General features: G+C 38.8%; 4 protein-coding genes and 1 pseudogene across 6 annotated transcripts; 3 read left to right on the top strand and 2 right to left on the bottom strand.

Moving 5' to 3' along the window:
- Window positions 1-6,959: 6,959 nt before the first annotated feature.
- LOC136885102 (peptidyl-prolyl cis-trans isomerase FKBP2) lies at window positions 6,960-14,613 on the bottom strand. Its single transcript, XM_067157556.1, has 3 exons — window positions 14,323-14,613; window positions 14,126-14,238; window positions 6,960-7,300 (listed from the first exon to the last, which is right to left on the bottom strand). The coding sequence occupies exons 1-3, from the start codon at window positions 14,506-14,508 to the stop codon at window positions 7,156-7,158; spliced, it is 444 nt and encodes a 147-aa protein (XP_067013657.1). The 5' UTR covers window positions 14,509-14,613; the 3' UTR covers window positions 6,960-7,155.
- A 55-nt stretch (window positions 14,614-14,668) lies between these two features.
- Adck1 (aarF domain containing kinase 1) lies at window positions 14,669-46,384 on the top strand. Of its 2 annotated transcripts, XM_067156947.2 has the most exons (8): window positions 14,674-15,302; window positions 17,269-17,358; window positions 19,670-19,873; window positions 24,515-24,832; window positions 27,603-27,866; window positions 31,368-31,565; window positions 35,989-36,131; window positions 41,635-46,384. In XM_067156947.2, exons 1-8 carry the CDS (start codon window positions 15,168-15,170, stop codon window positions 41,843-41,845), a joined length of 1,563 nt encoding a protein of 520 aa, XP_067013048.1. In that variant the 5' UTR covers window positions 14,674-15,167; the 3' UTR covers window positions 41,846-46,384. The 2 variants fall into 2 exon arrangements, with proteins under 2 accessions (XP_067013050.1, XP_067013048.1); XM_067156949.2 differs by lacking the exon at window positions 31,368-31,565 and having other exon boundaries at window positions 14,669-15,302.
- An 8,840-nt stretch (window positions 46,385-55,224) lies between these two features.
- On the top strand, window positions 55,225-100,898 carry LOC136884989 (epoxide hydrolase 4). 2 transcript variants are annotated; one of them, XR_010861447.2, is made up of 7 exons: window positions 55,225-55,553; window positions 55,800-55,924; window positions 58,541-58,816; window positions 62,129-62,280; window positions 69,887-70,138; window positions 72,925-73,157; window positions 100,146-100,898. XR_010861447.2 is itself a non-coding variant. In XM_067157358.2 (6 exons), the coding sequence occupies exons 1-6, from the start codon at window positions 55,335-55,337 to the stop codon at window positions 73,098-73,100; spliced, it is 1,200 nt and encodes a 399-aa protein (XP_067013459.1). In that variant the 5' UTR covers window positions 55,225-55,334; the 3' UTR covers window positions 73,101-74,695. The 2 variants fall into 2 exon arrangements, 1 of the variants encoding a protein (XP_067013459.1); XM_067157358.2 differs by lacking the exon at window positions 100,146-100,898 and having other exon boundaries at window positions 72,925-74,695.
- Window positions 94,800-104,908, bottom strand: LOC136884990 (U6 snRNA-associated Sm-like protein LSm5). Its single transcript, XM_067157359.2, has 3 exons — window positions 104,773-104,908; window positions 100,985-101,181; window positions 94,800-95,664 (listed from the first exon to the last, which is right to left on the bottom strand). Exons 1-3 carry the CDS (start codon window positions 104,813-104,815, stop codon window positions 95,632-95,634), a joined length of 273 nt encoding a protein of 90 aa, XP_067013460.1. The 5' UTR covers window positions 104,816-104,908; the 3' UTR covers window positions 94,800-95,631.
- Window positions 104,909-116,975: 12,067 nt separating this feature from the next.
- Window positions 116,976-117,862, top strand: LOC136885026 (splicing factor 3A subunit 2 pseudogene; annotated as a pseudogene).
- Window positions 117,863-119,921: the final 2,059 nt, after the last annotated feature.

Raw genomic sequence — 119,921 nt, 5'->3', positions numbered from 1 at the left:
AGCTGTTGGTGGAGTTGTAGAGGATCAAACCAGCCTTCGGGCTGAATACCCAACATACAACAACATTATAGTCCCCAACTTATTAATAATAATAATGTCATTGACTTTACGTCCCACTAACTACTTTTACCGTTTTCGGAGATGCCAGAATTTAGACCCGCAGGAGTTCTTTTACGTGCCAGTAAATCTACCGACATGAGGCTGGCATATTTGAGCCCCTTCAAATACCATCGGACTAAGTCAGGATCGAACCTGCCAAGTTGGGGTCGGAAGACCAGCGCCTCAAATGTCTGAGCCACTCGGCCCAGCCCCTAACTTATTGGGATCCAACTCATTAGACTGTCATTTTATCTGACCAAGTGTTAAGTATTAAATACAGAATGTAATAAACATTTTGAATGTGCATGTGTTGTGTGTTTTTGCAATCCTCTATGGTCTTAGCTTCTTGAGATTTAACCCCATTTGACTTGTTTTTGTTAAGATATTTGGAATGTTACTACACTCAACTCTCGATTAACTGGGATAATGTAGGGTTAGCACCCAAAGATCTGTGCGTCGCTTTTAGCAGGGGACGCCCTAACCTCTTCTGAGGCACCATATCTGCTTTATCCATATAGGCTATTGTTACCATGGGCTTGCCACACCCAAAGGCACTTTATACCTACTGCCAGGTTCAAAATTAGGCCACCCCAAACATGGAGACAGACGCCTTTCGTAGCCGCTCCTCTGGAGTACGGACACTAAGGGTTTGCCCCCTTCCGCCATCTCCACCGTACCAAAATTCATCTTCTCCACAGTAGATGCCGTTGAGGACTTCACCCATAACCTCCGGAGAGAGGGTGTCCCAATATTTTAAAGCCCCAGGAATTGGGCTACCTGGTGGTCTGCAGGATGCATTGGGTATTTCAACCAGCCCTACATACTGTAGGGGCCCCCTATTCGCCACCTGGGGATGTGTTCTGTAGGGGTCAGGTTCCCCTGGTTACTTTCGGAAGTTAATCTTGCCCACAAAGGCTGAGGTTATTTGCAGAACAGACATTTCTAATGACGTGGAATTTCAGCCAGAAAGGGAAAATTCATTCATGTTTTAGAAAGTTTAAAAACCCATCCTGCACAAAAAAGAAATCACTTTGAATCAACCCGAATGAAAGAAGCACAGACGAGAACCTGTTGTACAAACCAGTGTTTAATCATTTAAGGAAGGAAAATAAAAAGGTAAAACTTGAAGATATTAAATTTAACTAGGTACCCTCCTACAACGTCGTCTAAATTTTAAAACCTTATTTAACCTCCTCAGTCCGTATGTAGCATATATGCTACACGTCATAAAACAACTTCGTGAAGCATATTAATTTTCTTTGGTGATTTTTTAAAGTTATTTGAGCAAAATAAAACCCACTGAATGCAAAAACAGGTTCGGGACTGAAGAGGATAAATGACAATTTTCATAATACTTCAGTACAGTTCACCCACTCATCGATATGGTGAATCATGACACAATACATCCCAAAATCCCAGGCTAAAGAAAAGAAAGTGTTATATCGCTTCTATTCCTCGACTAGCTGATGTACCCGTGCTTCGCTGCAGAATTCTCAGAAAGACTAACTTTGTAGTTTTCCTAACTGAAGTCAACACAGGTCAGTAGGAATGTACCGATTAAAAGCAATGTTATCATATAAAATACTAGTTCAAATTAAAAACCGCACATTGTCTCACTTTTAACGAACAGTACTACTGTTGATATAGATGTTGATTCCCATAGGGAATATGAAACATTTGTTCCAAATGAGTACATTTATAATACCAATATAAATGGTCCGTTATTGGACATTATAAATTTTCCAGCTAACTCGTTCCTGGTTGCCAGCATTTCGCCCCCGTGTACTAGGCTGGGCTCATCAGTTGGTACCTAGCACACCTACCAAGACGCTAGCCAGTGCATACCGTCGAGGCCACTGTGTAGGCTAATTGTAGCCACCGGCAGTGCCAATGCACTATTAGAGACCCTATCCCACTACCAAAAATATATGCCTGCCTGGCCATCTGATGATATAGATGTTGATTCCCATAGGGAATAGTTCCAGAGCTGGGATGACCAGGCCGCAGACTGCTGTGAACACTCGTCTGGCATTATTCCGTTAAATATGCACACTGCTCATTCCAATCAGTGCCTCAGACTAGGGATTCAACAGCTCGAATGCTGTGATGAACCAGTGTGTTATGTACCAGTAGTATCAGAAAATGTATGAACCAGAGCAATGGCATGCTAAAGAAGAATGTTATTTAACTCCCAGCTAGTTCCTGTCAATATTCACGCAGGCAGTTACACTTGGTACGACCAGGCGAGTCAGCCACGTGGCCAGGGGCGCACAGCCGTGAGCCCGCACCCGGGAGACAGCGGACCCGAACCCTAACGTCGGCAGCCCCGAAGATGGCTTTCTGTGGCCTGAGTGATTTTGTCATTTTCTCAGTATTGTGGCAAAGAAATATGACATGACGTTTAAAAGTGCGAGGAAAGTTAACTTTCTGTATATAACTGAGTCAAGGAGAGGGTCAACATTTCCATTTTGTAGTAGGTTTTGTAACTGCACATGGCAGGCAAAGAAAACTTTTCAAGACATAATCACAAAGAAACTAAGGCAATGCCCAATGTGTTGAAAAAACAAGGAACTTTATTTCAGGTGTAAGGAGGAAGACTGACAGTATATCACACATACAGAAGTATTGTTCATGTAGTTTATTATTGAACATAACCAGCCTGTTAATTGTTCCGATCACGCCAGTCCTTTATTTAGGAACAAGTTCCCAGGCTCAAAAATTGCTGGGAAATTTGGCTCTGCCAGAACTAAAACCTTGCCCGTCCTTGCAGAGACGTGCAATGATGAACAAGTTAAGATTATTGCTTGCCCGAAAGTGTGTATTTTCAATTGCAATGGACGTTGGTAACTAAAGTGACTCAAAGTCGCTCTAGATTGTCATTGCTTTTTTGGAACTACATTAAATTCAGAGTTGTGGTTTAGGAGTTCCTGTTTTAGAAGGAAGTGCCAATCTGTTACTCACTTACAGTACTTGAAAGAATACAACATTGCTCTTGGTACAGACAACGCCCCAGTGATGGTAGAGTACAGATGGATGTGGCCGGGCTGTTGGGTAGGGAAATGGGAATTGTTAAAATTATAGGATGCCCTTGTCATTTAATAAATTTAGTTGTTGAAAGCAGATTGACATATCTGCCTGTCAAACTAGATGAACCTGTAATAGATATTTTCTGTTATTTGGAAAAAAGTTCAAAAGAAAAGTTCGAACAGTTTCAGAAATTGCACAATATAGAGATCAGAAAATTTCTCTGCAAGTTGCCTATCAATGGGAAAATATTCATCTTTAGGAGTTCATGATCTTAAAAGGTTATAAATGTTAAAAATTCTTTGTTTGCACTATTTATCCTCTTGAGTAATATTTCTTGATGTTTTGAATAATTTAATGTTGGCTAACGCGAAAAGACAACTCTAATGTCTCGTATGAAAGTTAGCTGCCAATAGGGAACTTCGGATGGCAACAAATATTACAATGTAAACAAAAAGGAGCCAAATTAATTTAACGGAAAAGAGAAGAAATCATAGAAGTGTTGACCAAGTGTTGTTAAATAATGAATGACAAATTGACCTTCCATTGCCCAGTTGAATTGGCCTGCTCTTGTGTGTGTGGTCTAGTGCGAACTGAGATGCTTATTTGGTGCAGAGAATTGGAGCTCTTGAGGAAAGGAGAGAGGCAAGAGTGGAGGAGTTGGGAGTGTATGTGAAGGGACTGGAGGTGGGGAAGGAGGAGTCTTCATTCATTGGGGGTGGGACAATATGTTGTTCAGATGTGCGTTTACATAGAAATGGAATAAAAACTTGTACAGCAAATTTAACTTTTCAATAATTTCATTTAGATTATGTTGTAGATTAATAAATTGATCTATATGAATAATTAACTATAGGGGAATTACTCTGATATCCCATGTTGCTAAGATAATAGAGAGGATACTGGAAAGTAGGATAAGGTTTTCTCTTGTGTACTGGGCCTACTATTGCTACTCTCCAATCATTTGGTGTCACTCCTTCATGCAAACTGTGATCAAGGCACAGGCTATTTGGAGCCACAGGCAGTGCCAATGTACTATGAGAGACTAGGTCTCTTTTACAAAAACTGATGCCTTCTAGCCATCAGATGATAAAGATATTGATTCCCATAGGGACTCAGAACCTAAGCAGTGGCCTCCACTATATACGCTAGCCATGCGCCTTGGTAGGTGTGCTAGTAACTAGCACTTCCAAAATAGAACAAGTGCAACATTTCTGTTACTTAGGAAGCAGTATCACTGAAGACAATAGATACACCAAAGGAATCAATAGCTCTTGCTAAACAGGCCTTTCAAAATAAAAGAAGTATTTTAACAAATATCCATGTAAGTTTAAAAACAAGAAATGCTTTTGTAAAATCCTTTGTCTGGAGTGTACTTCATTAAGGTTGTCAGAGCTAGACTATTGGAAAAAAGGAAATATATTCATTGGAAGCAACTGAAATGTAGATTTGGTGGAAAATGACTAGGACATGCTGGACTGAAAAAAAAGACGAATCGAGATGTTCTAAAGGAAATCGATGAACAATGGAGACTGATAAAGGATATGGAAAAAAGGAAGATAAAAATTGTGGGTCCTATCCTGAGACATAACGACTTCCTAGTAAACGTCTTTGAAGGAAAAGTACTAGGAAAGAAAGGAAGAGAAAGACATACTTCGAGGATGTAAAAACTACAAGGAAGTGAAAAGAACAGCAAGAGAATGGTTGCAGCAACAAGGCTTACCCTTTAGTGTATGATGATTATTTGACAGAAAGTAGTTTGGGCTTGGGAAAGGTATTTCCAGTGAAGCTCCACTTGTAGGATTCCAGCAAGATATAGCAGATATTTTAGAATCAGATCAAATGGACTGTATAGCTGTATGACCTATCCAGGGTTTTAGATAGGGTAGATCACAGGCGATTGCTGACAAAAATGAAGGCTATTGGACTAGACAAAAGAGTGGTTGAATGGGTGGCTACATTTCTGTAAAATAGAACTCGGAGAGTTAGAGCAGGTGAAGCGTGACCTGATTCTGTAATGATTAAAAGGGGGGTTCCGCAGGTCAGTGTTATTGGGCCTTTGGTTTCTCATATATATATAAATATATATATATATATATATTGTGAGATGGACAGCAGACAATGGTATGAATATAAATGTGATAAAAAGTAAAGTTAATTTCACCAAAAGGAAAATTCTTCTCAGTTTGAATTATTGTGTTGATGGGATGATAAGTGTTAATATAAGGAATGATATTAGGTAATCATATTAAAACAAAAGAAAAATCTCACCTTCAACATTCTGCTGTAACACATTTCAAAAGATTCTGTTCTCCTTCTGTACGAGCCAGTTACTGTTCATATTCATTTCTATTCACTACAACTCTCCACACAAAAGTCTTCAAAAAGCATCTTTCTAATTTGTATATCAATGTTTGAAATGAGCAAATTTTTCATAGCCTTCGATTCTTATCACTGCAGTCTGATTTTTGTACAGATTGTAGATAATTCTTCTTTTGTGGTATCTGATCCCAGATCACCTTCAGAATCTTATGTCAGTATGAACAGCAAGAGTGTTCACTTTGCCCCCTGTGGGTGGGGGATGCAGACGAAGAATACACCCGCGGTATCCCCCGCCTGTCATAAGAGGCGACCAAGGGATGATTGAATTAAAAGCCATAAGACTACTTGTAATTTGTACCATCACATAGCGAACACCATGGGTCACAATAGGTTTGTGATTAGTAGCGACGGTGTGTGCTTCCGGCTGGGTTTTACAGTACCTGTGATTAGTACCACTATATGAGCGGCACCATAGGTCTGCCTTGCCTGTGATTAGTACCCACTATTTGAGGAACACCACGGGATAGTACGAGTCCAGTTAGTACACTTATGTGAGGAACATCATAGGCTTGCATTGCCTGTAAATGGCACCATAGATCTGTGTTACATGTGCGCATTGCCTGTGAGTAGTACCATAATATGTGGAATACCACGAGTCTACGATACTTTTGATTAGTACCGCAAGATGACAAATACCATGGTTCTACTTTACTAGCGATAAGTACCATTACAAGGGGCCGATGACCTGGATTTTGGACCCCTTTAGACTACAAGCATCATCCTGCCTTTGCTGGCAGGACCTAATGTTAACAGTGCACTATGTCTTCTGGTATAGGCTAGAGCAATTTTGTTACTTTCATAGATCTGGCTCTGTCTTATCCTTGGCTTTGACAATATGAAAGTGACTGAGGTATGAGCGATGCTAGTAATGTCAGTCCTTATGCAGCCAGTCCCTGCTATGAATGGTGTGAAAATGTTGCTCATAGGGTCAGTTGGTGCATGCATTTCAGTGGGCTTGGCAGACTGATATGTAATAGCAACTCTGGCTCGGTGAGGAAAGAAACGGGAAACTACCTCACTCCTCATTTCCCTAGTACGCCTCTTCAGTGATGCCTAGGCCATCTATGACAGCTGATGGCAGAGCTATTGAGGATCCCACCAGCGGAATCGCTGACAGACTGTACATACATACATACATCATCGATTCAGTATTGTGCTTTAGAAGCAGTCCCTTGGTCAGTAATACTATTGTTTAACGCTAGTTTCTGGGAATGTGGGGCATTGGGGGTTGGATCCACTGATTGTTTAAAATTTATATCCATCCATTCATTCTTCGTCCTCACGTTTTGAATTCTGGTTAGTGGGGGATTTTGGACTTTTAAATTGTCATTATATTTCATTTCATTTCGTACCATTAGGGGCTGATGACCTAGATGTTAGGCCCCTTTAAACAACAAGCATCAGAGGTCACTTTGAAGCCACACTTAAATAATCTGGAGAAAATAATGAAATAATTGTATACATACAGTCATTTATTTTGATACAGTACAGCAGTCAAAAAGTTAAGTCATTGACATACAACAAACACAAGATATGTAAGTACCATCACAGTATAAAATGTTTCAGTAAGAGTACAGATATACAGTATATATATATTTAAAAAAAGATATAAATGCATTACTGATGAAGGAATTTTGGGCTGGCATTTATTTACAATTCATCCTTCCTCTCAATCTTGACGAGTTCCACTTCGAATATCAATGTTGCATCTCCCGGGATCTTGGGAGGCGCTCCGGACGCTCCGTAACCCAACTCGGAAGGAATGACTAGCTTACGTTTCTCGCCCTCGCACATGCTGGAACAGAAAAAATGTGTTACACTATAGTGGCTTTGTAGTAGCAACTTATTGAGAATGTTTAAACATACAGTGAGAAACCAATTTGTTATGAACAGAATATTCCCATCCCCTAGTTCCAGATCACATGAAACTGGAGAGACAGCAAGAGTAATCATTTATTATATTCCAAATAGTTCTTTTTTAATACATGCACAATTTTTCTCATTGCAGTTAGCTTGTCTGTTCTTCTCCTTGTCCGTCTCACCCTCTTTGGGGTACGCTAGATCTATCAGTGGTTAGTTAGTCGTGTTTTCCTGTCCTCCCAGTACTTTTTCATCCTTTCAGATCTTGCCTTCCTCTCTTCTTCAGAAATTCTGTATAGTCGTTTGGGCTTCACCCTGTCCTGAAACCTCTTTATTTTATCTTTGGTTATTACATTAAACATTAATTAAGCCTAATAAATGTTTACACCCATTACACAATTTTTTTTTTCCACCCTAGATGTTACAGAGTAAAGGGTAGGATACATTATTTGGTATGAACAAAATGAAAATTGGCCTCGAGAATATTTACAACAAGACTGACCCTTGTTAATGAACATCACAGAAGATGCTGGAAATGGTCTCATCTAAAGAAATGAAAAACTGAGGATCCCAAAGTCCTGACTCCACTTCACTCAGAAACCCCCAGCAGAACTCAACCCGCGAAGGTTCATCTGGATGCTTTAAAACATGCAATTTGTAAGGATACAGGTGCAGGTCCTTTTTAACAATGTTTCGGCATTGAGGTTTCATCGGACTTCGTTCCAGGTTGTACTTCACTCGAGCAATGTTTTCTGACGCTCAAACTATTTTCGAATAGTTACGGCTTTTATTCGCTCCAGAGCTCATTTCACGCCATTTTGCCACTAAGTTTTGCATTGCAGATTTCCCTGGCAGTTTCGCCAAAACACTTGTGGTGTCTTAAACCCTTGCACAAACAGTCCAGCACAGGTTTTTCATGAATCGCATAACACTTGACACCGAACACGCACTGTTTTATCGTTGGCACTATTTTGTGTTACATTCAGCTTGTCACTACACACGTCTGCTCCTCTCACTCGCACGTAATGATACAGCGACGTACTCGGGAGGTGCGCAAACGCAGACATGAGACAGCAACCGATTGATGGATCATAATCAAGGTTTCCAGCGTTTCCTGTGTGGAGAGTTCTCCTGTTCATTAACAAGGATCAATTCCACGTTATATTTTCATGGGGCAATTTTATTTTGCTCACCCTGTATAATGTATCCTACCCTTCATTAGTTGAATTAATGCTTACTTTATTATTTCTTATTTGTGAGAAAACTGCAATACTAACAACTATACATCAAAAGAAAGGTCTTCATCACAGGATTACTAGGAAAATATTTATTTATTAAGTCCTTTAATAGTGTAAAATAGTAATTTATTCCAATAATACAGTGCTTAGGTCATTGCAGTTAACTGTATCTGCCAGTAGATGGCTATATGAAAGTTGACTATGCAAATCTTTCTATGTTAGTGCAACAGATGATTATATATCAAAAAATCATTTATTATGAAACTTACATTGAATTATTCTATGTAGGGTTAATGAAATCTGTATGCACTCCCAAGCACAGCATTTTGCTGCAGAAATGGTAAGTGGACATTTTAAGTTGTGTTACCACAATGATTTGGTTTATTTTCTTCAAGCTCAAGTAAACAACGTACTTAAAGTTATGATGACACATGATGATTTCAGTAACCATGTAAGGCAGTTTAATAGTACAATGTCCTCTGCATCCTTCTCTGCTAACCATAGCCACATTAGGTCCTTACTGTTTTAAGATTCAGGGGATGGTTCATAAGTACATTTCAGATTTACTGCCTGCAGAAAATTGCCGAGCATTATACGGCCAGCTTTATGTGATAGATTCAAATCTTGCAAACAGAATTCATTATGAAAGTTACATAAATTGCCAAGGTTCAAAAACTATGTATGTACAGCCACAAAGGAAGGGTAAGTTTAAAGGCAAATAAATGGTCTTCCGGAGTTCAGTATATTTTCATTTATTTTACTTATGCTTCCTGTATCATTTAAAAAAAAAGCCAAACCCTATGGCGCAACAGCCCCGAAGAGCTATAGCCTGCCAAGCGACCGCTGCTCAGCCCAGAGGCCTGCAGATTATGAGGTGTCACGTAGTCAGCATGACAAATCCTCTCGCCCATTGTTCTTGGCTTTCTAGACCGGACCTGTATCATCAGTTTCTTTGTTCACAGCTATTGCTGTGACAGGCCACTAGTATAAACAGTATGTATTTTTTAATATATACAAAATGTTGCTGTCCTACCTGGTGCAATCCACTATTTGCTTAATAATTTTCCAATAGTATAAAATTATTTATCTCCACTCTTATCTCTTTCTATCCCATCGTCGCCACAAGACCTATCTGTGTCAGTGTGACGTAGGGTAAATTGTTAAAAAAAATCTTCTCCCTCTATTTTTGCTATGGAATCACTACCCAGGTTGGTAAGCGAGTCTATCCCTCAATAGACATGCCTTTTCCGTTATTTCTCCACTTAAACAATAATTCTCTGGGCCCTCAGCTGAGTCCTGGCATTTCTTCCACTTACTTGTGCCAGGCTCCTCACATTCATCTATCCTATCCGACCTCCCTTGGTTAACTCTTGTTCTTTTCCAACCCGACACTATTAGGTTTCCAAGAGCTAGGGAGTCTTTCATTTTCATGCCCTTCGTGGCCTTTGTCTTTCTTTGGCCGATATCTTCATTTTTTGAAGTGTCGGATCCCTTCCATTTTTCCCTCTGATTAGTGTTATATAGAGGATGGTTGCCTAGTTGTACTTCCTCTTAAAGCAATAATCACCACCACCACCACTACAATAATTCTCTACATACTAACATTGATGCTTTGGCGACCCTTACCTGTAGACATGATATGGACTTTTGAGCTTATGCTGTGTCAAGAAAACGAGGTGAAACTCTTTAAGTTTCGCAGAGAACTCTGCTCCGCGTCTTCAGAAGAAAATCTCTTAACAGTTCACGGTGAAGTCTTCTACAATAATGAGCGTTTGAATTTAAGAATGCCTTGATGTCGAGAATGCAGAGATTTTCTTCTGAAGATGCAAAGCACTCTGTGAAACGTAGAGTATCACTTTTTTTTCTGAACACGGCATAAGCCCATTCATGTCTACAATTCTCTTCATGTTTCTCTCTTTGACCCGTATTCTTATTGATACTCAATAACACCACCACACCAAACCTCTTAATTCTCTATTTGTAAGCCTTTTTTTCTTGACAACTGTTTTGCTAATTACACAGAATTAATTTATTAAGACTTATTCACAATAAGTCAAAAGGCAGTCTAGCAGCCTTTGTGGTTATGCTGGAAGCTCCAAGGGATCTGAGTGCCCAGCAGCCAAACTGATTTCAGCCTGGCAAACATCAGCCCTCCCCCTGAAGGTGGGGGAGCAGTAGAATACCTCCACAGTATCACCTGCCTGTTGTAAGAGGCGACTAAAAAGGGACACCAGGTGCTCTCTCATGTCGGTAGCGTGGGTTGGCGACTACGAAATCTCTGAGTGTGGCAGCGATACTTGCACTTAAAACTTTCCTCTCTGACCTCTCTCAGCCAACGCATGTTCTCTTGCAACCCTGGCGGTATTAGATTTGCAAGACCTAGCGAGTGTTTTGTTCTTACGCCCCTCATTGCCCTTCCCCTTTTTTTCCTAATGCCTTCATTCCTTGAAATATTAAGAAAATAAATGCTGTACAAATTGACGAACTCACCGTATTTGGTATGCCAGAGAAGAGAAGGGGAAGTGGGGTGTATGATGGAGATAGATGATGTTGATTTCCATAGGGAACCTGAAATATTTGTCCTGAATGAGTAAATTTATAATACCAATGTAGTTGGTCCGCTATTGGACATTATAAATTTTCTAGCTAACTCATTCTTGGTTGCTAGCGTTTTGCCCCAGTGTGCTAAATTGGGCTCATCAGTTGGTAAATAACTCACCTACCAAGATGCATGGCTAGTGGATACCGTGGAGGCCATTGTGTAGGCTACTTGGAGCCACCGGCAGTGCCAATGCACTATGAGAGACTTTGTCTCATTTTCAAAAACTGATGCCTGCTTGGCCATCAGATGATATAGATGCCGATTCTCATAGGGAACCTGAAATATTTGTCCCGAATGAGTAAATTTATAATACCAATGTAGTTGGTCCGCTATTGAGCCCAATTTAGCAATTAGTTCTGAATACTGGTTAAGGATTCCAGACTGAAATAGTTGTAAGTTGACCGTTTAGCCAACCTGATCTCATTAAGGACTCTGCGAACCAAGGGTAAAGGTAGGCTACTAATCAAAACAAGTGAATTGCTAGAACCAGATAAGGGTGGTTAGCGGATGATTTTATATTGTATACAGTAGAAAATGAGTTCCAGGACTGTAAGCGACTGCAGGGGATTTAAACAATGTTGTGAGATGGGCAGCAGACAATGCTATGAATGTAAATTGGATAAAAAGTCAAGTTGTAAGTTTCACATCAGGCCTCCCCCTGAGGGTGGGGAGCGGTAGAATACCTCCACAGTATCACCTGCCTGATGTTGATGTAAGAGGTGACTAAAAAGGGACACCAGGTGCTCTCTCATGTCAGTAGCGCGGGTCGGCGACTATGAAATTTCCAAGTGTAGCGTCTATACTTGCACTTAAAACTTTCCTATCTGACCTCTCCCAGCCAAGTACCTACATGTTAATATAAGGAATGATTTTCAATGGGGTAATCATACTAACAAGGTTGTTACAAAAGGTTACAGATCTCTTAACGTGATTATGAGAGTATTTAGGGGTTGTAGTAAGGATGTACTGGAGAGGGTGTATAAGTCTCTGATAAGACTGCAGTTAGAATATGACTCAAGTGTATGGGAGGTACCCTCACCAGGACTACTTGATACGAGAAATGGAGAAAATTCAAAGGAAGGCAGCACAATTTGTTCTGAGTGATTTCCAACAAAGGAGTAGTATTACAAAAATGTTACAAACTTTGGGCTGGGAAGACTTGGGAGTAAGGAGACGAGATGCACGACTATGTGAAATGTTTTGAGCTGCCCGTGGAGAGTTGGCGTGAAATGACATAACTAGAATAATAAGCTTGAGTGAAGCTTTTAGAGGTTAGGAATCCAACATGGCGTGGCTCACAAGGCTGCCATCTTAGGAACTTACGTCCAGCTAGTGACAAGACTACTGAGATGGGGTCAAGCAAAGGGGTGCCTGGGGGCTTTAGCCACAGGGTTACAGCTGCGAAGTGGCCCACAGGCTTCTAGTATAGTCTATGACAAGAACATGAGAAAATATGTCTTTGGCACTTATTATATTAACATCACAGATAATACAATTATGTATGTATGTTCAATCTTCAGCCCTAAGGCTGGTTGGATCCTCAACAGCTCTGCCATCAGCTGTCATAGATGGCCTAGGCATCACTGAAGAGGCGCACTAGGGAAATGAGGAGTGAGGTAGTTTCCCGTTGCTTTCCTCACCGAGCCAGAAGTTGCTATTACATATCAGTCTGCCAAGCCCACTGAAATGCATGCACCAACCGACCCTATGAGCAACGTTTTCACAGCATTCATAGCAGGGAATGGCTGCACAAGGAATGGCATTACTAGCATCGCTCGTACCTCAGTCACTTTCATATTGTCAAAGCCAAGAATAAGACAGAGACAGATCAATGAAAGTAACAAAATTGCTCTAGGCCATACCGGAAGGCATAGTGCACTGTAAACACTAGGTCCTGCCAGCAAAGGCCTATATAATTATGCCATGAAATGTCATTTTCACTCTGCTGTTTCATTAATTTGATGGAATATAGCAGCAGTGGGTCACATTACATGAGCTCTATCGTAGACAATGGAAACTGCCCTTTACCAATAGGAACACTGAAAATGGTCGCATTCCAGAAAATAACGTATATATTTCAATTTTTATATAGGCCAACTAAGAATACTAATGGGGGTGAATTGGTGAGTACCTCGCAAGCATAAAGGAAGGACCTCAGCTACTTTAGGTATTGTTTCATTTATTTAATTTTTTTATTTTTTTTGCTAGTGGTTGTTTGTCACACCGACAAAGATAGGTCTCATGGCGACGAGGGAATAGGAAAGGCCTAGGAGTTGGAAGGAAGCGACCGTGGCCTTAATTAAGGTACAGCCCCAGCATTTGCCTGGTGTGAAAATGGAGAACCACGGAAAACCATCTTCAGGACTGCCGCCAGTGGGATTCGAACCCACTATCTCCCGGATGCAAGCTCACAACCGCGCGCAGGTATCGTTTCACATCATTTTTACATATTTCTCGCCTTCCTAAAAAATCCGTACCTGCTAGTTTAGTTTGACCACCCTCTTAGACCGTGAATGTATTTTACCACTCCAACCCATAGGGGCGGGGAGGTTAGCTGGATAAGGGGCAGGGCAGAAGCGTAACATTTCATTACCAAGAAACTACTGCTCCTATATCAGGAAGATTCAATGCATTCGACTGTACAACTACTTTTATTCCCATCATTATATTCCTGGAGTTACAATGACTTACAGAAAATAACTTCTATAATGACTGAAAGAAAGATTCAGGGCCACAAGTCCATACCACATTGCTCTCGCTCGAAAGGTTATGTATGAATCGTACGAAAGGGAAAGATTCGGAACAAACTCCTTGTAAATAGGCAACTTATAGGTTATGTTTAGGGATTTCAAAGTAAAACTGTAATTAACTTGGTAATACTGTTTGTTCACGAATCACAGTCTTTAAGATATCGCCTTACCCCATTAATCCTTGATCCCAACCTTTAATAACTTGGCCTGAACCCAAGGTGAAGGTTAAAGGTTGTCCTCGACCATAACTGCTGTCAAATTCTGTTCCATCTTCCAAAGTACCCTGCAATAAATTAAAAAAAAAGGTAAGTATTCCTTCCTAACAATAACATAGATTGGAAGGAGATCCTTACAACTATTCACTCACTTTATAATGCATATGGAGGAAATCGCCTTTTTTTGATTTTATTGTACAATTTTCGACTCTCTTCTTTACGCCAATTTGAAGCTTCTTCTTCATGTTTGCACTCTTCTCATCATCGCAGGATGCGAGGTGAATATTTGCTATACAAACTACTGCTACTAAAACTACACAGCTCCGAAGGGAATACATTGTTCCGTAAATAACAGCAATCTCACGTTTCTGGTTATGTTATCAATATCAAAAAATCAACAACAGAGCCATGCCGGTTGGAACATGTGATTGGTGACAAGGAGCACGTGAGTGGCCATCCTACGACACATGCGACGATGCGACATATCTTTCCTGCGCCGTGCTTGAACCTTGAACTTGTGTTGGATCTCTTTCCCTCAAACACTATCGTCGAAAATTATCATGACGAAGATATAAACAAAATGTTTAATTAGCGTGCTGTGCTTATGATTGTGGCATTTTGGAGGTGGCTGGTAGTCCTAAAGATTCAAGGTTTCAAGATGATTTCGGATCGCACCCATGTCTTATTATGCAATCTAATCACGAAAGTGTATGTGACATAACCTACATTCCTTCGATGAGTATAGTGTCGTAGTACCGTACTCTTTAAGTGGGACGAATTTGTAGATTAGAAAGTTTTGGTGTTGGCGCCTTCAAAACGAATTCAACGAAGTAAACAGTTGCTACGTTATTGAATATATTCACACGCCGTAAGACAGTTAACTGCGGAGGTTACGAGTGACATGAAATTATCTGACAAGTTTAATCTATCAACATTTTTATTACTTCATTGGAAATGAAGTGCAGTCCTTAACCTTCACCCTGACATCTCAGACATAATGTGGCCTGCCCGTAGACTGTTGAAATACAGTCTGTTTGCAGGTGCATCAGCAGGAACACTTGCATCTCTTAATGCCAATCAGTATGATGTTGATGCCATTGGAATCGTGAGACTTGGAAGAGCTGCAGCAACTGTGAGTTAACATGCTGTAAAATTACTGGTTCTGAGGATAACGTACCCTTTTATTAACTTCGTATAGAACAATGTTTTGTGTATGTTTACAGTTTAGAACTTACCTTCGTCTCGAATCGGCTATGTATAGGCATTAGTTTCAAACATCTCAGATATTTTTGGATTTTACTTAAATATCTAGAGGTAGCTGGAGTGAGTGCTATGGTTTTTTATTGCTTTCTGGTAATTGATTTGTCAGCTGTTGTTGTTGGGGTAATCAGTCCATAGACTGTTCTGATCCAGCCCTCCATGTCACCATCCTATGCTACCCCTTTTCATAAGCATATACTACTACCTATATCTACTGTTACACCAATCTGTTTGTCACATTTCTTTTTCTCTATTCTTACTGTTTACACTTTCCTCAAAAACTAACCAAACAAGTTCTGGGTGTCCCAAAATGTGTTCTGTCAAATATCACCAAATTCTCCTCGTGCCACTTCAATTCAGTATCTCTTAATTTGTGATCCGATCTACCAGTTTCATCTGTGGGTTCCTATTTTCACACCAGACAAATGCTAGAGCTGTAATATAATTAAGGCTACAGTTGCCCTTTTCCACCTCACCATCACTGAAAATCTTCAGTGTATTAGTGTGATTTTAAAAATGTAACAAAAAAAAAAAATCACCTTCAGCATTCTTCTGTAACACATTTCAAAAGCTCTTGTTATCCCTCTGTAAGTGCTAGCCATTGTTCATATCCCACCTCTTTTAAGACATTCCCTAATGTAGGCCTAATATTTCTTGCATCACTTGACCATTCGACTGCACTCCATTACTTTTGTTTTGGATTTATTTATTTTCATTGTATACTCCTTCTCCAAGACTCCATACATTCTAAAGTAGATAAAATAGTATCCTTGGCAAATCACAGAGTCTTAATGATAGAAGTTATTTCATGACAGAGCAGTTTTTCTCATCTGGTGAAAAAATTATGTTTTTGTTGCTTAAGATAATCTGGCTTTCTAGTGATATATTTTTTGTATTCATAAATGAATGGTCCCTTCATGAGATCAGCCTACACCAGCCATGTTTGTTTATAATGTAGCTTCACCTACTCCTTGACCCTTGTTTACAGATTTAAGGAGAATGCAGGATAATCATCCCCTTAGGCCATTCAAAAAATATTAGAAAAGGACAGTGCAATGAAAGACAATAGAATGTCCAATATTATTGAATTGCCCATCAACTACATTGAGCTATTCTTGGACCACACTCAAACTTATATTATTAATTTATTAAGGAACACAATTTGTGCAAAATAAAATTAGCCTACAAGTGCACATCTCTATTAAATTAATAATGTGCAAAAGATAAGATGCACTTCATTCACTTAAGAACGTGGTAACGTTCACAGATTCTGTCACACAGCTCACAGACACAAGTCGAGTTTGGATCGTGGTATAAGTTTTCTAGCACATTTTATGATGGAAGCTGTGCACAGCCAAGGAGGTCACAAAGTCCCGATTCACGTCCATCCATGCTTTGTTCATTTTGGCCTCGGTTGAGTAGAAATCGATCCAAATTTCTCTTCTTTTCAATGTCGTTTCTTCCAGGACCCTATGCCAGTTGGTCGTAGAAGTTAGAACAAACCGGAATCTTAAGTCCTCCGTTAAGAAAGGCTCCCAAGCAAGCCTGTACACTAAAGTTGAGCGGCTGAATTAAGATACACCGGGTACAGCCTTTCCCCTTTAAGTATCTAGCTTTTACCTGCTCCATTGTTAGAAGATCTCCAACGTTTTACTTATCCTATATCAAGTTGCTTATATGCCATACGTAAGTATTGGAACGATTGGAACACCCATTAACAGTCTCTAAGTAATTAATCACAGTGAATTTGGATATGCCTTCATGGAGTGCATTTTGGCCTGGCTGATGGCCTGTTGGTACAATTACAATGTAAAATATGGAAAATGTGTGTGTTTCAGGTGTTCAACATAGCTTTCATCTACAAAACGACCCTGTATGCCAAAGACGTTGATTATTCATCTGAGGAGTATGCGGAGCTGAAGTCCAAAGTAAGTAGTAACATGATATCATGATGTTAACATTGATGCTTGTAGACATGATATGACCGAGCTTGATAGCTGCAGTCGCTTAATTGCGGCCAGTATCCAGTATTTGGAAGATAGTGGGTTCGAGCCCCACTTTCAGCAGCCCTGAAGATCGTTTTCGTGGTTTCTCATTTTCACAACAGGCAAATGCTGGGGCTGTATCTTAAATAAGGCCATCGCCGCTTCCTTCCCACTTCTAGCCCTTTCTTCTTCCATTGTTGTGTCGGTGCGACATAAAGCAACTTGCAAAAAAAAAAAAAAAACATGATATAGGCTTTTGGGCTTACACCGTATCAAGAAAACAAGGTAAAACTATTTGCATTTCACAGAGAACTTTGCTCCATGTCTTCAGAAGAAAATCTCGACTATCCACGAGGAAGTCTTCATTATTCACAATCGTCTTTTTGAATTCTTGTCAGTGGATTGATTTTGGTATTATTTTTAACTTTCAGTATCGTGGTTTGGGTCTGCTGATTATTTTAAATTCATATTCATCCATTCAGAGCCTCCGTGGCTCAGACGGCAGCGCGTCGGCCTCTTACTGCTGGGTACCGTGGTTCAAATCCCGGTCACTCCATGCGAGATTTGTGCTGGACAAAGCGGAGGCAGGGCAGGTTTTTCTCCAGGTACTCTGGTTTTCCCTGTCATCTTTCATTCCAACAACACTCTCCATTCTCACTTCATAGCATTTATCGGTCGTTAATAAATCACTTTGTGAGTGGCGACCCTATCGTACTAATAGCCTATATATGATTCATTCATTACATCCGTGACCCGGTCAATGACTGGAAAACAGGTTGTAGGTTTTCATTCATCCATTCAATCTTCTTCATCACATTTTGAATTCTGGTCAGTGGATGAATTTTGGACTTTTAAACTGTCATTAAATTTCATCTAATTTCGTACCATTACGGGCCAGTGACCTAGATGTTAGGCCCCTTTAAACAACAGGCATCATCATCATCTGTTCTCTAACTTTCATTATGATGTCCTCAATCTCTTCCTTACTTTCAGCAACCAAAGTGGTGTCATCTGCATACCTCAAGTTGTTTATTTTTAATCCACCAATCTTAAAACCATGAGGTGACTCATCCCAGTCCAGATTTTCTCATAATGTACTCAGATTAAACAAGTAGGGCAAAAGTATAAAGTTGAATTACCCCTCAGAAATTACAAAATTGAGCCATTTCTGATCTGTAGCGAAGCACGGGTACTACAGCTATATTTCGCACGGCTTTACTTCGAAATTGACGTTTTTGCAAAACAAATTAGCATCGCCTTACCTCTGTTACCAGTGTACTACTGCTGCGAGAACAGCTGACAATGCAATATGACCACAGTAAACAGCCCTCGTAAAATGTAATACCGTACTTAGAAAAGCCAAATTGGGATTGAAAACAAATTCACAAAAACTACGCTTACTATCAGCATCCAACACTAAAAAGTGAATACATTACTAAGAACAAAAGAGAATGAGGAAATAACACATCACTTACTGCTAATGGCTGGCACAGGAAGGAACACTCCACTGATATCAGAGTCACTTTCTTGCCACTTGTCTTTCCTGAACTACACTGAGACATGCTAAACACTAACCAATACACGGACGTAAATATAAACAGCTCTATTTTTATACACTGAACTATTAACCTGTATTATACTAACTTATGCTATGCTAAACTGTAAACTACGCTATACTGTACTATACTAGACAGATAAAGACTTTTTTTTTTTTTTTTTTTGCTAGTTGCTTTACGTCGCACCGACACAGATAGGTCTTATGGCGACGATGGGACAGGGAAGGGCTAGGAGTGGGAAGGAAGCGGCCGTGGCCTTAATTAAGGTACAGCCCCAGCATTTCCCTGGTGTGAAAATGGGAAACCACGGAAATCCATCTTCAGGGCTGCCGACAGTGGGGTTCGAACCCACTATCTCCCGAGTACTGGATACTGGTCGCACTTAAGCGACTGTAGCTATCGAGCTCAGTGAGATAAAGACTAATATGAAAAACACGAATTACTAAAGGAAAATGCAAAAGATCGCGAACGGTACCGAATACTATATATGCTGAGCGAGATAGGTTAACCACGTGGTGAATATTATAAATACTACAGTTGGCAACTAGGTTTCGAGATAGCACTCTGCCGATATATGGCAGCTGGGGATTGGTTGGATGTCAATGTTTCAGCGCATAACCACCAGACAGAGCCAAAATCGGCCAAAACGTCGCTTTAGAATAAAAGCAGTATAGTAGGCCATACTACTTCTTTTTCAGGTCCACAAAGAGGCAGCAGAAAAGTTACTGGACTTATGTTGTACCAACAAAGGAGTATACATCAAAGTTGGTCAACACATTGGTGCTCTTGACTACTTGGTTCCCAAGGAGTATGTGGAGACTATGAAAATACTACACAGCCATGCTCCTTGTTCAAAACTGGAAGAAGTCTACCAGGTGCTCAAAGAAGATCTTAAGCAGGATGTAAGTATGAAGAGTAATATCTTGACCCTCCTCCCCTTCTTAATCCTTCTGAGCGGGAGCATTTAAAAACCTAGTCTTCACTGGATACGGGAAGGGATTTCACTGGGCTAGCATACCTGTGCACAAAACTGTTTTATGATACCATATCTGTTAATTTCCAACAAATTTTTATTATATTGGAAATAGCTTTTCGGTCCACCATATAAAGTGTATTTAGTCATGTTGTCGTTCAAGTGAGGTAATTTGCATATGGATTCAAATTTGTCTAAAGATATGAATCAAATAAGGGGTGTGACAGTGGTACAATTTTTCAAGAGCAAGACCTAAAATTTAGTTTCTGTACTATTCCCATCAACATGAAGAGGGCTAAGGTAATATACATCTCATTTTCATTGACTGGAATCAATTCCCTTACCCTAGATCTAAATGCAAATAATATTCCTCGGGACTTTATGTACCGCTAAGTGTAGTGATTTGTTTCCGTTACACTCAGCTAGATGAGTTCAAATAAAAAAAATAGCCTTTTGAAAGACTTTACTGGTTACACGGCATTTAGAACTAAACCTTGGGGTGAAAAGCCCTTACAAAATGTTTATTTCTTACGTAATTATCCGTGTCATCCCAGTAAAAATTACACGCAGCTCTACCACATCTAGCACGAATAGTGTCAGAAACAACAGTCTCTTCTGTATCTTTTCAGCCTCATCACGGACTGATTTGGCTACATCAACATCACTGTCATCGGAATCATCACTTAAAATTATTGCTACTATTCTCGTAATCACTAAAACGCCCATTTAACATGCCTTGTATAGCATCGCTAGAAAAATTATCCTTGTTTACCAACGCCATTGCGAGAAAAATACACGAGCAAATAGTCTATGAATTTTACACATCGATAACGAGATGAAAAATCATTAAAATGAATCAATAGATAAATGAAACGAGAAAAGAAAGCTTTATCTAGATTGCTGTGAAGAGACCTCAGACATAGTTCGAAGGAAACTCGCACAAATACTTATAAAGTTTTTAGAGGTTCCACCTATTCAGTACAAAACAATGTTGCCTGAATGTATTACAACATATTAACTTCGTTTAGCAGTACTAGTTTCGGCGTTTCTTTAGCACCATCATCAGCTGCGAGAAAGTCATGAAAATTTGGCAATTAATATAAAATATAAATCAACATTTTGTACAACTAACTCCTATAGACCTTATATTAAAATATACATTTAGATAAAATACTAAGTTATTATTTCATATTTCTACAAGTTCACAAACTTGTGGGTAAAATGTCACAATTATATTTTAATATAAGGTCTATAGTAGTTGTACAAATATGTTGATGCATATTTTATAATAAATGCCAGTTTTTCATGACTTTCTCGCAGCTGATGATGGCGCTAAAGAAATGCCGAAACTGGTACTGCTAAATAAAGTTAATACCGCATTTCACGGTATAATCGTCGCCACCGCGTAATCGTCGCATCCTTTATTTTCAATACAAAAATCGGACTTTAAACCTTTAATTACATAATCGTCGCACGTCCAAATTTTGTTCACTAATCTGGTTAAAAGGTAAATGGAACTGCAACGTAAGTTGCACATGAATGCGCAATTTAAATACGTGTATGGTTTATGGGCAATTTGGCAACACAGTCACGTTTGTGACATGTTGCACAACGTATAAATAAATAATACCGGTATATGTACGACTCATGGCTTACCGGTAGACTATCGGCAGTTTGACAACGGGGTCGCGAGACAGTGTACTATTTATTCACCACCTACATATTATGAGTTCCCATTTGAAATACGTAAGGCTGTAAGTTATCGCTTATCGGCAACGTCGCCAGGAAATACCGGCTAGGTAGGTTGAATGGACCTCGAACCAGCCCTCAGATACAGGTAAAATTCCCTGACCCGGCCGTGAATTGAACCCGAGGCCTCCGTGTAAGAGGCAAGCACGCTACCCCTACACCATGGGGCCAGCTCCTGTGTTATTGCACGCGAAGTGAAATCCAAGACGATAACGCAGATTTCCACGGAATTATTCAGCCGAATTATTTACGATGTCTCAGTTGTCATCGCTAGACTCTTATCTTACTACTACGTCATAAGTGTCCGGGCATGGGATGAAAACTTTTATCCAAGCAGTCAAGATAATTATTATCCAATGCTATTAAAGTTTTATTTTATAAACTCGTCAGTAATGTAATGTAAAATCATCAATAACTGGGAAGAAATATTAACCTAATTACCGTATGTTTAAAAGAAATTGAAAAAAATGAATGTTTGTTACTGACGTCTCGGAATACAGTCAACTATACAGTAGATCTACACCGCGCTAGCTAGAGCTCCGGTTTGCGAGCTTTGCGCAAGCGCAGTAGTGTGTCGCAACCAACGAGTTAAACTGATAAATTGTTGCATGCTTCCTTGCTGCCTAACAGTATTGGCTGCTCTGGAATGGACAGATCACAGATGCATTTATTTGTTTCAGATTTACGTGATTACTGTAGACATGTGTGCGTGAGAATTTAAGTTTTTAATTTGTGTTTTGGGTGTTTGCAGAAATAATTTGTTTTAATAGTGAACAATTACGGAAAGTCATTTATATCGCAAAACATTAACGTGTGAAACATTTATAAGCGATTATGGGTAAATATAGAAACTATTCTGCGGGCTTCAAGCTAAGCGTAATTGCCTTCGTGAACAGCACGGGAACAGAGCTGCAGAAAGAAAATTTTCTGTGAGTGAAAAGTTGGTGCGTGACTGGCGGAAAGTAAAAAAACAAGCTAAAAAGCACAAACCCTTCTAGACGCGCGTTTAGGTCCTAAAACAGGGAAGTTTCCTATAATTGACGAAGAAGTGTTTAGGTACGTCAGTGAAATACGTAACAATGGCTGCAGTGTATCATATGAAATGTTACAAATTAAGGGACAGGAGGTAGCGCGCAAACACAACATACCGGTAACTCAGTTTAAGGCGACTTGTGGGTGGATTAAGGGGTTCATGCGACGTCACAATCTGTCAATGCGAAGGAGAACAACACTAAGCCAAAAGTTGCCTGCTGATTACATGGACAAGATTGTAAATTTTCACCGATTTGTCATACGTTTGCGCAAGGAAACTTCGTACTTGCTTTCTCAAATCGGTAATGCCGATCAGACTCCAATCTTTTTTTATATGCCTCGCAACAGCACTATTGCGCTAAAAGGATCACGGAGTGTATTAATGAAAACCAGCGGTAGTGAGAAGTTGCGATGCACGGCAATGCTAGCCATTACAGTTGACAGGAGAAAGTTGCCGCCTTACATCATTTTCAAGAGGAAAACGATGCCTAAGAATATACAGTTTCCCCGTGGAATTCATGTACGAGTGCAACCAAAGGGTTGGATGGACGTAGAACTCATGCTGGACTGGGTTAAAACTGTGTGGAATAGAAGACCTGGTGCACTACTAAAACAACCAGCTCTGCTTGTTTTAGATAGTTTCCGAGGTCACCTCGTGAACGAAGTGAAGCAAATTCTCACTACAAATAAGACACGACAGATAGTCATTCCTGGTGGCCTAACATCTGCTTTGCAGCCACTAGACGTATGTGTTAATAAACCCTTTAAAGACCACTTACGTCGATTTTACAACGAGTGGATGATGAGCGGCGATCAGCAATTGACGCCCGCCGGAAATATCAGGCGTCCACCCTTGGACTTGTTATGTTCGTGGGTGAAGAAGAGTTGGGATCTTATACCACCTGAACTAGTCTCCAAGAGCTTCAAAAGGACTGGGATTTCGAAGGCACTAGACGGTTCCGAAGATGACGCAGTGTGGCAGGGAGACGAAGAATCTGATACTGGTATTAACAGAGGCGAGGACGGCACATCAGATAGCGAAACCTGCGATAGCGACACCGAAGATTTGGAATAAATTGCGTACCGGTAAGTCCGCATTTCACAACAAAGCGATAATTTTTTGCAAGTGTAATATTTTAACTTTAATACTCAAATTAATGACAAATTAACTTAATACGTTCATTTTTATTTTCAGGTTGGAAAAACGTTCGCCGAATTGTTGCGAAAAATTATGAATTTTGTTTTAGACTATTTTAATTATTTTGATGTATAAACGCGAGTATTACGTGCATCTTAAATTTGTATCAAATACAGTTTAGTTATAAATACATTTTTTGAGTAATACAAATACTGGTATTAAATATTCATCGTATAATAGTTGCACCCTACAATTTTTTCGAAAATTTTGTAATAAAAAGTGCGACGATTATGCCGTGAAATGCGGTATTGTACATATTGGGTTAGATTTGTATATATGCGTCATTTTTTCAAGACATCCTCAAGCTTATTCAGATTATGGATTTAATGTACATTCAGCAAAAGAAGCAAGTTAAAGAAACTTTTATTCTCTACAGAATAAAAAAGGCTTTAAAAATAAACATTTTTTAAATATATATAACAGCTATCAACTTAAAAATAAAGAATATATTGATTTTCTTGCTTTATCCATTGTTGCAATCCATACATTCAGGAAGCTGATGGTTATTGTTTGTAGTAATAAAAATCTCTATCTCTGACTATGTACACCCTCCGTGTTGATGTTGCATAAAATTCTTCTGTCTTGTTACAGCCACATACAGTCTTTACCTCCTTCGAGCCCGAACCCCTCGGAGCTGCCTCTTTAGCTCAGGTGCACAAAGCTAAACTTCAGGATGGAACCACCGTAGCTGTCAAAGTGCAACACCCGTACGTGAAAGGGAATTCCCTCGTGGACATGAAAACTATGGAGGTGTTAGTGAAACTAGTGTCGTGGGCATTTCCGGACTTCAAATTTGACTGGCTTGTCGAAGAAACCAAACGTAATATTCCCAAAGAGCTAGACTTCACTCAGGAGGGAGAAAATGCCGAGAAGATCAGTCAGATATTTCAGGACTGCAAGTGGCTGAAGGTATAGTAACAATTTCTTTAAAAGTTTAGGATACCTACAGATACTCAAAAAAGTATTCGTACACGCCACATTATGCGAGAATGGGATGTACATGTGCATAGATTTATTGACAAATATCAAAAGGTAATATAAATAAAACACGGATTGCATAGTTTGGAATGTTAGTTGTTTATTACCATCAATAATTGCTTACAATATGAAGGTACGTCTGAAACAGAAAAGACAACCGCATTCTCGTCTAAAGAATTACACACTACATCCTGTCTGAAACATTTGTTCACTTTTCAATACTTCGTCGGGTTCCCCTTTGCCTTTATTATTGCCTGTAGTCGAGGAATGGAAGCAACTAAGTTCTCGGTAACCGGTGGCTCAATGATGTTCCATTCCTGTCGGAGGTTACCCTGGATCATAATTTTCTGCCCAATATCTCCCATACTTGTTCTATCGGATTGATATCGGGGTACTGAGTGGGTGTAGGCAGATGATTTGGCACATTGTAAAGTATCCACATCTTTGTATTATGGGCAGTGTGTCCTGTAAGAACATGAAATTATGTTCCAAACCAAGTTTCCTACCACTGGGTATAAGATGTGTTTTGAGAATATTTATGTAGCATTTGTGATCCATGGTTCCAACTGTAAAACACAAATTTCCAACTCCGGCAGTACTCGTGGCCCCGCAGTCAAGAACGGAGCCTCCTCCATGTTTGACTGTAGGAGTGAGATTTCTTGGGTCCAGTTCTGTGTTCGATTTTCGCCACTCTAATCTTCTCCCAATGGAACCAAATACGTTGTATTTATTGTCATCGGTGAAAATCACACGTTTCCTAAATTGTTTCATCTTATCCACATCTTTTAAAGCGAATTCTAGGCATTTCTTGGGGTTCCTTGCACTAACAAAAAAAATTCTCCTAGACACTCAACCATTATACCCTGCTGTTTTCAAGGTATTTCACCCCCTGTGGTTGGGGGATGCAGACGAAGAATACGCCCACGGTATCCCTTGCCTGTCGTAAGAGGCGACTAAAAGGGGCGACCCAGGGATATTAGAATCATGAAACTCCTTGTGATTAGTAACACCATCGGGAAACACCATGGGTCGCTTTTCCCTGCGCATAGTACCACTATGTTTGCAGTACCTGTGATTAGTAGCACTATCTGAGCGGCACCATGGGATGATGGAACTCATGGTTCTGGCTTGCCTATGATTAGTGTACCCACTATGTGAGGAACACCATGGGACAGTGCGAGTCCCTGTGGTTAGTACACTTAGGTGATGAACACCATAGGTTTGCATTGCCTGTCAGTGGCGCTGCAATGTGTGAAACGCGGTAGGTCTGTAATACATGTGCAAATTTCATTACCTGTGAGTATTACCATAATGTGTGGAATACCGAGTCTACGCTACTCTTGATTAGTACCGCAACATGACAGATAGTATGTTCTTGCGATAAGTACCATTATGAGGGGCCGATGACTTGGATTTTGGACTCCTTTCGACTACAAGCATCATCAATTCAGTATCGTGCTATAGAAACAGTCCCTTGGTCAGTAATACTATTGTTTTACACCAGCTTCTGTGCATGTGAGGCACTGTGGGCCAGTTCTACTGATCGTTTTTAAATTCATATCCATCCATTCATTCTTCGTCCTCACGTTTTGAATTGTGGTCAGTGGAGGACTTTGGGTTTTTAATTTGTCATTTCATTTCGTCTCGTTTCGTACCATTAGGGGCCGATGACTTAGATGTTAGGCCCCTTTAAACAACAAGCATCTATCAGTCAATCAATCAGTAAAGGTATTTTGCACAGTATCCATACATACCTTAACACCCCGCTTCTCCAGCTCTGCAGCAATATGAGGGGCACTAGTTTTCCGATCCTTTTTCACAGTTTGTGAACAATAAACGCCCCATCCCTCAGACAGTACTTGGTGCCGACTGCTTCTAGGCCTGTTCCGTACAGTTTTAGTCCCACAGTACCTGTCAACAATGGATTGAACTGTCGACCATCAATTGATTATTCGTGAAATCTCAGACAGGGACTTTGTTTCATGCGAAGATTGATAATTATTTTCTGTTCCTCTTGAGTTGTTTTGTGCTCTTTTTGCCCCATTGCGCTTGTTAGGACCTTGCGTTAATTGCAGATGTACACAGCGATTGTACATGGACTGCAGTACTCGCGTGCCACTGCATGTGCACAGGCCTATGAAGGGCCCTGCATATGACTACTAGGAACTGTTTCTGTTTTATGAGGTGCGTAATGTCAGACTCAACCTGTACAGTCAACGATCTAGACCTCTTGATGCGATGAAATGGGGCAAAGGACGTTCAGGCATTACGTCTCGTTCTATATTAATCCATACAGTCCCCATGCATATCACTATTTATCCAGAGACACCATGAATCTATAAATAGTCGGCATTTTCACGTATACGAATACTTTTTCGAGTATCTGTACCTTTTCTTTTGACATTCAAATTTGAGCACTATCTCACATGTATGCATTTTGGGTATTCAGCCCAAAGGCTGGTTTGGTCGTCAACAGCACCACCATCAGCTGTGGCTGAGAAGAGATGGATGTAGAAAACCTAGAATTGATGAGGAGAGAGCCCATCTATTTCAAGACGGCAGTGTATGAAGATGTGGAGATTATCCTTGGCCTTTTGTGTTTCCTTTCTATTTCTCCTTCTTCCCACTCTGAACTGTCATGTGTTTCTGTCATTGTTCCTGTCTTTCTATAAGACATGATATTCTCTTCTTATTGTTGCAGATCCCAAGTATCCATTGGAACCTCACCACTAATCGAGTTCTGACCATGGAGTTCTTGGAAGGAGGACAAATCAACGATCTAGAGTATATCCGTTCCCACCGTATCAATCCGTACGATGTGTCGCAGAAACTTGGCTGTCTATATTCGCAGATGATCTTCATTCATGGTTTCGTACACAGTGACCCTCATCCCGGCAACATTCTAGTCCGCAAATCTCCGTCGGGCGAAGTGGAGATCGTCCTTCTGGATCATGGCCTGTATGCTGTATGTTTATCTGATAGGCATGTACTATAATGCTTTGTGAAGTTGTTCCTATAGTACTTCTATTCTGATTATTATCAGTGCCTGTTACTTTGGTACGGGACTGGGTTTTTAAATTACTGTAAGGATCTAACTTTTTTTAAATATTTCATCATCCTCCTCCTTTTCCCTTAGCCAGCTCCTACCAGGTTGGGACATTTATGGCACCTCTCCACATTCCTTTCTGCATCCACCATTCCTCTTCCATCATTTGTCCCAGTCCAAGTTTCTTCTTCTTCCACTCCTCTTTACTGAATCAATCCACCTTGTTCGAGGTCTCACTCTCTTTCCCTCGAACTTCATCTCCATAATCTGTTTTGGCATTGTTTCGTGTTGTGTATTAAGAGAGTTATTTCACACACACACACGAAACAAAATTTTATTAAAGGAGAATGGCATTGATACAGTATTGCAAAATATGTGCCACTTGCACATTAAACTCGAAGTTCAGCTTCTGCTGAAGGAAAAATCTTTTCACAGAACAGACAGTTTTGTCACATAAACATTACTGCAACACTTGAGATATATACAATATTTACACGTTGCCAGTACACAAACTAAATGAAGACTCGCTGAGGGAGAAATACTGCATAGCAACTGACTTGCAAAGTGGAAGTGCTCATCCAAGAACTGGGGACTTGAGGATGTAAAGTTTGGAGAGATGTCGGCGAGTCTAGAGGTAGAAACCTTACGAGCTAGCTTCAGTCCACCTGTTCAGTAAACTGCTTATACAGAGCATCCTCTGCGCTGCTGAAGTAAGGTGTAGCTAGCCGTTGGACGACTGATTCTTTCTCTCCTGGCCCACTCGCTTATATAGAGTCTCGAGCGGTGATGTGGAGTGTGAGCTGCTCACGAGGCCAGCTTTGCTGGTGAGAACTGGATACCAGCTGCGTGCAGGATTCGAATACCAGCACCACAACACTTTCCTCCTTCATTCTCTTTACATGTCCAAACCATCTTAGTTTACTCCTCTTAATTCTTTCATTTACGTTTTCCATTCTGACCTTCTTTCTCACATCTTCTTTTCTCAACCTGTCTTTCCTATCATAATTCTGATATCTTGAATTCTACTCTCCTCCCTACTTGTCGCTGTCCAGATCTCAATATGGGTGCATAATACATTTTGTACATTATTTCTTTGCACTTCCTTATTCCAGACCAGGTTTCTTACACTCCGGTAGAATGCATTGCCCTGTTGCACCCTCTTGCTATGTCCATGTCCAGCCTGGTATTCTACATTAATTCACTCACTAGGTATTTGAAATTGTCATCAGTTTCAGGACTTTGGCCAAATGCAAAAAGCACGGTGACCTGAGATGGGACGTCTGTTCATTTATTCACATTTGTACTGTTCACTGTGTTTTGTGTTTAGAACAAGGATTCCCAATACAGCCAAGTACATGGAGTTGGTCAGTTTCATAACAGAAAAGAAAAACTCTTGCATACATAGTTGGAACCAAACATTGAAAGAACTTTAGTAGCTTGGCTGTGAAGCCGAGGATATTCATACCGAGAAAGTGTTAAATCGTGCACATTTTGGGATTGCAGAAGCCGGGTGTGGCACTGCAGACCTATCAGGTCCAGCTGGAAGTAATGGGGAATGTTCTCAGCCAAAAACAAGAACCAAACCAAACCAAACCCCATGCACAACAGCCCCGAAGGGCCAGCCTACAAAGCGACCACTGCTCAGCCCGAAAACCTGCAGATTATGAGGTGTCATGTGGTCACCACTACAAATCCTTTTGGCTGTTATTCTTGACTTTCTAGACTGGGGACGCCATCTCACCGTCAGATAGCTCCTCAGTCGTAATCACGTAGGTTGAGTGGACCTCGAACCAGCCCTCAGATGCAGGTAAAATGCCCTAACCTGGCCAGGAATCGAACCCGGGTCCTCCGGCTAAGAGGCAGGCATGCTATCCCTACACTACAGGGTCGGCAGAAACAAGAAAGGTCCCTTAAATAGAAGTCAGTCTTGTGGCCTGCGAAGTCTTGAAACATCTTCAAAACCAGACAGGCTGGCAAGGTGATTGTGCTGCTGTCATGCAACCAGACTGCTAACCTTTTGGCACAAGGCAGGAACAAGGCCAAAACACTGTTTGGCCAGATCTGCTTTAGACAGTGATAGTGGATTTATTGCTAAAGGTGACTCCAGTTATGTGGAAAGTGACAACTGTGCTCTTGAAGATACCTCTACAGTCACAGCTGCTCACAGTGAAGAAGAAAGTGGATGGAAATGGCTTGCAGTGAATGTGTGTCATACTTCATGAGTGAACTGCAATATACAAATCACTATGATATCAAATTATTCATAATTAAGTGTTCTCTCCTTCAGAATTAACAGTCAAGAAGTCAGACAATATACTGTAACTGGTAATGTCATTGGAAACAAATTTTTATTTTTCAAAATTTAGTGATTGTTTTCCTTGTTATTTTTAATAATATATTCAAGGTATGTTTATTTTCTGAAATGCTCATAGATTTGTGTTTAAATGAGACCTTTTTCCTTTAAATTTATGTTTAAAAACTTGCATTTTTTAAATTGCAGAATTACATGAATGGTGTAAGCTCCTTTGAGCAGATCTCTATGGATAGGCTGGGTGCAAGAGAGTTACATAAAATACCACCAGTCTGTATATTGTATTTGGAGCTATTCTCTGTTCTCTTCCTCCTCATTCCATACCCCCTGTCAGTAGTGTGGTGGCTGTCTGTAACACAGTTGTCCTCCAGTTCTTGGAATCTTTTAGCTAACTGCCTGGACTGCAGTGAGAAAACTTGAAATTTGTACTGTGTTGACCGGCATCTAGGAATTCAGCCTCTGGATCTCTTACCATAACATAACATCTTCTCTTTAATGGTGTTGCACATTCGCTTCTGAATTCCCAGTTCCTTGATGATGGATGCATTTGTACATTTTTTGGTCCATTGGATGCGTAACAGTCTGCAATAACATCATATTTCAAAGGTATCAAGTTTCTTGCGGTTGATTTCTTTTACTGTCCATGTTTCTGATGCGTACAGTAATACTGAAAAGACAAGAGCATTGAGCAGCTGGATTTTCTCCACTTGGTGATGCCATAATCTCTCCTGATGTTTCTTAATCTTACTTTCTCTTAAAACAGTTACGAAAACCACCAAACTTTTCTTTAACTTTAAAACCACTGACTGTCCACATTTCTGGTAGATTGCCATTACCTCAGACTACTGTCATCACTTTTGTCTTTGTTTCATTTACGTGTAGGCTCAGAAGCTTGACGACATGTTCAAGTTCCTCTATTCCTTCTGCAATCGTGACAGCGTCGACAGATTATCTAAAATTGGTTATTTATCTTGCCAAAAATCACAATTCCACCTTCATATTTTTCAAGGACTCTTCTCATAATAAAATTGTTATCCATAGATATTAAATAGTCCTTCTTATAGATGTATACATAAATAAATAAACAAATAGTTTCTTCTTGTTTTCAGACCCTGAGCAATGAAATACGCTGGGAGTATTCCAAGTTATGGCTCAGCATCCTTAATTTCGACAGGGCAGGGATGCGTGCTCACTGTGAGAAGTTAGGTGTGGGAGATCTCTACGGTCTGTTTTCCTGTATGGTGACAGGACGCACCTGGGATGCCATCGAGTCCGGCATCGATAAAGTCAGATACAGCTCACGGGAGGTATGTTGTAAACTTATTGGGCCGATTGCAGAAACGGTGCTTAGACGATGTCTATGGTTAAACAATGCCTAAATATGGCTGCCGCATTGCAGAGACGTTATTTATCACTTAGACACTGTCTAAAACCGATGTTTAATAAACACTGCTGAGAGCACTGTTTAACCTCAAATGAGAGGAGTGAATCTCAATCAGAGGTTATGTATCATGAAACATGTAATTTGTATTATCATGTTGAGACGATTCCAGGAAGAAAGGTTAGTCCGACGGCTTCTCTGTGGGTTGCACGGTGCTAAATCACAGCAATTCATTTGACATTAACGGGGAGATAGTAAAATAAGGTTTTGCTTTTCAAGAGACTTGTTTCTCGAGACTGACTAAGGGATAGTCCTGTAACTGTCAAGTTAATACAATTCTTGGCAACCAATATCTTGTATCATAAACATGGGTTAATTTCCATGGAATTATATGTCACTTCGACTAGATACATATCAGAATTACGTGTCCCGATCGTCAGAGGGCTGTCACATACATCATCCGGGAGGGATTCACTTATATTTACTACCAAGTAAACACACATAATAGTGAAAACTAAAAAGGTTGTTGTATGTGATTTTTATAGATATAATCGTGTAAGTTTACGGCAACTATAAGATAGGAAAAAAACAACTGGTGGGGATGGTGGTGATTATTGCTTAAAGGGAGGACTGGGGAAGAAGAGCCATGGCCATAATAACAGCCCTAGTATTTGCCTGGTGTAAAAATAGGAAAACTTCTGAAAACAATCTTCAGGGCTGCCGATGATGCGTTTCGAAGCTAGGATTTCTGGAATGCTACATCTATATATCCTATACAACACACTCGCTTATGCATTACTATTGCTTTATCTTCCCTTCGTCGAAGCTACCATATTTACAAGTAGATTACACTCCCTGTAACAACGCTATAAAGAAAGCTACACTTCCCCGTACGGTGGCGTGTCGATAATATAATGAGATTTAATTTTCACCAAAAGCGATACTCTTATCTGTGGGCAAGTCATGCTCGTGCTTAGCCATATTTGAGTAATATGTAGGAAGACAAACAGCTGACGGGGGTTTGGCGTGCGTACCGACGAATTTCATTGGTTGCAACAAGCAAAGAGTTGCGTGAAAGATACTTCTATCTCCATTTTTAAACCAATATTGAAACCTTAAACGATGTCTAGTTAAACATTGGCTGAATATTGTTTATGCAATGGAAGATCGTGCTCGATTTAGACGTTGTCTAAGGCTTAAAACTATTCATTGTTTCTGCAATCGGCACATTGTCTTTGACTTCTTCTCAAACAGGTACACATATTAACACATTCACTACTGCCTCAATTAAACCTAAGAGCTAATAAATTCTTCTTCACCCTTGTTTCGAGGAAAGTAGTAGAATATAGTTTTATTAGCAAGTTAAGTTTTGCACATAAACATGAAAAACATCAATGACGCACATGTGCTTCAGTTGCACTGAGGAGCAATATACCAGGTGCCTCCTGTAACAGTCGTCGTTTGCCTTTTCTCTGGTATTTCGGAGGATATTTTCAATTTTTAGTTTGATGCTTTCATGGCCCTTAATTATAGACGTGATAATAAGCTTTTGGGCTTTTGCCATATCACAAAACAAGGTGAAGTTCTTTACGTTTCACAGAGAACTTTGCTCCAAGAAGAAAATCTTGTCTGTTCACGAGCAAGACTTCTCTAATGAAGTTTTAAATTCAGGAATGCTGTACCGTTGGCTTATAGCAAGTAGTACTTTTATTCATCACTACATAGCTCACTGTGTGCTAGGCCTCTGAGCTCCTATTAACATGTTTCTTGTTCCATCATATGCGCGTGCAAAGTAAACAGCAAGGTCATCAGACGAATTTGGGGCTAATGTGGTTGAAGAAATTCAGGTTTTTGTTGCGTAGCATCGGAACCAGGCGACACACAAGCGTTAGGCAGCATTCGGTGTGTTAATATTGGAAAATTCATATTTGGTGGTTTTTTTTTTTTTTTTTCCTTCCAAAAATCAGTACATCCATATAAATAAAACGTACATTTAGTCTGTACAGGCAGCAGTCGGTGTGTTAATATTGGAAAATTCATATTTGGTGTGGGGGTTTTTTTCCTTCCAGAAATCAGTACATCCATATAAATAAAACGTACATTTAGTCTGTACAGGCAGCAGTCGGTGTGTTAATATTGGAAAATTCATATTTGGTGTGGGGTTTTTTTTCCTTCCAGAAATCAGTACATCCATATAAATAAAACGTACATTTAGTCTGTACAGTATGAAAATGATAATTTTGATTGACTACTTTTCCATGTCGTATAAAGATCATAGAGACCACCAGTTCAGTTGCTGTCTGTATGTGTGTTTGAATATCACGTTAAACTGACAGGATATGCTTTTAAGAAACTTGGTGTTTTAATATACAATTCTGTAAAGAGCACAAAATTGCAGGGGTTCAGTACGTCATACAACCTTGAGAGATGGCTCATTCTTCAGTTCATTATTCCAAAACTTTGGTGAATATGAAATTGTTCCTTTGACATATCTGCCAATTCTCCTGACTTTTTACTTTGCTTTACGACCTCCCAATCAGTTAATTGTTTCTCGTGATCTTAAGCTAATGTTTGCAGAATTTATAATATATTTTGAATCTCTTGCCATTTCAAAATGTTACTTTAGTCACTGAAGGCTTCTCTTATTGGTTGCTTTGAATCCCAAAGTTTTTTTTTTTTTTCATGTAATATAGCCAGAGGCAGTTTTCCTTTGAGAGTTAGATTTACTGTATTGGTGTTCATTCAAGGTTTTACCGGGCAAGTTGGCCGTGCGATAAGGGACGCGCAGCTGTGAGCTTGCATCCCAGATGAAACTATCTTTGCACAGATCTATTTTCAGACCAACTTTGCTGTATGGGAGTGAAAACTGGGTAGATTCAGGGTATATCATTCATAAGTTAGAAGTAACAGGCATGAAATTAGCGAGGATGATCGCTGGTACAAACAGGTTGGAACAATGGCAGGAGGGTACTCAGAAGGAGGAGGTAAAGGCTAAGTTAGAAATGAACTTGTCTGATAAGCAGTATGCATAAACTGGCTTTGGTGGTGGGATCATATTAGGAGGAGGATAGGTTACGCAGGAGAATAATGGACTTGGTAACGGACAGTAAGAGGAGTAGAGGGAGACAAAGACAAGGATGGTTAGACTCGGTTTCTAATGTTTAAAATACAGGGTCTTTCTTACAAACCCAGACCGAGCGCACGGTGTTTGTACTCTGCGCTACAGCAGCTGCCTCAGCCCAACTTACATCGCGAGCGGCTGCCCTGCTTTCAGCATGTATACAATCTTATATGCAATCTTATCATATAAAAGATGCTAAAAGTGTCATCCTTCATAATGAGGGACTTCATAAGTACCATTAGGATTTTCTGCACACCAATAGCACGACAGTTAAGATGAAACCAGCCCTCATCCAAAAATAACACAAGCTGTGGGTCGAATAAACGATCATTCAATGATGCAAGATACCACTCACAGTATTTCGCTCCTGTGGCTGGATCAGCAGGTTTTAAACAATGGGCCCATGCAAACCTGTACAGCATTGTAGCTCTTTGTGCAGAAGAAACCGAAACCCCTACTTCTAATAATTTTGTAAGTGATTTATTCAGTGACCGTTCAAGATGCGCACCAATGTCATCTAGGTTTTCCTCCGATAAAACTGTTTGTATGCAATGATAACTGTCCCACCATGTTAACAGCTGAGATGCAGACTGGCTACTGATGCTAGGTTGAACACGTGCACACTCTTGGCATGGTAAAAAACTATGCGTGCACCTCCCGTACGGATGCTTAGGTCTGGGAGAGTAAAAACACTGCTGGATGGTCTGGGTTTATAAGAGAAACTCTGTATAAGGGGTATGGAACTAAATGAGGCCACAAAACTTGCTACAGAAAGAGGTTTGTGGAGACGTTTAGTAAGTTCGCAGAGACTTGTAGACTGAACGCTGAAAGGCATAACAGTCTCTAATGGACTATACATAAGTCTATTCCGGTTTCACTAAGAGATAGTGCCAGCGAACAGTACGCAGCGTATGAATTTGACACATTTCTTCAGTTTGTCTGACATTAGCCTACCAACACACACAAGTTGAGTCTGCCAAACACTAGCGTTTGTCGAGCAATTTTTCTGGCATGGTATTCATAATTTACTTAAAAGATGGGTGAAGTGTGTAGAAGCCAGTGGCCAATATTTTGAATAAACATGTGCATACATCTGGTATGTAAATTTGTGTTGTTGTTGTTGTTTTGTTGTTGTTGTTGTTGTTGTTGTCGTCTTTAATTTCCCCTCCCCTACTCTCTTTCAGTAATAATTTATACTCTCAATTGTTGATGTATAATTTCTTTGCAGAAAGAGATGTTCCAAAAGGAAATTCCTGGATTACTACCTCAGATATCAGACGTGCTTGCGAGAGTGAATCGGCAGATCCTGTTGATTTTGAAAACAAACGATTTGATGCGAGGCATCGAGCACACTCTGAAGACTGAATCACGGTAAGCCACCACCACGAGTTGCAAGCACTCCACACTAGAACACATATTTTTGTACAGTAACTGTCCAAGGAATCTATCGCCGATGATGCTTCTACATCTTGTTTTATTTGCATCAGCCATTTCCTCCTGGGTCGTCCTACGGATCTTCTGTTGATTTCTGTATTCAGCCACCACTTTACCACTTTCTTTCCTTACAGAAATATTGTTTATTTGTTTTGATTGTCCAACCCTTGTCCCGTTTCTCTACGGGGTCGGATAGGAAGCGAGAGGAATCTGTCGTGGCGGGTTTTTATGACCGGATACCCTTACTGGCGTCATCCTCATCAGAGGAGTTAATGAGATGAAATGAATGACACCAGGTGAGTTGGCCGTGCAGTTAGGGGTGTGCAGCTGTGAACTTGCATCCGGGAAATAGTGGTTTCGAACCCGACTGTTGGCAGCCCTGAAGATTGTTCTCTGTGGTTTTCCATTTTCACAGCAAGCAAATGCTTCCCACTCCTATCCCTTTCCTACCCCTTCGTTGCCATAAGACCTGTCTGTGTCGGTGCGACGTAAAGCAAATTACAAGAAATGAATGATGTGATATGTGATAGCAGGAAGGGAGAGGGTGAAACTTGGTGCTGGCACATAGCCTACTCCTGTCGAATAGCACCAAGGGGTTGCTCAAGGCTTTAATGTCCCTATCCAATGGATGAATCGCCATCAACAGCGTAATGTGCCCTCACTCCATATAAGCACTGCGGAGAGGTTTGGAATTTAATCCAGGCTTTTGGTACGCAATCTAGTGATTAGAAATTGTATGTCACCACCTCTCCTACCCTGCCGGCCAGCATTCTGATGTGAAATTTTTTCGACCAGTGGGACTCGAACCGGCTAACCACAGTGTCAGACCATTTAGACTTCAACGTCTTAATGATCATAGCCACCAGGTGGGCTTCCTTCTAGAAATATGACATAACCAAATCACTGTAATTGGAAACTTGTCACCGTTCATTTTCCTGTTTAAGTCATAAATAGAGTAAAGAACATGAAAATGAATGTGTAATAGGATAAACACCAGGACAGATGAGTGTGGGTAGAGGAGGCAAGACAACAAACATTAAAACACAAAGGAACAAGGAGAGTTTCCAGATCTTCACAGAGAAATGGGCTCTTTTGATATCAAACCCAGTTCTTCTACATTTACATCATCTCAGCACTCAGCAAGCTCGTTTTTGCTTACCAGGGCGGGCATTGAGGGGCCATCTTGAGTCTTAATGTCGGAAGCGTAGGATAAGAAGAAAGCTGGATAAACACAGGAGAAGTGAAGAGCCACAAAAATGGAGCTGCATACAATAAAAATTTAGGAACATAAGTCAAACAAAAATGGAGAAAAGGAACCCAAAAGGTCAACATTATTGAAAGCAACACACAAAATACAAGTTGTTCTTTACAAGTTAGTAATTATAAATTTGCCATTTACAAGCTGATTCCTGTTTCATAAATAAAGAACCGCAAGTAAATTTTCACAAGTTACAAGTGCATTCTACAAAGGAATTGGTGGTTTTAATTCATAGAATTAAATTTACAAAGAGACTATATGAGTATTATGGTACATTAAGTAGAATCTTTTACTACTTATATTTAGGCGTACTAATAATAAGCATATTTTGATGTTTTAAGTTACTGGCAATAGATGTAACTGTACACTACTCATCGGATTAAGAGGTTAATGGCAGAAGACAAAGGATGTTCAAAGATAGGATAGGAAAGGCCTTAGGAGTTGGAAGGAAGTGGCTGTGCCCTTACTGTCGTGTTTCTACCTACCTATATACACTATGACTTACATTTTCCGTTGTTTGTTTCTTTCCCTTTTAAGATCACAGGTGCTTACGCTGGGCACTCCATCCCATGGGCGCCCAGCACTGTAAGTGGGCGCGCTGGCAGCGATGAGCGCAACATGTTATTTCAACCACAGTGACGTTTGGTTACGTCACAGGCCGTGAGTGGTGGTGGTGATTTTTTTTTTCTTTCTTTACGTCGCACCGACACAGATAGGTCTTATGGCGACGATGGGACAGGAAAGGCCTAGGAATAGGAAGGAGGTGGCCGTGGCCTTCATTAAGGTACAGCCCCAGCCTTTGCCTGGTATGAAAATGGAAAATCATCTTCAGGGCTGCCGACAGTGGGATTCGAACCCACTGTCTCCTGGATGCAAGCTCACAGCAGTGCGCTCCTAACCGCACGGCCAACTCTCCTAGTGATTATTGTTTTAAGAGGAAGTACAACTAGGCACCCATCCTCTATATAACACTAATCAGAGAGAAAACATGGAAGGGATGTGACACTTCAAAAAATGAAGGTATCGGCCAAAGAAAGACAAGGGCCACGAAGGGCATGAAAATGAAAGACTCCCTAGGCCTCCATACGTAATACCGTCGGGGTCTGAAAAGAACAAGAGTTGACCAAGGGAGGTTAGATAGGACAGATGAAAGTGAGGAGCCTGGCACAGGTAAGTGGAAGCAATGCCAGGACTCAGCTAAGGGCTCCGTGGTTGCCAATCCACGCTCTAAAGTTCAGAGCCCCTGGGGCCCCTTTTAATCGCCTCTTACGACAGGCAGTGGATACCGTGAGTGTTATTCTACCACCCCCACCCACAGGGGGACACAGGCCGTGAAAGGTTAGGCGAAGTCCTCCCACACACTCTCGATCACTGCTGCGATACCTGCGTTCGAAATGGAGGCAGAAATCCAAGTCATTTTCAATTTATGTTGTAAGAAATAAGTTATTTATGTTCATTGCAGTTTATGTATTTTGACTGGATACAATAAAGATTTAGGCCTACAACCTCAAATATTTTTGTACTGTACATAATGAATTACAATTTTCACTATTAAATTTCAAGAGGTGCTTTAGAAGCAGTTCGTATATAATACGGAGTTAAGGTGGATAAGCTGTGGCTTGTGGTTGTTTGGATTTAAATTATCTGATAAACTCACCAACAATCCAATCATGCTTACTGGGAATAAAATCGATGAGGTTATCTATTTGACGGTATAACGTACATCTATCTGGTAGATACTTTTAAGTTGCTGTTGTACTTCAATCTTGGATAGTAAATATCTGTGTCCTCACTCGTGATGAAACTCCCTCCCGCCATTTAGAGGCTAGCTGTTATCATCGGACACCTCTTAAATTTTAAATACTATTTTCAGAAATTCAGTGAACAGGGAAAGTCACACAATGCTACAACACTGCAAAATCATTATTGCATTATGTAATAATATTACATTTTGCTTAATGAATAACAGGAATTTTACTTTTTTTTTTTTTTAATGAAAATTCTGTCATTCCTATCCAAGTGTTCGTTTTCTCGCTTCACTGTGACGTATGCTTACTACGTAAGCTGCCCGCATTGACGTCAGACCAACCCAGCTGCACTGGGTTAGCTTCAACTGATGCCCAGCTGAGCATCTCTGATGCAGATTCTTAACTTCCTTTCCTCACTTTGCCCTTCGTTTCCTGGTCCATCGTTATATTATTATTTGCATAGTATTGTTCTTATTTCCACCTTTTTATAGTCTTATTCTTGAATGCAAAAGCATGACTTGCTTGATGGGAGTGAATAATATGACTGTTCTCTTCTGGCATAGAATACTTTTAGGGCCGGTTGTATGAACCGTTTGATCTTAGATCAGAGATGAAATTGATCTCAGTTCATGCTAAATTCGGATGTTTTGTTGTATAAACGTTAATCTGAGATCAATTCACACTGAACTAGGATTAACTTTGACTGGAGAAATTTATCCAATCACAGTGTTTGATCTCAGTTCAAGGAGTTGTTTTCTATTTGAGATAGAAGAACAGCTGATTGTGAACATAATATTACCTGTGTTGTTACGATAAGAAAATAAGAAAATGCACAAAAGACTAACCTAATACATTGTTAGCTATAGTTTTTATCCATATATAAGCTGTATTATGCTTCTTATAATGCAGTGAAACATAATTCTACAACATAACCTCTATGAATTGCTTACGATATTACATTATCTTGTTCATGTTTCAAGATGTCTCATTACTGGGATATATAGAGGGTAATTCAGCATATTCTATGGACTGTTCAAGATAGAATGCGTCAATATCCTCTGAGATAATGTTATTAACTTTGTTTTTAAAATGGAACAACACTGTTTTCTACACCTAGCCTTAAATCTATGAACATTACTAGTTCAGTACTGTGATTATTCCGAAAATTGATCCAAGTACTTCTCGAGAAAATGTAAATATATTCAAACCTGCTTTATTTGCCAGCTGGGGACTGCCCTGTGCAATTCGTGCTACGTTTGAAACATGAGGTAGCTATTGACATGTACAGTTGCTTCACCTTTTCCTGACAGCTACGTATTCGCTCTGCTGTCCTCATAAAAGCATTATGATCAAATGTTTGATGTAACACCTTTAATGGCTACAAAAGCCGTGAAAATGAAAGACTTGCTAGGCTTCGCAAATCTAATAACGTCGGGATCAGGAAAAAAAAAACACGGGTTGACTGAGCAAAGACGGAGATCCGTTTTTCCTTCGCCTGTGTTCACTGCAAGGAAAGCATATAGAGAAATTCCAGTACATGCTGCAAACGATGTTCATTTGCCGACAGTCACGGCCAACTCAGTTCATCGTGTAAGTATTATCCAAGGAGCAAAGCAATTTCGTATTTCATTGGTTGACAGTCACGGCCAGGTCAATCCCACCATGTAAGTTTTATCCAACAATCTATTTCGTATTTCATTTGTTTTGCGGTGTTGCAACGTCCACTTTTATGAACTCCGATTAAATTTGAACTATACATGTGTAAACTGTGTTCAGTTTTATACAAGGCGACAAAGTCGTAATCTGAGTTCATTTTCAGAACTACGTTCTAAATTGATCTCCAGACGAATGTATTTTCTGAGAAAGCTTGCAACAACGGTGTCCGTTCTCGTTAAGCCCTCAAGATAAAGATGCAATTGCATCACCCGTTTACTGTGTTCTGTGGCTATGCCTTAATTAAGGCCATGGCCGCTTCCTTCCCATTCCTAGCCCTTTGCTATCCCATTGCATGTTATAATTCTCATTCCGTATTGATGGTTATCACTTTACAAATTAAAAGTCTTATATTGACTGAAAAGGAGGACAATATAAGACTTTTTATTTGTAAAGTAAACTTTGTTATCCCATCATCGCCATAAGACCCATGTCTATCGGTATGACGTAAAGCAAACTATAAACAAAATTTATAAAAAAGCGTTGCCCATTGACATCGCACCAAGCTCAGACTTTAATACTAGATACAATGAGATGTTTAACACTGTTCGTTGCACACCTTGTCTAGAAATTATTTAGAGCTCTGCGTCAAGAAGACAATTGAAATATTTTACTTGCTTTTGTTTTGGGATAAATATTTTTTTGCCTTATAGGTGAAACCACTTGCTTAGAGGTACTTGAGGAAGAATGTGTCTTAGTACATTTAATTTCTGTTTCTCAGGATGGCTTCTTTCCTCGTCATGTCCAAGTGCTGCATTCAGAGCGTGTACGGTGAGCGGCAGAAGCAGTGCACTACCCGTTTTTCTCGTTGGCAGACTTCTCTGTCAGAAAAGTGGGCCCTCTTCAAACTACAAGTCTATTACACCTACTTAACTGTTCGCTCATTCCCTTTCTTCAATAGGATAAAGAGTTTAATGATGTACAGGATATGATAGTTCTTTATATGTATTTATATTTTCCATTGTACATTGAGAAAGAGGATATTTTATTACGAGACTTGTACAGAAATACTGTATTTAATTTTCTGTTGTATCTTGGAATGTGTTGAGTCAGACTCTAATGTTCGTAAAAACGATTTGTTCTGTTTATAAATGTTTAATTTTTAAAACAAATGCCTGTTCTTAATATTGTCCTGGGTTCGTCTCTCAGGCGTGCTCTCTGTAGTGTGCAGTGAGCTTGTATTATCTTTTGTACAAGTGATTTAGTAGTCTCAGGTATAGAAAAGAACATTCTAGTGTTATGCCAAGCACCCTAGTCGTTTGCACCATTGTGGCCACAACGAAGCTTTAATGTTAGCCCAAACATGTTGTCCCAGTTGAGCTTCAGCAACCAGGACGTACACTTCATCATCGACTGACAAAGATTTTATATTACGGAATTCCAGTTTAACCCTATTTGCAGGGGATTGCTCAGAGAAGATCAGATTAAATGAAATGTTGTGGTTTTGCAACCAAAATATTTAAAACATCAACACATAAATCATGTAACACATATTCAAATTTTAAAACCTCATAAATACATAAAACTACAAGCAATAACCAAAAGATATACCTTTAATTACTAGAATTAACACGGGGGGTGGGGATTAAATTTTAAAAAATAAAAATAAGTTTTCAGTGACAGAAATACAGTCAACTGTGGGTATAATAAATTTCTATGGACTCATATATTTGATTCATTATAGCCGAAGTTAACTATAAGTGAAATTCTTCTTCCAAGCAGAATTAAATTAGCAAGTGACACAAAAATTGATTATCTTAAAAATACTATAGAAAGAAGTAGCATATTACTATAAAACAGTTCTGTTAGTGACATACTGAACATTGTTCAATAAGAAAAAAAATTCATCCGGGTGTCTACAAGGCATGAAAGTCTTGAATTTTGTTTTCAGGTCATGAAAATAGCAAATGGAGAACTTAATATACTTGAAGTTTAGTAGTCTCTACAGTGAATAAATCATCAGTGCCATGCTTCATTTCATAAACGCATTTATTCTTATCATCATCATTTCTCCTTATCCAGCTGGGTTGGGGCATTTATGTAGTTCTCCAACTTCCTCTCTCTTCCACTATTCTTTTTCTTTAATTTTGTTCGATTAAACTTGGACCCTTCCATTGCTGGAATTTGTTGTTTCAATATCTCCTGTACATTTTTATCTTCTAATATTCATATTTTTATTTTCTTCTCTCTTATTTCCTTTATTCTTTCAATTTTTCTCACTATTATTATTGCTACCACTCCTGGATGGTCCCCACCAAATGCTTCTCCTGGTAGAGACATCCATCAACTCAGCTTGCACTTTCTGCTACGAAGTAATCAATTACTGTCTTCATCCTTCTGTTATCCCAACTATATTGTGTACTGGATTTGCTGTTCTTATTTCTAAACCACATATTTTGTCATATGGTTGAAAGTGTAAGACTTCTGGATACTGTAATTAACATAGTGGCACCCCTAATTTAAAATAAATTGTTAAATGAATATAGGTAGGTAATTTTTTATTGTGATCGTTGTAAGTGCAATATTTTTGTGAAATTACCTGCTAAATGTATGGGGGCAAGTTAATTAGTATCTGCAATCAATTTTTATTATTTATTACAAAAAGAGTACACACTTTTTATTTATATCCACTGTTTCACAAGCTTTCTGATACCCTTTGCAAAAAAAAAAAAAGGTTTTTGGTTGTGCAGTAAGCCACGTATGCACCGCTTCCTCCACCTGTTGATCGGAGCTAATGTGCGTATGGTTTGCCATGTCATCAACGGTCAGTCGTCTGTTATTCAGGATCATATCACTCACTTGTTCAATATTAGCATCAGTTACGGTTGCAGATGGATGCCCGGATCTTTCTTCATCCTTCACGCTCATGCGGCCTCTTTTGAACTGTTCAGTCCATTGGTAAACACTTCGCTGTGGCAAAACATTGTCCCCATATTGTACTGAATGTCTTCTATGCTCCTGGTACATCGCAGGACCACAGAAAACTGATTACGGAATGCTGTTCTTCCTTGGTACAAACAGAGAGTGGCTCGGCCTTCTTTATGTCGCAACACCGCAAGTTGTACTGATCTGATAATGCTGAAACCTACCACAGACGTAGACAACGGTGCCATCTAGCGGTTGATGAGCACACAGCACCATAGAACCAACCTAAAGACAATTTGAGCAAAATTGCTGATACATATTGACTTGCCTACTTATTACATAATGAATGTAAATAAAAACTAACTAGAAAGAATGAGGGTGGGATATTTGGTGAAAGTGCCAAAAGTTTGAGTTGTGGGGAATTCTTTCTAAATCATTATTGCCTGTTTCTATTGAATCATGAATTATTTTAGTAAATGGTCATGAAAGTCACGAAAAATGGTTTGCTCAAATCTGTAGACACCCTTTTCATGCACTGTTCTTACGACTAAAATGGTGTATGGCTTTTAGTGCCGGGGGTGCCCGAGAAAATGTTCGGCTCGCCAGGTGCTGGTCGTTTGATTTGACACCCATAGGCGTCCTGTGCATCTTGACGAGGATGAAATGATGATGAAGACGACACATACACCCAGCCCCCGTGTCAGTGAAATTATTGATGGTTAAAATTCCCAACCCTGCCAGGAATCGGACCCGGGACCCCTCTGACCAAAGGTCAGCACGCTAACCATTTAGCCATGGAGCTAGACAGCTTACGATTATTGAGCCCTGAAGAAGTCTGTTATTTGCAGGTGCTTACTGTACACTGTTTTAATTAAGATCTGCTTAGAAGACAAGGAAGTGTTCATTAAACAGCTCTCCTCATTCCCTGCACGGTGACCCAGATGTGTTCACAAGAAAGTAGAAACAATGCTAGACTCAGCTAGAGGGACTGTGGTCACCAACCCACACTCCCATGTTCGGAGCCCCGGGTCCCCCTTATAGTCAGCTCTCATGACAGGCAGGGGACACCATGGATGTATTCTATTGCTCCTACCCATAGGAGGTTAGTAGTCCCACCAATGACTGTAACAGGTAACTATGACAGAGCCAAAATATTGGCGTCATGAGTTTGAACCCATGGGATTCATTCATTCATTAATTCATTTATGAATAAATACTGTAGATGACTTTGCTACAGAAGGCAACTAAGCGATGGCTGTTCCTACAATTGTGCTTCCTCCCTACGATTATATTTATGAAAAATAAAATGTTATGTAATTATTTTAATAGCTCACGACAAAAATGCCTCATCCTTTTTATCTTTCATAATACATTACAAAGTACAGTATAATATCCCTTAATCATGAGGAGTTATGGGTGTCTCAGAGGGGGTGTGTTCACTCCTTGTAGGTCCATAAGAGCAATACTGTTTTCTTAACATGGAATGAGCTATACCACAAGCATCATTGTTGCAGAAGCTATAAGGAATAACTTGCTTTCGTGCATAACGTCCCTTGTTATAATGATTAACCATTATTTTCACTACAATAATCTTACTCTGTTGCCTTTATTGACCCACAATCAATGCAGGAATGAAATTGTCTCTTAATGCCGCTACATCATTTTCGCGACGTGCTACGCAATTAGTAACGAAATAGAAAGGGCCAGTGGCACGGTCCCTCAACGAGTGAACCCAGCACACGCCACAGTCCTGCATAGCCAATTCAAACACGCAAAATTTATCGCTTTCTGTAGGTTGCATACATTAATTTACGAAAGAAACGTTTTGGCCATTGTGTTATTCTTGTCTCATTTAACATGCATGCAGAATTTACACAAGATCCGTGATTCCCCCGGTATGCACCCTTCCCTTGTTAGTGCTCCTTGTGAGGGGTACTGTAATGTCTTCTGATCAAAGACTTCCTTATGCTCTTAATCATGCCTCTACAAATGAAACATATTGTGCTCATGGTAGGCATTACAAAAATAAATGTCAGTCCCCATTCACTTTTAAAATTGCCACCAGTCCTTTTTCTTTTTTAGCTGAATGTTCTATTATGCACCTATTCATTCAACATTCTTCCTAGCTTTGGTTGTGCTGTGCATTGCGCCATTGTATGGTGGTGTGCACGTGCAATTTTGAGTACTTCTCTGTTATGAAACCATCAGTTGAGCAGCTCCCACACTAAAGAATTTGAAGTTGTCTCAATGGTGTTAGTGAAGCCGAGTAGTGGTTGAATACACTTGACTCCAACTTACCTCCGGTCCAGAACATAAGCTAGTTGTACATGGGAACAAGAATATGAAATACCTGGATTGTTATCAGTGGCATTTTCAGGCAAAGGATCTTTTTGTGAAGAAAGAAACAGGGTTTTAAATATTTTTTAAATATTCAAACGTAGACTTAAATGCTGTATATGCCGAGATACATGAAACTTGCCATTGTTGTCCATATCATCAGCTTGCCTTGTTAGAAACCTGCATTTTTTTTCTGTACAAGAATTTTGAAAAGAACTGCAAATTTTTACCAAATGTTTGATGTATTTTTCTTTCCATAAAAAATTGTAAGAAAAACTATGGTGGTATTTGTTTTCTTTTTTTTTTTTTTAATATCCTTTCTCCACCTGCACTCCTTCTCCTGTCTGGAAATGAAATGTTGCTGGCCAGAATGTCTCATGTACAATGACGACACTGTGAACAAGAAATTGGTCTTCAGTGCAACAGTTTCAAGATTAATCAGAAAACTTAGCCCAAAAAATCGCTGCTCAACTGCCTACCAATTTTGACTTCATGCAACACATTTTTTGTTGTGCCCAAATCTTCGAAGGCTACTTATTGTTATTATTATTAGGAAAAATAAAAATTTTAGGTTACAAACAAAATTTTTAAACTGTTTAGTGCTCTATTGCCCAACAAAATTCAGGAAACTCGACACCAAATTAAATCTCTACAAGAAATAGCACAAAAAATAGATTTTAGAATATCCTTTGAAAAACTGAGATCATGTTTACAGATACACCACTGGTAAATAAAATAATTCACAAGAAATCAAAACTGTTGATAAATTTAAATATTTAGAAGAAATTATAACTTATCTTAATGAGTGGCACTAAACAAAGCAAATTACATTACCAAGACTACATACAATAAAAATGCTTATCGATAGCAAAATTAAGACATAAAACAGTCACAGCCACAAATAATTTATATGTGATTGTGAATCCATTTTTAAAACTACTAATACAGATGAAATAGACAAAATACTTAAGACAGAAAGAAGAAGAATTATTAGAACATGAATAAATTAATAGTATCAAGTTAAGTAAATATGTATATCATTCTTTGGGCACCTTATCAGAATACCTAAGTCCAGAATTAGCAGAAGAATTGAAAAATTATGGAATAGCAAGACCAAGATTAAATGGATTATGGAAATTAAGGAGGATATTAAAGAACTACAAGTGTAGCCTCTGTGTTTCAGGTGGCAGCGCACCGATCTCTCACCGCTGGGTTCCGTGGTTCAAATCCCGGTCACTCCATGTGAGATTTGTGCTGGACAAAGCGGAGGTGGAACAGGTTACTCCAGTTTTCCCTGTCATCTTTCATTCCAGCAACACACTCCAAATTTCATTTCATCTGTCATTCATTAATCATTGTCACGGAGGAGTGTAACAGGCTTCGGCAGCTGGCACAATTCCTACCCTCGCCGCAAGATGGGAGCTTCATTCATTCCATTCCTCGTTAGGTCGAATGACTGGAAACAAGCTGAGGATTTTCATTTCATTAAAGAACTACAAGTAAAATCAAAACAGACAAAATTAAGATTCTTCAAGGCACACACCAGGCTACAGATCAAGATCAGTTAAGTTCTAATGGGAGAGCGTTTTCAATTGAAGAAAGGAAGGCAGCATCTCTTAGAATGAAGAAATATTGGGCTGATAGGAAATTAAAAAAGCCTTTGTATAATTGACTATAATGGTCCAATGTAGGCCATAAAATGTAAAAATAAAATAAAAATTATTAGGGATGAACTCGGCGGATGAAGCTATAGCCTAAACTGGCTTTAGTGGTGGGGTTGAATGAAACAAATGGAGAAGGATAGGTTACCCAAGAGAATAATAGTCTCGGTTTTGGTGGCTAAGAAAAGTAGACGGAAACCTAGATGATGGTACTTAGGTTCAGTTTTTACTAATTTAAAGTTAAGAGTTGTGAAACTAAACAAGATCATGGAGTTAGTTACAAGTAGAGAATTGTGCAGGTGTTAGTTAATTCACAGTGGTTTTCAGACTGAATGCTAAAAGGCATAACAGTCTATAATGACGATGTATTATTATCATCTGTTAGATCAGTTCAAAGCCTGTTTGGATCCTCGAATAGCACGACCAAAGTTTATGTGGTTTTATGGAAACCACAATAACTGGTGGCAGCGCCAAAATGAGATATATTAGACAGGATAAAGAGTGAGGTAGCATATTGAAAATGAAAACCTACAACCTGTTTTTCAGGCAGGAATGGAAGGAATGAAGCCCCCATCTTGTGGCGAGGGTAGGAATTGTGCCGGCTGTCGAATCCTGTCGCACTCCTCTGTGGCAATGATTAATGACTGACAAAGGAAATGATATTGGAGAGTGTTGCTGGAATGAAAGATGACAGGGAAAACCAAAGTACCTGGAGAAAAACCTGTCCTGCCTCTGCTTTGTCCAGCACAAATCTCACATGGAGTGACCGGGATTTGAACCACAGAACCCAGCAGTGAGATGCCGACATGGTGCTGTCTGAGCCACAGAGGCTTACAGTGAGGTTGCGTATTATTCCAAGAAAAAAAATGTTTTTTGGTCTGTATTGAAGCTAACATTTATATTTGTTAAGGGAGAAATGACAATTTTTGTATTTTACTTAATTTATAACTTACTTGTTAGTATATTATTAATATGATTTTGTATCAACTCCACAGATTATTTGGTGGATTTCTTGGTTGCTGATGAAGAGAATGGATGTGGTTCTAAAACATCTATGACATTTTAATAAATATGAATTAAATAGCTTTTGATTAGTATTGACAAGGTGGACATGCAACAGTACCAATGGCTTTTCAGTGTTAATTACAGGTAGGTCTTAAGGGAACAATGGGATAGGAAAGAGTCAGGAGTGGGAAAGAAGCGGCCATGGCCTTAATTAAGATAAGATACTTACCTGGTGTGAAAATTGAAAACCATCTTCAGGGCTGTCAACAGTGGGGTTTGAACCCACTATCTCCCGAATGCCAACCTGCTCGGTACCAAACATGTATTAGCCAATGCAATTGAGAATTTTGAATTTAAACGTCGTAAGCCTTGGTTTGTAATCCACATAGTTTGCTTCCTCTACATTGAACACAGTGCCCGAGATCCCTTATTTACCTGAGCAGTGTTCAGGCTTTCCTGCTCGTTCCTGCAATGGTGTACAGTGTCTTGATTCTCTCTCTGTTGAATAAATTATTTTATTTTAATTTTTTTCTCCCAGAATGGTAGTAGTAAGTGAGATTGAATCAAGGAGCAGCAAAGCTAATGTGGTGAGCTTGCAGTTATGATCAATAGTCTATATATGTAAAAAATGAATGTTTGTTTGTTTGTATGTATGTCTCGAATGGACTCAAAGACTACTGGAGCGATCTGGCTGAAAATTTTACAATTTGTTCTTATTACTCCTGGGAGGGTTTAGGAAGTGGTTTGAACGAAATCCGATGGGTAGTTCGGTACAGGGGATGAGAAGGGTGAAGAAAAAAAGAAAATAGGGGAAGGTAAGTAAACTGCATGACAGGTCTGATCAGCGGGTTGCCTAACCAACAGTATCTGAAGATTATGATGTTCTTAAAACTTTTCTTCTTCTTCTTTTCTCCCCATTGCATAGGGAGTGAGAAGGAGTGAAGAAAGGAAATGCTGAAAATGACAGAGATTACGGGTGAATGCGTGTGTATGTTTCAGCCTAGCTCTCAACCAGACTAGATACACATATAATTTACTATCAGGAAAATTTACTGTAGGGGCAAGAAACCCCTAGCACCCCTAAAGAAAGAGGCGAAATGTAAAAATCCAAAAAAATGACATATTAGTGGTATGTTCATAGTCTTTGGGCTAGCTGAGATGAATCATGATACTCTGGATCCCAATTGGGATGAAGGTTAGAAGGAGTGAAAGGAATGTCCAAAATGACCGAGATCATGGATGTACGTGTGCATGTTCCAGCATAGCTCTCAACAAACCATGATGTTCATATGACTTACAGTTTGGGAAAGAAAACTGTAGGATAAGACATCCCTACGGGCAGGGGTGGAAGGGGAGTGAAATATTAAAATAATAGAAAATGACCAATATTAAATGTGAAAACTATGTATGTTAACATATATAGTTTTCCTTTTGCATTTAATTAAAAGGTTTAGAAACATCTAACGCAGTTGAATTAATAAACGCGCATGAAGCTGCAGACGCATGCTAGTATTCTATGAAAAGGAAGTCAACCCTCAGACGAAATTAGCTTTACACTCATCAGTTTTCAGACCAGTTTTCCTGTACGGGAGTGATAGCTGGGTGGACTCAGGATATCTTATTCATAAGTTAGAAGTAACAGACATGAAAGTAGCGAGAATGATTGCTGGTACAAACAGGTGGTGGTGGTAATTGTTGTTTTAAGAGGAAGTACAACTAGGCAACCATCCTCTATATAACACTAATCAGAGGGAAGAAATGGAAGGGGTCCGACAGTTTGAAAAATCGGCCAAAGGAAGACAAGGGCCACAAAGGGCGTGAAAATGAAAGACTCCCTAGCCCTTGCAAACCTAATAGTGTCGGGGTCTGAAAAGAACAAGAGTTGACCAAGAGAGATTGGATAGGAAAGATGAAAGTAAGGAGCCTGGCACAAGTGAGTGGAAGCAATACCAGGACTCGGCTAAGAGCTCCGTGGTCGCCAACCCACGCTCCAGAGTTCAGAGCCCCTGGGGCCTCTTTTAGTCACCTCTTACGACAGGCAGAGGATATCGTGGGTGTTATTATACCGCCCCCACCCACAGGGGACGAACAGGTGATAACAATGGCAGGAGGGTACTTGGAATGAGGAGATAGAGGATGAGTTAGGAATGAACTTGATGGCTGAAGTTGTACGCCTAAACCGGGTTCGCTGGTGGAGTCATGTCAGGTGAATGAAGGAGGGTAGGTTACCTAGGAGAATAATTGTTATAGAGGGTAAGAGAAGTAGAGGGAGACCAAGATGATAGTAGTAAGTAAAGTAAACTCGTGTCCTCATCCTGAGGTGGTGCAGCTCTTTTCAGGCACATCCCCAATGGAGGTGAGCTGCATGTACCATTTGGACCACAGACCAGCCTCCTGCCATTCTCAAATTTCTGACAGTACCGGAAATCGAACCCGAGCCGCCGAGGACAGCAGCTAATAACACTAACTGTTACGCTACGGAGGCGGACACGACGGTGTCCCCAATTTCTAATGATTTAAAGGTAATTGTTATAGAACTAAACGAAGCCACAGAACTAGTAACAAATAGAGGGTTGTGGCAGCAGTAAGTAAATTCACAGAGGCTTGGAGACTGAACGCTGAAAGGCATAATGAAGATGTACAGTATGTATTTATGTTAATTTTGTCTTCACTCCATTTGTTCAGAGAAGACAGTTACTTAGTTGTACTTCCTCTTAGAACAAAAATCACTGCCATGACCACTCTCCAAGTAGTAGAACAATAGAAACCCCAATAAACTGCAAGTCAGAAACTGGGAAACTATCGATTAAGGCAACATGATGGTAGTGATACCTTCATTTCTCGATGTGTTGGACCCCTTCCACATTCTTCCCTCTGATTAGTGTTAATAGAGGATGGTTGCCAAGTTATGCTTCTTCTTAAAACAAATAATAATAATAATAATAATAATAATAATAATAATAATAATAATAATAATAATAATGTTATTTTGCTTTACGTCCCACTAACTACTCTTTTACGGTTTTCGGAGATGCCGAGGTGCCGGAATTTAGTCTCGCAGGAGTTCTTTCGTGTGCCAGTAAATCTACCAACACGAGGCTGACGTATTTGAGCTCCTTCAAATACCACCGGACTGAGCCAGGATCGAACCTGCCAAGTTTAGGTCAGAAGGCCAGCACCTCAACCGTCTGAGCCTCTCAACCCGGCCTTCTTAAAACACTCATAGAACTTTATCATATTAAAATAGCTGCCTTTCATCACTGTAACTTTTGATCAGCTCAGTTGAAATGTTGAAAACTGCAAATTTGCAAAATATCTCAATATGTTTGGTCTAAACAGATCAAAAACTATCATAAAAACAATCTGAGGAATCAAGTAAGCCCAAGGGTGGTGGTGGTGGTGGTGGTAGTGGTGGAGTTGATTACTGTTTTAAAAGGAAGTACAATGGACAACCATCCTCTTCCAACATTAATCAGAAGGAGAAAAGGGAAAGGGTCTGACACTTCAAAAGGTGAGGGTATCAGCAAAGGGCCACAATGTGCATAAAAATTAAATACTCCCCAGGCTTCGCAAACCTAATACCATCAAGGTCGGAAAAGAACAAGATTTGACTACGCGAGGTCGGATAGTATAGATGAAAGTGAGAAGCCTGGTACAAGTAAGTGGAATCATTACCAGAACTCGACTAAGGGCCCCATTGTTGCCAACCCACTCCTAAGTTGAGAGCCCCTGAGGTCCCTTTTAGTCACCTCTTACGACAGGTGGGGGATACCGTGGGTGTTATTCTACTATCCCCACCCACAGGAGGAAAAATGCTGAGAAGAAAGGGGAATAAGAGATATGAATATTAAAACAAAAAATGATTTCAAGTAAATATTTTTTTGCCCATGGGGACAATTAGCATGTTCTTAACTCCAGTAACTAATATGATTTTCATCGGCTTGCAGGAGCAGCGATGTGGACTTTGTCACCATTGTGTAAGACTGCAATATTAAATAAAATGTCTTTGGTACTGACCACATTTTAATGACTGATAATGAATTTATGATAGAGACTAGTGGAATTAAGTTAAAAGAACTAGCAAGGAAATTCATTGAGGTAGTGTAATAAGACTGTATAATGAATTGTATCTTTAATGCAAAAGAATTAATGGCAAAAATCATTCATTGGAAGTATAAATATTTTGTTATATTTTCCATTTATTGGATCATATTTAGCTATTTTTAAGAGTATCGCAAAAGTCTATCTTGTAAACGTCCTCTTTTTCTTTCTTCTAGTATGGATGTGAGACATGGGCTATTAAAGTAAATGACAAAATGCATATCGACGTCTTTGAAATATGGTGTCGGCGGAGGATTCTACACATCCTTTGGATGGAAAAATGCAGCAATATTTCAGTCTTAGAAAAAATTTTAAAATTTCCAAATGATTATCAACTCAGGGTTTTTCTGAGCGAATACTACAATTCTTTGGTCATGTCATGAGACAAAATGGGCAGAACATTGAAAAGATGAGGCTACTATGCAGGGCAAAGTTGACACCACCAGACCCATTTGAGGACGGCTCAATGCTGGATAGACCAAGTGAAGATGATCACAGGAGAATCCTTTCGCCATTGATGAGTTGTGAAGGTGATTATTGTGTTTAAGAGAGTGTACAACTGGGCAACCCTTCTCTGTCAACACTAATCAGAAGGAAAATGGAAGAGTGGTGGTGGTGGTGGTGGTGGTGGTGGTGGTGATTATATTTTTAAGAGGAGGTGCAACTAGGCAACCATCCTCTATATAACACTAATCAGAGAGAAAAAATGGAAGGGATCTGACACTTTGAAAAATGAAGGTATCGGCCAAAGAAAGACAAGGGCCATGAAGGGCATGAAAATGAAAGACTTCCTAGGCCTCCATATGTAATACTGTCTGGGTTGGAAAAGAACAAGAGTTGTCCAAGGGAGGTCGGATAGGATAGATGAAAGCGAGGAACCTGTCACAAATAAGTGGAAGCATGCCAGGACTCAGCTAAGGGCCCTGTGGTCGCCAACTCACACTCGCAAGTTGAGAGCCCCTGGTGCCAAGTGTGGTGGTGGTGTGGTGATTATTGCTTTAAGAGAAAGAACAACTAAGCAATCATCCTCTATATAACACTAATCAGAGAGAAAAAATGGAAGGGATCTGACACTTTGAAAAATGACAGTATCGGCCAAAGAAAGACAAGGGCCATGCAGGGCATGAAAATGAAAGACTTCCTTGGCCTCTATACGTAATACTGTCGGGGTTGGAAAAGAACAAGAGTTGACCAAGGGAGGTCGGATAAGATAGATGAAAGAGAGGAGCATGGCATAAGTACCTAAGTGAAACAATGCCGGACTCAGCTAAGTGAACTGTTGTCGCCAAGCCACGCACCCAAGTTCAGATCCTTGCTCCCCTTTCAGTCACATCTTACAACAGGCAGGGTATACTGTCTCCACTCATAGTGGGGATGTTCACTGGTGAGGGCGATAGATCAAAATGCATGGCGCAGTTACCGGTGCTGTACGTCAAGAGGGGCTGGTTGGGGTCACGACATTCAGGAATGCGTCAGAGACGGCGATGATGCGCAGCATAATGGATACCGGTAATTGATATTGTCCAGTGACCACAGCTTTCTGTCAATGCCACCTACAGCGTTTCTATATAGCCTATTTCAGAATAATTTTCTCCCTTAAAATCGACTGGAGTACCTACCCCGGGGTTACCAGTAGGCCTACTGCCGAACTCTTCCAGGCGTACGGTAGGCCTACGTGTTTTTAAATTATGAGGCGGTAGTATTTTACCGCACCTCTCTATGCATTTTCTCATTGTAATATAGAACGGGAAGTAATCATAGCACAGTGACATATCAAGAAACAAACCAGAAAAAAAAAAGGAATTGAAAAAAAAAGGAATTGAAGTCCTATTTATTGGAAGAAGGTATTAGGAGTACCGTACGTTAAAATAAGTGAATTGCACAAAAACGGCAAAATATATCTTAAAGTAAACGCAGACAGCGGATATCCTTCTCAGCGAGAGTAATTCTCTGCGTCAGAACGGTGATTTCCTACACGTATTTCTGAAGTGTCATTTTCCGCGAAATTGATTTCTCGCACGCAATGTTTACTTTTCGTCAGCAGTTTTACATTTTAAGATTAATCGGTACATAGTGTAAAACCGACGTAATATGGAATTCTCCCGTGAATAAAAATAACAATAGTTCTAGACATCACTTTCATTTGACATATTTCCATCAACGAACATTCAATAACCTCAATTTTCAACGCGGAACCAGGACGATATCCAATAGGAAATGACACTCCTCTTTCCCACCAATCATTGCGTCACGTTCATCTTCCGACTTTGCCCTTGAAATCGAAGCGCCCCCTGATATGAATGATCAGGGATCAGTCACCAGTCAGTCGAATGATCAAGTGACTCTCGCCCGTTCGGTTGGACAGTATTGGGGCATTAGGAAGTGTTGAACGATTCGTGTTCTTGTCTCTACATATTACAGTTCAATTTATAAGAAGTACTTCTGTCAGAGAATGGGGAGCGATTGCTATGAAGAATGCATTGTATCTATTTCGTTTTGGGATTCATTTAAAATCCATTTTTTCTCGTTCCTGGTGGGAAGTTGGGTCATTCTGAAAAGATGTTTGCGTATGTTATGGAATTCGAAAGACTTTTCCGTAGAAAGCCGCGATACACCACCGGCGTGCTTGATTGATTCCTCATTTGGTCAGCATTCATACATGAAGTTAAAGGTATATTGAAGCTTTTCTCATCAATGTCACACAGATAAGAACATTTTTAAATATAGTTCATTATTTGTTGCTATGATAGTGTAAATGAGCTGTTTTATTTAATGTTAAAATACTTATTCTCTAGGCTAAGCTTTTCCATTTTTGCAAGGGAGACATATCAGTATAAAAGATCCACTCAGCTGATACTACCCAACCATGATTTATGTAATGTTTGTATAAGCAGCTGATTGGACTGTTTACTTTCAGGGTGTGAAACTTCATTATGTTGAATCGGGCAGTAGACATCAACCACTTCTACTGCTCCTTCATGGATTTCCCGATTGTTGGCTTGGCTGGAGACATCAAATTCAAGCTTTTTCAAAGCATTTTAGGTATGTCAGTAGTTTGTAGTTAGGAAGAAAAATAACTTATTATTTGTGTGCCAGTATTCCTTGAAAGGTTTTTTTTTAAAAGTAGACATATCTGGCCTCTTATGGTAATTTAATGCTTTTTGTATAATTTCAATTTTATAAACTTCTGCTCCTTTGCTTTTGTCATATGTACCTAAATTCTGCTTAGATGTCAGTGGGAGATAAGAGGATTTTATCCCTTCTCACCCACCATTTTTCCTTTTCTTGACTGTGAGAAAATATTACTAAATATTGTAATGTATATTATAAGAGGGTTTAGTGTATGACCTACCAGGTCATTGCTGGCGTGATACAGCAGTCGTCACAGTTATCTTGTGCTTACTTTGTCAGTTCAGATCTGATTACTGGGCGAGTTGGACATGCGGTTAGAGGTGAGCAGCTGTGAGCTTGCATCCGGGAGATAGTGGGTTCGAATCCCACTGTTAGCAGCCCTGAAGATGGTTTTCCGTGGTTTCCCATTTTCACACCAGGCAAATGCTGGGACTGTACCTTAATTAAAGCCTTGGCTGCTTCCTTCCCATTCCTAGGCCTTTCCTATCCCATCGTCGCCATGAGACCTATCTGTGTCGGTGTGATGTAAAGCATAAAGCAATAGAATATAATAATCAGATCTGATTGTCAATTGTGATGACCTTCCTTTACCATCTTTAATGTGCACATTTTCCTAAAAAATTTAGGTGAGTTTAATCTAGCTATCTTGTTGCATCAGTTTCATCAGACTCCCTAAAGCTACGTATTCCTTTTCTATACATTTTATCACCTTTTAGTGCTTGTCTGGCATACAGTGCCATGCTTCACACAGATATAATTTTGGAGTAATCCAGTAGGGATGCCACAAAATTTCTTGCAAAGTAACATGAATACAGTGGCATAGTGAATCTCTGTTGGGCCCTCCCTGCAGAATTAATTACCCCCTCCCCCCACCTGTTACAGAATCTTAGGAAGCAATGGTTTGTGACTTGCTGATATTAACACTTCCCAGAAAATAGTAAACTTAAAAACAGTAAAACATGAATTTTTTTGGTTACGGTACACATTCACGCTATCTCCAGTTCTCTTGTAGGCGCCGTGGTATGCTATTAGATATGTTCATTAGGGTACAAGGAAGTAGAGGTGCGAAAATACTAGGTTTTTGTGTATTTTTGACATGATCTGTCCATCCTTCGGTAGAACCACATCTCAAAGGCCTGTCATTTTTTATTGAGCAACTTTATCACAGTCCATGTTTGAACACTAATGGAGAACAGAAAATGCATAGCAGCAAAGAAGACTCATTTTTGTAGCTAATGATGACTTGAGACTCTTAAACATTTTCAATTTTGTTAAACACAGTCCTGGCTTGTCCAGTGCATCCTTCCCTTCATACGAATTATTCTGTTAATTGTTAACGATGGTATAAAGAGATCTGTATTTCCGAACTTGTTCAACACGTTTGTCAATTTTAAGGTGACTTGTAAGGATGAAGTTTCTGCATATGACCATAACTTTAGTTTTCTTTACATTAATGTTATGGTTTTGTTTGTGGTTTACCCATAATATTAAATGAAGTGTTTTGACAGATAGGGCTGAAGGGAGGAGCATTGCATGGTGTTGCCACATTCCTGCACTCCTTTCTCCTTCCCTTGTTTGTTCCTTGAGATTGCTGTGTTCTGTTGTAGGTATGTAATTCAGAAGCAAGAGTTCTGGCAACTCCAAACAACACAAGCCAAGCAGCAGACTTGATCTCCATGGCAACCGCAGTGGGTCTGCCCAAATTTCCATGGCAGCCATGCTCCCTACGTCCTTCTCCCCATGCAGGCAGACAGTAAATGGACCTCCATCCAAGAACTCTTGGAACGCATCTCTTAATATTATGACTAAAGTATTGCTACTATCTGTGGGGTGCTGTAATCTTTCTGCAAAAAAATTTGTCATCCGTACATCGGAAGTTATTTATCCACTGGCCATTTAAAAGCATTCCTATTTCCACATCATCCAGTGCTTGTCTGAAGATATTATTCTGAATATATGTTAAATAGCAATGGAGACACAATACAACCCTGCCTTACTTTTTTTTTCAGTCACTACTGATCTGCATTTAGGGCAGTCGCCCAGGTGGTAGATTTCCTATTTGTTGTTTTCTTAGCCTTTTCTTAAATGATTTCAAAGAAATTGGAAATTTATTGAACATCTCCCTTGGTAAGTTATTCCAATCCCTAACTCCCCTTCCTATAAACAAATATTTGCCCCAATTTGTCCTTCAATTCCAACTTTGTGATCTTTCCTACTTGGTTAGGTACATCTTCTCTCTTCTCACAAAGCAGTCTGATTCTAGTATAAGTTAGCAATAATTCTCTAGTCTTTGCCATCTAGGCCAATACTCCAGTCATCTTGTGACGTTACACTTTATCAAATGCCTTCTGATAGTCCATTACAGTGAGGTATTACACCTTGTTTGAAAATATTACAAAGTAAACAATTCAGCATATACACTTTTCTCTTACTCCCCTATTTTTCCTTCAGAATTTACTGAACAACTCGTGGGTGTCCGATGTGCTATGAAGTGAGAACTCATTGTAATCACAATAATTGTTCCAGGATTGTTGCTCTTGATCTGAAAGGCTTTGGGGACTCGGACAAGCCAGCATGGAGAACCAGTTACAGGACGGATGTTATTCTAAGTGAACTTCATAGCTTCATTGAAGCTCTGGGAGTTACCAGATGTACACTGATAGGACATGATCTTGGAGCACTGCTGGGTTGGTACCTGATACATCGCTATCCTGAGCTAGTGGAGAAGTTTGTGTCCATATCCTGCCCCCATCCCAATATATACTGGACTGAGCTTCCTCGAGCAAGTACCTTCAATTCAAGGTAAGACATAACTTAACCGTTAGTGAAATATTTTACAGATCCAATCTGTTATAAAGAAAATAAGTTTGCATTTGTGGTACCACTTTACTAACTGGGATGCATGTTTAATAAGGAGAAAGTCATGTAAAAATGACTTGAAATGATGGCCTGAAGTAGCTGAGAAGAGATCCTTTCTTTATGCTTGCCGGGTACTCAAACCCATCCCTAGAAGTATTCTTACTTACATAGGAAAATTAAAAACCGAAACTATGGAAATCGGCAAAATGCAGTCCTGTTTGCTGGCAAGTGATGAAAAGCAGTTTGCTGTTGTCTCTGATAAGAGGTCTTATCGTGTCTGTATGTGCTGACACATTTTAAAAAAAACTTCATCTTTGTCTGGAAACTTAGGCTGAGAAGTTTGTGCATCCCTTGTTTGGCCTGATAATGCTGTTGGTTGTTACCTCAGATACGAGAAGTTTGTCCTGTGATGTATTTAGAGTCCTACCAGCAGTTTAGATGCTGAAATAAATTTCTGTAATTACAACTTAATTATAAGTCATAGAACACAAATTACAAAACAAAATGTTCAGGCATGTTCTGATTTCCTTCAGCATTGCCACTGGTTCATGAACTTAACTGAAGTTAATTTGGTATATTTTTCATTTCATTATTCTGATTTTGCACCAACATAATCTTTTCTCCTGCCATACTTCAGCTTGAATCATTTTTTAATAAATGTATAATTTTATTATAATTGATGTATTTTTATTTTACAGTTAGCTCTATGTAAATGAGATTTTAATTTGACATTAATATTATCAAAATACATTACTTTTTGTCAGAATCTACTCAAATTCTATGTACCTTATCAAATCACTTTAAAATCCTAAATTAACAAGGTAGCTTCAAAAAAATAAAAAATAAAATATCAATCAAGTTGGCCGTGCATTAAAGCAACAGGATATATTTTTTATCGAAACATCCTTGCTTTGACATATGTAATATATTTTAGCAGGTCTGAATGGCTCAGATGATGGTATTCGAATGTCTCCGAAAAGTGTCAAATGTAGTGGGACATAACAAATAAAAAAAAAACATTATCATTGACATGACATAGGCTTTTGGGCTTATGCCGTGTCAAGAAACTAGTGTGCTCAGCTATTGCCGATTTGTCTGGCTGGTTGAAACAAATATTTTGTTCATGTTCCTTGATAAGAGTACCAATGGACTGGCATGTTTGGCCAATATATACCTTACTGCAAGTACAGGGAATTTTGTATACCCCAGGATGTAAAAGTGGGGACAATTTGTCCTTGGTTTTACCCAGACTGTGAGCAGTTTTAGTGATGGTGCCAAACACGGTTTATATATTGTTTGGCAGTTTGATCTGGGGTGTTGTGAATGTAAGGCAGGTAGGCAATTCCCTTCACTTCTGCCTTCTGTGAGCTTTGCTAGGTCATTTCTTTAGGATGTGGCCTCTATGAATCTGCAAATCGCTGTGACCATTACCCTTGAACATGACTTTGAGTGTGTCAATCTCCAACTGAATATTTGATGGCTCACAAATTCATCTTGCCATCTTCGTGAGTAATACCAATATAAATGCTCCATTATTGGTCATTATAAATTTTCCAATTAACTCATTTCCGGTTGCCAATGTTTCGCCTCATTGTTCTAAGTTGGGTTCATCAGTTGGTAAATAGCACACCCAGGAAGATGCATGGCTAGTGCATACTGTGGAGGCCGCTGCGTAGGCTACTTGGAGCCACCGGCAGTGCCAGTGCACTATGAGAGACTTGGTGAGCCCAACTTAGTACAATGGGGCAAAATGCTGGCAACCAGTTAGCTGGAAAATTTATAATGTCCAATAACGAACCATTTATTTTAGTATTATAAATTTACTCATTCGGGACACACATTTCAGGTTTCCCGTGGGAACCATCTGTATCATCTCTTGGTGAGTGTTGTGAGAATGCCTTGTTTTTGTGCTGGATGGTGGTGAGACTCTGAAGATAGCGATTTTGTGTGGGTAGGTTTAGGATATACGGAATGTCCTAAGGAGCCATCCGGTTTCTTTCTTACTAGAACATCCAAGAAAGGAAGGCATCCGTCAGACTCTATCTCCATAGTGAATTTATTATTATTATTATTATTAATGTGTTTTCAGCAGAAGCCTAACTCTCAACCTTGAGTAATTAGCTTTTCTTTTTTCAGGTATAATAGTGTTACTGTATGTTTTCTTTTGCAGGTAGTTTAAATTTACTACTCAAAATTAGTTTCAGCAGCATAGCCAGAATCACAATCAGCCAATCGGGGAGGGGGGCAGTCAAGGACCCCCCCCCCCATTTTGTGAAGAAAACGTTACTTTTTTTTTCCAGTTTTAACTGCCTGAAACTAGGATTATTAAAAATATATAATATAATAATTTCCTTTAATTTCCGTAATTATTAAGGAACACACTTGGCAGAAATACGCACAAAATGTCATTCGTTGCGGCTAACAGATTCGTACAGCATCACAGCAAGTGGTGGAAGCTTTGCTTGTAGTGTGAGGAAGGTTGGCAGGAGTAGGTCGTGGACACTGGGGTATGATTCACCTGCTTTTCGTGTCCATTAGTCAATCTGGCAGTCTAAATAAATGTCTACAATCCTACCTAGTGTGTGTTTTGTTAGTGTTGTCAAATACTAAATGATTTTAATAGTATAATCACGCCAAACTTCTATTTAATTGTAATACATATTTAATTATTGTCCCTTTGGTGAAAGTTTTATTGTATAGTACTATTATTACCACACTAAAGTTGATAGACTAACCTTTATATTTCTATCGAAATTTGCTCAAAGAGCATAAAAAAATCATAGCCTTTTTTAAAAATTTGAATGTTCCCCCTCTCCCTCCCGCCCCTCAGACCTGGGTACTTTTTGTCTATAATTTTTTCTGCCCCCCCATTTCTACTTCCCAATCACTGACAAGAGTGTAATTATAAGGACACTGATACAAGTGAATTATGTTGATGTTCATATTGTACTACACTACAAAATCTTACATGAAAATACAGAACAAGAACATAATAAAGGTCAACAGTTTTACAGAGAATGATATGTTCAGATTACAGTATAAAATAGATTCAAGAGATCTGTTTGTTTTTCAAATGTCTCTGTGAATGTTTTAAAGAGCCAATCCATTGAGTTTACTTTAATTTCTACATTCCTAGTAACACCGCCTGTAACAGTTATACAATACTCATGAACTTAAACATTTTCAGTCATTAACTTTGTATGTTAAGAAGTGTACTTGAGATTTGATTTTCTCATTTGGTTTGTTCCCTTGCAGCTGGGTGAATTTCATCCAACTACCTTATCTGCCTGAAACTGAAGCTCTCCAGGGAGACTTGAGTATTATTAACCAGTGCTTCCAACATCTCCAGAAGAAGAAAGAAGATGCTCCTTATGTTGATGCTTACAAGTACTCATTCTCTAGAAAAGGTAAGTTGAGAAACAGTTCTTTTCATGTCTGTGGGGGTTTGGGACTCTCACAGTTATCACATTTGGTGTTATAAATTTATTCCTCATTTGGTCTTTGCTGGTGATTTCTGAAGGACATTGATTTTTGTGACTACATTGACCATATATATCTGAAACAGTCTACTTGCAACTTTTATTGCACATCATATACCACAAACTGACATTATCAACAACCTAGGATCAATGCCGATTGGTACATCATAACCTATTTGTCCTACAAATCACAACATAACAATGTGCCATTTATGATCTTGTAAGAATCACTTCAAATATTTTAAAATCTAACTTTGCTTCATACGAATTCATTTTATGCTAGTGTGTAAAGTCCGATTTTCAGATATGTTAACGAGACCCGTAAAATATTGTGCTATCTTTAAAACATTTGGCCATTACAAAGCGTTTTAGAACGTACATATTGTTACTTGTCTTTTCAATTCAGTGGTCGAACTCAATTTAATGGCTGGTGTTTCACCAGTTTGATTCTCAGATATGTTTTGGATAAGCTATCATGATTAGTTAGCCACTAGAAATGTTCTTAGAATGTACATATCATATTATATGTATTTCCAATTGAATTTAAGGTTATGTTAAATGGCTGATGACCCAACCAACTGTCGGGTCGAAATTAGTCCCATGTGTAAAAATATATATTTCAATAGTTTGTAAAATAAATTGGTATTAGGTGGAACCAAAACCTTTGCTATGGTAAGCTTTTATTCATTCAAGGTGAAATTTATTGGACTTTATTGCTTGCGGCAGTACCGCTGTTTTGGAGAGACTTCCTTTGAGATTGAATTCTTTCCAGCTTTGCTGTACATCTGCTTCTGTGTTACCCGCATTACTAAATTATACACATTTGCAAATACTGTATTCGAAAAATATTATTAAATGTGGGCAACTGTTCTTATCCAACATTATTAATAATAATAATAATAATAATAATAATAATAATAATAATAATAATGATAATAATTGCACTTGTATAGCAAACTTCATGACCCTAAAGAGTTTAACAGATAATGTACTTAAGTTAGGTATATTTCCAAAGATGTTCAAAATATCAAAAACTATTCCCCTGTTTAAAAATAAGGATAAAGATTACCCATCTGAATATAGACCAGTTACTCATTTCTATTTTGGGTGAAGTAATTGAGGCAGTTCTGAAAAACCAATGTAGCCTATTTGTACTTGGATAAAAATAATTTTTTCAGTTCCTCACAATTTGGTTTTATGTCAGGCAGATCTACTATTTAAGCAGTAAAGAACCTAGTAATTGAAATATTAGTTGCTTTTGAAAAAAAAAACTATGTACTGCCCTAATAGACCTAAATAAAGCATTTGATTAGTATAAACTGAAATTATATGGTCTGGATTGTGCAGAACTTTCTTTCTTTGAATCATATCTGAAGAATAGAATGCAAATGGTAGTTGTCGGTAACGGAAAGTCAGAACTTAAAGAAACGAAGGTTGCAATCCCTCAGGGTTTGATCTTAGGTCCACTCTTGTTTGCGATATTTATTTATGATTTACCACATTATGTGGGCATTAATACTGTTCTTTTCACAGATGATATGTTAAATAGGTCCAGTGTGTGGTTTCAGGCCAGTAGTTCAACAGTAAATGAAGAAAATTTGGGAAATATTGAATTTAGCCTTAAAAATTCTGCTGTTGAATGTAAATTTGTGAGACTTTTAGTATATTTAAACAGTAAAGGGGCTGCCTGGCCGAGGCGGTAAAGGCGTGCTCGGTTCGCCCGGAAGGACGTGGATTCGAATCCCCGTCAGGAAGTCATAAAATTTAAGAAAAGAGATTTCCACTTCCGGAGGTGCATGTGGCCCTGAGGTTCAGTCAGCCTACACCAAAAATGAGTACGAGGTTGATTCCTGGGGGCAAAGGCGGCCGGGCGTAGAGCTAACCACTCTACCGCATCAGGTGCCGAGGTTAAGGGTAGTGGAGGCCTTTACCTTCCACCACTCCAAGGGCCTTCATGCTCTGTACAGAGATGACTGCTTTACTTCACTATTTAGACAGTAAACTTTTTGGGAAGCACATGTAAATAATTTAAGTACCTATTTAGATATCTACAGTTCTTTCTCTCCTATGTAAATAAACATGTTGGTTATCATATGATTGTTACAGCATACTTAGCCTTTTTCCATTCCTACATTCAGTATGACATTAGGCTTTGGGGCAATAGTCCTGAAGCTAAAAAAATCTTTTTGTGTCAAAAGAAAGCAATTAGAATTTTCATGGGATTAGATAAGAGATAGCTGTGTAAATGCATTTCGCAAATTACATATGACTGTACCTAGCATATGTATATATATGTTATGTGTCAAAGAAAACTTATTATAAACGTTTGGAAATACATGAACGTAATACCAGAAGTCTCTTCATGTTACCTTAATTTAGATTAAGCAGATGTATAAATAGCCACTTACATTTGAAATGGAAGTTTTTTTATAAACTTCCAAATATTCTTGTGGAAGCATCAATAAGTAAATTTAAAACTACTCTTGATATATGGATAACATAAAAGGCTTTTTGATATAAATGATTTCTTTAATTCAGATTTTGGTGATCTTAAAAATAAAGTGATTATGTGAAATTTTTTTTGTACATGTGAACTTAATGACAGTCTGTAACTGTGTTACTTAATGACTAATAAAGAATCTTGAATAGGGAAGTTTGACATTTTTCTACGAGAGCAAGTTCTTCAGAATTTTAATTAGGAAGAACTTTTTGTCATTTTTTTTCCCCCCCCTAACTGAAATAAGTGTGGATAATGTATTGTTTCAGTGAAATAATTTGTAGGAAGAGGGATAGGAAAAGAAACAGATAATGGGACAATCACAGTGACAGATCAGTGTGGAAAGAGGGAACAGAAAGAGGAGAGACTGAGACATGAAAACACAAAAGGACAAGGACATTTCCCAGTTCTTCTCAGCCCCCGACGACCTTGTTTCTGCTTCCCAGCTTCATCAAGAAGGTGGGCTTCAATACTCATTGACAGATCTTCAGTACCTCCCTGTGGGTGGGGATGCAGATAAAGAATACACCCATGGTATCCCCTGCCTGTCGTAAGAAACAACTAAAAGGGGCAACTGAGGGATGATTGAATTAGAACCATGAAACTGCTTGCAATTAGTACAATCACACAGGGAACACCATGGGTCTCCTTTATTTGTGTGTAGTACCACTGTTAGGTACACAATAGGTTTGTGATTAGTAGCAGCAGAGATTAGTTTACTGTGGGTTTACAGTATCTGTGATTACCACTATATGCAGAACACCACGGGTTTGCGTTGCCTGTGAGACACACCACGGGTCTGAGTGTTGCCTGTGATTAGTCCCACTAAATGAGCAACCATAATGTGCGGAACACCATGAATCTACGTAACTTTTCATTAGCACCGCAACATGAGAAATACCATGGTTCTACTTTACTAGCGATAACTACCATTATGAGGGGCCGTTGACCTGAATTTCGGACCCCTTTAGACAAGAATCGTGGATTGTGCTTTGGAAGCAGTCCCTTCGTCAGTAATACTATTGTTTCAAGATAGTTTGAGAAGGTGGGGGATTGCGGGTCAGAACCGCTGATTGTTTTAAGTTCATAATCATTGTTCGTTGTTTATTTGAATTCTAGTTAGTGGTTTGATTTTGGAGTTATTCTTAGCTTTCAGTATTGTGTGTTGGATCTGTTGATTATTTTATTCATATCCATCCATTCATTCATTCTCATAATCACATTTTGAATTCTGGTCAGTGGATGAATTTTGGACTTTTAAATTGTCATTACATTTCGTCCCATTTTGTACCAATGACCTAGATGTTAGGCCCCTTCAAACAAGCATCAGATCTTTAGTCTTCATATGGGATATGTGTAGGGTAAGAGGAAAGGCAGATAAATACAGGAAAAGAGAAGGGAATTAGATGAATACAGGTGGTAAAAGACAAATTTTTGCTGTCGTTAAAAATGTCATATTTGTAAGTTCTAGGCTGCACATTCACATGGTTAATTAACAGAATGAAGTTAAAACTTCAACAGACGTAAGTGAATAAGTACTGTATTTGTAATTATTTGTGGGGCAGGACCTCATAGGAATTTTTCTTCTAATGTTTACACAGTACGTACAGCAATAATATGCCAACAAAATATAAGTGAGGAAAGAAGTACAAACAATGTAAATTGATCAGTAATGTCCCACACGATCTTGGTTAATAAATAGGATGTTCTCTTTGTCCTTCCAAATCATAGAAATCATTGTCCGGCTCCATGGCTAAATGGTTAGCGTGCTGGCCTTTGGTCACAGGGGTCCTGGGTTCGATTCCCAACAAGATTGGGAATTTTAACCATCATTGGTTAATTTCCCTGGCACGGGGGCTGGGTGTATGTGTTGTTTTAATCATCATTCATCCTCATCACAACGCTCAGGTCGCCTACGGGTGTCAAATCAAAAGACCTGCACCTGGCGAGCCGAACCAGTCCTGGGATCTCCCGGCGCTAAAAGCCATACGCCATTTAATTTTTTCATAGAAATCATTCAGTGTGATAAATCAAATTCCTTCATGATGCTGAAGTTTGTTTCTACATTTTCTAATTGCAATATTGTTTGGAATTTTTCTTCACTATTAAACATTTTCCCTTTCTTTTGTGACATTTCACAGCAGTGCTTCCCTTGATTATTTGACAGACAGATTTGAAATCTACAGTCTACTGAAAACAAGAGTTTGAAGAGTTTTTGTCAGCAATTTCCAAATACGTAACAAACAAAAATCAACATTGGACGTGATAAAAAAAAGCTGTTTCATGATGTCATAATAAGCGATGTCGCAGTAAATGGTTTCGACCGTACTTCACAGAACGACTGTCTTAAGGAAATCACTGACATTTTTTTCACACCACGCTGTAACTAGAGCCCTGCATCGATGCAGATATCCGTGAACTTAGCGCCTTGGCAGATGCAAACTGTATAGTGAAGTTTATTGATTTTCATTCAAGTATAATCTTATTTCTGCTTATGGTTAGGCAACCCTCGACATTGGTATGGGAGAATGGCTGATATACAAAGAGCATTGAATCCACAAGGCCATAAATCTGGCCCAAGCCTACCTCCCTCCTGCTTGCAATTAGTGAAGGAAGGAACAAAGCTTCCGAAAGGGTACCGTTCAATACGTTTGTAGTTGTCGCAAGAGGAAATCCCTTTTAAACCTGTAACTCGAGATGGTCTGGTGACAGATATCAGGCCTGTTTCATTATGTTAACAGATCTGTTTTGATACTGGGTGTAATATAGTTAAACAGCACAATATATGCGGATGGAGATGCGGATAATACTTTGTACATCCGTGCAGGGCTCTAGCTGCAACATTACCAAAGTTTGCAAGAAAAAATATTCATTTTGAGTGTTTTTTTTAGCATAGACATTAAGTGGCTATATCAGTAGGCGAGACTAAGCATAATAGCTTGAAACTTTCAAAATGATCTCTAATAATTTTGTCTTAGTGACTTGCGGTGTTTCAAATAATTTACAATTTACTTTCATAATAAAATAATTGGCTCTTAAAATCTCATTGCTAAGCTTCGACATGTTCGGGGGGGAATGAATCTTCGCACGTACTGAAGACTCCCTACAATAGCACTTAAGGATTCCTGTGTTTAATTTTAAGAGATATCAAAATTTTTACATGTTCAGTACTCTTAAAGATTATTTAATAAATGTTACATATAAGCATACATGTTTTGGCTCTTTGAGCCATCATCAGTACAAATTAAGACATAAAATAGTTGTCACGTATTGGATAGTCCTGCTCAATGGCTGAATGGTTGGCGTGCTGGCCTTTGGTCACAGGGGTCCCGAGTCAGATTCCTGGCATGGACGGGAATTTTAACCATTGCTGGCATGGGGGCTGGGTGTACGTGCCATCTTCATAATTTCATCCTCATGACGCACTGGTCGCCTACGGGTGTCGAATCAAAAGACCTGCACCTGGCGAGCCGAACATGTCCTCGGACACTCCCGGCACTAAAAGCCATACACCATTTCCATTTTTTTTTTAACATATTGAATAAAATACATCTTGGCAAACTTGATGTTGATATTCATAAAATACAAGACAACAGATAAAATATGATGAAACTAGCATAAAAATGTAACTTGTTTGTTCCACACACTCCAAATTCTTTAGTTTCAAGAGTAAATCTTGTTACATTGACACTGTTGTATATACTACTATCAGTAAGAGATTGAATAGTGTCTGAATAATCATCTCTGTGGTGGTCCGGGGCAGGGTCCTCAAATGTTGATACAATATGCCTAACAGTAAAAGATGTAGTTAAAATACTGTATATTGAAATGGTTGAATTGTTTCTCTGGTATGTATCGAATGGCTATTCACCTCGTGGGCCGGTGGAGTCTTGTATAAGAATGTAATCGTGTCCTGTTGCTCTGGACTGACTAAAGCTTAGGAGCGGAACACGCACGACTGCCAGCACTTGTCGGGAAGGGAGAGGAAAGGAAGCGGGTGTGTGGGTGGGAGTCCAAGGATGTGGGGGAAGGCAAAATGGGGTGGAGGATGCAGGACGATTATGATTGGTTATTTTTTGTATTTCAGTATAAATACTTTTATAATAATTTAATAACTTTACTTTTGTTGGCATAAAGTAAAATCTTCCTACCTTGTACTATTGATGAAAATAAGTGTCCATAGTTGGTCATATGTTGACTCATTGCCAAAAATCTGTATTGTACAATAATTTTAAGAACATTGTTGGGATAGGTACAGTATGATGTATTTGGAGGTACTGGAAAGGTAAGAATGAACCTCGTCCAGAACTGGTAAATCTGTTAATTGTACTGTAATAGAACCAAAAAAATAATCATAATTTATTTTTTCTCCATTTCTGCTTCCTTGCAATGTGTATGAATTACTAGAAAGTACTACTGGTATGTAATGAATGCAATTTTATTTCAAGAAGTAAATTACAAGTAAGTTACTTTTTGTAAAACGTAGAATACTACAAGTGTAATTGTTAAAAGTAATCTTGATTACTTTTATTCAGTTACTTCCCTACTCTTATCAACATCGGTGACATCATACTGGATAGTTCTCTTTGATCTGACATGGAATGGCCCTGTAATTTTACTGTAACACAACAAAAACAAGGTTTAATCCGACAAGCGAGAGAAACTTTCTAGAGTTCCTGATACATGTGCAGTAGCACAGATGCTGTTGCAGCTAATTTCAGAACAAAGACCTGAAAGATTCTGGACATGCGCATGACATTTGACCAATGAATGGAGTGGTTACTTCATATTTGAATAATGAGGTCATCAGTCATAAATTGTGTTGAAGCATAATTCATAGATGACAGTGTTTTAAGTTCAAAACTGTAATTTACATGAAACAACAATCCATTCTGGAACTGTTCTGCATTGCACATTTTCATTCAGAAAATTCTGAACTAGTTCAGAACTGGTTTGAAACCGTTTGCTGGAACAAACCTGTACTACATTCTTTGTTACTTCATAGAAGAGATCTCGCTGCACTGTCCTGTGTTACAGAGGACTGGACCGGCCCCATCAACTACTACCGGAACCTGCCATTCTACCGCGTGAGTGAAGAAAGCGGGATGGTGCAAGTTCCATGCCTGTTGGTGACTGGCAATAAAGACCATTTCATCAATCTTGAGAGCATGGTGAAGTCCACAGATTACACAGACAGGTTTACGGTCAAAATCATTGATGGAGCTGGGCACTTCCCTCATCAGGAAATGCCAGAAGCTGTTAATAAACTACTAATGAACTTCCTTGTCGGTAAGTTTATCAAATTTATTTATTATAGTCTTCTTATTCCTATGGCCTGCTATTATACTCAACCGTAATGCACTGTTTGTTAAATTCTACAACATACTAAAATTGTATAACTTACACACGGGAAAACCTTGTCATCTAGTCCATACAGTTAATATTTACATGAAGATAGTATCTTAGGATATGTACTATAGATTGTTCTTATATGTAAGTAATGTTTGCAACACTTTCTTTTGAACTGCTGAATACTAGTAATGTCTCCAATTTCAGCCAACAGGGAATTCCACAGGTGGTTCATAGTGGGGATGAATGAATGATGTGATGGGTAGGGATACTTAGCAGGGCCTTAGTTAATGACCTTGTTTGGTGATTATTACTGGATGACAGGTACTGAAGGTCAGGTCTCGAGTAACCTGGTGTTTTGCTCCGTAGAACACTATCAGTAACTGACAGAGTGCAGATTTGGCCTCTCCTCTAAATATAACCAAGATAACTGATTGAGGTAGGGTGAGATATGGCAGTGTCTTGGTTTGTTGAAGATTTATTTATTATTTGGCGTATAAGATAAAAGCGGTTGGATGCATTATATGCGTGCTGTAATTTGCTACAGAGTTTTTTAAAACTGTTGTATGTAATGTGTCTGTAGTCGAAAATGGGTAGAATTAGACTTTGTATAAGTAATTTCCTTCGTTTTAAGTGGGAGAAGATCTCGTAGCCTTCTAAATGAGTGTAGTGTGTAGAAAGTTTGCTGGCAGATTTTTTTTGCATGTTCAGACAGTTGATTTTAAATGATGATTATGCCAAGATTCTTTAGAGTTTTTAGACTGATTTCTGTTCTCTGGAACATAATTAGAGGAATGTTTTTTCCTCTCCAATTTATTGTTATTTTTGTATCCTGCTATGATGGCTTGTGTGTGTTTTTTTAACTTGAAAGGAATTAACAGTCTAGTCTCAAATTTTGTGTAGGTCTTTCATGTTACTTATGGCCAGATGAACGTTGTTTGGGTCTGAGTGTATGTATAACAGTATGTCATCTACATACAAGCGGTATTTATAGTTGTTTAGATTTTTCTGGTAAGTCCTTTAGCTACATGGAGAAGAGTGATACCAGAACTCAACGTTGCGTTATGCCTGCTTCAGTTTGTTCCCAGTTTTAGGTGTTAGTGCCCACGGATATGAATTGTTGACGTCCTGTGAGATATGACTGCAGCCATGTCCTCATGTTTTTGCTCTATTTCAGTCTAAAGAACTAAAATTAGAAACCGGAATATTTCACTTCTTCAATTTTGGGAAGTAATCATTCACTATATGTAAAAATAGCCAGTCTCTAAAGCATGCTATTTAAGTGCAAGGTTGGTAAAACAAATTCTTAATGATTGTATTCTTGAAATAATGTCTCATGATATATATTGTACTATACTGTGCATTTACAAGCTTCCCTCTGCACAAGGCAGTTGTAGATGTATGTTTGATAACCCATTCAGATCATTTGACGAGCTATGGTTACGCAGTTTTTTGACACATCAAATGAAGAGCTCAGCTCACAGTCTCATCTCGCTTATCTTCATATATTAGTTTCCCTTTGTAATATAAGCTCTCACAATACACACTGTAAGAAACTAGAGGCACATGGATTTGAGGGTGTTCAGGTGTTGTAGTAAGGATGTAAAGGAGAGGGCATACAAGTCTCTCTCTTTTTTTTTTTTTGCTAGTGGCTTTACGTCGCACCGACACAGATAGGTCTTATGGCGACGATGGGATAGGAAAGGCCTAGGAGTTGGAAGGAAGCGGCCGTGGCCTTAATTAAGGTACAGCCCCAGCATTTGCCTGGTGTGAAAATGGGAAACCACGGAAAACCATTTTCAGGGCTGCCGATAGTGGGATTCGAACCTACTATCTCCCGGATGCAAGCTCACAGCCGCGCGCCTCTACGCGCACAGCCAACTCGCCCGGTATATACAAGTCTCTGGTAAGACCGCAGATGGAGTATGGTTCCAGTGTATGGGACCCTCACCAGGATTACTTGATTGAAGAACCATTTAAAAAATCCAAAGAAAAGCAGCTTGATTTGTTCAGAGTAATTTCCAACAAAAGAGTAGCGTTACAAAACTATTCCCTAGTTTGGGCTGGGAAGACTTGGGAGAAAGAACACTTGCTTCTCGACTAAGTGGTATGTTCTGAGCTGTCGGTGGAGAGATAGCGTGGAGTGACATTAGGAGACGGATAAATTTGTTTAGTGTCTTTAAAAGTAGGAAAGATCGCAATATGAAGATAAAGTTGGAATTCAGAAGGACAAATTGGGGCAAATATCCTTTTATAGGAAGGGGAGTTAGGGATTGGAATAACTTACCAAGGCAGATCTTCAGTAAATTTTGAATTTCTTTGAAATCATTCAAGAAAAGGCTAGGACAACAGATAGCTAATCTGCCACCTGGCTGACTGCCCTAAATGCAGACGAGTAGTGATTGATAAAGAAAAAAATGTGATTTGCAGATATGTCATAGCTGCTTTAGTTTAATATTCACGTGCCTGTTCAATCTGCACTTGCTTGCACTTCAACTTGAAAACCAGATGACTGTGTGTGTGTGTGTGACAATTATCGCCATTATCAATAATATATTAAAAATGTATTTAATCGTAGTTCATGGACAGCTATTCCGTAATTAGATGTCGCCTTGATCCCATGATGTATGTTCCTTAAATAGCTGTTTGCTTGTCTGCCATGTTGGTGATCTAACCTGGTGAAAGATGTATGTATGTATTTGTGGTATAAGATGACAATATTTTAGTTCCAGAGTCCCCACCCAAGGTGATAAAACCGCAGTCGGGGAGCGGATTGATGAATCGTATGTTCGGTGCTGTGAGTTCCACAGTTAAGTACGGCAACCAAGTAGTACTTGATGTAGTCCAGAGGAAGACCAGTGATGTTGTGAATGGTTCTGCTGCTAAGCACCTACATAGCTGACTGAATCATGTTGGAAGTGAAAAGATGCAATCTCAGTATCATAGACTTGATAATAATGTGCGTTTTCCATTTAATTTTTTAAAAGATATTTGTGTTGTATACCGTTGATATTTGTCTAGTCCTTGGTTTATACTTGTGTGTGCTGATAATCATACAGTGGAATTATTGTTGTTGTTAATGAAATTGGTTATTTATAGAGGTTTTTAGTAATGTTCTAGTTTTATAATATATAGTTTATATATATTTACGCTCTATATTTTCTGGGTATTTAAATGCATTTATATACAACCATACTGTGAAAAAGACTGATAAATTAGAGTGGATTTCTTAGCCATCTCTAGTAGTAGGCTGATCTTTTTGTCTCCTACTCCCTAATGGGGAATGAGAGCGAACAATGTCGGTCACACTTTGCCTGTATTTACAAAAAACTGCAACAAAATTGTCTGCAGAGTGAGGTTACTAGATATGAAGTTACATAGGACTATTTTAGCATAAATCCTATACAGTGTCTGGGCATGTGTGCTCACTCTTGCACACACAGATGAACACAAAGCAACAGGAAAGAAAATAATTTTTTAGTTAATATTTTAAACCTACTTCATTTCTCTTGTGCAGCTTACATTGATTTTGGATGTTTATGGCACCTTTCCATCTTATATCTGACCACCGTAGTCTCTTAACTGTGTTCCAATCAAGGTTCTTCTTGTTATACTATTCTTGATCGTTTTAAGCCACCATAGTCTGGGGTCTCCCTCCTGTCTGGGTTTGTCATCTGCTTCAGCATCCTTTCCTTTTCCATCCTCTTAACATGTCCAAACCATCTGTTTATCCCTTTCCATTCTGTTGAAAAGCTTTTCCACTCTTACATCTTTATTTCTTACTGTGCCCTTTCCTGTTATTGTCCAGGTCTCTGCTGCATATGTCAGTATTGGCCAGTAGTAAATCCTAAACATCAGTCAGCTCTTTACACTTCATTGATACTTCCTTCCTCCACACCAGGTTTCTCCTACTCTGGTAGAATGTATTTTGCTGTTGAATCTTATTACTGATCTCCGTGTTCAGCCCAGCACCCTGCATCACTTTGCTTACCAAGTTCTTAAAGTTCTCCATAATTTCAAAGTTTTCTCCCTTTATTTTTCAAATTCCCTCCTGTCCATTTCTGCTCTGGTCAATGCCACTGTTTTTTTTTACCTCTTTTTTCCACACTAATTTTCATTCCATAATTTTCAACAATCTCGTTCATATCAAAGTTTATGATTTTTGTGTTCCGTATTGATGACAATTATTGTAGACAAATGAGGTAATCCACCTAATTAATACAATATAAAATAAGTACAGCCAAAATTGGTTAGGACGCTTTTGTGGGAACCAAAAAATTTTGTAAAGAGGGAACATGCCAAAAAATGAAACAATTTTGCTGTTAAATTTAAGGATAGTTTTGAACGTAAAAATAATTACGATGAATTACAATTATAATTAATGAAATAAATAAAGAAATAATACTTTTTAAGAACACCAACATAGTAAAACATCAAGGAAAAAGTTTCTAAGACGCGAACCATACACGTCTCTTATAATTATGTTTAAAGTTATCGTAGGAATGTCAAACATCTTTGCGATTTGCACACGTTCCATGTGTGGATTAGCATCTGCTTTCTCAATAAACTTTTAATTTTTTATCATATGTAAACTGTCTACCTTTCTTCTCCATAACAGAATGTCCTGCAAACCACTATGCGTGAACACACTACCCCCTTAAGACAGAAAGCCCCATCTCCGATGAACAACATTTTACAGGAGATAAGGAAAACGAATTTCTGCACCTGCATCACAGTTTTGATACTTAAAAAGGCTTTTGATGTGTAAAAGTCGTTGTTTTAATGTACCCAACTTTGTGATAATGTTAATATAATTGTTTAATATTTATTTTTAGAAGAAATGGATTTAGGGCTTTTTAAAGTTTGGTGCTGTAATACACGGTCTCTAAAAGCCTTAACTCCCTGTACGGAAGGTGGACCTATTTGTCATAATTATCATATTTACAAACCCTAAATAATAGCTTTGCATACAATTACATTTTAAAACTGTGCAATACCATGAAATACAAAGAACACATTCAGTAATTTTCAGTTTTCTAATTCAAATAAAACTAGCTTACATATATTATATGAACCTTGTTCTTGATCAGTTTGTCATTAGTCAGCTTGTAAGTCAGGCTCTTCTGATTCTTCAATGCTCAACCAAAATCCATGGCGGTTAGATGGCATAAGGGGATTTATTTTTTCTTTGCCTTATTGAATCTTTGTATTTTGTCCATTTTTGCAGGCATGGGAAAGTTTTTGATGTTTTTAGCTTGCAAGAATTTCAACACTTTTCAACAAGATTCCTCATATTTAGTAGAATACAAAAGACTTGTAGAACCTCATTTAGCAGTTAATTTAACAACATCTGTGAGATAAGGTATGTTGTCACCTCGACGCATAATTTTTTATTTTGAGGTGCAGTCTTTACATGCGAAAAGATCCCAAACACTAAGTTCTTTGATGTCTACTTTTCTTAAGTTTGCTTTTTGAGCACACTTAACAAAATCATGGAAATCATAAACCTTTCCACACTGTTTCATAGCCAGTTCAACTTAATGATGAAAGGAGTCAGCAGCCATAAACGTATGACTTGCTTCGAAGTAAAAAATGTCAAGGGTGTCTACAGAAATCTGTGGACAATAATTTAAAAGATACACCAGAATGGTAAAGAGTCCAGTTTTTGTTTTGTGCTGAGCAATTGTCCAGCCAAATAGATATGCTTTACATCTCTGAAATGATTGCAAAATGCATTTAAGATATCTTATTTTTTTCTTCCACTTACTGCCTCATGCCACAAGACTGCGAGAGGTTTAGCCTTCGGTTTGGTACCAATAGGAACAAAACTTTAATTAAATACCACCATTCTTTGGGTAAACCTAACTTCTTTGAAGGAATCCATCTGTGGCAACATAATCACCTTCTGTAAATCAGCCGAAACATATAAGTTGTAAGTAGAATGCTCCTGCTTAGCATGTTCTTTATAAATGTATTTTGCTTTTTCAGCCTTTGCAATGTGGCCCTTCCAATTAAAGTCTCACAGTCACCGGGCGAGTTGGCCGTACGCGTAGAGGCGCGCGGCTGTGAGCTTGCATCCAGGAGATAGTAGGTTCGAATCCCACTATCGGCAGCCCTGAAAATGGTTTTCCGTGGTTTCCCATTTTCACACCAGGCGAATGCTGGGGCTGTACCTTAATTAAGGCCACGGCCGCTTCCTTCCAACTCCCAGGCCTTTCCTATCCCATCGTCGCCATAAGACCTATCTGTGTCGGCGCGACATAAAGCCCCTAGCAAAAAAAAAAAAAAGTCTCACAGTCTGGTGATCATTTTTCCTGATTGCGGTCTTGTCACGTTCCTTAAACTTGAAGCACATGCCACATTCTTCATGACCAAGTTTTGTAAACAATATGTTAAACTCATTAACAACCTTCTTATACAGATCATAAGAACAGTCTCAAACGTTTTTAGCTCATATGAAATCATACATCCTCTTAAGTCACATCGTTTGGGAGGTATCGTCGATTTGGCGCATGTTCTCTTCTGTAGTGAGCAATACTTGGGTTGTAGCTCTCTGTATGATTTATAATAAGGCTCCTGTCAATTTTCTTACAATTAGGATGCTTTCCTCTTTTGTCAGTCGAACATGTCATACCATTCGTGGTACCTTTGCAAACAGATGTTAGTGTCATAAATAATGGAGTTATTTTCTTTAGAAACCCCAAGAGTAGTGAGAAAAACCATTTACACACGGACTCTTTTGCTGTCTGTCATTAAAATAAATATTGAAACAAATTGTTTCTAGTTTCCGATTCACCCTATCGTCTCTTCACCGGGAGCTTAGTGGCACACATCACAATAAAGTCCAGTCTTTCAGTGAATTTCTTTTTCCAAAATTGTGTTACATTGGTTTCTCCACTCTTCCAAAAATGTTGTGCTGCTTTTTGTAGCGACATTTGTCACAACAAGGATCATGTGGGGGACGGTTTTCTTTTAACTTTTTGATTCTGTGCTTTGCTTTTTCTTTAGGAGTTGTACTTTGTTTCTTCCTTACTCTTTTTGTGAAACCAGGATGTTCTTTTTCTTCTGGAGGTACAGTATTGTTTAAAGTTTCACCATCTTGACGGTTTTGTTTCATTTCGTACTGGATCATTTTCAACTTCAATAGGCTCTTCAGAATTGGATGGAACCATAACCTCCAGTGTTATGTAAGTCGATGTGCTTTCATCTTCTTTCGTTTTCATTGATACACAGGCTTCTGACATTGATTGTGGTTCCTAAAATTAAAGGCATGATCGTGAGAACCCATGTAAAAGATCAACTGACTAGATGAACAGTAAACATTTGAAGGTACTGTATATTAATTGTTCGTTACATATAAAAGAACCAAACAATGCAACAGCTCATACAAATGCGGGCCTAATCAGTAAACAGTCAGCTGTGTCCAAATTGTGACAACACAAGGAACTTTGTTTCTATTTTCTTAAATGAGAAAGGATTCTTAGGTGAATGTTTTTCTGTTGCAACAACATACTGTTTGTGTTACTTTCAGTCATTTACATTATTTTCTTATAGTGGCGTGTATGCCAACTGTTACTGCGGAATGCTTGGTATATATTTTTGATGACTCACCAGAGATGGGGTGTCACCAGCCATGCCAGAATGTCTGTCTCACTCCGTTCTTACTTGATCTTCAGTACTTCTTCACACACCAGCAAATGACGAGCATTTACATGTAAAAAAATACTTTAGTAGAACTTTCTTTTTTGTGTATCTCCTGTAATTACAAGTAGGACATTGTCACTTCACTCACGCTTCCTGACTGAAGTGGAAATGGGCCATGACCCATCAGAGACAGAAAGGAATTCCCCTGATAATGATGTAACGCTCCCCTAGTGCTATCTTATCAGTCTTAATGCGATAGCAGAGCCTGCTTGAAGAAAATGAAGTATTGCTTTAACAGTTACAAATGGAAGAAGTAAATAAAAGAGAACAGACTGAACTGCACACATTGTGTTAGAATAGAGAAACGGAGAAAGTAACAATGGGATTGTCAACAGACACTCCAGTTAGGCTGTTGAAAAAACGGCCCATCACATTAACAGGTCCGATGAAAGAAGGCCTTACCTCACGGACCAGGAAATCCGCAATGGTGTCTTACGAAGGAAGGCCCTAATTCCTTGATAGGATGCTTAACTTGAAGAGTATAGCACAAGTTGAAGAAAGACCCTGGAATGTGAGCGATGTAAGAGCTAGTTTCGTCAATAGGAGTGACAGAGGGAGGATGCTGGGTAGGCCTGGTTCACACTCGGTGTTGCCAAACCGTGCGCAGTGATAGACAACGCATGGAGCTAAAGCACTTCAATGCTGACTTAATGGAAACGTCTCCCTTGAGAGCTAGGAGTGCACTGAATTGCAGTCGCTAATTGGCAACATTGGGCGATGTTCACTTCTATTGGCTCATGCGGAGACACACCCTTGTACACACTATTGGTCATGCATGACTAGGGACAGAAGGTTAGGAGGGAGTTATTCCAAGTTCACATTCCTTGCGGGGTCTCAGTTGGAGTTGCCGAGCTCTAACTCTTTGTGGATTTAGGGTGTTTTTAATATGTTATGTCCTTCTTTCATCGAAACCTACCTCAAACTGGAGTTAGGGCTTTCTTATGGCATAGAAAGGTGTATTCCTGTACACCGATTTGCAAAAGCTTAATAAATGCATTTGGGAAAAAGTTGGAGTTAGGGCCATTTAACTTATCAGGGCAGTACAGTAGGCCTAATTTACATACATTTCTGCTGCAATAACTATATTATTATTATTATTATTATTATTAAAAGATGCGTAGAACAAATATGAAAACATTTGCACTGGGGCTCATAAATTATCAGCATGTTATTGCAGGTCACTCTTTATAAAATAGATGTTAGCTGAAGCCTTACTATTACAGACCAGTGGATTATTAAACATCGTTTTCTGGTCACACTCTCCGACCATGAATTATTTGAAGGTTAAACTCTGCCACGTGCAATAGAATAACTTTGCTGCCATCTTGAATGTGACAACACTTGGATAGACTAGAGTCGAGAAAGTGTCCGTAGGTAGGCTATCACAGACAGACATTCCCAACCCATCACTGTATCACTCAGCACAGAATTAATTTCTAAATTTGGAATGAAATGCAACATAAAAGCACAAACAAGCTTAATTGGGTTATTCAGCAATATGACTGAAAACCAGCAAGCAAAACTGAACTTCCTTGAGGCTAACCGCTTGCTCCCTGAAGGTGTAATTTACGCTGTAAAGTTCAGGAATTCAAGTCCTTTTCCAATTTTTTACGCAAGTTTCTCTGACCTGCCTCCTGTGACGAGAGGTGTTATCTGCGCTGGAAAGCACGCTCCGTTAACAAGGGATGAAAAGGAACATTTTCAGGGCTGGGAAAAATACGATCATACTAAGCAGTAATGGTGAGAATTTATGACCAATTGAGGGAGGCATTTTTATATAGATTTCATACGACCTGAATAGACTTCAAATTTACGTGCTAAGCAAGAAAACTTAGGAACGTACCAACAAGGTTTCACTGTAAGTAGTTTTGCCTTTCTTCAATCTTATATTAATTTGTCCTTTCTTATTTCCAGACTCATGCTGGGTAGGGTAATGTACTAAAGACCTCCACATTTTTCTTTTCCACCATTCTTCATCGATCAGTGTACTGCTGTTCTCGTCTCTACTGCAAAGTCCTCTGGTAGTCCTCTAGCACTCTTTCCAGTGAAAATTTTATCGAAGGCTCCCTTCGGAATCCTCTCGTTTTACATTTAAATGATATGCCTAAAACCACCTTGCTTTGCTCTGCCAGTTCTTGCATTGTAGTTTTCTATATATCTGTTCAGATTCTGTCTTGTCTGGTTTCATATATGCTTATTACGAACTTCATTTCTACTACTTGAATTCTATTCTTGTTTCTCTGTCAAGGTCCAGGCTGCTGAAGGATGGTAAAAAATAAGATTAATGCACGGTTTTCTTGTATATTCCTTGTTCGATTTTATGTCTCTTCATACTCCGGTAGAACCTGATGCTTGCTGTAGATGTTCAGAGTCTTAACGTTTCTCTTTAGCTTAATGTATGAGGTGGGGCTTCACAAAAATAACTGGACACAATAAAAAAAAAAACAGAATATATTTTTTCAAGTTTCAAACATGAGTCGCCTTCGAAGTACTGTCCGTCAACCCTAATATATTTGTTCAGGGGTTTTTTTTTTTTTCCACCGTGCAAAGCACCTTTCATACTCAGCCTTTTGGATGCCTTGCAGTACCGCCTTAGATTTTATTTTAACCTCTGGAATGTCTGAAACACTTTTCCCGTTCAGCTCCCTTTTTATCCAGGGAAACAAAAGAAATTTAAAGATGTGAGATCTGGTGTGTAGGGTGGTTGAGGAATAGGTGTTGTGCAGGTTTTTTTTTTTTTCCAACAAATCACTTGCAGAAATGGCTGTGTGAACTGGGGCATTGTCTTGATGGAAGAACCAGTCCCCACCCTGCCACAAATCGGGCAGTTTCAACAGAGTACTCACACAGCCACCTCCAAACACACAGGTAGACAGCTTGGTTCACTGTTTAATGTTCAGCGACATACTCAGAGAGAACAATGCTGCAAGTGTTGAGAAAACAGATTGGCATCGTCTTCACAGGCGATTTGATTTGCCGGGCCTTTTTCAGGTGATGAAAGTTGGGTGTCGTCCACTGCGACGACTGTTGCTTTGTCTCGGGGGTCATACATATAACACCACAATTCATTCATAGTGATGATTTCGTCAAAAGTTCTTGTTCATTTCCAAGTGGTCTAACAAGTTAAGGTAAGCAGCGACACGAGTCGCCTTTTGGTCAGGAGTCAACAAGCAGGGGGTGAACTTCGCTGCAATTTGTCTCATTTGCAAGTCTTTGGCTACAATGCGTTATATTGAGCTCCACAAAAGCAAGGTCATCGATAGTACGTCTTTTATCCTTTTACACAAGCGCAGAAATTTTTCCAATGTTTTCATCTGTTCTGGACGTGCAAGGGCATCCTGGGCGTTGAAGGTCTTCATTTGACGTGTATCTGCATTTGAATTGCAAATACCACTCTCATTAGTGTTCTTTTCAAGGAGTGTTCAGTATAAGCTGTAGATAATATATCAACTGCATCAAACACACTTTTCTATCAAAGGGTAGAGAAAGATTCACCCTTTGATAGTGATCAATTGTCAATATGAACCATAATGAAATTCATAAATTACGGTCAGGGGCACCTTTACCAAGCAGAAAAAATGTGAACGCTGTTCTCGTATATCAGCTATTTCACAAAAATTGAAGAGGTCGAAAAACACGTTGGCATGAAAACTATTGCAGGGGCTTGCTCGAGCCACGCCGCTTGGCATACTGACTCAGGAGGGGTTACTCAACACCCACCTAGAGAGATAAGCCCGAATTACCAGAGTTATTTTTCGGTCCCCTTTCGCACCTAGACTACCAAACACCAGTTTGTTATATTTTCCAGTTTTAAGAATTTTTAGCCGTTACGGCTCCATTCCAGATACCAACTTACAATGGTGGTAAAATACCTGATTAAGACATTTGGCAATACTTGATAATGTACCAGAGTAGTAAATGGGACCAAGAAATCCACTCTGTCATGATAATTTAGAGTTTTCTACAGTGTATACATATGAAATATAAGGTAACATATCAATAATTGTGCAGAAATTTGCAAATTGGTGCATACAGTGTTTGTGAAAGCAAAATGCTGGAGTGTTCTTTTAACTTGTTTGTTGAAGTATGAAGACTTATACCTCAACACATTCACTCCCACATCCGATCATGGTCGGATTTGAATTTGCGCGAACATGGTATGTTCAAATGTACGTTAGATGACACAGTATATCAGTCTGCCAGTAGATAGAGGGCAGATAAACATTTTACTACAACTTGGCGACATTTCCTGTATTGTGGTATGTGTGGTCTAAATAAACATGTGCCAATCTCAAGGTATCTGAAGTGCGTGGTTGGAATTTGTGGCAGAGTGATGCAACGAATAGCCATGCCGAGTAAAAAAATCTTACTAGTACATCTTAAGGTGGGCACCAATTATCAGATTTTTAGGGTTTATAGTATAGGAATGAAGTTAGATATTATCTAGGGTAAAGGTGTCTTCTAAAAATCACTGGGAGTGAACGTGTTGATAGAAAGGAATATTTCCTTGAAATAATCTTGTAAAGTCATTAGTTCTGGTCTAAGCAAGTGAAACAGCCAGGTGACTGTAAATTTTGAAAAGCTGTGAAACAGTTTTCCTAGTTTTCAAACTTCTTTGTTTCTTTCTCCTCCAGGACTTGGATAAGTTGTGTGTTTGCAAGTTGCTGCTCAGTTATAAATCTCTTGTACATCACTCTTTGTAAAACAGGTGTTAATGGAAATGACCTTAGTATTGCAGCACCTACAAAATAATTGCTCAATTATCAAATTTCCATACAGCTATAGTGTGTATTTTTGTATGGAGAAAGAATGATATATATTTCAGTAGACAGTTGTTTTCATATAAGATGTTTATGTACAGTTCACATGTACACATTATTGTGGTGTATTTTTATATAAAAATTGAAATCAAACTTGTGTAGTAGATTTATCTGAAACTTCCTTCACTAACCTTTATGGTGTCACTGACCTGTCGATCCTATGTATTGTACCCGTAACTAGGTCTGCCGATGAACAAGACACCCCAGGGGTGCCAGTTCAACAGGGTTACTGACTTAATAAGAATATTTATGTATAGAAAATCATATCACATTTTTATATTTTTATATTTTAAATAAAACTTTTGCCAGCCTGATATCTATGATGATAATGATCGCTACATTACGTTAATTTACTGCTGAATCTTGATGTGACATAAAAAAGTACTAAAAAATTGGATGGTACATGTATTTAGTTTTCCCTACAATTCTAACAGTGTTGAATATTACATATTTTCGTTTGTTAATATTAATTTAATAATTTGAAATTTATTTAATCTGGAAAAATATGATTGGTGCTTCGAGTTCCTCGAACAATCTGGAAAAAAACATTACATTTTAATGAAATGTATAAGATACAATATTCAAAATTGACAAGTTTACTTCTTTTAACAAAATACACTACAGTCCCGTTAATCCGAAAGTCCGGTTAATCCGAACTGAAATATTCATTTTCTTTAAAAGAATTATCCTTATTGAAATGAAAGAACATATTATAGAATGAGGATTTACTTGCACTTTATTAGTCATATTTTACTAGAATAACTTAATATAAACATAATTACACATCATAAACCATCAATCACTGGCCGTTTATCTTTACAAAGTCTGTTAGTTTATTTTTCCGTAGTGATTGGAACCTACTCGAGGATGCAGTGTTAAATCAGCGTCTCATGAACATCACATGAGTAGGCGTAGCAGCGGGAGTGTTGCTCGACGTAGCGTACGACAATTTCTAAGGCGGCTGCAGCATGCGAATGTGACACTAGTTGTTAATTGTGGTCTTCTTCGTCGTCACTCTGTTCCACATCAACTCCAGATTCCTTCTCTACCATAGCTACAATTTCTTGATCTGTTTATAGTTGATGACAGTCAGCTTCCATCCACTCACTAATGTCATCTTCATTGGCTCAGTCCGGTGGTATTTGAAGGTTCTCAAGTACATCAGCCTCGTTTAAGATGATTTACTGGCACGTAATAGAACTCCTGCGGGAGAAAATCCTGACACCTAAGCGTCTCCGGAAACCGTAAAAGTATTTAGAGGGACGTAAAAACAATAACATTATTATAAGAAAATATTTTCCGGTTAATCCGAAAATTTTGTAATCCGAACAGACTCCGGTCCCAATTAGTTCGGATTAACGAGACTCTACTGTATTAGTGAAATTATGTTCATCAAAATTTTATTAACATCTGAATGAAACTTTAATTTGCTTTTGTTTTCTGATAATCTCCTCGTGAGAACTAACTATACTATCGCGTGGTCATCATAAGAACTGAAATTATCATTATTACTCCTCGAATATTCATTAACTAAAAAAATAATACTTCATCAACGTGGAAATCCTGTCCACAATTATAGATAAAATACCACTAAAGTGTCGCAGATTATCACATCACAAATGCACAAGAAATGTCTTAGCTATCATTACCTCAAGGCACGAATATAAGTCCATTTATCATGAAAATATTAAAAATATTGGGAAAATATTACCTCGATAAATTCATCTGACACAGATTAACTCACTATTATGACATTCGTACAATAAGAAAGGATGGTTCTGATAACACATGGATAACTTCAACTGATCTGACATTTGAATCGCTAACTGCAGAAACCACCTAAGTGCACTTTTTCAAACTGTTGGGAAAATGAAAAAAACTGTGTGGGAGTATAAGTTGAAGTCTGATCTAATTTTTTTTAAAATTAAACTTTAATGTGCTAGAAAAGTGTAGTAAACAAGAAACAAGTTTTTAAAAAATTTAAATGCCATAAACAATGTTTTAAAAACATTGCACTTAGGTTCTTTCTGAAATAAGCAACTTTTCTTGTTAATTTTTGTAGCAGTTATTTAAAAAAACAGCTAATTGATTATTCTATGCAAGTTTTAAGATGAAAGGTTGCATAAATAACACCGTTCTATTCATACAAAATTTAATAGACATCAGTTACTGAACTACAAAATACAAATTAGAACAGTAAAACCCTTTCTGGCTTTATTCAGCCTCTGGCACATACTTAGCAAGTTCTCTCTCGGTTGTTGGCCACTGAATGATACTTTTCATAAGTCTTCATAACCAACGGTATAGTCCATTAATTTTTTTCAAGTCTTCTACTTTCTCTTTGTGACTGGAACCTAAAATCAAAAATTGTGTTTTGAAGAACCCATTAAAAGTTCATCAAGTTATAAGCTACAAAATGTTTTTACCTGCTCAATGATTTTATATCCCTTTAATAATATTATTGTAATCAACTTACCTTTCCCTCTCGGAAGGTAGCTCAGGTGGGCTGTCAGTTTTCAGTTGTGCGAATAGATGAAAATCTCCAATAAACGCCTTTGCCACAACTTGTCCTGAAGTATCTTTATAGTACAGAAACTGTAACTATAAACCTTGAATGGCTTCTTACGTTCTCTTGGTACTTCCCTGCCTGATTCATTAGAGTTTATTTTCCTGTACGATATAGGCCAACCGTAGCACTGCACTCGTTGTAGGAAGTAGTCAAGTACTGAATTCTTATTGGTTTCATTAATGAAGTTCACCTTAATTTCTGCTAACATATCATTCAAATTAAATAAAAATTCAGTTACTAATTATTACAATTCACATGTGATATCATTAACACTGTCCAGTCAAATATCATTATTGTACACCTTCATAGTTAAACATATCATGCCATCGAAGATAATATAAATATTTCCTTTGCTATAAATCCAGCGTGACTGCAGACGGACATATTCTAGCTATTTTCATCCCTCATTCACTTTTATTTTTATTATTTTTAGTATTAACAAAATTAACATTAGAAGGCTGCTAAAATAAGTACAACGGATAAACCAACAGATTGTTATACAACAAGTAGTAAGATTGCATAAAAGTAAAGTTGATAGTCTGGCGGTTATAATTAGACGATGATCTTCAAGATCATGATTAACTTCGGATCTCTGGACTAACTTTGACTTTTATTCTCTCTTCTTTACTTTGATTATATAAGATTTTTCGCCATCGTCTAATTATAACCGCCAGACTATCAACTTTACTTTTATGCAATCTTGCTACTTGTTGTATAACAATCTGTTGTTTTATCCATTGTACTTATTTTAGCAGCCTTCTAATGTTAATTTTGTTAATACTTCCACTATTATATCTAATCACATTGTATTTTCAAACCATCATTGTTATTTTTAATGTTATCTTACTTCAAATCTCTTCAAGATTTTAAAATTCATTTCATTACTACATGTTATTTAGATGCTTATTTTTAATTTAAGGTTAAGACTATGGCTGATGATGCCTTCAGGGAAGGCGAAACATGTACCAATATTAGCTAACAAATTTATGTAAATCATCCAAGACGATTTTGTATTGATTAGGTGGTCTAATAAATAACTTAATGTTATTATTTCAATCAAATATCATCAATACGGACCAAAAATGATATTTATTACATGTAATATGATCTTGTCGCAATATGATGTCTTTAAGTTGACTTAGAACCTCGGGCAAAGAAGTAAATCTCTGATGTCGAACAAGCACCGACTTGTTGAAGGAAGCAGGCGGGCCATGTAAACAAAGGAGTGGATACCAGGTGCTGGCTGTCTTACAAAGCAGCATGCAAAAAGTAGTACAATATATATGTAGTAATACTCTATAGCTCTTGGATATTTACTCAAAGCCAGTCAGAATGTTGTACGTTATGGTATCAGCTTCATATTGGGTGTGCCTTTGCTCGCAAGACCTAGCATTATGGAGCACTATGTACTCTAGTATCAGCTAGATCAAAATTGTTACTTCCACAGACCTGTCTGTTTCATCCTCGGTTTTGACCATATGAAGGTGCTGTGTCGCTAGTAATGCCATTCCTTATGCAGCCAGTCCCTGTTATGAATGGTATGATGTCACTCATACAGGGTTGGTTGGTGCATGCATTTTGTTGGGCTGGGCGAACTGATATGCAATAGCAACTTCTGGTGCGGTGAGGAATGTGGTGCACTAACTCCTCATTACCAGAGTATGTTTCTTCAATGATCTACGACAGCTGATGGTGGAGCTGCTGAGGATCAAACCAGCCTTCAGGCTGAATACTCAATATATACAGGGCGATTCAGAAGGCTGCACATAAAGGGGTCAAATTGTAACTTTCAAACGAGAATGTATAGGGTGGTTGGAAACAAAGTGAACTGAGTATATTGGCGTTACAGCGTTGGTCATACTGCTTAAGTTAGCCAATCAGATTGCTTTGTGGGCTGTACAAGCTGGTGCTGCTAGATCTGCATATGGCTTGGTCGAGCTTGAGAGCAATGCAGAGAAATGAGCATCAAACCGTAACAGACCATGGATTTCAGCCAATGCCACCGTAGCGTGCTTGCTATGGGACAAGCTTATCAACAGGGAGGTCCTTGTTCAAGTCCCTCCCCTGGACAGGTCTATTCCTTCTATTGATGCTCTCAAGCTATGGGTTTATTTATCGATTGTCATTTTTTATTTGTAGTTCAGTGTTTGCATTTGAGGTTACATATTGAAGTTTTGACATATGCAGATAGTGAGTGAAGCTGGGACGCTAGTAAATGGAGTGCCAAGTGGAGAAATCGGAACATTTCTGATCTATTCTTCTCTTTATGAGTTCAATAGAGGGGCGAAAGCAACTAGAAACATTTGCGCCGTGTGTAGTGATAATGCCATTGGAGAGAGCACAGCAAGAAAATGGTTTTCTCGTTTTAAGGAGAATCTTTTTTACATGAGTGACTCTCCACATTCAGGAAGACCTTCAGGGTTTAAAGAAAATCGTTTTAAGCGCATTAATCCAAAATGATCCACTTCAGTGTACTCTAGAACTATGATAATTCCACTATTGTGCAACATTTGCATTCAATGGGCAAGGTTAAATCGGATGTATGGGTAGCGCATGCCAAAATCACAAAAATCAGCGCGTGGCCACATGTCCATCTCTGCTTGCTCGTCATCGATTGGCTTGTGAACAACACAGACCATTCCTATCATGTATCGTTACTGGTGACGAGAAGTGATGTCTTTATGCTAACATAAGGAAAACAAAGGCTTGGTTGAGCCCAAACAAAAAAGCAACTCCCCGTACAAAGACCTGCGTGCATCCACAAAAGATAATGTTATGCATCTGGTGGAACAGCGATGGTGTACCATACTACAAATTGCTTCCCTGAGGTTCAACCATAATTGCTGACAACTGAGATGTCTTGCAGACACAATCAAAGAAAAACGAGCAGCAAGACTGGTGAAGTGATGCTGCTCTATGAAAACACCCAACCACACTCTACTAACCAGACAAAAAACACTATACAGGAGTTGGGGGTCGGGAAGTCATTCTGCACCCACCTTATTCACCTGATCTTGCGCCCGCAGATTTTCATCTTTTCTGCCTCTCTATTGAACAACCTTCAAGGAACTTCCTTTTTGGATGAAAATGGGCTCCAAACATGACTTGACGAGTTCTTCGACTCAAAACCATGTGATTTGTACAGACGCAGAAACGAAAAGTTCCCCAGCATTGGCAGACTGTTGTAAATAAGGAAAGGGAATATATTACTGAGGATTAACTTCCCTCTTACGTGCATCTGATATGTTTAATAAACATGTGGAAAAATGCTGCAAACTTATGCACCAACCCTATATATTCTTTTAAGCTTTTTCAATTGTGAAAATGCCAGCTTAAATGTTTTTAACATTTGCAATCAATAAAATTTAATTATGGTTTCCTTCCGGGAATTTATATTCTTTGTTAATAATGATTAAGTAAGTAGTTACATATACTGTAATTTCAAAAAGTGAGCAGAATAGATGAAACGCAGACTGATGATGATTGTTGTTTAAAGGGGCCTAACAGCTAGGTCATCGGCCCCTAATGGTACGAGGTGCAGTGAAATTGAACTATAATTAAAACTTCAAAATGTATCCACCGACTAAAATATAAAACAAATGACAATGAAAAAATGACCATACATCCAAAACAATCAGTGGATCGAATTCACAATGCCTTTTCTGAGATGATGCTTGTTATAAAAAGGGATCAAACATCCAGGTCACCAGCCCCTCATAATAGTAGTAATCACTGGTAAAGCAAAACCTGGGTGTTCTTCCTATAGTGGTATTAATCACAGGTAATGTAGACTCAATGTGTTATTATGGTACTGATCACAGATAATGCAGACCCATGGTAAGTGTCACATAAGGGCACCACTCGCAAACAACGCAGATCCATGGTGTTCCTCACATAGTGGAACTAATCACAGGCCACGTATACTCTTGGTGACACTCATAGGCAATCCAAATCCACGGCATACCACACATTATGGTACCACCCACATACAACACAGAATCATGGTGTTCCTCACACAGTGGTACTAAATGAAATGTCGTATGGCTTTTAGTGCCAGGATATCCCAGGAAGGGTTCGGCTCGCCAGGTGCAGGTCTTTTTATTTGACTCCCGTAGGCAACCTGCGCGTCGTGATGAGGATGAAATGATGATGAAGACAACACATACACCAAGCCCCCGTGCCCGGGAAATTAACCAATGATGGTTAAAATTCCCGACCCTGCCGGGAATCGAACCCGGAACCCCTGTGACCAAACGCCAGCACGCTAACCATTTAGCCATAGAGCCGGACACACAGTGGTACTAATCACGGGCAACAGTCGAATCTGTAGTGTTCCTCACACAGTGGTACTACTCATAGGTAATGCAGACTCATTCTGAATGCAGAGGAACAAACACATTCCAGCACAACGCGCGGCACCTATTCTCCACGCAGCCGAGTGCCCGCCTCCCTGCCTCGGTGGGATACACACGATGGTAATATCCACAGGCAATGCCCAGATTTGTGGTGTTCCTCACAAAAGGTAACATAGATTTATGGTGTTCCTCATCGCAAGTCACGTTGACCCATGGTGTTCCTCACGTAATGGTACTAATCACAAGTAGTCTCATGGTTCTAATATCATCATCCCTTGGTCACCCCTTACGACAAGCAGGGGATACAGTCGGTGTATTTTTCATCTGTGTTCCCTTCCGACAGGGGGTGCAACAAAGACTAATAATAATAATGACCAATAGGATAATTGACCCTGTATCAATGAAACTATTTTATTTAAATCAGCCCAAATTTTGCCTTAGGTCAGTCTCCAGACACAGCCTTACCGTATTTATCTTTGATGAATATAAGTCTTGAAAATCCTTGCTCACATAAGAAATATATCATTGAGAAGTGCACCAAGAACAAAAATGGCTGCACTGCCAAGGAGATGCCTTGGCAGTGACGAAAATGAACAACTTTTAGTGGATAATGACTTTCTGGACAATGACATCAGTGAGGATTTATTTTTACAAAAAACTTGCTTATACATCAGTGGGTATGACGAAGGCGAAAATAATTGATCTTCACCAGTGAAATGGAAATAAATTAGATACAACACTGCACTTTGAGCGCAGTAGGAGACCTGGTGTGAGGGGTGTCAGGCGATTTAGATGTAACCACATCACAGAGAGTTGCTTTCCATCTGACAAGAAAATTCCACTTTTCCATTCAAATCAAATATTGAGTGGTACAAAAACTTGCATAGCTGTTCACTACCGTTTTATTTATTCATTAACACACTGTGGACCGGTCCCGAGAAAACTCGTGTTTGCCTGGCCGAGCGTTGCGGACCGGTCCTGAGTTATCTCGTGTTAGCAGCAGACTGAAGTTTAGGGCTATCTTTTGAGATATACCAGAACTACTTGGAAGTCAAGGGTAACAGAACTCTGTTATGTATGGTTCCACACAATCGATAGTCGCATTTATTTTTGATTATTCTTCATATCATAGATTTTCTTTGCATTTCCTGACAACATGTTTACAAAGGGATCACATGTATTTAGACAGGGATGAAATTATTTGTGAATTATGTGCTGATACAGGCTCCGAATGTCCAAGTGATGCTGAATATTTAAAGTTCGATGATGAAATATCTTCTAACGGAAATGTTTCGAGTGATGACGATAGCCTTATCTTCAAGGTGTGGAATTTGCGTGGCGCAAAACAAGTGTGATAATTGTGTTACAGGTGTAAATATTCTAAATATTGTAAATAATGTAGTGTTTTCTGACAACTGGGTTATGGACAACAGTGAACCTAGGGTAGAAGATTTTGAAGGTGCTCCTGCCTAATGAACCTGGAAATATAGGACAAGTAACGGGACTTATGTTTAGTGATGATTTTTTGCAGTATATAGCTGAGAAGAATTCACATTCTCATGAAGTGTCCCCTAAAACACTAAGTGGACTAATGTCACTAGCAGGGAAATTTCAAAAATTGCTTTGTGTATATTGATAGGGCAGGTGAAGGAATCGTGTCTGAAAGATTACTGGTCAACCGATCTCCTAATAGAAACAGCCATATTTCCGAAAACTATGAGCCAAAATACATTTAAACAAATACTTACCTACGTGAATTTCAACAACTATTCAGGAAGGCCTCCAGAAATATACACAGTAGTCCTTCAAAGGTTAGTGAAATTCTGACGGTTTATTTGAATGCATGCACTCCAGTTTGGAGTTAGTTAAGAAAGTGGCCGGGAACAGGACTGTGCATGGGGTGAAGGGCACCCGGTCTGCAATGTGTTAAGAAATTTTAAGATCCCTTTATCTTAGGATAGTTTTTAAGTGGCATTTATGAATAACACATCTTTTACATCAAGAGGTGTCGAATAGTGACAATGAAGAGAAAACCGAAGACTCTTTAGACCCTTTTTTTAATTTATTTAGTTAAGGACAAGTTGTTTTTAATATTGCGTTTTAATTATGTAACTTGTGTTTTTGTGTATATTTTAACTGTCATTCAAGATCACGGCTTAAGATGTTTTCTATGGAAAACGAAACGCGTACTGACTAATTTTAAAATAAATTAATCCTATTTTAATCAAAGAAAAATTGTAAGATTTTAAAGTGATGGAAAGGTGGAACTTCCCAAATGTACAAGTTGGAATTTGTTATATATAATAACTCCACCATTGATCAAGATTAAATTTATTACTTGTAATAAATAAATAAGTCATCATAATTTTCTTGGATTGCTGGTCAGTTTACTCCAATACTTCCTGTTCATGTAACTGAGGTGTTGTAGACAGGATATTTCGTGATGATTCTCTGAAAATAGATTTATTTCTGTGTTTGTTCAGTTCTGCACTGGTTCTGGTTATTGTGGAGGCTCCCAATGAATATTACAAAAAGGTCTTGACAGATTACCCAATTTCTACAAATAGTAGACCTCAGAAGTGGAGTGATAATACGAACAAAAATGTATGTGTTGTTTGCACTTGCAATGTTCATGACAAGCTGAGAAAACATTACATGTATCATGTACATTACATATACATGAAGGATTGTGTTGTACCTTACTTAAAAAATACCACAGTAATGTCCATTTTTAGAATTTGAACATTATCACTGTACATTTATGGTTAATTTCAATTTATTATCTTAAAACATCAGTTAACCCATTCACTGCCAAACCCCTATATATACGTTTTGGTGCAGTGTGTACTTCACCGATCTCACAAATGAACGCGATATAGTGTCATGCTTTGAGATTCCGTGGAAATGCTCAAAGAAGTTCTGTACGGCAGATATACCACTCCATTTTGCGTGTTTTGAAAGCAATGTGGTGTTATTGCAGCTTCATTCTAGTGGAACATCTTTTCTGCTAACGTGTAGCCATCATGGCGTCTTGAAGTATACACCCATCTCTTGTTGACGAAGAAATTGAATGTTTACTCATAAATAGTGAATCTGGAGAGCTATATTTCAATAATGAAGATGGAGAATATCTATGTGGCGATACTGAACTACAAGAAAGTGCAAGACAAAGTAGTAACGATGAATCTCATGCGGAATTTTGACCCCTTCCTCAGATGAATTATTTTTTCCCCAAATGTAAATGATTTTGATAATACCAGTTCTTGGATCAACAATTTTATATTATATTTCAGTAATATTATCACCGAGCGGAGTAGCCGCGCGTATTAACATGATACCGTACGGCTATGGAGACAAGCTCTGCACTCGGCAGGCGAGTGGGTTCGAACCTCACCGCCAGCTGTCCGGAGGATGTCTTTTTCTCCTGGTGTTGTCACTTCTTGCACTCCCAAGCAAATGTCGGGACAGTTCCTATTCATAAACCACAGCCAATTCCTTCCACTTCCTTACCCAGTTTCATTCATTCATTATCTTCTCAACTGAGGTTTGCATCAGGAAGGGCATCCGGCCATAAAAATATAATCTCACTTCATCCCTGACCCCGTATTGGGTTGCGGGGCTAAGGGGACGATATGCATTCCATTAATATTATCAGTAAATATGTATCTGTAAAAGTGTTACTTCCTTAAAAAAAAAAAAAACCGGCTCAGAGGGCTTGTCTGGTCATCAAAACTCGGCAGAGAAAAGGTTAAATAACTAGTAAAGCTATTTTTTTTAACAATCACATATTCTTGGAAAATAAACAGCACAAAGAGAGAGTATGTAGGCTATACATAAAAAATCTAGCAGTGAAAGGATTAATCACCACTGCTTCACAACTCTTAAGCTTTATTTAATTTACCAACAATGGTGGTTTATTGTACATATGCCTAGGACACTGAGGCATGACAGCAAGCCTAGAGTGGCACCTGCTACCTAGGTGCTTTGACAACTCGCATAATCTTCTCTTGGTTAAGGAATTTTTAATCACAAAGAAACAAACAGAAAAATACCGTATTTACTCGTGTATTAGACCCCCTCGCCTATTAGACCCCCCCGGCTTTTTGAGACCAAGAGAATGGAAAAAAATAAATCTCGCATATTAGACCCCGTAACGAAATTCAGCTGAGACCAATAAACGATTCCACTTCGTAGCGGGTACTACAAGCTGTACTGCAGCTCTGATGACGTCGTACAAATGTGTGTACAAGTTTGCGCACATTTTCTTGAGCCCTCAGCTGCCTTTTGCCAGATCGGCACAGTCGGAGCTGACAGCTTTATCTGCGACAGCCACTACAGCAGTACGGTACAAGCAACACAGAATAATGTCCGAGTTCGTAGGTGGATTAGCGTAAACGGAGAAATAGGCCTACTACTTTTTTATTCTCGACTTTCCAACTACAGACTATCACAGTACGTGTGTCTGTGTCTTGGAAAATTGCCAACATGTCAGAAAATACGGTGGCGAGTATTCCTCCGTAGACTCGCAATCGGCCATCAGTGAATGAATTGAGACTTAAAATGTCCCGTAAAAGCTGATATAATCAGTACTTGTGACGCAAATGGCGGTTTATGAAAATATGCTTTGAATTCTTAACCTTATATATGTCAATATGACGAACTTTGTTACTGTTGGTTCCATTGCCGGCTGGTTGGCCTCTCTGCAGGAAGAGAGGCGGAAGTGAAACTCTCCACTCACCGCAGCTTTCTACACTGAGAGAGCTCAAGGTTCGTCCGTCCGACCCGCCCGATTCAAGCTCACACCAAAATCGTGTGATATGTCTGTCTTATAGTTAAGAGATGTCTATTTCCTTAGCTTTAGCACTATTAGCTGCCGATGCGGTTTGCGATCTTGAACATTTTCATCAGTAATTTGTGTTTTTTAAATTGTTATATTACTTCTAGTCTTCATCTCTCTAGGATAGCGTAGTTCACAGCATTAGTGCAATAACGTAGTTTTTTATGCGTTTAATAGTTTATTGTAGCTGTAGTTTTATTGATATTTGTGTGTTGGTTAGTGTATCTAGTTCTGTGTGTACCATGTCTCGTTTATTCCGGGAAATACACGTGGCAAGAAAGTACACCATAACCTCCCTTAACTGTAAGTACCGTAATTTGTTATTTCCTCACTCTCTTTTATTCTTGTATTCTCATTTTAGTGCCGGATGTTGTTAGTAAGTGTATATTTTGTGAATTTATTTTACCTCATGAATAATTATCTTTTGGAGTACAGTACTACATTTTATGCGGGCTGTGCGCCGTGGTCGTATTGCATCAGCTGAGCGTTGGTAACGTAGGTACGACGATGCTCGCGTGTTTCCCGAACTATCAAATATAACTGACAGTGACAAATGACTGGCCATTAAGTTCTTTTTCATTATTTTGTGTTAATATTGCTTAATATGGTAAATAAAAGTGATTGATTATATTTAAAATATATGTAGGCCTAAAAGTCATGTTCACCATTGTCTTTTTAAATTTATAAATTTTCGAACGAAAATAGCCAGTAAAACGCAGAATACATTCATAAGTTTATTAAAGAATAGTGTAGAATGTTTACGTGTACAATTTATAGCCTAGAAGTCATGTGTTCACTGCACGAAATTTGACATTATCGTATATTGGACCCCCCTTCGCATTTTTTGACTGTAAAAAAGAAAAAAAAAGGGGTCTAATACGCGAGTAAATACGGTAAATCAAAGTGGGAATACCCAGGTGCAAGGGGTGCTATTAAGTCTTAAACAATTTGACATCTATAACTTCTGAACTAATAATAAAAACAAAAATTAGAACACATCTGGATCAACTCCATTACTGTACGTGTCCTTTAGCAACATCATCTGCACGGGAACTTTTCATGAATGTCATTCATTGCACTTCTTGTCCAATGTCTAATATAGTCCATTTTCTCTTTTTCACAATTCCACTTTCAATGAAGAGTTCAATTCACGAGTCTGGCATGTCGCCACCAGGTACAAGCTGAAAAGAAGAAACAAACTTGTGATACATGTTTTCAATAAATGTTTTCTCTTCTAATTTTACACTTGAAAAGTATAAATTTGTAATTACTACCTGAGTGTAAATTGAACTGAAATAGGTTTTAAATGTCCTTATTTCTATTAGACAATATATTTATTGAACGAATCAACGACTTCCCGCAATTACGGGTTGCCACAATGGACAAAGTAAAGCATATCAGGATAGAGAAAGTTTTTATCATATAGAAATATAGTGATAATAAGGATTTCTTAGATTATGGAGGTCCGAACAGGTGAGATTTCAGGATTTGTACTGATCCACGTATGGTGGTGGTAACTATTCTTTCAATGCTGTTGATGGGCAGGTCGAACTTTTTCCAGAATTCTACGAACAAGGCAGGTATTGTGCCACGAGCACCAATCATTAGGCCGATAATCTCTACTTCATTCAGCTGGTATTTATTTTTGTAGAACGGAATGGTGGGCGCGTAGATGTTCTGTTTTTCAAGATGAACTTCAGTAGACTGGCCGACATGGTGCTCGAATCGGATAGTCGGATCGATAATGAAGCCTTTCGTGTCGTTATCTTTAAAGGCAATTATGTCAATTCGTCTTGTGCTCCCTGTCGTAGACAAACCGTGGACTTCTTCATATACACGGAAGTTTTTGCTACGGAGTTCTTCTGCAATCAGTGATCTTATCTTGTGGTGACGTGAGTTTCTCAGTACTTCGCCGTAGGGGCAAGAACCCAGGACGTGAGCCAGTGTTTCTTTCTCTCTGACGCATCTGCGACAGAGGTTTCCGTCCTGAGTTCTGCCCGGGATAGTTCGTACTGCAGAAACATTCGATGTCATCTTCATTGCCTCTCGCCATTTGCTACAAGAAAGTCCCTGGTGATGCCTAATCCAATTATTGGCCGGTGTGTACTCTTTATACAACTCTACACCGATCCCCTTCTGAGGCAAAGAGCACCAAGTTGCCATTTCACGACTTCTTAGTTCTTCACAATTAAGTATTTATTTTCCACCTAGTCGATACAATGATTGCTTAAGGCAATTTTTAATGGTCAAAAGTGGTACATGTTTCGTATATTATCAACATCTTCAGCCACATAACACTGTTTAGATGAAAAATGTATAAAATTGACAAAGTAATGCTTTAGAGGAAGTGTCCTTAAAATTAACATAAGATTGACAAGATTAAAACAAACAAATAACTCAAGAGAAAATATATAAATTATTTCTACAATAGAAAGCAGTCGTCAAGGAAACACTTGTACAATATTCCATAGAGAAATTGTCCTAATAAATATTCTTTTCTTAATAATTCATGAAAAAAGATCAATTTATAAATTAAAAATTATACAATTTATAAGTAATTATCGAAATGAAGAAATCCTGATACCACAGTGCGGCTCTTATTATTAATGTAGATGAAGATATAACTAATTCCTAGTTGTCAAATCTTATTAAGCCTGCTTTCCTTTGGAATAGTAACTCCTGTCATTCTTTCACAGTTTTGCGCCGGGTGTAATATTGATGATGCGTTCTTCCTTGCTCTTGCACCTGAGGAGGTGGAGGAGCGGGGGATATAGGTGTGTCAAGAACTTCCTTGCTGTCACCTATAGCTTCAACTGAGGAGGAATAAGTTGTAGGGCTATCTGTAGGAGGAGAAATTCCAATTCTTTTTTCGTGATCCTTCTCAAGCATTTTCAAATATACTACAATTTGATAAGATTTGACAACTAGGAATTAGTTATATCTTCATCTACATTAATAATAAGAGCCGCACTGTGATATCAGGATTTCTTCATTTCGATAATTACTTATAAATTGTATATTTTTAAATTTATAAATTGATCTTTTTTCATGAATTATTAAGAAAAGAATATTTATTAGGACAATTTCTCTATGGAATATTGTACAAGTGTTTCCTTGACGACTGCTTTCTATTGTAGAAATAATTTATATATTTTCTCTTGAGTTATTTGTTTGTTTTAATCTTGTCAATCTTATGTTAATTTTAAGGACACTTCCTCTAAAGCATTACTTTGTCAATTTTATACATTTTTCATCTAAACAGTGTTATGTGGCTGAAGATGTTGATAATATACGAAACATGTACCACTTTTGACCATTAAAAATTGCCTTAAGCAATCATTGTATCGACTAGGTGGAAAATAAATACTTAATTGTGAATCTATTGAAGTGCGATACGGACCATGAAGCTGATTTTATGTCATTCTTAGTTCTTGGTGGATTTTTCTTGGATTTGGAAGGTCACTGCCTTTATTGGAGAATCGGTTAATATCTGTGATGTTGAGGGCCTGTAGACAATGCGTCGTTTCGGATGTCAGATCACGCATCTTTAAAACGTAGCTATTGCTGGCTCGGCGAAGAGCGTTGCATGCGCTTATTTGTTGCAGGTGTACTTCCCAGGTTGCTTTGAAAAGTCCGAGGCCTTTGAATCTTAAATCAGAATACAGAGAACTATCGGGTGTATCCGTGGGTAATTGCAAAATTTCCTTTAGGGAGCTCTTTACCATTTTGTCGGCGGTTTTCAGGAAGCTAAGCGGTACTTGTCTAATTTCAGCGGTCTGAAAAGCATACACGAGAGTGGGACTGACTGCTTTGTTCAAAACAGTGAACTTTTGATCTGCCTTTAACAAAGGTGAGGCTGTAAGAGCATCTAACTTCTTGTGCAAGGTTTTTAAAGAAGTGTTTGCATCAAAGGTGAGTGTTTCGTTAAAAGTGACACCAAGATATCGAATTTCTTCTCTTTCTTTAACAGTACTGACCTTAAAATTGTCATGAATATCGAGCACTCCGTCCACGAGTTTCCCCTTTTCAATACATATGCCCACACATTTGTTGGCATTTATCTGTAGACCGATTTCCTGGAACAACGTGATAGCGATGCGTGTCAACTCAAGAGCCGCTTCCTTATTTTTGCCAACAATAACTGTGTCATCGGCGAAACCTATAATACTAAGAGGGGGCAATTCTGCAGAAACTGATTTGCCATATGCTTGTAGTAGGTTTTCTTCTGTTATCTCATCAAAAATGAAATCTGTGGCCAAGTTATACAATGCTGGCGATAATGGTGATCCCTGCATAAGTCCTCTCAACAAGCGAATTGGCTTCGTTTTACCCTTAGTGGTTTCGATCTGTGTTGTATTGTCAGTCTGTAGATTGATGATTAGTTCCTTCAGTTTAGATGGAAGTGGCTCGCCAGCTAGTGTTAGATTTAAGTGCTCATGTCCGATGTTGTCAAAGGCTTTTGATATGTCTAGAAAGATCACGGTAACATCTTGCTTATCTGTCTTTGCTGTCTTGAGGAGTCCTCTGAGAATGGAAGTATTTATAAGGCATCCTGGCTGGTCGTTAAAGCCTCTTTGGTGTTCGCTGAAAGTTACAAAGGAGCGCAAATGATGATCTAATACCCTTTCGATAACACGTCTAATTACCGAACAGATCGTTACCGGTCTCCAGTTTGACAGACATTCGACATCGCCTTTCTTATGTATCAAGACGGTTCTAGCACTCTTTAGACACTGGGGTATTTTGCCTGTTGAAAGCATTCTAGTCGCAATGATTGCTATGATTTCGCATACCGTGTCGTCCCTGATGACACGTACTAAGACACGGTCAGGACCAGGAGCGATATCTACTGCAATTCGACGTGTTGCGGCGGAGATTTCTTCTTTCGTGATTCTGGGGCTGTACGTTTCATCTAGCTCTACACGGTCTACGTCGCTGATTTTGGAGCAGTAATCATGCCTTATATTGGAATTTTCAATGGAAAATAAATCGGAGTAAGTGGCAGATATTTTGGAAATATCGACGTTGCAAGATTCGGATTTTGGATTAAGAGATTTAAAGTACTTTTTTTTTTTAAGGGACAAAATTACTGTGGGACAAGAAAACCAATTAGGTGATCTTCAACTGAAGCATAAATTTTGCAAAAGATCTTGTTTCTGATAAAGAATTTATTTTTAAATTCTGCTTCCTCCATCCAGAGAATGCTATATAATTAAAAAACTAAAAACACAGGGACACAGAAATGAGACATTTAAATTAAAAAAATAAATGACAAAAAATAAAGCTTTTTCTAAATATAAAATTATCCATTTTCTACCGAGTGCCATACAAATTATTTTTCAGAATTCGAAGTGATCCTTTGAGAGTACACAGAGCCACTCATTCGAGGAAGGAATTGTCTAATTTTCACTCCCTGCAGAATTTAACAAACAAACTAGGAATTGTTTCTTGGGCTCTAATTATAAACCCAATTGCCTTGATGTTTGTTAAACATCAACAGGTATCAGAACTCGGTAAAACCCAGAGACCTCTATGAAGTCCCTCCATTGTTACAATATCATCATTATCATCGCTGACCATCTCCTGTTGCCCAGGTGTTTTCATACATACACCGGGCATTCCTTCATACGCACACTATACTTATATTAGCTTATCTTTACAGATAACAACCACATAACGAGCATAGGCGAGAGAGGTGTCGCCACCAACTGCTCCAAAATGAAACCCTGTCTCGCAGTTTATATAAAAAAAAACTTACTGAAGTACATCAATAGTTGGACTGCACAGTACTCAAAAAGTTTTCAAAAATTCTTAATGACAAGAGTTCTTGCCACATATCAATATAACATATATCAGCCATAGGACATCATTCTCGATGATCACCTTATACACCTAAATCAACACAAGAACCACAAGAAGATTGAACATGAATGCTACGCAACACGAACTCAAATTTTAATAGACGTTTTATATACTATATTTTTATGTGTTAAATTTTTAAGTGTTTTATTCTGTGGCCTATATGTTTTAATGTGTTTAATGTACTCATATCCATGTACACTCAATAGGTTTTAGTTTATTGTAACCATCACCACCACCTTTAATCACAGATATTTTAACCTAACAATACTGCAATATATTTTATTTCCATTTTCCATTAGACATCCGGATGATCTAACGTAACATCTTTGTGATTTTCTCTAATGGCTATAAATGTTATGTACTAGCTGATGATGGCCATGAAAGGCCGAAACCAGTACTAGTGTAATAATCCATTCACAATAAAAACGTATTGATCGGTGGAACACTTTTCTTGTCTATACATGAACATATCTCTCCTCTGTACGGAATTTCAAGTACGATTTGCATAATTTACAATTCCTTATAATGTTACAAACTTTGGGTGGCGTTTGTGTAATCATGTAAACTAGCATTAACAACCTACAATAATCAGGTTAGCATGGTAAATTCCCTCTTTTTAATTTAACACAAATACCGTACCATAGTAATATTATTGCCATTTAGAAGTATTTGGTCTAGTTTTGTAATTCGCCGTCCCTCTGGCGTCGATTCATACTCTGTCACATCTTCTAGAAGCATGTTAACAAAATCATCAAACCCTAACAGAGTGCCAACGATCTCTTTGTCGTTCTTCATGATGATGTGTATTCGTGATCCGATGCATTTGTCCACCAATTCTGAAATGAAACGAACACAAATTAGTCAGATCAAGTAATTTAACAAAATTAGGTTTCAAAAAAATAATGTTCCTAGAAGGAAACCATAATTTTAATTTCATCAATTGCAAATGATAAAAACATTTAAGCTCTTTAAGTCTTACGGCTTTTTTCAATCATGAAATTACCAGCGTTTCGCCCCAGTGTAGCAGTGGGCACATTAGTTGGAATGCTACACCTTTCCAAGATGTCGGCGCTAGTGCTCCGTTGAGACATGTAGACCAAAGGCAGACGTTTATACAAGTGGAGGCACATGCTTCCCCTCGTGCACCGTCACTGCATTGTCCTACATAGGAGGCTTGCAGTGGTATCTCAACGGCTCACTAGCGCCAGCGTCATAGAAAGGTGTTTTGAAAATTAGGTTTGCTTCTGTAAGATTTTGAAGTACTGCATAAAGAGTTTTATGGCCGTATGCCTTCATGACTCCAGCGCTACCTGGAGTCATGTATTCGCTAATGCATAATTCTACAGTGGTTTCTAGAAGGGAGTGTTCAGGGCGGCCAGGGTTTTTGTTTTGTCATTTAGAATCCTAGATAATACCCATATATAATGTAAGGTTTGAACTTTCTCAAATTGTTTTATGGTGTCGCTAATTGCTTTCTGAAAAATGTCAAATAATACACATACCGTAATACAACTGAAACGGTCAGAGAGTGGAGGTGGTGATTATTGTCTTAAGTAAAGGATGGTTGCCTAGTTGTACTCCCTCTTAACACTAATCAGAGAGAGGAAAAAAGGAAGGGATCAGACTCTTCAAAAATGAAAGTATCCACCAAAGAAAGCCAAGGGCCACAAAGGACATGAAAATGAAGGACTCCCTAGCCCTCGTATGCTCTAATAGTAACAACGATGAAGACAAATTTAAGATGTACATCTTTTCAATACAAAACAGTTTGTTGCTCTAGTTAAAACACAACACTTTTATTTTGGGACCGGTTTCAACACTGGGCGAGTGTCATCATCAGCCAACCTAGCAAATAGGGTCAAAGAACATGTGATACAAAAAATGTTTTTGTTACATACATAATTATAGATTATAAAACCTTAATACTATTGACCGAGAAAATAAGACAGAATGATAGAGTTAAAAACATGAGTCTACTGTTGCTGACAAGATGAAATCTTGAGAGTCTTATGCGATCTTAAATGAGAATTAAAACATGTATATTGTTAAAACTTTGTTTCTGGTAATTAACACCTTGAAAGACTTGTTAATAGCGACAAGCACACAATACATGCTGGGTCTTAATTGTGGATAAAATCTTTAAAACTTGGACGGACAATCTAATAAGTCCATCTACGAAGTAGTGCCGTGGATCGTTTGAGAGCCATGCAACTATAATTAATGAAGAGTCTGATTGTACTGAGTTTGTGGTGTTCCGTGTTGCAAGAGGTGGAGAACAATACAGGTGGAGGTCACTAGTTGGAAATGTAACCAATATTTCTCAGTCCATTGCGGATTCTGAAGCATAAAGGAAAGGAAAATGGCCTGATTAGAGATACAAGAAACATGTAGAAAGATCTGGAGGGGAAAAGAAAAACAATAACGTGTAGTATGGAACTCACCTTGCGAAGCTCGAGCGTGTGTAGGAACTGGGAGGTGGAATGTACGTGGATCAAGAGCTTGATGTGAACGGGGGTAAGCGGCAGAGGGGAGATGGTCCCGAAGAAGGGGGGTGGGGGGTAATTGTGTGTGTGTGTGGGGGGGGGTTCCAGAGGGCGATGTGATAGGGGTGCGTAACATGAGAGAGTGTTGCGCATGATGCGAAAGATCAAACTTTTATTTACAATTTCAATGTTTGCGAAAACTGTAATGAAGAAATCAAAAAGTATTTAGGGTTTCTCAGATATGTCATTCAGATTTAGATTAGAGTTGAAGTACTGATCCAGGTGAATAAAACAGTTTTCGGCGACATCAAGTAAAGAGCCTTTACTTAATGTTTCCAGGATATCTATAACCTGTTCTATACTGATAATACTGTGTTTTAAGTCGTGTATGTGCTGACCCACCGCAGAAAATCTATGTTTTATTGCATTGACATGTTTTGCATACCTGAATTTGAAATTCCATCCAGACTGTCCTATGTAAGAACAATTACAGTTGTTGCAGCTGAATCTAGACTTCTGATCTTAATCTTTTGGTAAAGTTGATTTGAGGCAATGTCTGAATTTATTAATTATTCGTTCAATAAAGGGTTTGTCGAAGCCATTGAATCTGGCGATAGAGCGGATAACGTTTAGTTAATTATTTAAATTGCCTTTGGAGATAGGAATCTTAAAGGTGCGGTCAACCATGCTGTTATAAGTAGCGCATTTGTGTGTTTGTGGGTGTGTAGAATCTTGTCTTATATTAGTGGCAGTTTGAGTGGGTTTTCTATAGATCTTATATGATAGAGAAGAAAGTCTGATTATTGTTAAATCTAAGAAATTAATTGAATGATTGGTTTCTGACTCAAGACTGAATTTTATGTGGGGATCAATTTTGTTCAGATGTAGTAGGCGCATCAACAGTACGGTCATCCAAGATTATTAAGGTGTCCTCCACGTCTTCTTCTTCTATGTGCCTTGCCCAGTTTCCCGGACGTTGGCGATCAATGTGGAGAGTGCTTTTCTGTCTTCAGCAACACAGTACAGTTCTTCAGTGCTTTTTATGCCTGTCCAGTCTTTAATATTCTTAAGGCATGTTGTTCTCCTTCTGCCTACTGCTCGACACCCTTCAATTTTGCCTTTCAAAATTAGATGTAAAACTGCATATTTTTTACCATGCAAAACATGCCCTAGGTTTGCAATTTTTCTGCATTTGATGGTGATTACCAGTTCTTTTTTGCATTTTGCCCTCTGTAATACTTGTTCATTGGTGGCATGGTCAATCCACGAGACTCTATTCTTCTAGGAAGCCAAAGTTCTAAGGTTTCCAGTCTTTTGATGGTATGCTCTAAAAAGTCTGTAGATTTCGGCTAAGATCCCGAGGCTGGCAATCCAATTGCTAGTCCATCTTGTTTATATATGACATTGTTGAAAAAGTTGTTGTTAATTAACAATTTTAAGACTGACATGAAGTCGTGAATCTCGAGTTTGTTTAAACAAGGAGCCTACGTGGCTCAGGCGGCCTCTCACCCCTGGGTTCCGTGGTTCAAATCCCGGGCACTCCATGTGAGATTTGTGCTGGACAAAGCGGGTACTCCGGTTCTCCCCGTCATATTTCATTCCAGCAACACTCTCCTATATCACTTCATTTCATCTGTCATTCATTAATCATTCATGGGTATCCAGTGGTCGGGAAGCAGTGGCAGCCCACTCTATTCAGTTTTCCGACAGATTGTAACATAACGAGCGACTTTCTATTATTAACAGGTTCCCTTTCTTAACGTTACTGAATTACATCCACAAGCAAAAGAATTTAAAATATATATTCCAATAATATTTTGGAACAGAAAAAAGGTACCACAGCATACCCGGTCCTGGTTTACCCGAGCCAATATAACATTTCTTCCCATGGTTATACCGATCAACGCCAACATTTGGTTACAAAAACATGTTTTCTTCACTTACCAAGAGGTAAAAGAGTGGAAGGATTAGTTGCAACAGACGTCATCTTCCAACAACGGATCACATGTATAATCACCGGCACGTTTTAAACGAAAACACAAATAATCACAAAGAAAGAATACTGCGATGTCAAAGAGAATGTGCGATGTCTTGCAAAGAAGATATGTGAAAAGAGGAAATTTACAGAGTTGACATCGATAGGTATCGATTAAAGATTGTGCAAAATTTTATTGAACACCATGTACTAAACTTGGATATTGAATCAAGTAAATTACAATTCACTCAAGAACTTTGTTCAGAGCAAAATTGATTCAGAGAGACTGATCTCTTCTTGCAGTTAATTACGTGACATGTATCACGTGCAATGAATTCATATACACCAGAGACGAATTTCTCTTGTATAGTCCCTGTAAGAACCCAAGTTGTAGTAGCTAACTATAAATCCCATGGCTGCCATATTGATTAAGTCAAAACTTTTTTTTTTTGTTATTTGCTTTACGTCGCACCGACACAGATAGGTCTTATGGCGACGATGGGACAGGGAAGGGCTAGAAGTGGGAAGGAAGCGGCCGTGGCCTTAATTAAGGTACAGCCCCAGCATTTGCCTGGTGTGAAAATGGGAAACCACGGAAAACCATCTTCAGGGCTGCCGACAGTGGGGTTCGAACCCACGATCTCCCGAATACTGGATACTGGCCGCAATTAAGCGATTGCAGCTATCGAGCTCGGTAATTAAGTGAAAACATTGCAGAACAAAGACCGACTCCAATCCTCAGACCGTAACATAAAAAGAACATGGCGGCCAAAGTAGCCGGATTGATGGTACTGGCTAACACGAAAATATCACGTACATATTATATAAACGGCGGTAATTTAATATGATAAATGTGACATCGTAGGGAAAATCACTTTTACACGTATGAACACGCTTCGCCATCAATTACACACCACATATAATCAAATATAATCACATATATTCTAGGCCCTATTAGAAAAGAGACCAACAAGCTGATTATTTAGACATTTCAATACGTCAAATACCGGGTAACGTTTTCTCTTAGATTTCACTTCGCTGGGTAGATGAAAATACATGATAAAACATTTAAAATTTTATTTCTAATATCATTTTGAATGTTTCAAAATAAATTAAGGTGCGAAATTCATCGATTTATTCGCTCTCATGAGAACTGTGAAATATAACTTGTTGCCTTAGTTTTGAAGTGGTGGACAATTTCTTAAATTCACAGCCCAATGAATGGGACGTACATCCGAAATAATAATGTTCTTGGCTTTACGTCCCACTAATCACAAAACGTCGAAATGCCGAAATTTAGTCCTGCAGTACTTCCATTGCGTGCCAGTAAATCTACCGACACGAGGTTGACGTATTTAAGCACCTTCGAATACCACCGGACTGAGCCAGGATCGAATCTACCAACTTGGGATCAGAAGGCCAGCGCACTGATCTCTATACCTGGATGGCTGGTAGCTTGGGTAGCAGTAAGCCGAATAGAATATGACTGGCGTACTAAGATGGCAGCGAGCGCATGGTGCAATAGACCACGAGGAGCGCGCTTGATTTGTTTATGCTTAGTCCAGTGACGCCAGGCCTCTTGATTGTAGTTCCATGAGTGTTCTGTGCTGTGTTATTGCAAAGTAAATAGTAGTGTATTTTACGAATTTAGGTTCGTTGCCTTGTAGTATACTTGTGGATTACAAGATTCAATTTAAATATGTATGTGCTTATCTGAAATATGAATGAAGGAACATTCTACGGGGTATTAACATACCGCAGTGTTCAGCTTATGGATGTACAAACAGAACCGATCAGCAGAAGGAGAAATCATTTCATCGGGGAGTTTTATACTGTACATAAGAATCTTCCTAGGGTAGTGTTTTGAGTTTTAGGTTTATTGTATCTTATTTCGCATATTCCGGGAGCAAAATGGCAATTAATTTTTGTAGGTTTCCTTTCTCGAGACCCGAACATCTAAGATCATCGATTAGGAGTATCAGGCGGGAGAATTGGGAGCCTTCTAAAACAGCTGTTCTCTGCTCGGATCACTTAGAGGAAGACTGTTTTGATAGAAATGGACAAACTGTGCACCTTAGAAGTGATGTACAGCCAACTGCTTTCAGTTTTACTGAACATTAACTGCAGGTAAAGATTTATTTCTATTTTTTTATTTCTCATAATTAAACTGACGGTTTCGATGAAATAATTGACGTGACCTTATAACAATCTTAGAAAATGAAGTCTGGAGGAATTCTAGACCTTATTTACATCAGTAATAATTATGGGTTTCAGACACTGGAGTGGTGGGTGAAGGGAAAGTGTGGTGGGTGTTTGGGACTATCCCATTACACTAATTGTGGTATTTGGGACTCTTTTATAACTGGTGTTACATATTTCTGATGATGACTATCAATATCGCTTTGCTAGCTGAATTTAATTAAAGAGGTCTGTAATAGTAAATTAAGCTGCAGGTAATGTGATATATTGACAACTTTTGAATATTTGCTGGTTTTATAAATGTGTACATTTGCTTCAATGATATCTGAATTTGATAATATGTGCGTTATTTCATGGAAACAGGAAACAGAAATTCATTATCAAGCACCGATTACGATATGTCGAATCTAGGCCTGTGTAGTGAGCTACGTTTATAGGTACTCATTTTAAGAATGCATAATTTCGTGGCATACATGTATACAATTTACAGCAATGTTTCCAGAAACTGGTTTTCATTCGTATTGTGTTACCCGTCGCTAATTGCATGTATTCAGCTTCTAAGTTAATATTTGTCGGCCGTTATTATACACTCATGTTTATTGCTATCCCGGAGATTTACTGTCCTGGGAATGACGTGTCAGTGATCCCAATGTCCTTATGCTTTGAGTGAACATGTCTCTATATTTTTAATTATTCCAATGCGCCATTAATTGCGACTTAAAATTGACTATATTTTCATTGCTTCCTCATAAGGAGAGCTCTAGGTTGGGTACGCCAACATGGCGAACCGCGCGCTCAACTTGGCGTACTTTCTCCTGCAGCGGAGACCTGCCATCAGCGATCCATGTATAGAGATCAGTGGGCCAGCGCCTTAACCGTCTGGGTCACTCAGATCAAGTACACCCGAAATGATTGTGTTAACCTAATGAACGGCCCTGGTAATGTTAATATAATGTTGACGTATCGTATAACAGCACTTCACACAATGTTAGTAACCTTAGTAATGAAACGTTCAGACAATAAAGATTATAATAGGTTTTTACCCATTAAAGAATATGAGTGTTCAAAATCTATTGACTAAACATGGATATTTAACCTCATGGACGAGCTTCGGTTCGGCGCAGTCTGCTTGATAACACATAGACACAGCATGAATCGGAAGGTGTTGGTAGTGTAAAACCCTACGTTACAAACACAGGTAATCCCTCTAATTTACAATTTCTTTTGTGAAACGGTATACGGGTCACACTTATAAGTTTTGTTATACTCCAAGATCCAGTCAAACATTTCCGCAGGCAAAGCACAGATTATTGTAAAATACACTTGCATCTAAATCACTAGACACTTTGAAGCACGTAGACACTTTCGGAATAACACAATATCAATTATATTCTATCTAAGTTAATATTTTTCGTGGAACACGAATAGTTTGGAATTAGAGAAAAGTCTTCCCTAACTTCAGACTTATTCTCAAAATGATGTATGCACGCTACGGTTATGCCGTGGACTTCAAAATAATCACGATGTATATTCCTAATCGATTTCTTTTGTAATGTTCTATTCCGTAGGAAACTTAAGAATAGTTGTATGAGAAGCATTGCCATAGTTGGACTAATAACTGGTCCACCTAGTACACTCATGTTCTTTAACGGGTAAAAATACGATCAAAACAAACACATTCTCACATTACTGCGTATAATTACAGATCCTATGTATCCACTGACTCATATAAATACACTCGCACACTTATATTCTACAAAGAAACTAACATTTATCGTCAACTTTCAATAAAATTACATCGACTACATACGACAACAACAAACCAAAACAAACCCACATTTCCAACAATTCCGGCTACTCGATTCGCCGTCTTTGAACGATCGAGAGTAGGATTAAGGTCTGAGGATTGGAGTCGGTCTTGGCAGAACGGTGCTGTTTTTAACTGATTAATGTAACACGTATTTCCAACCCTTGAACCGTTTTTGTGCGAGGTTGGGTATTAAGTAACATGATTGTAGCGAGTTTTCACAACCATATGCCCTGGACTGACGTCAACCTCATCACAGGAGATGAAATGAATGACAATGTAGTGACGGGACTATCGAATGAAAACTACCGAATTATTATTATTATTATTATTATTATTATTATTATTATTATTATTATTATTATTATTATTATTATTATTAAGGAATAAGTACGCAGAATGTGCATTCCATAAAACTATTTACATAATTATCTTATCGACGACAACCTCTTAGAACACCCAAGAGCGTTATATCTATCAAATATCTTTTTACATAATTACAAATGCACTGTGGTGTGGGCACATGGGACACCTCTGTTTCACAAATCGTATGGTGAAAACCGTGCTCCGCGAAACAGGTCACTGTGTGTCTCAGTTCATAGGCAGTGCCCTTCCATTCTGTTGACGTCATGGCCGTTGTGGAGAAGAAATCAATTGGGATCTCCTTATTTCTTGCTAGTAGTTCTTGTAGTACCTCACTGTACAGTCTTGTGGACGGTAGTTGGTGATCTAGTCGAAGTTCTTCGATAAAGAAAGGTTCTCCTGCTAGTTCATATATCAGCCTTGAAGGGGTGTATTTCGATAGGCAAAGCAGTTTTTTAAAATATAGCTTTCACTTCCTCTAAGTCTCTCAGATTACTTTTGCTTAAATTATCCCATATTATATCCAACTCATACGTTACGAATTATTCGATAGTCGTGAACTACCTGTACAACCGATTGTTTCCGTCTCTTTCGTTATGTAATGAAGTCAGAGTCATTTATTATAAATTAATAGATATTTGACTCAAACTTGAATAATGATAAATGCAATTTTATTACTGTGCACTTTATCAGTAGATAATAATGTTATAGTTTTTTATGAATACTTTCGGTTTCGTCGCGCATTCCTATCTACGAAATGTCACTGTAAAATTTGTCACAATTGGAACATATTAATTGCTTTTACACAGTTGAAGTCTAAAATCTGCGGTAAATTAATAAATATTTAATTTTTGATGAATATTATGTATACCTACTTTACTACTTTACAAGTACTTTTGATGCTACGCTCACAGTAACACACGTGTCTTTTATTTGTCTTACACTTTCAACAATTTCGTGTGTGATGTCTGTGTTCACTGAAGTTCTTCGCTTTCGTTTTATTGCTTCAGGTGTCAATGACATCATTTCCTGAATTGTATCGCGACGTGAAAGGTTTAATAGGCGACAAAAAGCTATGGCCAATGTACATAAGAAGAATTCTGTGGACTAGTGATTTTTGGTCCAGGGAATGCTATTGACCTTCATTTTGCTGTTTCAACTGGCCGCTCTAGTCATATGAACAAAGATAATGAGAGTCCACAGACATAGCACTTCGATTTCTCGGTGATAGCCCTGGACCTCAAGATTAACAAAAGACGGCACCAGCAGCGAAATACGACATAAAGGCGTCCTGTGTACAGGCCTTAAGTATGTATTAATATTTCTCTAATAACGACGGTATTTCTTAATTTACCGCAGATTTTTCACTTCATTTAAGTAAAAGCATTTATTATGTACCATTTGTGACAAATTTTACAGTGGCATTTCGTAGATAGGAATGCGCGATGTAACCACACTTTCCATATGCTAACCATGAACATCTAATGATTGAACATTCACTTTAAATGAATGGAATTATTTTAAGTTAATACATGCACTATTACCTGGTCCTGGGAAAATATGTTGTTTTTCATTTAGTTTAGTCTGTTGTATTCACATTATTTTAATATGTGGTGTCATTACAATAAGGTGTAAACCTAACCTTCGTCTGAAATTACGTAACATTTGTTATTTTATGAACAGACGACCTTATATTCATTAACTTGTGGTTAGGGCCACAAAAATACATTTTATTTTAAATGAAACATAATGACCGCTATTACTTTAATCGGGACATTTTATCTTATTTTATAGACCAACGCACTTCAGTTTCCAATCACTTCACTCGAACATCGTGTAACGGTTGTTACTAGTCTCAATATTTCCGCTTATATCACTACCAACAAAAGATACACGCTATAAAACTCGGAAGTATAATACAATAATCCACATATCGGTAGTTACTAGCAAATGATTTTAAACCGAATGAAAACTATTCACTCTATAGCCACGCTTCACAGACGGTAGTCTACCGATAGTTTAAAACATTCGATATTCGCATCATTATGGCATGATGTCAGTCGAAACAGAGGATGAAATCCTGTCATGCTACTCTTGTCAACTAGCACTAAGGTGTCTGCTCACGGCTTAACGTCCCCATTCCACGGACGAACCGCCATTAAAAACGTCATATGCCCTCAGTTCATACGAACACTGCGGAGATATTTGAAAATGAATCCAGGCCTTTGGCTCGCAATCCAGTAATCAGAAATTGTATACTACCACCTCTCCTACCCTGCCGCCCAACGTTCTGATGGTGAATATATTTTCGACCAACGGGACTAAAGCTGGCTTATCGTGGTGCCAGGTCACATAGAACTGAAGTCTTAACGATCATACCCATGAGGTGAGCACGTTTGTAAATTATAAAAAGTTGTATTGTGGTTTTGAGTTTACTGAGATATTAAAGTGAGTTGTAACAACGTAAAGGAATGTACTCTGGAAACAAAATATTAAATATACGCATAATTTCCAGGAAAATGAAGGTGGAATTCAACTTAGCTGCATAAGTCTTGAACCAGTATGTTTGTGATACTCTGCTGATTTATGTAAGCTCTGGAATATTGAAGAGTAACTGAGTAAAAGTAACCGATTTGTAATTTGATGAATGATTGGTGTCATTACGGAGTGTACCTCTCCTATACTCGTGGCGTGTCACTTCATTTCAGTAAACAGACACCAGTGCACTCACCGGAGCTTACACGTAAACGGCAGAGATTTGTGCAACGAGTATTGAAATAACATCGAGGACTGGCGTTCGATGGTGTTTTTACGCTTTTCGCTCACTTTCCCTCGTGTTGTTATCCTACGGCAGCTCTAAAAGAGGTTCACAATATTTTTTAGAATATAATATCATTTATTGTCATTAAACAGCGTACAGTTGCACAATAAAGGATGTTCGAAATTCTAGATACGTGAAATATAAGAAAGTACACTTCGTTAATATTCAGTTCTTTACAGTAGGCTGAAAGCGTTTTGCAGCACAGTCCGCAGTTCTCACTCATTGTGTCCGTCGCTATCACTGTACCTTGTGTCCTCTACCTTCTCTTTCCTCCTCGTGACATACACTTGCATACCGTACTATGAAATTGTAAGCATCCGGCACTCAGCACTGTCCCACATAGCGCAGTGGGTCAGGTGCAGTCTACAAAATTCAAGCCTGCCGTAACAGGTAAGATTCGAATCCCGCCGTGAACGAATTTCTTGTTCCCGAATTAATACATCAGGCAACGAAGACACGAAGTTCAACCGATACTGAATGCTTCAGTCCATTCTGACATGCCACGTTACTCACACGCGTCAAGAAAGCGAGGTCTGCCTCTCGTCCAACACGGCAATCTTACTTTCGTGAAGGAGTGAATCGGTTTCACTTCAGGCAGCACGGAGATGAATACAGTAGTGGTGGTTATCAGGGGATGTCTACCTAGAGTGGTTTAAAGCGGGTTTCTAGCATATAAGAGGACAACTGGTTAGTTGGAACTTCATAGGAGGACCCGTTCTTAAACTTGGCAGAGCTCATGCAGGTGACAAATTTTCGTGGTTATCCATACATGGTCCGCAAACGATTACGAAAAGCTGGACTCCATTACGGAAGAGCTGCCACCAAAGATTCTCTCTCCGATTAACCATGGTCGATCGCTGTGCCTTTGCCGAGATGGAGTTAAATCGTAATTGAGATCACATGATCTTCTCTGACGGTACTTCTTTTTTTCAGTGGAGGTCGGGCCTGTTCATGTTTATAAGCCACGGGGAGCGCGATACGACTAAAGTTATATAGCCGTGTGTTTACGCAGTGGGCGCATATCCATGTGGTGTTCATCATCATCACTGGCGCGACAGCCCTTTGTGAGCCTTGGCCTTCTGAAGAAGTTTTCCCCATTCTTTCCTGTTAAGTGCCGAGCTCCTCCAATTCTTGATTCCAATTATCTTTACATCCTCTCTCACACCTTCTTCCGGCCTTAACATTGGTCGGCCAACTTTCCTGATTACTTCTGGCACTGCAATAAATATCTTCTCTATCATTCTGTCATCAGCCCGGAACATATGTCCTGCCCACTCCAATTGAGTACAGTTGGACTAGACAAAAGAGTGGCCGAATGGGTTGCTATATTTCTAGAAAATAGATCTCAGAGAATTAGAGTAGGTGAAGCTTTATCTGACCCTGTAAAAATTAAGAGGGGAATTCCTCAAGGCAGTATTATCGGACCTTTATGTTTTCTGATGTATATAAATGATATATGTAAAGGAGTGGAATCGGTGGTAAGGCTTTTTGCGGATGATGTTATTCTCTATAGAGTGATAAATAAGTTACAAGATTGGGAGCAACTGCAACGTGACCTCGAAAATGTTGTGAAATGGACAGCAGGCTATGGTATGTTGGTGAACGGGGTTAAAAGTCAGGTTGTGAGTTTCACAAATAGGAAAAGTCCTCTCAGTTTTAATTACTGGTTGGTATCTGGGTGTTAATATACGGAAAGATCTTCATTGGGGTAATCACATAAATGGGATTGTAAATGAAGGGTACAGATCTCTGCACATGGTTATGAGGGTGTTCAGGGATTGTAGTAAGGATGTAAAAGAGAGGGCATATAAGTCTCTGATAAGACCCCAACTAGAGTATGGTTCCAGTGTATGGGACCCTCACCAGGATTACCTGATTCAAGAACTGGAAAAAATCCAAAGAAAAGCAGCTCGTTTTGTTCTGGGTGATTTCCGACAAAAGAGTAGCGTTACAAAAATGTTGCAAAGTTTGGGTTGGGAAGAAGTGAGAGAAAGAAGAAGAGCTGCTCGACTAAGTGGTATGTTCCGAGCTGTCAGCGGAAAGATGGCGTGGAATGACATTAGTAGACGAATAAGTTTGAGTGGCGTTTATAAAAGTAGGAAAGATCACAATATGAAGATAAAGTTGGAATTCAAGAGGACAAACTGGGGCAAATATTCATTTATAGGAAGGGAAGTTAGGGATTGGAATAACTTACCAATGGAGACGTTCAATAAATTTCCAATTTCTTTGAAATCATTTAGGTAAAGGCTAGGAAAGCAACAGATAGGGAATCTGCCTCCTGGGCGACTGCCCTAAATGCAGATCGGTATTCATTCATTCATTCATTCATTCATTCATTCATTCATTCATTCATTCAACCTTCTGATCTTTATTCAGTTAACAGTGTTTGGTTCATTATATACATTATATAATTCATGATTATATCTTCTTCTCCAGACACCATTCTCTTCCACTGGCCCAAAAATTTGCCTCAAAATCATTCTTTCAAATATACCGAGCTGTCTTTCATCAGATTTTGAGAGTGTCCAGATCTCAACACCATATGTTAACACAGGCTTTACTAAAGCTTTATACATCAGGACTTTAGTTTTCCTAAACAGCAGCTTAGACTTCAGATGTTTTCTGAGGCCATGATAGCACTTGTTAGCAGCCAATGTACATTTTTTGGATTTCGGAACTAACATTGTTCTTGGAATTAACTTCTGATCCAAGGTAGGTAAAGCTACGCACAACATCAAACTTATACTAGTTAATTTCAATGAATGTAGACCCACTAGGGTAGTCTTTCTTGGTTACGGGCATGTACTTAGTTTTTCCTTCATTAATCTGTAAATTCATCTTTATTGCTTCTTTGTCGAGGCTTGTGAAAGCTTCTATTAATGCTCTTGGTGTTCTTGCGATTAAATCAACATCATCTGCATATGCCAAAATTTGAACTGATTTATATAAGATGGTTCACCTTGTGTTGATACTCGTATCTCTAACAACTTTCTCCAATGCTATAACTCATTGTAAAGAGTCATGATAATGAATCTCCTTGCCTAGCTCTGTTCTTGGTCGTTACAGCACTTGATAACATATTCTGGATCTTAATTTGATTCCGAGTATTTTCGATAGTAGCTTTCTCAAGGGCGATCAATTTCTTAGGGATCTCAATCTCTCCCATTGCTACATAGGCTGATCTGATGTCAATGAAGAGATGGTATGTATCAATTCCCAATTCTTTACATTTTTCAAGTATCGGACAGATTGGGGAGATCTGATCAATAGCAGATCTTTTTTTGGCGAAATCCGCATTGATGGTCACCAACCGCATTTTCCAAGTAAGGCACCAATTTGCTAAAGAGAATATTGAAAAATATTTAAAAGCAAATGGATAATAAGCAGATACCTCTATAGTTAGAACATATCATGATATCACCTTTCATATGTATCGGGCAGATAATACCTACATTCTATTTATCAGGGACTGTTTCTTCTACCCATATCTTGTCCACTACTTTGTGAAAGTGTTTAACAAATTACTTTACAGCATTTTTCACAAGCTCAGATTGTATTAAATCCATTCCCGTGTCTTTGTCATTCTTTAACTTCTTAATGGTAAGCTCAACTCCCTCAGTAGTAGGTACCGGTACTTCTAGGTCTGATTTTCCTGTATTTACAGGAGGTAAGGTCTCTTGGTTATCACCTGGAATTTCATTCAACAGTTCATCAAAATATTGGTCTCATCATTCTAGTATTTCTTCCTCACTGCCCAGTATTATGCCATTTTTATCTCTACACAAACTTGTTCTAGGCTGAACATCGTTATGACTTTTATTTATCTTCTAATGTAAAGCTCTCACACCATTCATCCCTTTCAACTCTTCCATTTCTTCTAATTCTTTTCTCTCATACTGTACCGATACCTTTTTTCTTCTTGAGCCGTGTCTTCTCTTCTTTTCTGGAAGTTTTATACTCCTCCACTGCTTTTCGCGTGTGGTTCCTCTGTTGCATTGTCTTGTATGCTTCATTTTTAAGGTTGTTACCTATGTGGTGTTGGTGGTAAATTTTCTCTGATGGAGCTGGAGTGCTTCAGCGGATAGATAACCTTTGTACACCTGACAAATATTTGGACATTCTGCAGAATATTAACGTTTTTAGTGAGAGTGAACCAGATGAGGTAATACAGTTCGTGCAAGACTACTCACCAATACACACGAGAGGTCGTGGTTTTCTGAGCAGGACTCCAGTGAGCTGCTGAATTGGGTTCCTTGAAATCCAAACTTGAATCCCATTGAACATGTGTGGGCAAGATGGAAACGTCATATGAAGAAACACTGTGCTTGCCCTACCCCGCGTTCGCATAATGGTTTGTGAGGCGTTATGTTGGACGCTTGGTAGGAGATCGCTCTCGACTTGGAATAATTTAGTAAGCTTATAAAGTCAATGCCAGGTCGGCTCCGATAAGTTGTTCAAGCCGATGGATACTGCTTGAGGTATTAAGTCAAATCTAAAACAGCCCTCTTCAGGACTAACATAATTAGAAACACAATGCCAGATTTGACAGTGAATAGAAATACACAATATTTGTTTTAAGCAACATAAAAATTTTAAAAAAAGTAATTCGTAAAATAGGCATCGAACCCCAGTTTTATCGTTGACATGCGCGTACTCTTCCTCGGAGCCAAGTGGGACTCCTATGACACGCCAAGTATTGTTTGTCATCAATGTTTACGTAGTTTTCTGGGAGTATGTTTCGTATCAGAACTAAGAGAGATGTATCACTTTTCAAGACATGCGCCAGTCTTTCAAACAGTAACATTCTATTGATTGAGGCAAAGGCCGTGTTTGATAATATGTCGTGTTTCGTCGTACAATTTCATTTGTAACTTTTGTAGTGTATTTGCATAGTGTGTTCTACAGATGTGAGACACTGCGAATTTGGTGAAAGTCGGTGATCAGACACAGTATTCCGACTGAGAACTTAAATAGTCAGCATGGATGTCCAGAAGCGACCAGGGGGCAAATCTGGTGGTGGAGGGCAAGCATTATGGTCAGAGAGCAATCGTGACCGAAGAGAACGTCTTCGTCAGTTGGCCCTTGAGACCATTGATCTGAATAAGAATCCTTATTTTATGAAAAACTATCTTGGTTCAATGAATATAAACTATGTTTGACCCTTCACAACAACAATGAAGGCAGCTACCTTGCCCACACCCAAGGCAAAAAACATCAGGCTAATTTGGCTCGTCGTGCAGCTAAAGAAGCGAAGGAATCTCCTCAGCAACCTGCTCCAGAGAAACCTCGATTTGAGCCCAAAAGGTTTGTGAGAATTTGTCGACCTGGTTATCGTGTGACAAAGAAACGAGAACCTTAAATTGGACAACAAAGTCTTCTCTTCCAGATTGATTATCCTGAGATTGCTGAAGGGATCTCTCCTCGACATCGCTTCACGTCTGCATATGAACAGAAGGTGGAGCTCCCTGATAGGAAGTGGCAGTATTCATTATTTGCTGCCGAGCCCTGTCAGACCATAGCATTCAAGGTTCCCAGTCGAGAAGTTGAGAAGACCGAAGGCAAATTTTAGTCTCACTGGAATGGTGACACAAGGCAGTTCTTCCTCCAGTTTTCATTTAAGAATGACCCTAAAGTGATAAAACTCACAGCAAAACCTCCTCCCCCACCAACGCCTCCTCTTAGACCACCAGGACCTCCCACGAATATGCTCCCTCCCCCAATGCCACCAGCAGCTGTGATGCAACCTCCCCCACCTCCAAAATTTCTTTTGCCTCCTGGCATTTTACCACCCCCTCCAATGTTCTATCCTGTCCCACTTCCACCAACTGTGATGTTTGGGACATCACTGCATGTTTTCAATTATTGAACTATATAATTAATTTATAAGATGTATGTATTTAATCACTGATAGGTCATGTTTAAATTTATATATATAGGGTTTTTATAATCCATTTCAATCATCATTTCATTTCTTTGTATCGCGGCTATAACGTATTCTGAACGAACAAATTATTGGGTAAAGTAGTTCAACATAATTCATATTAATAACTTTCAGTAAATTTTCCAATAGCCGTTGTGAGGTGACCAGAGTCAGCGTGCTGATTTCAGCCCATTTTCAGGAAAAGTACGTCATCTAGGTTACGAGAGACCTCACCCTCTCTACCTCATGAAGAGACAGTTGATACATTATAAACGCCCACTTTTCGAACTTCGAGACCTGACGCTTTATTTCAGCGGGAAAGTTCAGCCTATGTGAATGAACGTAATGAAGCAACGTGATGGATTCACAGCCATACATAGGAGAAGGGATGAGACCTCGAATCTCACTGGACCATGTGATATGGCTGATGGAAGAATGATTTGTGTTCCGTTCACCTCACCCCTGGGAGTTTTTTGAGTCTCATTACGTATTATTATTATTATTATTATTATTATTATTATTATTATTATTATTATTATTATTATTATTATTATTAATTATCAACTTTCGTTTTCAAGCCATAAGCTTGGAGACTGGCGCCCATGGGATATTGTTTATGGAGAAACAATGATATATTATTTATTTATTTTAATATTAAAGTGACCCGGCACGTTATAATTTTGTCAAACATCTGTGGGCCGAGTGGGTACGTCACACACCCAAACTCTGCAATATGCCTGTTCCTCCACTTCCTCCAAAACTGAGTTAATTCCAGTGTTACATACTCTGTATATTCATCCATGTGTCTTACTGCTGGTAATTGTGCTTTTCCAAAGCATAAAAACAAGCCCGTGCTGTGCATTTAAGAGCGAATAATTTTATCATAATTATGTAATGATACTTTGCACACATATATACAGTAATGCTTAATACATAACACCCTTCCTTTTCTACAACTAGACAATTATTTGATTCATTGCCATGTCAATATACTCGCATTTTAATATTTTTTTACCGCCACCAATTAATGCATTACTTTTCATGACGAGTTAAATCTACCCACCTATATCATCATCATCATCATCTGTTTACCCTCCAGGTTCGGCTTTTCCCTCGGACTGAGCGAGGGATCCCACCTCTACCACCTCAAGGGCAGTGTCCTGGAGCTTCAGACTCTTGGTCGGGGGATACAACTGGGGAGTATGACCAGTACCTCGCCCAGGCGTCCTCACCTGCTATAGTGAACAGGGGCCTAGTAGGGGGATGGGAAGATTGGAAGGGATAGGCAAGGATGAGGGAAGGAAGCGGCCGTGGCCTTAAGATAGGTACCATCCCGGCATTTGCCTGGAGGTGAAGTGGGAAACCACGGAAAACCACTTCGAGGATGGCTGAGGTGGGAATCGAACCCGCCTCTACTCAGTTGACCTCCCGAGGCTGAGTGGACCCCGTTCCAGCCCTCGTACCACTTTTCAAATTTCGTGGCAGAGCCGGGAATCGAACCCGGACCTCCGGGGGTGGCAGCTAATCACGCTAACCACTACACCACAGAGGCGGCCACCCACCTATATACGGGAGTAAAAAGAGCATACTCTGAGTTAACTGGAATTCATTTTCTGAATACCTTGTAGTTAATTCTTTCCTGTCCGACTCGTTGGCTGAACGGTCAGCGTACTAGCCTTCGGTTCAGAGGGTCTCGTGTTCGATTCCCGGCCGGGTCGGGGATTTTAACCTTAATTGGTTAATTCCAATGGCACGGGGGCTGGGTGTATGTGTTGTCTTCATCAACATTTCATCCTCATTACGACGCGCAGGTCGCCTAAGAGAGTCAAATTGAAAGACCTGCACCTGGCGAGCCGAACCCGTCCTGGGATATCCTGGCACTAAAAGCCATACGACATTTCATTACAATTCTTTCCTTTTGTGAACGGATAGAATGAACTTTGAATTTACTCGGAGTTGGAGAGTATTATTTTGTGTACGTGAGGCTCAAGTGTTCCTCGAGGTC

This window comes from Anabrus simplex, chromosome 13 (assembly GCF_040414725.1).
Source record: "Anabrus simplex isolate iqAnaSimp1 chromosome 13, ASM4041472v1, whole genome shotgun sequence".
Classification (NCBI taxonomy): domain Eukaryota; kingdom Metazoa; phylum Arthropoda; class Insecta; order Orthoptera; family Tettigoniidae; genus Anabrus; species Anabrus simplex.
This window is presented reverse-complemented; position numbering and strand designations above follow the sequence as displayed.

What these genes read in the sequence shown, in the direction of transcription:
- LOC136885102 (XM_067157556.1), bottom strand. Translation starts at nt 14,508, where the DNA reads ATGTATTCCCTTCGGAGCTGTGTAGTTTTAGTAGCAGTAGTTTGTATA. An exon ending in TCCTCCATATGCATTATAAA is followed by an intron (nt 14,239 to 14,322) that starts GTGAGTGAATAG and finishes AATTTATTGCAG; the next exon opens with GGTACTTTGGAAGATGGAAC. An exon ending in TGGGATCAAGGATTAATGGG is followed by an intron (nt 7,301 to 14,125) that starts GTAAGGCGATAT and finishes TTTCTGTTCCAG; the next exon opens with CATGTGCGAGGGCGAGAAAC.
- Adck1 (XM_067156947.2), top strand. Translation starts at nt 15,168, where the DNA reads ATGTGGCCTGCCCGTAGACTGTTGAAATACAGTCTGTTTGCAGGTGCA. An exon ending in AGGACTGCAAGTGGCTGAAG is followed by an intron (nt 24,833 to 27,602) that starts GTATAGTAACAA and finishes TTATTGTTGCAG; the next exon opens with ATCCCAAGTATCCATTGGAA. An exon ending in ACTCTGAAGACTGAATCACG is followed by an intron (nt 36,132 to 41,634) that starts GTAAGCCACCAC and finishes TCTGTTTCTCAG; the next exon opens with GATGGCTTCTTTCCTCGTCA.
- LOC136884990 (XM_067157359.2), bottom strand. Translation starts at nt 104,815, where the DNA reads ATGACGTCTGTTGCAACTAATCCTTCCACTCTTTTACCTCTTG. An exon ending in TTCCACTCTTTTACCTCTTG is followed by an intron (nt 101,182 to 104,772) that starts GTAAGTGAAGAA and finishes GTTTCATTTCAG; the next exon opens with AATTGGTGGACAAATGCATC. An exon ending in ATGGCAATAATATTACTATG is followed by an intron (nt 95,665 to 100,984) that starts GTACGGTATTTG and finishes TCTTCTTTTCAG; the next exon opens with CTTGTACCTGGTGGCGACAT.
- LOC136884989 (XM_067157358.2), top strand. Translation starts at nt 55,335, where the DNA reads ATGGGGAGCGATTGCTATGAAGAATGCATTGTATCTATTTCGTTTTGG. An exon ending in GCTTTTTCAAAGCATTTTAG is followed by an intron (nt 55,925 to 58,540) that starts GTATGTCAGTAG and finishes TAATTGTTCCAG; the next exon opens with GATTGTTGCTCTTGATCTGA. An exon ending in GCAAGTACCTTCAATTCAAG is followed by an intron (nt 58,817 to 62,128) that starts GTAAGACATAAC and finishes GTTCCCTTGCAG; the next exon opens with CTGGGTGAATTTCATCCAAC.